The sequence below is a fragment of the Crocodylus porosus genome, unplaced genomic scaffold (genome assembly GCF_001723895.1).
Source record: "Crocodylus porosus isolate Cpor-Errol unplaced genomic scaffold, CroPor_comp1, whole genome shotgun sequence".
In the NCBI taxonomy this organism is placed as follows: Eukaryota; Metazoa; Chordata; order Crocodylia; family Crocodylidae; genus Crocodylus; species Crocodylus porosus.
In genome coordinates this window covers 17,249,990-17,384,334 of record NW_017728924.1, presented here as the reverse complement: position 1 = coordinate 17,384,334, position 134,345 = coordinate 17,249,990, and the positions used below count along the sequence as shown (strand labels likewise).

Below are 134,345 nucleotides of genomic sequence, written 5' to 3'. Positions count from 1 at the left end.
GGCAGTCCAGTAGTCGTAAGTTTGAGAACACAGCAGAAGCGCTCATGGCATGACCCTGTCACATTCCAGCCCATGTCACATAAGGACACAAAGAAGGAAAGAAACTACAGTTGGCAAAGTATCCCTCAGGATTCCCAGGTCTAAAGGTCAGGATCTTTCCTACAATTAATGATGAAAATGTTTTCAGTCACTGCTACAGGTTCCTTTAGCCATAATTATTGCCATAAAAACCCTTTTACCTATCCAATCCAAGTCCAATGTATTTTTACACCAACACTGCCCCCAATCTGTAAGCATTAGCATCTATATACCCACAGTTATAAAAATGTTTTGAAACATGAGTAGGTTAAAACATGAGTAGTTACAAGACACTTTTTCAACCTAAAAATGCTGTGGATGACTGAAACAGTTTCCCTTTCTCACCACTCTAGGCAGTGTTAGCAAATTATAAATAAGCTGTAAAAACTGCACATATATAGCAGCTAGGGAGTTGGTTGGTTTTTTGCAGCCTGTGCTTTTATGCTTTTTTAAAATTCCCCACTCACTAATAGTGTGTGCAAAGTAAGTTATCCTTATTTAAACAAATCTTATTTCTTTAAGTTTCACACTGCCCGACTGCAGCACCTTCCTTAGCTTCTCAAAGCAGCAGGTGCATATTGAAAACCTTAAAATAAAGGAGACAGAAAAAATATTTTGATCTCTAAAACTCTCTTTTTGTCCCTAGTTTGTCCCAAATTGCCAGACTCTTGCTATGGCAGCAATTGATGGCTGTCCAAGAAGGATCATAGACACAGTGACACAGCTGGAAGTGGAAACTCGCACAGAAAATGGAGAGCCCTGTACCATCACACATGCAAAGTCATGCAAAGAGCATTCAGAACTAAGGGCCAAATCTTTCCTGGCCACCTATGAAGCTAAACTGAGACAAGGGGCTACTTTGTGGGTTTCAGCTATTAGCATGACGCTGAAAACAGACAACAGGTTTACTGCAGGGCTGACCAGCCTGCAATATAACTCCCATCAAAACAGATGCCAAACAGTCTTTAACACAGGAGGCTTACGCTGCAATTAACTGTGTAGGGTTGTTGGTTGTAGCAGTGTTAGTCTAAGGACATATGCAGGCAAGGTTCTGTAGGTAAAAGCAAACTGGCTAAGTTCGCTGACAACACTGAAATACGGGGAAGCATGGTCACACTTGAGGATAGGTTAGTGATCCAGGCTGACCTCAACAGGTTTGCATGGTGGGCAGATGAAAATCTGATGGCATTCAATACAGAGAAATGCAAGGTGCTCCACCATAGGAGAAAAAACCCACATCACACTTATAGGCTTGGCAGCGCTACATTCACTAGAACCATGACTGAAACAGACTTGGAGGTCATGGTTGACCGCAAGATGCACATGAGCCACCAGCGCGATACCACAGCCAGCAAAGCAAACAAAACTCTGGATTGCATTTACCGATGCATCTCAAGCAAGACCTGGGATGTCATCCTCCCACTGTACTCAGCCTTGGTGAGCCCGCAGCCAGAGTACAGGCAACACCCTGCTTCGCACTCTTAATTGGTTCCTGAAAAACAGAGCGTTACGCGAAACGAGTGTTAAGTGAAACCGAAAATATCTGGCAATCCAAGATGGCGATAGCAAGTGTTTTTTAATGACCCAAGATGGCAACCACAAGCGCTATAATGAAACTCGCTGAGTGCCAAGTGAAATCACATATCAATTTTAAATGAGCATTATAGTGAAATACCGCTAAGTGAAACAATGTTAAGCAGGGGTTGCCTGTACTATATCCAATTCTGGGCTCCACAATTCAGAAAACATGTGGAGATGTTTGAAAGAGTCCAGAGGAGAGCCACGCGAATGATCAGAGGGCAAGAGAGATGGACTTATGAAGAGAGGCTGAGAGCCATGGGACTCTTCAGCCTGGAGAAGTGTAGGCTCAGGGGTGAGTTTGTGGCAGCCTATAAGTACATCAGGAGTGCGCATCAGGATCTGGGAGAACGTATGTTCACCAGGGCACCCCAAGGGAAGACAATGTACAACAGTCACTCCTGGAAAACCATTTTAAGCTGGACATAAGGAAGAACTTCTTTACTGTCCAAGTCCCCAGAGCTTGGAACAGACTCATCCCAGAGGTGGTGCTAGCACCCACTGTGGCCACTTTCAAGAAACATTTGGATGCTTATATTCCTGGGATCCTTTGACTCTAGCTGACTTCCTGCCCTTTGGGCAGGGGGCTGGACCCAATGATCTTGTGAGGCCCCTTCCAGCCCTAATGTCTATAAAATCTATGAAATCTGTGAGATGTGATATCTTTTATTAGACCAATTAAAAAAAGGGGGAAAAAGGTTCTTTACAATTAACTGTGTAAAAATTAGGCATGATAGTTCCGGGGCAAAGTGTTAATTCAGATAATTCACAGGTACTTCCTGTGGGACAATGAGCTTGCCTGTTGTAAAATGAATGTAAAGTCTGGGGTTTGCTGCAAGCTAAAACACTCAATTCAAATCAAATCCGTTGTCTGTTTTTATCCTGAGTGAGCAGAAGGTCAAGAGAAGCAGAAGCAGACAATTTATGAACCACGGATGAAAGAGAAGCAGTGAGGCCATCTCTTGGAACAGGGCAGAGGTTCTGAGCCTAAGGCTTCCTGCGCGCTGTTTGTTCCCATCCCTATGTCAGACAACAGGACTTGTCTCTTTGTAAATAACCAAACATGATCAATTCCATCACGGTCGCTATTTACTGTCCCAAATGAGGACTTGACCCGAGAGACACTCCAAATCCCAAGCGGGCAATCATATTTAAATGTGCATGTTTATGTTTCTCCCTCTTGTGGGACAAGCTGACAAAATCCAGCCTATGTAGTATCACGGCACAAACCAGCTTTTGGCAAAGCTAAGCTCTTCCCTGTCTATATCAACAATGGGCACCACCCACAGGCTGCTCACCAACTGGACGTGTTTCTCCCAGCACAAACACAGCAAGGACAAGTTTAAGTGTGTGTTTTCCTGTTTTATTTTTACAGTAGCTCCTTCTTTCCAAAGCAGATAGCTGACCATTTGGCCCTTTAACTATTGGTACAGAATGAGGGCTGTACCAATTATTGGTACACATGTATCCATGTGCTTATTCCCTGGCATTGTGCATGTAGCACAACAATGCAAAGATAAGCCGGAAGTTTCTTTAATCACCTGTAGGCACTGGTCAGTCTCCAGTTGTGTTCAGTGTTAAAAACATAAATTCTGTTGCTCTCAGAATCTATTTGCTGCCTTTTGTTAGTCCTGATTTGTAAAGTGAGTGTATAATACAAAGAAAGGAGACAAAGGAGGCAACACTCCCCTCTATCCTTTGCCTTTCAAATGGAAAAGGAATATTTAATCTGTAAGGGTGGGGGAGCAAAGTGGTGACTGTCAGAGACAGCTGGAACATGTATAGCATGTCATTTCTTTTTTGTGGTACTGGGTTTTTCTGCTTGCTGTGGGAATGCTACAGAAACATGTTAGCATTTTGCTGAGTAAGTGTGGCACAAGCTCCATATGTAAACAGGCATCCATCACTGAGTGAGTGAAAAGGGCTGTTTTCCCATGGCTATGGCTCTTTTGTGCATGCATCCCTAAGCTTTCCCAAAGGCAAGGTTTTGGTAATTCAATAAAGACACGGATTTTTTCAGTAGACTCCTCAAAAATTGTTCAAATACAGCCCGCTTGAAGGAGAGATATATTGTGGTTGTTGCAAAAATATTTTTAAACCCTTTACATAAATCTTGTCAGAATTTCAAGAACTGGGGGTTATTTTTAGAGGGAGAGATATGTGAATAGGACATCCAGGGAAATGTACCTGCCTTCAGTACCCTTTCACAGCCTGCTTTATGCTTCCAGGGATGGCTGTGTTATTTCATAATCAGTTAAAACAGCCCTCAAGCTTGCTCTGTGCAGCACAAACTGAAGGAATTTCTGACCTGTTACCATCTGACTTCAAACACAGAAGACTCTGACTATCAGTGCTTTTATCCTCTTATTCCTGAGGCTCAGATAGGGTGAAACAGAAAAATACCTGTAGTGTGGTATGCACTGAATTAGGTTTGTGATAACTGCACTGATTTCCAGTTTGCTTGTTGATGTAATGCAAGGACTTCATATTGCTCTATAGAGTCCAAAGACCTACCTAGGAAGCCACATCCACTGCAGCTATCAGCTGAGGCATCTGGCCTAAGAAACTTTCAGAAGTATTAATTCCTCCCTGTCCAAGCTGAATGGATCAATAATTACTCTAAGAATACTTTTTCTCCAGCCTTTGACCTGTGGGAAGGGTAATTTGGTGAGTCTCATTTGATGGGCGTTCTCTGTGAGACATTGACAGAATCATAAACTTATAGAAAACTAGGGCTGAAAGGTCATCTAGTCCAGCCCCCTACCCAGGGCAGGATCATCCCTCTCAAAACCATCCTAGACAAATGTCTGCCTATTTTTTTCTTAAAAACTTTGGGTCAATAAGACTTAAATGGTTTCAGATCCTACTACTAGTGCATTTTATAGAAGTAAAAATAGAGCAGCGCTGTGAAATAACGTTACTCCAAGAAAGACATCTCTGACATTAAGAGCAATAAATCAATAGTGAGACCTGCCAGTGCTCATTCATGCTAGAAAACTCCAGCAGAATCAAGAGCATTCTCACCCAGGTACTAACCAATCTGCAAGAGTGAGAAGCCCTGTGAAAAACCTAACAGGCAGACCTTTCTGTATACCTATGGATACACATAACACCTAAAGCATTCCCAAATGTCACTGATTAGGAACCAGTTCGCAACTGCCATGGGCAAGAGGTGTCCACAAGTACATTTTCTTAGTGGTCCAGGTAAAACAATCAGCTTTTAGGCATTGAAGAGCTGTGGCTCCAACACTAGGGCTTGGGAGTGAACACCCAGCCTTGCAATTGGTGAGTGGAATGGGAAGGCTTGAACCCATATTTTGGGGGTCCCAGGGCTTAGGTGACCTGTGGCTGAGGGTGTTGTCACTTTTCTTTCTCTCCCAAACATGAATTCAATAAACTTCAATATTCTGCAGTTAACTGAAGTCTGCAACATGCTTGCTGGAACTAAGGAGATCAGGGCTGGGGAGTGCTTGGACCCACATTTTCGGGTTTCCAGATTGTAGTGGAGAGGGGCATAATGAGGGACCATGGTCAAGTAGGGTGAGAAGTCATGATTGGTTGTTAAAAAGATCACTTTTATTGAACAAGCAATGCAAGGAAGTTAATTGGGGAAAAAAGTGCCAACAAAAGGCAAAAAAGGAGCAGTAAAGTTCTGGCTGTGTACTTGGGCAGCCAGTTACAGCAGTTGGGGCATAAGGAGCAACGTAGTGTGAGATGCCTGGAAGACCAACCAGACCTATGTGAGGCGTCCACATGTAAGACTAATTACTTTTCAGTGAAATGCATAAAATTAGGATAAAAAATGTCAAAGCCAGCCTTCACACACAGGTTGTTTGCATCCTAACTAGATCTACCTTCACAGTCAGCAAAAATATGATGTTCTTAATTCAGGTGGATAATTATGGGCTACTTGTCTAGTAGGCAGAACAATGGCTGGCCAAATATACAATACATACTCTCTTGATATCCCATAGTATTGTGTGCAATACAGGAGAACAGTTTACACAGAATCTATGAATAAATAAAACATTACTAAAACTAGGCACATTCTCACCCCCCCAAGAGAAAAAGAAAAATGTTTTCTACCTTGAGTCAAAGCCTCACTGTTGTGGATGGAATAGAAGCGTATTGAGTGCAATAAAGGAAGATGTCAGGCAACATCTGTTCTAACAAAACTTTTCAGCTTAACAGACCCTGATAATACACACCTAAGAGAGTTAAAAGAACTACCTGAGAAGAAATCTGAACCAGTAATGTTAAATTTTAATCTTGAAAAACAGAGAAAACTGCAGAGTACTGGGAGACTACTAACTTTTTTCCAAAATTTGAACAAAGGAAATGGGACTATACAGAGTACTGTATCCTGGCTCACCTGACACCAAGCTTAGGCAAAATAATAATATAACAGTCAATCAGTATCATGGAAGGGAGGCCTTTTCAAACAACCGGTTATCAGTTTTTGATAAGATTACAAGTCTAGTTGATAAAGAGAACATTACAGATATAGTATACCTGTACTTCTTGCGGCTGTTTGACTTATACTACATGACATCTGGATTAAAATATAGCCCTAAATTATATTTAACTAATATGGCATATATTAAACTGATTAAAAATTGGCTCCCTGACAGATGTCAAAATGTAATTTTTTTATGATGTGACATCAGGTATCACTTCATCCAGCTCTATTCCATAGTTCTTATCAATTCTAAATTATTTAAAATAATCTGGAAAAGTTTGCAGATAACACAAAGATTGGTGGGGTAGTAAATAATGAGGAAGACAAGTTGCTGTTACAGAAAATGATTCAAATTAATTGGTTTAGTGGTTGTAATGCAACAGAAAGCATTTTTATATAGCTAAATCCAAGGTTATAGATTTGGAGGAAAGAGAGACAGTTCTGGGAAGCGATAAAGGCTAAGAACAGACAACCTGTTTAATCTGGGGTTGATTAGTCTGAGATTTGACTTCCATCAAAATGGAAGCAGGACAGTTGTTTACACAAAAGGCTTAAAGGCAATTAACTGGAATTAGCAGTGATAGTTCCATGACAAAGTATTAGCTCAGATATTTACAGGTACTTCATGTGGGACAATAGGCTTGTCCCTCTGTAAAACATGCTCAAATCCAGGTCAAACCGGTTGTCTGGTTTTAGCCTCAGCAAACTGCTTCAGCGTGCTATCTGTGCAATGCTGTGCTAAAAAGAAATTAAAATATAGGATCTTTGCATGTATTGCAAGAAAAAAATTAAATGGAAGTGATCTTGCCACTGGAAACCAGAGGTGAGAATGGATTAGTATGGTTAGGGAATGTCAGGTTCTGTAGCAAAGCTACTGTGGTGTAACACTAACCCCAGTGTCAAATCTGAGAAGTCATAGATTCCAGGGTCGGAAGGGACCTCAGTGGGCCATCTAGTCTGACCCCCTGCCCCTGGCAGGCAAGAAGATGGTCACCAAACCTGGGTGATCCCAATCATGTGATCCCAGCCAGGTGCCTGTCCAGTCTCCTCTTGGTGGGCAAGCACCACCTCCCTTGGAAGCCCATTCCAGATTCTGGCAACCCTGACCGTGAAGAACTTTTTTCTAATGTCCAGTCCAAACCTACTCTCCAGTAGCTTATGGCCATTGTTCCTTGTTGTTCCAGGGGGTGCCCTGGTAAACAGATCATCACCTATTTCATGTTGCTCTCCCCCTATGAATTTGTACGACGCCATAAGTTCCCCTCTCAGCCTTCTTTTGGAGAGGCTGAAGAGGTTAAGGTCCCTTAGCCTTTCCTCGCAGGGGCTTCCCTACAGGCCTCCAATCAGATGAGTGGCTCTTCTTTGAACCCTTTCCAGGTTGTCCGCATCCCGCTTGAACTGCGGCGTCCAGAACTGGACACAGTACTCCAGCTGCAGTCTGACCAGTGCTGCATAGGGAGAATAACCTCCCTGGACCTGTTTGTGAAGCACCTACGGATGGACAACAAGGTGCCATTGGCTCTGCAGACTTCATCACATAGATGACTCATGTTCATACTGGAGTCAACAGTGCCTCTAAGATCCCTTTCTGCCTCAGTGGTGCTGAGAAGGTCACCCCACAGTCTATAGGTATGATGGCAGTATTTTCTCCCTAGATGCAGCACCTTCCATTTGTCCTTATTGAGTTGCATCCTGTTGCTCTCTGCCCACTTCCCCAACCTGTCTAGGTCAACCTGGTTCTAGTTCCTCTTCTCCAAGGTGTTAGCTTCACCCCATATTTTTGTGTCATCCACAAATTTGGACAGGGTGTTTTCCACCCCTTCATCCAGATCACTGATGAAGATGTTGAACAGCACCAGCTCCAGAACTAAGCCCTGAGGGACTCCACCGCACACATCTTTCCAGATTGACACCAACTCATCCACTACCATTCTCTGAGTGTGACCCCTGAGCCAGTTTGCTACCCAGTCTACCATGTAATCATCCAAGGCAAATCCCCTCAGTTTATTTATAAGGATGGTATGGGATACTGTGTCAAAGGCCTTCTTGAAGTCCAGATAGATAAGATCCACCTTGACTCCTGCACCTGAACATTTGGTGGCCTTCATGTATTCATGAATCTTTGACTCTGCAACCCGAATGACTCAGTGTTCATTTTACAGCTGAGTCAACTGGTGGCAGCCTTCCACAAAGTCCATGGCACTGTATCCCTGCCTCTGTAATCACCACTAGTAGAATTTCTCCTAGAATAGTATTTCTTAACCCATGGGTTGTGACCCGACACAGAGTCCGGGTCCAGTTCCCTGCGGCAGCAAGCAGGGACTTCCTGAATCTCTGAAGCTCTCCAAATCTTTTCTAAATAGATTCTGAGAGCTTCAAATTGATTTGGACCTTTTTATTGGTCTCCTGTTTCAATTTGGATTTGGAAATTCAGCCGCCAAATTGAGCTGAAGCTCCTCCGAATCAAATCAGCACCTGAAGCTTTGCACAGCCCTAATTGGAACAATTTGCTAGGGAAAGAGATGGACTCCTCATTACTTGGAGTATGCAGGCAAGCTGACAGATCTGTTTAATCCAGATTTTGGGAGAAGTGTTATTACAGGATGGCATGAGTAGCTCAGGTTGGCCCATCTAAGCATCTCTTCAGGCCTTGGAGTGTATGAATCTTTGAACCTATAAATTCCCATTTTTTTTCCATCCTTCATGGGCCATGGTAAGGCCAAAATATTCACTATTGCCCTCAATGTGCTTAAAACACTTGCTGGTCTATATTAACGCAATAACTGTAGTAAACAGCATACCTCTGTGTTTTATAACAGTTGCTTGAAAGAGTCCAAAAGACTTTTTTCCCAATGTTTCCCAGCTGTATTCTGTTGTATTATATGTATCATTGTTTCCTCTGTAATATGAGGGATTGGTCACAGCCTGAGTCAGGATGTACTGGATGATACAGACCAATGCTCTGAAGACTCTCTATATATAAAAAGCCTTAGTCTGTCTGTCTGTCTATAATGCTTTATTCGCACTCTGATTGGTTGTCTTGGCCGCCAATCAGAGTGCTCCAGGGGCGTTCTGGACAGGAGATGGTGGTGGCAGCGCGGTGGAGCACTGCCATGACAGCAGGGACAGAGGGGACAGAGCAGAAAGAAAGAAAGCTGGCACTGCAGGCCTCGCCCCCTACCCCCACCCTCAGCCCTGCTCCCATCAGGTGGCAGCAGCACAAGGTGCTCCCCAAGGGGGACAGAGGGGATGGCAGGACAAACTTCCTCCCTGGCCCCCTGCTCCTGGGAGGCAGCGGTGCTGCGAGGCAGGGCAATGGGGTCGGACCCACCATGGCGTGGAAGGGGCGGGGGGAATGGGGTCGGGCCCACCACACTGTGGTGGGGAACCAGCTCAGGCTGCAGTGGCAGGGGGGGAATGGTGTCGGGCCTGCCACAGTAGAGTGGGGGGTGGAGGGGAGCGTCTCTGGACCCAAACGGCCGGGGGGAACAGGATCAGGCCCAAAGCAATGGGGGGGGTGGAACAGAGTCAGGTCCAAAGCGGGGTGGGAGGCGGATGAGGATGGGGGGAATGGGGGTGCAGGGCCAGGGGCTGGGCTCTGTCCCTGCCAGCCCCCCTATCATTCTTGATGGGCAATTTGCTAGTTTATATATAATTTATTTCCTTGGACACCTGGCTCATGCATCTTACACACATTCTCAGGGGTGGAACTGATGTAGTTATGGATTTAAGGAAGAATCATTCCCTGGTCAGATTGGCAGCAAGATTTCAGCATGGACTGTGGACTAGGACCCTCTGGACATACCAGTACCTCACCTAATCAATTTCCTGCCATTGCAGAGACATGGGTCATCGATGGTTTCTCCTGAGCTCTGCCTGAGACATATAACAATGTAGTCTCCTGAGGTCCAAAAGGCTTTACTTTAATGTAAAGTATTAGGCTTATTATGCACACAGATGGGTTAAATGTAATGGCCTCTGATAATTAGGAGGTCAGATTAGATGACCTATTAGTCTTGTCTGGCCCTAACACCATTAAACTATTGCAAACTGGAATACAGAGAGGTAGTTAGCTGTGTCAGTCTGAAATCAGTTCTTCTGCCCGACTTAAATAACCAAGCCAGGACTAATTTCATAAAGAAAAAAAAGCCCTCTTCTTTTCAGATAATAGGGAAGTTTGACCTTCACTTTATCTGCTGGTCCTTCCAAAGCCTACAAATTAATTTATTTGAAGAAGCAAGCAAATATCATTGGCCTGGAAGTTTTATGGCACTATAATGGCATTTTAGCTGAAATTCAGCTCTTTTCCCTCCCACCCCATTTCAAAATGACCAAACATAGCTATATGACTTCACCCTCGGCACCCTGCAGTCTGGCTTCTGTCCCTAGATACTCTCAATAGGGTTTGAGACAGCTGGAGCAGGCCTGAGATACGATAGGAAAGCTTGGTTGATTTTAGAGGCTGAAAATTCCTCGGTATGAGGAACTCTCTCTTGGAGGAGGAAAGTTTTATGGTTTATTTGCTTTCTCTGGACTATTTAGGGTGTGTCTGCACTGATTAGGGCACCCTTGAAGTTGCCATCATGCGAGCCAGTCTTCCTTGTCTACATCATTCCAAGCCATCCATACTGTGCTTCTTTTCTTGAGTAGAGCACTAAGATGTATGCCATATTCCCTTCCCAAGCACTGCTAAGAATCAGTGTGCAAAATACTCTTCTCCCCTGCCAAACTTTTCTCTACTCAGGAACAGGAGAGCGAGAAATGGCATATAGGATGGCTGAAACTCAGAAACAAGAAATTGTAGGATTGCAGCCATAAGATTCCCCCTAGAAAATGTTTCCACAGTGACATAAGCTCAAAACACATGGCAAAAAGGGGAGGTTTAGGAGACAAGCGAGGTAGAGGTTAACATCAAACAGCAATTCAGCAGCACTTCCAGACTGGATCAAATTGAGAATGTTATAGTAGAGATGGTCAGTATGTATGGGTTTGAGGACAACCTTAATGTGATATATACCCTTAAGGTTTACATCTGTGGAACTCACCAGGTTTTGAGCCTTTGCCATTGCAAACTGTAAAGCATGTGGTGCCATCCAGAGATGAACTTATTTATTCAAAATACCTGACCAGTGAAAATGGGGGGTTTTTTGGCATCTATGAAGAAAAGAAAGCTATCAGTCCATTTATACCTTGAAATACCCAGCTTTTGGAAACCTCCATAGCAGCAATGTCCAACAGCCTGAAACTGGTTAGTTCCAACCATTTCCCATCCAGTTGGGGTTGCCCAAACTGCATCCTTGTGCTTTTCTCTCATACATCAGGGGATCTTTCTCATAAGCATGGTCTTTTGTGCCAGTGACCCAGATGTTTTTGTCCTTCCATCAGCCCTGCCTATCAACATCTCTCTGACTTCTCTTGGATGTCCAGCTGCTAATGTAAGCTCAGAGTGACCAAAACTATAATCTGTCTCCTCCTTCACTTCTGTCTTTGCCCATGCTTTGGGTTGATGGATGATGCCATCATTGTCGCCATCATCCAGGCCATATCCAGGTTTCCTTTCTAGGCAAATGCATCCAGACCATGCCCATGCAAATTCATCCAGACCATACCCATGCCTTGCTATTTTGCATTCATATCACTTCAAAAGTTCAGCCTTTTTTTCCATCCAAACTGCAAATACTCTTGGTTTTCATTTTGTGCCTATACTAGGAGTCTCCTTCTCTGCACTTGATGTTTGCCTATCTGCCTGCTCCACTTGCATCCCACTGTATAAAATGAGAAGTGGTGTCTACGGTTATCAGAACCTAAGCCATGCAGCTCTAAAGGTCAACAGTAGTTCCACAAACGTAACCTGCGGAGACGATCAGACTTCTTGCTTCTTGCACATGAACAGGGATAATGAGGTATCCAGTGAGATGAGCTGTGAATTAAGGAGCCAGGAGGCACATCTACACATTCATTAATGCACTGTAATTACAACGTATTTAGTTGTACATAATTGGCACTACTGCGCGTTAGCCCAGATGAACATTTTTTTGGTGATGCTACCATGCATTAGTGCATTAGCACAGGCTTTGCCCACCACAGTGATGAGGAGTAGACATAGTCTAATGAGCATTAAGTGTCTCATGTAGACGCACCCAGGCATGTTCTAAAATAGATGAAGTTTCAGAGTGTCTTTGGTTGTAGTCTCTAAGTCACCTGCTACATCCAGCAGTCACAAAGACACCTTGCCATAATATACCAGCAGGGCACATGGCAAAAACTAAACAAAAGACCAAAGCACCTCTGATTACTAGCCAAATCAATATACATACTGTAAGATAGGATGAACTATATACAAATGTGGATAAGCAACAACAATTTGTACAGGGCCATTGTCTCAAAAGAGTCTTAGGATTGCTTTAAAACCATGCTTTAGACTGTATTGCAGAAGGTTACAGCATGGTTTTCAGAAATATTTAATTTCTGAGCCAGCAGCCTACTAAAACTGGCCAGATCCCATTTCCTTACTGAAGCTGAACCGCACCTTGCTTTGCAAGCACTAACTTAATGGAACTCTTGAAGGAGTAGGATGCTATTTATATGACTAAGGGCAATGAATCTGAATCTAAAATGATATCTAAATATGACAATACCTGGCACAAGTCAAACTTGAACATTCAGCTAAAGGTAAAATGTGCAATCTTAAAAATACATTTTTAGTTCTTCATTTGTTTTACCTTCTGGTTTTTGAAGGTTTGTGTTTCATATTTTCCAGCTGTTTCTCTGCAACCACAAAAGCTAGACGTATTTATAATCTGCACATGAACAATTCCTGCTTACTGTGTAGCTGCATCACTCCAGGAGCTGTGGTACTGAGACAAACATCAGATATTGTGAGACTAACAATAAACCAACAAGAGTCAGCAATATTGGGTCTGGTCTCCTTCCAGAAAGGATCATCATTTTGTTTCAGCATGAAGTGGATGGGTGGAAGGAAGAGGGATTGTACTTAATTTAGTACATTTAGTTTAGTACCTGCATTTAGCTTAGTACTTGTATTTAGTGGGGAGGGGGTTGTCCTGCCCACTGTTTATTCCCTTGGCACCTCATGGTAAAATGTATCACTACTCACCTAAAACATGCTAGCCTTGGTGAGTTTCACAGTAGCTGTTTTGTACAGTAAGGTCTCCTGATGCATGAGAATCAAAATGTGAAGCTCACTAACCTAATTTGAAAAGCAAAACATCAAGAATATATAAATAATTCCAGGTTTTTCATTTCAGTATGGCAGGCATTTCATCTGTATACAGACAGAGTCTCTCCTTCAGTCTGTCTGTCTTATTTTTTGAAGATGGTTTTGTCTATAATTGTGTATGTAGGATCCCAAGAAATGTTTGTAGTCACACAGTGAATTGTGATGTGCCATTGCAGAACTATGGGCTAAATAGGATGCAGCAAAGCAAACCTAGTGCAAGTTTAGAGAAATGAGACCAAGTTAAAAAACCAACTGCTTGGCTTGCTATACTTGTGTTGCACTTGTAACACAAGTACAATTGCAGTTGTCCCTACTAACCCTAGGCAAGGAGACGCTAGTCAAAGCTGAAGCAAACCTTCAAGCATAAACTGGTGTTGCCTCCCTCGGGCACCTTGTGCCAGCAACAGAGTTACCCAGGGTTATGCCCAGTGTCACCAACACTGGGGTGAAAGGAATTGAAGCTGGCAGAACTCCCTTAATTTACGTCCTTTCAACCTTGCCATGGCTCTTGCATTTCTTAAATTGTTTGAAAATACATTGAGCAAGTTCCCCCAACCTCCCTGAGAAACGTCTGCCACGCCCTCCACCAAGGCTGATGAGATCTCCCTAATCAGCTCTTTAATTCTCTATCCTTTAGCAAGGCCAGGTAGAAAACTGTGGCGAGAGCACGTTCCCAGACAAGTGCCATGGGCGAGCCTCCTAAGTGCGTAGCTACCCAGCTAAGACAAAGCCTGGAGACTTTTGCAACACATTAAAAGCCGCCAGTACCGAGTCAGGACAGGCTGTCAGGAGCGGTGGGCTCGGAGAGGCCCCTCTTCTGGCTCACTGCCCGCTGCCAGGGGGTTACTGCCGCTCGCCAGGCACCAGGCAGTGCCAGCCTTGCACGTCTAACCTAGCGAGGCAGCCGCCCGGGCCAGCTGAGCTCTCCCAGCCGAGCAGAACCTGCTCGCACAAAGCCTTCCCACCGCAGCGCGGCCCCGGGGTGGGGTGGGTCGAGCCGGCGGGGCAGGGCAGGGCAGGGCATCCTGGAGCTGACCAGGCTGCGGCGGCGCGGCGGCCGCGGCAGGACGCAGCGCCCGAGGGGGAAGACTTTCCTGCGGGCCCGTCCCCAGCAGCGGTGACAGTGACCTTCCCTCGCAGGGGCAGGGCTGAGAGCTCCCGCGAGCGGGGCTGTGCGAAAGGGCATCCCGCTTTGCGTGCGGCTCGGCGGCGGAGAAAGCCGCTCCCTCCCACGGCTGCCTCCTCGCCGCCGAGTGAAATCAGACCCCCGGCTTGCCCATGCGGGGCCGTATTTAGACCCCCTCCTCCCCCCGTCCCGCGCCGGCTGCTCCGAGGGGGATTACGCCGAAAGGCCAGCCGTGCAGCCGCGAGGGGGCGGGGATCCCGCGCGGGTGCCCTCGGGGCATCTGGCACACGCTTGTTTTTGTTTACCCCGTCCCCCCGGCGCCGTCACGTGCTCCGTGTGTTGCATTGTGCTGTCAGTGGGAGGGGGAGCCGCCGTGTCAGTGATCAATGTCATGACTTCCTCCTTGTGCGAGAGCAGCATTGGAGCACAGCTGAAGGAAGCTGATTACTGCTAGTTTCAAATTGGCTGGGAACAATACACACGCTGGAGCCCGTGTCTCCGCTGTCGGCGGCGGGGGGGAAGATGAGCTCAGGGGACGTGGTTTGCAATGGATGGCTCATTAAATCACCCCCCGAAAAGAAACTGAAGAGATACGTGAGTACAGCGGCTGTCCTGCTATTTTTCTACACCACCCCAGCATTTCTCGGGGGCCAGCTCTGGCTTTGCGATGTCTCCGCGCTTTCGGCTTTTGTTGGGAGCCAAGCAAGAGGGGAACCACTCTCTGCGCGTTAAGTCATTTCGTTTTCCTCTGTCTTTTTCTGCCTTTTGAATTAACCTTTCCCGGCTCCCAAGTTGTTATGCAACGCGACTTAGGTTAGACCACATTTCGGTTTCAGTTAATGTTGCCGTAACTAACAGTTTTGTAACAGAAATGCAGATGTGTCCTTGCCAAGGCTCGAAAGAAGCTGTCGTCCGCCTGGCTGCTATTGTTATTTTTATTGCGATTACGATTGCTTTAATTAAGGTGACATGTTTTGTTAAGATGCTGTGTAATTGCAGTGACACTTGATAATGCCGGCGTCCGGGATATTTTTGTTTACCGAATTAATCTTCCAGTTGCTTTTCTTATCAGCAGAGGTGCATTTTCTTTTTGCCTGTAATCAAGTACTAGGAGGTGCCTTGCTATAAAGTTGGGGGTGGGGAGGGCAAGAAGATACCCGGGACTGATCAAAACATAGGAGTGTTCCCAGCATGGAGAGTAGCAAACTATAGTGCTTTATGTGGAAAGGGGGAGGGGGGCTTGGTTCATTCTGCATCTGCCTGTTTTTCTACAAAAAGGGTGTGTTACAAATATAGGAAACTATCACTGCAGGACTGCAAGAAAAAGGCCTTCCCCGAGAATAAATGACCCTTTACAAAAAAAAGATAAAATAAATAAAATAAAAAATAAGAAGAAGAAGAAAAAATAAGAAAAAAATGCTTGAAATAGCATTCAACTTGAACCTCTCTTTGGCTATTTTGCATGCATATTTACATATCTCCTTATCAAGGCATGTTGTTATTGTTCAGCCTTTTGGACCTGGGCAATATTAGTTTAAGTAAATGCACTCTCAGTCTAACTTGCCCTCCGGTGCTGCACTATAGAAGAAGGATGCCACCATATGCTTCTATCACAGTTCTGTAGGCATCTCCATGGCTGACATCATTTGTTATATTTGCTTCTGTTTATCAGCATTTTTCTGGCTTGCTGATACTAGCTTTTTCTAGTAACATGAGGAACAGCTCTGTCTTGTAAGGAATAAAATATACATCTCTTCTGCAAAGGGGAGAGACTTTTTTTTTTTTGTAAAAATATACACACACAAAAGAACTTACTTGTAGTTAAAATTGACTAACTTGTGCTAAGCTTCAGTTTCTTATGTCACACCATGACCTTGTGTTTAAGCAACTGCATATTTGTCTTGTTCCGTTAACATTTTCTAATTTTAAAATAACTACTCCAGCATTTCTCAAGGGAGCTGCACATAAATAGGAATCTTTAGTTTTTGTTAGCTTTCATAAGTAGCGTACTAAGACGGTTATAGAGCAGGCACTAGACAGTGTATGAGCCTCTGATTCACCAGCTGGTATCATTAGTAGCTCTGTCAGTGAAACTATTTTTGATGACTCAATATTCATGAAAAGGCAAAGGAAGAGAAAACAGAATGCGATAAAAGCTGGGATCTGAAAGCCCCCATTATACAGTCAAGATAATAGTCATTTCAGGGGCAGTGATCAGCTCACAAAACTACTTCCAAGCTGTAAAAACTGTCCCTCAATTTTGTACTATAAACCCCAGTGGAACTGGATCTACATTACTCTCCAACCTTAAAATACTGGATTAGCCAGATCTTTCCAGATTAACATTTGTTTTCTGCTCAATAGGATAAACTACTGCCTTGTTCTCAGTAAGGCAGAAAGAAAATCTCCTCTACGTACAGCAAAGATTAGCGTCCCATCTCTTTTCCCAATGGTTACAGTATAGAGAGTGAAACCCATGTGGTAAAATAATTTGATTGGTAAATGAGCATTTTTTTTGCCTGATGGTTTCTTTGCCAATAATGCCTGGTATATTTTAGGATACTACTTAGGTGCTGGATGACCCTAGCTGAACTACAGTAACTGCTTCCCTGACTACATTTAAAATTAGGTATCAAGTATAAATTGCTTACTGTAGAAGAGCGTTAGCACAAGTTTCGAAAAGAAAACATATATAAATCCCGGAAGATTTACACTAGTGTTTGCTTGTAGTTGTCAAAATGTACACTCTAGCACCAAAGCTTTCACAGCATTTAAAAATTATTCTTGCCAAAGCTGTAAACATGGGTCTGCTTTCCACTGGCAGCCCTTTCACATGGGAGCAACTCACTCAAGGTCATCAGAATTGCTTTTGATTTACACTGATCTGAGGCAAACATCATATCAGGTTCGTGGTGCTCTGTACCATGCCCATAAACTATTCCCAAAATTTGTACCATGCATGTAACAGGGGGCCTACTGCCTGGGTCTTAAATCAATTAATTAGTAGATGTAATTAGGCAGGAGGCTGCCCATTTTCTGCCCGGCTGCTAGGGGGCACTATCTGCAGCTCCATTCCTCCCCTGCACCGCAGCCCAAGCTTCACAGATGACATGATGTTCTCATAGGCACCGGTCCCCCACGATGGGGCCCAGAACCCTGCTGCAGGACCCCCAGCTGAGTTCCTCCCTTCAGGCGGACTCTGCCACCGTCATACCGAGCCATATATCCTGCCACTGGTTCCCCTTCGGGTGTGGTCCCCTCACTGGGACCTTCAGCGTACTAGCCCTGGCCCACCTCCAGGCCAGTCGGGAGGTCAGGCCTCTGGCTCTTGGGCGAGGAGGCCCACTGAGAGGGATGCCCTTCTGACCCTCCTGGTCCTGCCCCTTCCCCAAGCCAGTCAGGGGAAGCTCTGGCAGGCCTCACTGTATGACCTGTACCCTTATCCCAGGGTCCCCCTCCACAGATGTGGGGAGCTGGGGTTACCTCACACCACAACTGGTGTGTCAGGGTCTCACAGAGGACTCACACTCCCCCCCTGGGCAGCAGGTCATGGTGCTACTACCAGTGTTGTATTCGACCCAAACTCTGCCTCCCCACATTGGAGGACCTACTGGGGTCAAGATTCAGCTCCCTCTCTGGCTGAGCCCCCTCACACTGGGGGCTCCACACACCGCCCATAATGCCCCCTTTACTCAGGTCTTCCCTCCACAGGTGGGCTCAGGCAGCCTTGGCCACACCTGGCCTCCAGCTCTCCTCCTCAGGGCTTGCACCCCCACAACTACCTCCAGTGTACACAACCTGCCCAAAGGTGAGGGCTAGGGGTTAAGGCACCCCAACCTGCCTTTCACCGAGGTGATCGCTGGCCTGCCATTTCCTGGGGATTCCTGCACCACTGGGAGCCCCACCAGGCCACCCACTCCCAACAGGTTTAGTTTCCAATTGTACCCAGGACCAGGAGCCTTCTACCATCCCCTACAGCTCCTCCCTTACCTCCCGATAAAACTCAGCAACCCTCAGGCCAGGCAATGTTGTTGCATGCCCCAGCAGCCAAACTGGCCCTTTTATGCAGGCAGCCCTGAGCCCAAAATGGCTGCCCTCATCAGGCACCTGGAGGCTGCCAGCTCCTGGGCCTTAAAGTGGCAGGCACACACAGTGCCCTGCCACAATGCACGTAAATTATTCCCAATCCTGTATCTGTAGCAGTCATTGGAGAATTTCTCATTTATTCAATGGGAACAGTAACCAGGCCATATTGAGGGAAAGAGAAGAAACCCATGATTCAAATTATGTATTCAGGTGCTGATACTCTATAGATTTGCACATGTGTTTAAGTATATGAATTGTGAGTAATCCTGTTGAAGTTGCTGAGACCGCTTGCAATCGGTAAAATAAAGCACGTGTGTAGGGCTTTGCAGGATTGGAGCCTGTAGGATAAAGTACACCTTCACTTACAGTGAACTCGGTTAGGATTCATGGTCATAAACACAGGATGAAGCTGGCTCTAAAAGAGCATAATGTTATGTTGAAGCCTATGAAAACCAAAAAACAGGTGCTGGAGCCTGTATTTTTCCTGTAATGTCTTGCAAAGCTGATGCTCTCCGTATTACTATTCTTAGAAGTGTCTTATCATTCCTTAACAAAGGGTACTCTCTTGCATGTGCAGGAAACAAGAGATTAATTCCCCAAGTGCAACTTTCTGTAAAAACAGACTAATGCTAAATGCGAAGAACTCATAAGAAAATTTTGTACAGTTTTCCAATACCCTGTACAATGGCAATGCATCCATCTGACTTTGAAATATTAATCTTTACCTTATATGTCCATGACTCAGTTGAACAAGAAGTCTTTCAGGACAGTGTTTGGTGCACTCCTCTGTCCTTGACTCAAAAACTGCTCTACTTTTGTTTTCCCGCTTTGTTCCATTGTGGGCTTTTCTCGCCTGTTCAATCTATGTGGATTTGGAAAGAGGATGGGATATTTTTGAAGGTGCAGGCACTGGGGAAGGGAGAAGACTGGTATAATTCTAAAACCAACAGTCATAGTATGAATAGAGACAATGAGAACTCTAAATCTCAGCCTCAGACCCTTGGATCCATTTGGGTTTAATCCTAGTCTCATTAAAATCAGTGGAATTTTGCCCTGGGGTTAAACCAGGGATTATATAAATTTGCTGGGAGAATCTGCCGTAGCTATTGAGTCTTTTTTGCTGGGGTCTTTTAATCCTCCATACAAGTATTTAATAAATTCAAACATGTCAACAAATTTAAATTAAACATCATTATTAACATCTCCTTGGAGGCATCACTTACTTGTAGCATAAACTGTGTGTGTGTGTCTCTCCAGACAAAGCCTATTCCAGCAACTTGTACATAAAGGAGGAACAGGCAGAGAGTGTCTAACAGTCAGTTATATAACACAATCTGAGAACAATGGGAAGCTTTTTGGTTATAGCTTTTCGGCATTGTTGTAGCTGTAGAGGCCCCAGGGAATTGTTGCCAGTCTCACTGGTGACAAAAATAACAAGAGCTGCTTCAAGGCCCAAAAGATGAAGGAAGTGTTGTCAGTCAGTGCATGGAATTAACCACACTCATTACTGGCCCAGAAAGACAAAAAGAGGAAGGTGGAAAGGCCTGTCAGTGAAATCCTTGACCAACACTATGCTGAAAACCCAGTTTTTGGATCTAAGGACAGAGACAGGGTGATGTTTTTTTATCCTTATGAACCCGGGTACACCCAAGGGTGTGATGGGTAGGCAGGAGGGGATGCCGTGAGGGATGCTAGAATTTTGCGCTGATCCCTCTTTCCTCTATAGAGTTAGCCCAAGACCAAAGCTCTTAACTATATACAATTTAGTGAGTTATAATATACATAAATCATAAAACTAAATATCATATACATATATTTACACAGTGAACATTAACCAATAACCAAGATCAAACATTAACCAATAACCAAGCTCAAACCCTAAATAACACTATTTACCCATCACATTAAAACAATTTCAGCAGCATCAACACAATTACAACATTTCAATTACAAAACATAAGATGCAAACAGGAACAATCTTAATAACACTTATTCCTTAATATCGTCCCTGACCCATAACAAGAGATAGTCCTCCTTCCAATGGGGTCCCTTGGGGATGTCCAGGAAGCACCAGGGGCCCCTCCCCTTAGGGCCTTGACTAGGCGGAGGCTGTTCACCCAGCCCTTTCTCTGGGTTTGCCCACTCCAAACGTCTTCCCCTTTGGGACCCCAGGGCCCAATGACTCACACTGCCTCAGGTGGCAGTGGTCAGGGCGCAGCTCAATGGGGTCTCCTCTGCTGGACTGCCTCTCCACGCCTCTCCTGCGTCGCTGGGCTCTTCCCTACCCTGTGCCCTGCTCTGGGCACTGAGGGCTCAGCTCTTCAGCTGCTGCACCACCACTGCTGGCTCCTGGGTGCTGGGCCTCACGCTGCAGCACTACTATTTCCCCGTGCCCTAGGTTCGGCACCAAGGGCTCTTTTAGCACAGGCTGGGCCCCTCATGCTCCGGCCATCCATCTTCATGCTGGGTGGTTAACTCAAGCAGCCTCCGCTGCTCCCTGGCTCCCATGGCTCAGGCCCATGCACCACCCTGAATACTGTGGGACCTGGCCGCTTGCCGGGAGATGGGGCCTGAGCCACCTCACTACAGACCCCAAGGCCTTCGGCCCCATGCGCTGCTCTGTGGCCTGGTAGCCCTGCCAGGGTTGCAGACTCAAGCCGCAAGCGGCTCCCAAAGCATGGACTCCGTGCACCAAACCGTGCAGCGTGATAGGCTTGAGCTGTCCCACACCGCTCCCAGAGCCAGGTCTCCCTGCACCATCACCATGCTCCATCAACAACCCGAGCAGTCTCACACTGCTCCCAAGGCTGCTCCTCCAGTGGCGGCTTCAGGAGCTTTGGGCCTGTTGCCCACCGAGGGAGCACTCCCCAGCTTTTCTTAGCTCTACTCTTCTTGAGTCCCTCGACACATCTCCCCTCATTCTGGGCACCAGCTCCTTTTACACGATCCAGGGCTCCGCCCCTGAAGTCTTCCCGACCTGACAGTTTACAGTCTTCAATCAGGTCCAGCGGAGCTCTTCTCCCCACTCCCCTCAGGAAAAGGGCGTGACTTTATTGCTCTTGCTGCCTCCACGAATCAAAACAGCAGGATCTCAAGCCTGGGACTCAACCCAAGTTCTGCAAGGTGAGCCTGCTACACTTATCTGGCTAGTCGGGGCTAAGTAATTGAAGCTCCAACAGAGCCTGATTTATTTCTCTATCCTATTGCTTGGCAAATCAGTGAAAAGCAGGGTAGACATCTGCCGAGTCTGCCTGCGGACTCTACATAGCATTGCCTTGTCTACATAGCGTTAACAGTCAGGGTTCAGACTGGTTGTTTTTTCTTTCCCACCATGCAAGGGGCAGAGCTGTAGGTATAAATCTAGCATGAACCAGCGTAGCTGTATTTAAGATTTAAGTGTTACATCAGCCGAGGAGCTGGCCCTTAGCTTTTAAGCTTTAATATAATAGAAAATTGATGAAGTAAGTGCCCATCCTTACTAGGGTAAGTTTCCCACTTGACTGGGATGAGTGGAATTTTCCAGTCCAATACTAGTCCAGATCTTGAAAGAGAGGAAAACTAAACTAAAATGTAAGACCAAGTTATATTTTCATTTCTCCTTATAACCCTTCTTGGCACTTCCGTGTTGGAAATATCACGAGCTGAAGATTCTTTTAGCATCCTTGATTGTTTCAGTGAGCGGATGAGGTGGTATTAATTGACTTCAGTTCCAGGTAGCTTAAGCTGAGTACTCCACATATATGGCAAGGCACTGAATGCCAGCCTTTAAGAAGTTATGAGAATGGATAACTGTTTCCTCAGAATGACTTCTCCATTTTTTGCTGAAGTTCTGGTATTTGTCAGGAGAACACAAAGGAAGTTACTGGCTGCTAAGAAAAACCAAGAACAGTTCAATTTGTTCAAACAAACAATATAAACAAAATGCAGGCAATAAACCTAGAGTAGTGCTTCCCAATCTTCATGGTTTGTGACCCTACTTTAGGGCACATGACCCAGACCCTACTTCTGGTTGAGCCCACCTGGGGTATCTGAATGTTTATGTGTCTCATAACTGGACTTGTAGGGGTCACCTGCCCTGGGTTGGGAACTGCTGTTTTAGAGGTTGCTGGGATGTAAAATTGTTTGTCATTCCCTAGCAGTTGGGTTGGTTTCAGCAGCAGGCAGCCCCATCCCGTTCCAGACAACCTCAGCATGTGCTACGTAACATTGAACAAGTCTCTTTGCAGCAGTTTGGCTTTATCAGAAGTTGTCTAAAAAGGATGACAGACTAAAATCTGGATATAATTTGCTCCTGATGCCTGTTTATTTCCAGTGCTTTCCTGCAGGATGTCCCTATTTCTGCTTTATACTCCTTTGAGCAGCAGGCAACATTTACCCTTCATGCCCACCTAGAGAAACAAAGAGCACTAGCTGCAATGAGCCCCCTGCATGTACTCAACCCCTGTGTTTGCTTTATAACTCCTGTTGAAGGGCTAGGTCAACCAACGAACTTTGTGTCCTTGGTCACAGAGTCCACCATCTTGCTGGAGCTGTGTGCTTTTAAACTATGTATGGTTTAAAACTTAACTTCTGTTATGGCTGGTTTGTGACTTGATCAGGCAATTTGTTTCTGTGAAGGAAGTAGCCTCCTAATGGAGGAGAAGAAAAATAAGACACTGGAGAAGACTGGCTGAAATGGAAGCTTCTTTGAGGAAAGGCACGCATCCTCTTCTACTGCAGAGCACAGAAGAGATTGATGTCCCTGAGCAAATTTTAACAGTGGAGTTATTTTAGGGCAGTGTTTCTATCATTAGTGTTAAAAGTTCATACATGGGTGAGTGTAAGTCATACCTTTTATTTTAACCATGTTTTGGTGGTTTAACATAGCGTTTACTCTTTTGAGAGAGGGCTTAATTCTAAGAAACAATATTTGTAAAAAAACATTGCTGTTCTTGGCAACCTGAATATCAAAATGTTCAGCAGAATCATTTCCCTTGAACTATTAATTTGGGTGGAGCTGGAATAGCACTGAAGCACCAATTTAATCTTTGACTACATGTTTTCAGTGCACAGGAATGTCCAGCTATTGGTTTCTTTTCAAAAACAGAAACCCACAAGGTATCAACTCTCTACATTAAAAAATAGGGACTTCAAAAACATGCCAGTGTTCCACAAGCTGAAGTGGAGAAGGAAATGTTAACTTAGTGATAATTAACCTAGCGATGCAATCAAACATATATTGGAGGAAAAAGCTGTTCAAGTGCCAGTGTGGTACATTTTTTTTATAGCCTATGAAAAATGTTAGGCATCTAAAAATATTACTTCTACCCAATAATGTATTAGAACACTACAATAGAACATTTGCATTAGTCAGCGCAGAATTTTTCCATCACTTTTATTGTGTACCATTCTAATCTTTTTTTTTTTGAGGCAAAGGAGATAAATTTGTGCTATAAAGATATTAGAGAGAGGGCTTTTCACCTGATCTTGAAACAAATAATATGATTAGAAAAAATGCTAAGCCACAGATGAGGCAAAATAGAAGTTCACCTTATAGACTAAATTAGATGCATAAGCTTACATGAGGCTAAGCTCACTTCATCAGACACTTTATCACTTCATTTGATGAAGTGAGCTCCGGCTCAAGAAAATTTACATATCTACAATTTAGTTAGTCTATAAGGTGAATCTCAGGTATATCTCAACCCTGCCTTTTGCCTCACTTTAGACTACCACAGCCAACTAACTACCTGTCTGGACTGGGAATGGTATATGTACATTGTCAAAACATTGCATCTAACCAGATGAAGTAAACTTGCCCCATCTCAGCTGGTTAGTAACTTCATTGCTCATGTTCTGTGTTTTAAAACAGCCCCACCTCATTTGGTTTTGTATTTCACCCAACTTGCATCAGACCACTCCAGCTTTCCAAATTCATATCAGGAGAAAATTGAAATGAAATTAATGGAAAGGCATTTTATCCAGCCCTCATGACTAGGGACAGACATTACACATAAACCAGTTTAAGGGATCAAAAACTGGTTTAAACCTGTAACAGAACATAAGTTCCGTGCACATTAACCAGTTTCAAAATGGCCAAAACTGGTTTAAGATAGATCCAGTTGAATTTAGTACCAGACTTAACTGATGTGGGTCAAACCAGCGTATACAATGTCTGTCCCAGACCCCTTCCTGGTTTAAGTTAAACTAGAGTCCCCCAGCATCCCAGATGCTTTGCAGCCCTGGGCTGGACTGTGCTCCCTGCTCCAGAGGACAGGGCTGGCCCTGCCCCTCTGCTCCCCAGCCAGAGCTCCGGCAGAGACTGCAGGCACAGCCTGTCTTCCTCCTGCCCCACTCCCTCCTCTCTGATCACTGCTCAAGCAGGGATCCCCCTCTCCTTCCCTCCCATCTCTCACACCATGGACCCCAGCTCCATGGACCCTAGGCATGTGGTATGTTATTGCTAAGGGGTGTTTCTGTGTGTGTCTCCAATGTCACTGGGACAGGCAGACAGAACAGCTCCCACTTAGGGCTTTTTGAAGCTAACCAATAGGTCAGCTGGTAATATCCCTCCCATTCCTTCCTTGGAAAAAGCTGTTCAAGAAGAGCTTGAACTAATGAGAGAGGCTTTTATTTTGTTGATGGGCTGATAAATGCTGTGTTATCAGCTCCCTGCTGGCTCCCTCACCTGTCAGTTTTGCAGACAGTATGAAGAAGCAAGGGAGAGGGAGATTGAAAAAGCTCAGTATCATCAACAGATGCATACACTGCACCTCCCTTCCCCACATTGGCCTCAGAGTGCTTGCCTGGGGTTGGGGGCTGGCAACACTCCTGCCTTTTGAGCAATGAGCAGGGAAAAGCTTGGGACTGTGCAGGCACAGTGAGGGTTTAAACCCCTCGTTAATCAGAGGTCCTGCCAGGACCTGGCTATGCTCCTCTCCCCCCTGTGGAAAGGAAAGGAGTACTGCACTAACACTCCCCAGCTTCAAGCCTGAGCCACTGCAGGCATGTGCCTGCATTTCTTCAGTCCAGCAGGAATGTCTGTACAACTGCAAAGTGATTCAACCTAGGCAGGTTATACTAACCTGCAAAGATTGAATCAATTCAAGCTCAGGCTTTTTGCATGTCTCTCCCAAGCCCATGGGTTAGAAAATGGCCAGGATTTTTGTTTCTCTGTTTGTTTATTTGTTTTTCATTTTATTGAGAAAAGCTGAGATTCTCATGTAACCACCTGACACATGAGCAGATTTAAAGAGGATACCATGTATAGAAGAGGTATAATAGAATTGCAAGAATGCAATACCTGGTTATTAAATCTGTAAAAAATAAAGTAGTGTACCATTCACATTGATTTACTAGGATTAGACTAAAAGAACAGAATATAATCTGGTTAAAATATTATTTAACAACCTTTCTGCTACTCAAATAAGACTAGTTATGTATAACTACAGATATTTATGTAGTCATGCAACGAGCAATATTAGAACAGATGTATAATTTTGCTCCCAAGTTATCAGTTTACAAGGATTCTAGACATTGTGATGGAGAAAGTCAATAACAATATGAAAATTAATGGAGCAGTGATGCTATTTTTCTCAGTTTGCAAGCAGCCAAACTGAAACCATAGCCTTACAGGTGTGAATTCCACACTCCATCTGTGCTAATTGGCTGTTTAACTTTGAAGGCCACATCAACCTTGTTAATTGCAGATTGCAGAGCACTTTAGCATCAAACTCTTGTACTTAGCCATTTTGATGGGCTGACAAGTACTGGAGCAGTATGGTATGGTATGGCTAATTTCTATGCCGATACCTGATGTAAGGGATTCAGGGGCACCCTCACATTAAGATTTAAATTGCTGCGCTTTTTGAATTGGGGAGGGAAAGATAGAAAACATCACTTGCCAATTTCCATTCTGGATGCTAGCCTCCCACCTGCCCTCTGCCCTTAGAATCATTTCCAGCTTCCATGGTGCATTTTCAATGCAAAAATCAAAGCACAATTAAAAAAAATATATAGAAGAGGTGGGAAAATTAAATTAAATAGCAAAATAAATACCAGGAGAGACTGCGAAAATTCTAATTTGCCAAAATCCTGCATGTGCCATGCAATCACTAGTTTGCTGTGAAAAGTCTTCAGATGTCGCAGCTGGCAAAGCAAACAAAACTCTGGCTTGCATCCATAGATGCTTCTCAAGTAAATCTCAAGTAAATCTCAGGATGTTATCCTCCCGCTGTACTTGGCCTTGGTGAGGCCACAGCTGGAGTACTGCATCCAATTCTGGGCTTCACAGTTCAAGAAGGATGTTGAGAAGCTTGAGGAGAGCCACACGCATGATCAAAGGGCAAAGGAAGAGAGCTTATGAAAAGAGGCTGAAAGCCATGGGATTCTTCAGCCTGGTGAAGTGCAGGCTCAGGGGTGACCTGGTAGGTGCTTATAAGTATATAAGGGGTATACATCAGGATCTGGGAGAACATCTGTTCACCAGAGCACCCCAATGAAAAACAAGGTCCAATGATCATAAACTCTTCCAAGACCATTTTAGGCTGGACATAAGAAAAAAATTCTTTACTGTCCAAGCCCCCAAGACCTGGAATAGACTCCCTCCAGAAGTGATGCAGGCACCTACTCTGGACTCATTCAAGAAATGTTTGGATGCTTAAGTTGCTGGGATCCTTTTACCCCAGCTGACTTCCTGCCCCTGGGGCAGGGGGCTGGACTTGATGAACTTTGAGGTCCCTTCCAGCCCTAATGTCTCTGAAAGCTATGAAAACTTGCAGTTTGTCACAGTCCTCCGTTTCCTGGGGCTTCCCTTCTGCAGAATTTGGATGTCAGATAGTGTTATTCAGAAGAATAATGTTGATTTTTTTTTTTTTTTTTTGCATATAGAAATACCAACTGTTAAACTCTTTAAATTTGAATGATAGTGTTACAACGATGTTGTAGCCGTGATGATTCAGGTAGTATGCAAGAGGCAAGGATTTCTTAGGCTGATACATTTATTGGGTCAGTTATACAGTTAGATAACTTCTTAATCACTTGTGGTATTTATTTTCCTATTGAATTTAATTAAACAGTTGTTCCAATGAAAGATATCACCATAAGAAATCCTTGCTTATTTCTTAAATTTAAATCTGTTTTTTTGTTCTTACTCCAACAGTTCGTCTTGCAGAAATACAAACAAAATGTTTGCCATTATGCCATTTTAAATTATATTCATTAAAGGGCTGATTTAAACAGAAGTAGACTTCATAAACAATGTTATAAAATCTTCTGGTTGTCTTCTTTCCATAAATGTTGAGCTGATGATGGCTGTAAGCTTCATCTTTGGCAGACATTATAAATTCTGTGAATGCCATGTGTCAGTGATTGCAGATTACATAACCTCCTTCGACAGACTTAGTGGGGTCATAATTGAGTCCTTTTTTAAACTCACAACTATTGTAAATTTAGAAGAAGAGCTTGTGAACTAGCTGTTTCTGCATTCAAGACCTACGCAGTCTTTGTAGAAGTTCAAGGATTTTGCAATTGTGAAGCTGTATTTCCAAGATGACAAGCACTTCTGAAGCCAAGGAGAAGCCAGCCGTTGGGAATAAAAATAGTTCATGACCATACTTGTGGCCATTACAATGCAGCAGTGTAACCGCTGAGTTTACACAATTCTTGAGTTAGTTACTTGTGAGAACACAAACTTAGAAACTCAAAAAGCTGAAGATTTATAAACAGTAAGAAATATTATTTCTAGGATCTGTCACAGATTCCAAAGAAAAGTCACTAGAGTTCAGAAGAGTTGTGCATGGATGAACAGGTATGAAGAAAACACTAAGGAGAGGCCAGCAAAGTTTACAGTAGCAGTGAAGAGCCAGTTTCTAATGAGGCACTCATTATTAATCCTGCTACCCCATCTATGTTGTTTACTAATATTTATAGTGGCTGTTTCACAACCTTAAGGAGTCTCACTTTTAATAAGTTCAGCAGTCTGAACCCCTCCTAATAAAATGTCCATCTAAGCTTTTGGTTGGGCCTTGGATGAAGCTTTCAAAAGTGCTCAAGTGACTTAGGGGTCAGATTTTTAAAGGCATTTAGGCACCAAATTCTCTCTGAATTGAAAACATTTTGAAAAATCCCATTGGACACCTCTCTGAATCCCTAAGGACAAACATAGTTTTAAAGTCTAGTCTTTGAGAGATCAGCTTTTATTGGAAACCCATAGAATTTAGACTCCAAAATACCTTTTGAAAAAGGGGCTTAAGCTCCCAACTCACTTAAAACAGTTTTTAATTTTTTTTACCTCTAAATAATTTAATGACTTGGAGCATCTAAGAGCACCTTGGTCAAATAAAGAAGAATTTTCTTTTTAGAAAATAAATCTTTCTCCATTATTATTTCCTCTATTATTAATTCAGACTCATCTGAGCCACCTCTCCTCTAGCTTGAGACTGAGACATGGTCAGGTTAAAATGTCCTTAACGCAAAGGGAGAGGAGGTGAAGGGAGAGTTGTGTGTGTGTATAGGGAACAGCCTTTGTGAAGGCATCATGGTTGTAGCAGTGCTGTGGGTCCATATGCATCGTTCCTTGCCATACTTGCACAAACTGGAAATAGTAACACTGGGCTCTGAAAGGAAAATGAAAGCATTATTATAAGGCTGTTGAACTGATATTCTTTAACCGTTTTCTTCAAAAAACATGTTCTCTTTTTTCAAATTGACAAGTAAAAATATGGTTGCTGTGTTACCATAGTAGTGTGTAGGCTGCTAAATAAATAAAGAGAGTCCTAGTCCATGCCAGAAATAGAAAGCTGGGTCAGAGGTGACACTTGGGACATTTTAGGGAAAAAATATATAATTATGACTCTCCTTTCCTAGCTGTCTCTCCTGTTTCTTCATCCCCAGACTGGGGGAAAGGAAACTACAACTTTCTGGGTGCGACTCAGTGTTGTCCTTGGGGTGGAGGCTCTGGTTCTCTGGAAGCTGCTACCCCAAGACTTCCCCTCAGGATTATTTTTTGGAGAGTAAAAACCCTTCATGTCCTTTTTCTCTCTGTATGTAAAGTGCCAAAAACACTGGAGCTGTGGTCTCATTTGTGGTCTGTAAGTGTTACTATAAGGCACATAATCAACAACAGTGACCTGGTGAGATGGAGGATGAGCCATGGTAGCAGAGCAGTTCTAACATCTCCTTTAGCTTCCAGAAGCATAAGCTTGAGCCCTGCTTTGGAGCTCAGGCTCAAGCTGAAGGCCATCCCCTAGCTCAGTGTTTCTCAACCAGTGGGAATGGGGGGACTCGAAGGTCATGCAGGTGGGGCTTCAGCTCATTGCCCGATTGAAAAAAATTAAAGTTGTTTGCACTTCAAATAGATGAATCAATGGATATCTCGAACAGTGGGGTTTTGTTTGTATCATGGCGGGACCAGGGTTTTTTGACAAAATGGTTGGTGGGATGCAAGGTGCAATAGTTTGAGAAGCGCTGCCCTAGCTGACTTGGTCAAACAGGGAAAGTGGGAGACTTGTACTTTGTGGAGAGAAACACCCTGTGTTTATTACTGTATGATTCTCACCTCCAGTCTCTACAGCACTCATGTCACTGCCTCATCTATCTCTGTGATTGCATTGGACAGTTGATGTCCCTTTTGGTCCTGCCTCTGCCCAACGACTATTGTACAAGATCCATTAGCACTGAATTTAACTAAACTGATTCCAAATTAAACTCGTGCAACTTCTTTACGAGACAAGCCCCGAGCAGTCTAAAGAAATTGTATTGTACGATAGAGTGCATTTAGGTTTTTCATGAATTAGGAAGAAAATCCATAACTTTCCAGTGAAGTGAAATCTAACCCACACAGGTCAGTAAGTATGATCAAGCCAGAGGTTTCTTCTGGGTGTTGACTGAGTTCCACAAGCATGCCTCACCTAAAATACAAATGTGGTCTCAGCCCCAGTGATCCTGTGGCCTAAGGATGGAATTTTAGACAGTCCTGAAATTTCGACTCTTAACGCTCAATTGTATAAATAAGTGTGTAAAATATAGAAATGTATCGGTAGCTAGGTGATGACTGGATAGTGAGGTACAACAACAGGTGGTGCAACAAAGAAGCACAAGTTCTGTTAATGTCCTGCTGTTTCACATTTCAGCTTTGCTTTTGATTATAATCCCCTTTATGTATTAATATTTCTGTGGAAGGGAAAAGTCTAAATGGCACAGAGTGTGATGACATCATAGATTTGAATCTATGTAAATCCCATCATAGATTTGAATACCCAGCCTGGAGTGGTAGGGGCCCTGCACCCCATGGCTTCTCTGCAGCTTGTACTTCACATTCATTAAATAAGCAGTAGTGGAATAGTTTCTGTCCTACGAAAGGCAGGGACTAGGGTCAGGATTCAACTCCATGGCCCCCCCTCCTTTAGAGACAGCCATCCTCTAGCTTGTCTACTTCTTCTATAATTTCCCTTTCTGGATGTCTACTGGGTAAACTTCAAGTGCTGGGTAGGACTGTGTAGTGCCTAGTGTGTGACTTGATAGTAAGAGCCCTGGACTAGGACACAGGAAATGTAGGTTCAAACCCTCTCTGAGTGCGGGGGGGCTAGGATCTGCCTCTCCTGCTCCCCAGGCAGGTGCTGAGGCCTGGACTAAACGGTAGGAGTCCTCCTCCATTTCGCTTCTGGCAGGTAGGCACAGGAAGAAGGTTCCTAATGTTTGCAAGCTTCAGACGCTTGGCAGCTAGTAACATAAACTCTTACACCTTTTTGTTTTCTGTTGAAGGCTCTGCGGTAGTGAGAAGCAGGCATCTGGCTACCTGGTCTTCAGCTGACTGCTTAGCTTAAGCTGCAAACCTACAAGTAAAGCAAGTTAAGAAGATGAGCTCTGTCCCTGGCTGTGGCTGAGCACAGGGAGACTCTGTTAGGGGGAGCATCAGTTGCACAGAGGTACTGAGCTGAGCATGTGGAGAAATAGATTTGATGTGTTGTGTTAAGAGGCTTAAAATAGTGAAAGTGTGGACCTGAACTTAAGGAATTGTAACATCCAGATGCCATCTCAGGACCCTTTCCAGACAAATGATTTGCATGCATATTGGCAATCTGAACTGCGTAAATATTTGGATAGTAACAAAGTTATCTGCCTTTTGAATTTACTCTGCTCCCACAGGCAGGTTTCAGGCTGACTGGCTCATTTGGGTTTACTCGTTCTAGTAGTGGGATCAGCAACTCGGCAGGAGAATAGCATTGCTGATTTTGTCAGTTAGCAGGTGGTTTTAGGGGAGGACAGATTGTTAAAACTTCATGTGTGCTTAGGAATAAGACTAGTGTAGGAGAAAGCAAACTCAAGTGCAGGGTTGTGGCTGCTGATGGTTGTGGTAGAAGTAAAGTTTGGTCTCAGGGATCAGTTTGCTTCAGGATAGACTTAATTCAGGGTGCTCAACCCCTGGCCTGCTGGCCAGAGCACTGTCATCCACCTCACAGGGTCCAGAGGGTGGCCTGGGGCCTAATCCCAGCATGTGGGGTGGGCAGGGGCAGCATGGGACCCTGGAGCCAATCCTAGCACGAGGAGACTGCACAGTATCAGATCCTGGTGCACGGGGGCCAGCTGAGGCTGGGCAGGGCCCGATGCTGGCACGTGGGGTCCAGTCCAGCCCATGGACTGGCCCTGTGCCATTCATCTGGCCCACTGAGCCAAAAGTTTGAGCACCACTGACTTCAGTGGCTTATCACTTGCAGCTGCTGCTCTGAAGTATGTGTGAAGACTGGGGCCGTGGCAATGTGCGATTGCCTTAGTGACAAGTCAGTGAGCTTTAGCCAAGGTTGAGTCATCATGGCCTTGATACCAAGACAGTCCCATGGAGTGGTTGGTACATGATAGTGCTGCCTGACAACATTTGGAACGAAGTCCTGTGGGAGCAATGAGTACTGAGGACGAAACTCTTCCCTTGCATGCAGTGAAACAGTAATATCCTATAGCAAGCAACACAGAGTAATCCTCAAAGCTTCTCTGATGAGCTGATAGAATTAAACACAATCATGTACCAGTTCAGAGCATGAAGTTCAGATGTGGACAACTGAAAGTCTGCAGGATGCCAGGTCTGTGACTTTTTCAATTTGGACCTATCAATTCCTACAGCTTGACTACATTCCTTATAGGCCTTGTTTATAAGGGTTTTGTACATAAATCATATGCACTATGGAGGGCATGGACAGCTCCGTGACACCTATCCCTATGCCAGATCACACCTTCCTGGGCTGTAGGTTGCTGCCCCCCCCCGCAAACACACACACACCATTTACACTATTCAGGAAACATTATGAAATAGAAGGGTCATCTCAGATGCTTGAGAAGATGGAAATGGAGGGGCCTGTAGAAAACCCAAATAAGCCACCATCTCCTCGGGTCTTAACCTTTTGTGATGGTTACAGTACTAGTTGCTGAGTAATACTTAAATGGATGGGGCTGTTTCTCTGCCTCTTCCTTGCTTTTAATGGGGAATCTTTGTCTTTTATTAAACAGTGGACTTGAATGCCAGAACTGAGCTATAGATTTTTCCTTTTTTGTGGTGGTGTTTTGTTTTCTTTTGTTTTTTTAATGCTGATTTTAGTTAGATATGGATCAAATACCTCCAGGGGAACAGAAGTTCTTTATCTTCTAAGGGAAAATCCCAGTGTTCTACCATTGCCAGAACCCTTGGTGTCTTCAGCATCACTGAGACATAGTAATAGTCATTGATGTAGAAATTGTGGTGGGTAGTTGGAAACTGAACACTCGCACGCACGCGCGCACACACACATGCACTCCTGAGACACTATTGCTGTGGAGGGAGAAAAATCAGTCACCTTTCTGTATAGCATCTGTCGCACACTCTGTCTTCACCAAAAGCTGTTGATTTTGGATTATGATGATGATCAGATCATGCTGATAAACAAAAGCAGAGTTACAGAGAAATTAGCGACCTCTTAAAAGAACAAGCTGTCACTCAGCCGTCTCTCGCTTTCTGTCTGATCAGGATCTATGCCCAGTGCAGCCATTTTAGCTTTATGAAGTGTAGGATTTGCATGACTCATCCCCAACAGCAGTGCATATTGCTGAGGACTGAGACACACACAATACAGGAACAGATGCTGGCTGTAGGCTGGGGAATTCTCAGCATTGTTCAGACAGTGATCACAGTGTGCCAAATGTGTGTATTTATTGCCCTTCCTTTTGCTGGAGTACTATGTGGAGTAAGCAGTCTTGGCACTGACTCTGAAACTGGTATGTCTACATCACACTGCATGCCAACGTGGAGATACCTGATCTAGCTGGGGCACTGGGTGCAGTCTAGCTATGGCAGCTTGCTTTGGGGTTTTAAGCACTGAGCTGGCAACAACTGAAATGTTTCTGGTGCTTGTGCTAGCTATTGGTATTTATGCTAGGTTTTTTTTAAAAACTATCTTGGGTATCCCTAACATTATGCTACAGGCTGCAGAGTAGCCATATGCAGTAACCTGTCCCAAGTAGACATGAAGGGAGCTAAAAGAGGTGAAGGCTTCCAAATTGGAGTATGTAAAATTTGAAGCACTGCATGCAAGGAAAAACTTGCACTCTTATTCCAAAACGCAGACAGCAGAGCAGATGGCCCAGCAGATGAGTTGCTATGTATCAGAAATTTGTGTGAGAACATGGAACTCTTAAGAGAGTGGGTGCATACAAGACTTACAGCCTTGCTTAAGCGAATAGTGCAAGATGCAATTCGGTCCAGCGCTGTGGCTTGCAGTCAGACAGCAGGGCATTATCTTCCAGCCTTTCCCTTCCTCATGAAGGTGCTGCATCTCTTTGTGTAGTCCTGAAGCTTCCCCGTTTACTATTCTGCTTTATGAATTTAATGAAGGTGTTAGAGTGAGAGCCCCAGAGGCTTAAATCCATGTTTAAGGATCTGTCCTGGACAAATGATGCAAATTTTTAAACGTAGGTAACTGTACCCAATCTGGCACAGCATGGCCCTGAAGGAATCAGGAGTAAAATTCTACAGACATAAGCTGCACCAGGTTTTCATCTGTCCGCCTCAAATGTGGGGTGGCCATTTGCCGAGGGCAAGCAGGCTATTATGTGTTCCCCTGCCGTCCATGGTAGCAGCCACTCTGGGATAACTTCATTTGTGTCCCTTCCTGATGCTAGTTCAGCATACAAAAACCAACATAAAGTACATTAGTATTCTTCTGTTGAGAGCCTAGTCATTGGTACCGAGCTAACAGCATCTCTGATCCCTCATGATCTCCTGGAGACTCTTTCAGGCCTTGCACTGTCACCTCCTTCAAGATGGAATCGTATGTCTCAGAATGGGCTTGGGGAGCACCCAGGTACAAATTGTGATTATTGGTACGGCAGCAGGGCTGACTTTAGTTCTGTACCTAGTTTTCTTGCCTCCAGAAGTGGCATCTGGTGACAAGGCAGCCTTCCCATGGCAAAACAGTGTTTAGAACCAAAGCATTTCCAAGAAAAAGTCTCTTAAGACAGCAAGCAGTAGACATGTGTGTCTGCCTTCCTTCAAGTGTACTATATCTCTGGAAGCTTGGTCAGAGCTTAGTTGCTTTCCAACACACCTGCAGAACCAGGCTCTAAATATACTGTCCCAGCAGCATGAAGATGGGACGGTAGTAAATACTAGCACACCTGTGCTAACTTCATCTAGGTCAGTGATTTTCAACCTTTCTTCATTCATGGACTCCTAAAAAATTCCTAAAGGACATGCGGACCCTTTCAGAAATCTAGTGTGTGCATAGCAAACATAAGTAGATAACTATTGGCAAACTGTTGCGTTAAAAATAAAAATACGATGACAGCAACAGTAATATAATTTTGTGAACTTGCCGTTTTGTTGCTAGTCCAAATGAGATGGTTGAGCTTGCTTCTTGGCAGAACACACATGAAAGTTTGATAGGATAGGTGCCAGTTTCAGTCTTAGATCTTCTTCAACATCCAGTTTGTTGTAATATTTCATTTTCGATACTAAGGCTGAAAACCTACTTTCACATAAGTACATAGCGGTGAACAGCCTCAAGACTTTAATGACTGTTAGATAAGGGTGCTCCTTTTTTATTTTCAACCAGAATCAAGCAAGTAGTTCCTGCTTTCAGATTTCAGTTCCTGTCACAGCATACCTGGAGTCACTGCTCTTCTTTAGCTGTTAGACAAGACCTAGAGTTGCAGTCTGCTACAAAGGGATTATGTATCAACTTACTCTCATTGCTCATTTCAGGAAAGTGCTGGCAAAGAAACCCAGAGTTGAAGCATCTTGATGAAAGCCACAATGTACAGTCATCTGCGCACACAGGCAACCATTCACCCAGGGATTCCCCCAGATTGCCATGTCAAACCCCCACAACATTCACATGTATTAGATGTGTTGTAAAGCTGAAAAGGCAGGGCACAGACTGAGCTAGTAGCTATCTCTATACCCCACCAGACTTTTGCTGGTGGCCTCCCACCAGTTTTGTAGGACCTAACCTTTCACTAAAAATATGTGCAGTTCTTATTGTTCCAAATAAAGCTTTCCATAAGTGCCTCAAGACACTGCCAGTTTTCCCAATGGAAATTCCATCCAAACTGGTATGTGCGCTCTATCTCTCTGTCTGACATGCAAGACATGCATGCACACGTACATGCACACACACACCTGTTACAGTTTATAGATTGCTATGACCAGGCAAGCAGAGGGGGGGTCCTGGTGCTGGGTTACCTGCTGCTGGCGCTCAGGCGGCCTCTGGCCACAGGGAGAGCTGGAGCAGCAGCAGCAGGAGCCCCAGCAACAGGAGCATTGGCAGAGCTTCCTCTTCAGGTGGGGCCTCCATCTTTACAGATACCTGGACTCCCTAGACGTGCTCCACAGGAGGTCCGCGGACCACAGGTTGAAAACCACAGATCTAGATAATACAGAAAATAATAGAAGACAATGTGCACAGACTTCCGTACGTGTTCTCACCACCACTTTTATGCTTACTGACTAGATAAAGCTCTGATAGGTGTGTTATTATGTGCTGCAGTCCCACCTTTATACTGCTGGGAGATTTACCCAGATAGGTTCTGTAGGAGTGTTTGAAAACACCTAGACGACAAGGTTCCTTGATACGTTTTATTGGACCAACTAAATAGTTGGGAAAAGTGTTCTTTGGAAGCTTTCAGGCACAAACACCCTTCTTCAGGCATAGGGCGAATGAGACCGTGCTGCTATTTTGTGAAAATATCTAGGGCTTTCCCAAGTTTCCAAGAGTTGCTAAGCCTCAGGGAAGGCAGGCACAATTATGCGCTGCTCATTGTTTTAAGATCTACCCTCTGTCCCTTTTGGTCGCTTTCCCCAGATTCAACCCACTTCTCTGTCTCTCCAGGAAGTGATTTTTAACTAGTTATTCTTCTCTTGATCGCTAGGCTTCTAGCCTTGCCAAAACAGCTTTGGGACTACAGCATCTTCACTGCTTGGCCATTGTCTTATAATCACCCCACATTAAGTATTTGTTGGGAAGGTGCTTATCTGGAACTGTTGTGTTGCCTCTTTACTTGTTTTTCCAGCAGTTCCACTTTTAACCTATAGCATTATGTTCATACTGGAAAGCCCAACAACCCAATATGGCAATATGAGAGTGATCTTGTCACCTGTAATGGCGTGGTATTCAGAATCTGGGTATATGATCCTGTGATAATTTCATTATGTAGAAGTTCCACGCACAACACTGTCTACCTGAAAAAGCCATAATGTTGTAAGCTGAGGTTTGAATTTCAACTACTGTAATTACACCATTATAGCCCCTACATGGACCTTATTCTAGAAAAAGAGCAGCTCCTTGGGCTTTTCTTAAATTGGTTCCAAGGCAATATATGCTACACCAGAAATAGTCACTGTTCCTCTGAAACAAGTGTTCCTAGTGGAACACTTCATGGAATTTATTATAGCAGCTTAACTATACTTGTCTACATTGGAAACATTTCCAATTTTAAAAGCCCTTTTAGCACCAGAACAAGAGCAATGCAGACAGCAACAGCAGATACTTTCCCGTACCCAGTTCCTCATCATGAGAGAGCTGTTCATTTTTCTTGCCTCCAGTGCCCTTGGGCGAGGATGTCCATTAGGACTAGTGATTTTTATGATGCGCTATCCATTCAAAAGTGGACTGAGACCATCAAACTAATTCCATTTCATTTGGTTGTAAGTCAACTTTTGTCATGATCATTCCAGCTTGTCTTTGTATTTATTTAGTTGCTGTGCTTTTTAAGAAAGTGTGCCTAAGATCTGAACTTTTTACAAAGCAATAGGTAAATGAGTGACTGATCATGGTTCTGTTTGTTGTATTTTTAACAGGTGTTTAGTAATGAACATGGTATACTCCGGGCTCCCCAGAAGAAATACTTGTCAGAAAATGCAGTGGCAAGACAGTTATCTTCCAGGACCAAATTTTCTGTGTAAAACAGGGAGTGGAACTATCTATTTACATCATTAATACAGTGATAATAATGATGCTTTCCAAAGTGTGCTTTATGTTGGGGCTGTGAGTCCAAGTAGAAGACTATTCATGAACGTTGCATGCCCCCGGAGGCCGGGGGGGCACAGTGAGCTCCCGCAGGTGGTGGCTGTTGGTGGTGGGGCCGGCAAGTGGCAAGTGCCAACCAGCGGTTGGTGACCACCCATAGACACTTCCAGCAGCATCAGCCATGGCCAGCAGCAATTGTGGACTGCCTACAGCTGCTGCTGGTGATGTTGGCAGCAAGGGCTGGGGTGGCAAGCGGCAACCACTCGCAGGCACTGCTGGCGGTGTTGGCGGTACCTTTTCACAGGGGGTGCACCTGCACGTGCGTGTACCCCCTACGCATTGTCAATGACTATATTAGAGATAGATCAGTCTATAAATACAATTTGATACAAGTGCCTCACTGAGAGGAAGCGGAGGGGTGCTTTACAGTATGATATCGCTCTGAATTAGTATTACATTAGAAATAAAATCAATCCTCTGGACATGTGTGTTTGTCGTAAAGCAGTTAAACAGGGAATAGTGAAACCCATCCTGAAATTTACATCATTTTTTCTTTCACAAGATACTTAAGAAATGGGATAGTTAGAACACATTTTTTTTCTGCAGCTTGAGGCAGTAATGACAGTCTGCCACAGGGGTCAGCAACATATGACCTGCAGGCTGGATCTGGCCCATGGAGCCGCTGAATCTGGCTGCAAAGCTGGAGGGCTTTGCCTGTACCTACACCACTGCCACTTCTCTCAGCCTCCACCCAGTTCCCTGGCTGCAGGGAGAAACAGCAGCAGCACGGTTGCAGTTTGCAGCTCCCCAGCTGCAACACGGCCCCCCCCCACCGGCTACGAGAGCCGGGGCCGACTGCAGCCGGGAGGCTCCAAACACCTGTGCCGGGCTCCGGCATCAGCTCAGAATGGGCGGTGGGGAAGGGGCCTGAGGCAGCGCAGCCCCATCTCTCCCCAGCTCCTGGCATGGAGGCGATAGCAGGGTTCTGGAGTCCGGCGCAGCTTTTTGTAGCCAGCCTGGGCTCTGGGCAGCTGCAGCAAGCGGTGGGCAGGCTGCAAACAGCTGCGCCGGGCTTCACTGCTCCGGCATCAGCTCCATGCTGCCAGCGACTGCATGGGCACCTCGGAGCAGGCTGTGCTGCCCCACTATCCGCTCCAAGGTGCATATGCAGTCACTGCCAGCACGGAGCTGATGTGGGAGCTGTGAAGCCCGGCACAGCTGTTTGCAGCCTGCCCACCGCTTGCTGCAGCTGCCCAGAGCCCAGGCTGGCTACAAAAAGCTGCGCCGGACTCCAGAACCCTGCTATCGCCTCCGTGCCTGGAGCTGGGGAGAGATGGGGCTGCGCTGCCTCAGGCCCCTTCCCCGCCGCCTGCTCCGATGCACGGGTACTCAAGCGGGTACGGAGCTGATCCCGGAGCCCAGCACAGGTGTTTGGAGCCTCCCGGCTGCAGCTGGCCCCGGCTCTGGGGAGCTGCTGCCAGCTGGGAGCCTGGGCTGCTCTCAGCAGGCAGCTGGGATGCTGCAAGCCCTGCTGGAAGCCCCACAGCCGGGGCTGGCCATGGCATGCCGAGTAAAATGGCCTTGTGTGCCATGCTTGGCACGCATGCCAGGGGTTGCTAACCCCTGGTCTAATTAGGGGGGAGGTCATCTTAAATTCATCTGCTCATCACTGCAATGGGAAAAGCAGCAGGTGGGGGGAGGCAGGCGGCAGGGGAATCAAGCAGCCTGGCCCACACCCCTTGTCTCCCTGGCTGCACTTCCAACTACAAGCCCTGGTTGGGGCTCCAGCCAAAGCCACAGCAGCTGCCTGCCTTTCTGCCTTGCACTTAAATCCAAGATAAGGATCTCCCCCCCGTGTTAGGCGTATTCAACAAGTCCAGTGGTTAAGCTGGTCAGCTCCAGTGATAACTGTGTTGCTTTACATAGTCAAATAACATTTTTGATAGTAGGAAACAAGACTGGCAAAGAGGCATTGTTCTTATTTTGCAATGACATCACTCTCTCCATGGGCCTGATTCTTATCCAGCCTAGGCTCCCACTGGCTTTAACAGGAGTGTTGCTTGCATGAAAACAACAGCAACAGGTCTAAACTGTTCCACATAAAAGATGTTTGGACATCTTCTGAGCTAGCTTTATAATACAGAAGATCTATCTGCCCGACTCCAGGCAAGCCGACCATCTCCACCAAGATAGACTACAAATGATAAAGACGCTCTACCTTGGGCGTAGTCTTTAGTTATTTAACAAGTCATATTGGCATGAAACTGTAAACCACAAAGTATAACATTTAGCATCTTTGGTCATGCAGAGCAGTTAGTTCTTAGTAAATTATTGTAGTACATGCTGCTATGGGAGTGAAAAGAAAAAAGACCTTTTTTTAAAATTGTGACTGTGATTGTCTCTTCTGTCTTGCAAGAACAGTCTTGAGTAAGGGCAGAGGATATAGAAAATGTTGTCTTGAGGTCTTGTTGACAATATTCTGACTCTTTAGAAATTCGTTCTAATTGTGCACATTTACAACTTTAACAAAACAAGACAGATTTGAAAAACACTAGTTAAATATTGGAAAAAGATCCCTTGTTTTATACTGAGTATTACCTCTTTGTGACTTCAGAATAAGGAATCTGGACCAGGCATTGTGCCTCTCTGCGTCTGAGAATAGGCTACCATACACTCCTAATTAGTCAGCAAATACCAGGCTTAGGGAGTGAGCTAAAAGAAATGCAGAGAAGTCAAATGTTCATTAAAAAAACAGCAAAAGTGTTGACTTGCTGAACTTGCAGTGAGAAAGTTATGTCAGCATGACAGTTTAGAAGCTTGTTCAGCATCTGAGTTGGTCCCAGAAGCCTCTTTTAGCTATGTGGAAAGAAGATCTGAGATATGCAGATAGCGCTATCAGTAATCCTACTTTTAGATATCGTTGATGGCTTTGCCACAGCCATCCTGCTCTTTGGAAACTCCCATCAGCTCACTCTTGTTTCTGATCTTGCTAAGCTTTTTCTGTCTGCTTATCACACTCTGGCTGAAGTGCAGATTCCATGGTGGCTAGAGACTGAGTTTGATGGAGCAGGGAGGACTCTGCTATACAGTTGTAAGTACTGGCTTGACCCTTCTATAAATTCAAGTAATGATGGTTCCTTCTTTCAGGATGCAGTTTTGTTGAGGGGAAAGCTGGTCCTTACAGCATCTGGCCACAGCTGAGTCCTGGCCTCAGGTAGGGGCTGTATGCTCTGAAGCCGACCCTGACTGATTACATCCTATTGCACCTGATGTAAATGGATACAACATCATGCTAATTTGCCTCTGTTGACTGGAGCAGGAAAAGCAATAGACCCCTTCACCTCCCATGCTGCCTTCCATCGTTCTCATGGTTAATACTAAAAGCCATGTGGAGTTCCTTAGATAAACAGCTGTGTGTGTGGGCACCGCTAGTGGCTGTGTCATGGAGAAGACAGATGACCAAAGGCACAAAAATGGCAAAACAATAGGTGTTGGTATTCTTGCTATACCCCTTCCTTGACTTGCTTTCCTTTCTAACATGTCATGGGAAAGGGATTCTAGAGTTGTATTTTTAGACCCGAAACACATATTGCAGCTTTCTCTTGGTTCTCTAGATTGACGGAATATCTAGGATACTTTTGCTGAAGTGTCAGGGATTTTCATTCTGATGTGTAAGAGAATGAAGGAAAATTGCTCTGTGTTTGTTTCTTGTTTCTTACCCTTGGAAGCTCTTATTGGACTTTACTGACAAGTTTTAAGCTGATTAATGATGGGCTAACTCTTAAGCTATCATCTTCATCAGTGAATTCCCCCATCAAGCACCAATTTAAACCCTTTAAAATGTTTTAATCGGAAGCATAGCAAAATGTTTCATTCCTCTCCAACTTGTTCTGCAGACCACAGGTCTGATTCAATGTGCATTGAATCGAATGGGGTTCTTTCCACTTCCATGGACTTCAGTTCAGGACCTGTTCAAAGTATTTATAGAGCCTTTGGAGAAGCCTTCTGCTCAGTCTGTCTTATTTCTAATTATTGAACTCTAGCAATTTGGCAGGTGAAATTACCCAAAGCTGTGTTTTCTGGCCTTTGATTTAAACACTGATAAAAATTTAAACTCATAAAAATATTATGCTGGCCGTTTGAATCTTGTAGAATATGTATTTGATTCTTTAAGGCATAACAATTAATGAACAAAGGGCCTGAAAGAACACTAAAGCAAAAAAAAAAAGGGGGTACAGTTCTCATTTGGTAGAAATAGAAGAATTTCAACTAGCAAAGTGTTTTGAGGAGCATTTATGGAGAGAGGGGGAGCTGTGCAGGAACTTCACTCTTGGTGTTAGACATTAAATTAAAAACCTGCTTCTGGAATTCATGGGTCTCCACTAGAAAAACAAATGCATGTAGGTACTATGTGCTAACTAACATACAATTAGCATGAAGTAAAGTTCTAGTGGACATAAGGTAGTTTCAAGTTCACACAACTTATCCATCAGCTGTACCTCAGCCTGCTCTCTCTGCTCACAGGAAAACTATGAGCTGCTTTGTCTTCACTTGGATTTTACGTTGTTAGGTAATGCAAGTAGGGAACATGTCCTTCTGCTACTGAAGACAAACTCTCATTAAGACTGAGTGCTCCTTATATATAAGTTCCTTTGTGTCCAATGGCAGGACTTGAAGTGAATAAACTCCAGTGGTTTAACTCTACCCACAGGTAAATACAAATCTGTAGTCCTGGGTTGGAACCGCTTTCAAATTACTTGTAATGTTTCATCTGTCTTGGTGCTGGTTTCACTCCTGTCTCCCCAAGCCTGAAATTGTTATTCAGCAAAAAATCATGTAGCGGAGGTGTTTTGTCAGAGTCAGGATTTGGGCTCTTAGTAGAGCCATTTTCTTCCTCCGTTGTGTATGTGGGTCCTTCTGATTAGCTGTCTGAACACACTCCAGGGCAGCTCTTGGTTTAACAAACAATGATGAAGAAGGTACAATAAGAATTGTGCTTAAGGAAGTTAGGGCAGGTAAATTTATCTACCCCATCCAGCTCCTCTTATCTCAGAGACTTTAATTGTCACAGACAATATCATGCAAGTCCCTCATCAATGAATAAAATAAATACACTCCTGGTGACATTGTTGACTTGTTCTCTTTACTATTAAATCTGCCATACACATTGACCAAGCTCAGGAAATGCAAAATTCAAGATAACACCTCACCCACAATTTGCAGAATACAAACAAAATGCTTGGCAGAAAGACTTGATGACACAGGAACATCTGAAATCTTTTCTGTTGATCTTTACTGACTCACTCACGGCTCCATGACTTGCCAGTGAAAGGTTATAAATAGCATTTGGAGATAATGATAATTATCAGCATGCATTGCCTGTAGATTTTTATTCTGAACCTCTTTTGCTAATGGCATAAGTATATCAGGTTGCAACAACTGCTTGGCTGCAAAGGTAATGAGCTCCTCATGAATGCCGCTGTCTTGCAGTTTAACTGTCCTGCATTCTCCCAAGCACGTGAGCATTTTACCTCTGATGCAACAGATCCAGAATATGGCAGCCATAATTTTCAAGGAAAATTCATCCCCAGGCAAAGTACTTGGCTTTTGATAGAGAACTTAAATCCTTTCGGGGCCTTCTCCTGGTCCTCACACACCTGTGCATTGTTTTTATATTCCAAGATTGTCATTCAGACTTCCGTGGCCTTGGATTAGGGCTGCTTCAGTTTTTAATCTGAAAATTGTATTGCCTTATCCCACCATTTGTATCTGTTCTTTCTGTTCGATGGTTTAAATCAAACAGAAAGTTAGGACAAGTTAAATTGCCAGCTCAGCTGGATGCTACTAATGAATATGATCTTATAAAATGAGAGCCAGAACTCTGTGATTTTTTTGATTTTTTTATTTTAAGGCACAGACAAAAGTTCCCAGGTTTAACTCACAATGCTTCAAAGAAAGTGTCATGAGTTAAACCGATATTCCCAACCCAACAGACATTAGCTATTGGGTTGGGAGAGTGAAAGATCAACCTCCAATTTGGAGCCTATCCAGGGAGAGAGACTGGGTCTATGCAGCCTCTTCCCCTAGCTCTGCCCCCTCTCTCCCAGCTCCTGTGCTGACTCGGGATGGGAGGGGAAGAAGGCAGGGGGGAGAGTTATGTTCTGGGGTTTCCTCAGCCACACTGAAGTGGGGGGTGGATTGGAGCCCCCCATATTAGTGCTGGCTGGGTAACCCTCAGGACGAGCTCTCTCTACTCTCTTCCCCCACTTCCATTCTGAAAACAGTGGCGGGAGCGGTGCTGAGCTGTGTCAGACAAGCCCTGTTTCCGGCACGCAAGACAGAAGTTAATAAAGGCACTCTGCTTTGGAGCACCGTAATCTGAATCCTCATTACATGAGTGTTTCATGGGATCAGGCCCTTTAAAAGCACTCTGCAGCTGTGCACTTGTATTTGGTGACGGCCATAGAGCACTTTCAGGGAACAGACCATGCAAAAATTGTCACTTCTGTCTGTGCCTAATTGAGCAGTGTCTGTAGCATGTCTTTCCTTCTCCATTAGGCTTCCTCACCCAAACCAGTGCTAAAACACATGGAAGCATTTTTTTCACTGCTGGCTTTTGCTCCTATTGTTGGGCCAGGTGTTGCTGTCATTAATACTGATATGTACAACAGTGGTGTCCACCTGAGTATAACTGGAGTCTCTCCAGATTTTACAAGAAGATAATGGAGAGTATAATTTGGCCTGTTATTAATTGTAGTGAAGAAACACTCTCTGTTGCCAATGCTATTATATTGCGTTGTGAACTCGTGTACATTATTAATACTTAGAAGACTTGCAACATTCTGAGCCACACTTCCTGTTTTAAAGATGCAAATTGGGTAGTAGCAAGTCCACTGGTGATATTTTTATTACATCTGTTGGAAAATAAATAGCAGATGTGAGTCAGTCCAAATACAAGAGCAACTGAAAGGCCCTCATCAGACCAACAGCCTAAGCCTTCTGTTGCTGGCACTGATTTAACTAATTTGGAAGACCCTGGGACAGATCATCTACTTGCACCAGTGAAGGGTCTGCCCTCCTGGAACTGAATCAGAAAGAAAAGAGGATTGAGCTGTAGTTGATAGGAGCAGAATAAGTGGCAGGGGAGATGGTGATAGGTGTTGCGGTGGATGTAGTCTTCCTGGACTTCAACAAGGCCTTTGACACGGTCTCCCACCCCATTCTTATTAAAAAACTAGGCGACTGTGGCATTGATGCCTACACAGTCAGATGGATTGCAAATTGCCTGATGGGTCATACTCAGAGGGCACGGGTCATTTTGGACCTGAAGGGAAGTGGGCAGTGGAGTCCCCCAGGGCTTGGTCCTTGGGCCCGCACTGTTCAATTTCTTTATTAGTGACTTGGACAACAAGGTCAAAAGCAGCCTGTTCAGATTCGCTGATGACACCAAGATTTGGGGTGAGGTGGGGATGCTAGTAGGGAAGAACAGATTACAGCAGGACCTGGACAGGTTACAGGGGTAGGCTAACGAAAATAGGATGGGCTTCAATACAGACAAGTGCAGGGTGCTGCACATGGGCAGTAGGAAGCAGCAGCACACTTATAAGCTAGGAAACTCCTTCCTTGAGAGCACGGTGCAGAAAGAGACCTTGGAGTCATTATTGACTCCAAGATGAACATGGGCCGACAGTGTGAGGTCACGGTCAGCAGGACTAACTGTACCGTGTCATGCATCCACAGATGCATCTCAAGCAGGGCCAAGGAGGTGATCCTCCCCCTCTATGCGGCACTGGTCAGGCCGCAGCTGGAGTACTGCGTCCAGTTCTGGGCGCCGCACTTCAGGAAGGATGTGGACAGCATGGAGAGGGTCCAAAGGAGGGCCACCTGCATGATCCGGGGACAGCAGGGCAGACCCTACAAAGAGAGGCTATGGGTCCATAACCTATTCAGCCTTCACAAGAGAAGGCTGAGGGGGGACCTGGTGGCCATCTATAAACTCACTAGGGGGGACCAGCAGGTTTTGGGAAAGACCTTGTTCCACCGAGCGCCCCTCCGGGGTAACAAGGAATAGCGGCCACAAGTTGTTGGAGAGTAGGTTTAGACTAGACATCCGAAGGCGCTACTTCACAGTCAGGGTGGCTAGGATCTGGAACCAACTTCCAAGGGAAGTGGTGCTGGCTCCTACCCTGGGGGTCTTTAAGAAGAGGCTTAATGTCTACCTGGCTGGGGTCATTTGAGCCCGATTTTCTCTCCTGCCCAGGGCAGGGGGTCGAATTTGAAGGTCTACAAGGTCCCTTCCAACCCTACATCTATGAATCTATGGATACATTGTAGAGGGAAAATAAAATAATCAAACATCTTGAGTTCTATCAGGAGAAATTTGTATGGGTGCATCTACACGTTGCTGTGCTTTAGTATTTCCTTTTGGAAGTACTAAAGCACATTGCAGTATGGGTGGTTACTAAGTCCTGCATGCGGCACATGGTTAACTTTTCTGGCTGTATCACCATAGCAGCACACTATACCCAGGGAGCATGCCGCTACACCAACATAGCTGATGATCACATGTAGACATGTGATCACTACATTGCCATAGTATGCCGTACGGCAACATAGCACGTTGCTACGTCTCTGTAAGACGATGAGTAGATGTGCCCTATAAGGCAAAAAAAACCTGAGCAGACTGTTCTGGATAGACAGGTAGCCGATTAAAAGTATGTATCCTCTGCTTCTTCTCCACACAGTCCCCAAGTTCCTTGAGAGGTTCAGCACATTTTGTGTTGCTAGACATACATTGGTGCAATGCGTGGTGAGGCTTCATAAAGGCAGTACTCTAGCCTTTGCAGTACAGCTTTGAATCTGCTGCCATGCAAACTCCTTGGCCGCCACAAATAATAAGTCATGGAATTAAGCAGAATCGCAGATGTGTTTTTTGGTTTGTTTCCTATTTTGTTTGGTTTTTTCCTTGAAGGAAAAAAATATCCTGAGACCAAACTATCAGTAAGAACAGAAGCTTTAAAAGTTGCCAAGTTAGTGTTCTCCGAATAAGTTTTAATGGCTGGTGGGCCACAATTTCCAGAAGGCCTCTCCCAGACCCTTTCAAGTATTGTTCCTCTGACTATGGACTAGGTTAAGCAAAAAGATGGTTGCTTACCCTTGGCTAGGAAGCTAGCTATTGAACAGCTGTCACCCATTTAAAGCTTAAATTATTAATTAACACATAAGAAATCTCAAAACCAAAACCTGCAAGTGTTTTTTGTCATCAAAAGAAATCCTCTGATTTTTTAGCTTAAAACATATTTTGATGTAAATTGAAAGAACTAAATTGAAAACCTTTTTATGTGGTAAAATTCAAAGCAGGAGCTTGTTGTAATGCGTACCGGCACTAAGCTATGAAAATGCTCTCAAAGACATAAACCACAGAGTTGGAAATGATGCCTCTACCAGGCCAGCTCAGATTTCATGCCTGATCACACAACATGAATAAATAATTGGGAAAGTACTTTCTGAACTTGTCTTTCCTGGGAGGGCAGGGGGAGAATGTGATCCATAGTTTATCTTTGGAAAGCATATTAGAACGATTAAAATGAGCTCAGCGTTGTTCATTTGCTGCATTACTAGCCAGTGGCCTTGTGGACAGCCCTTTTTGAGCCATACAGGTGAAAATATTCATGAAATTTAATACTCTGTACAATTTTTACTTATCAAGGGCCAGATTTTTAAAGGAACTGCAGCTTCTAGAGATGCAGACAGCTATCTAATGTGCCTTTCAAGAGCTCCCAAGCTGGTTAGGTGTCTAATTCTGAGTAATCTGTGATGAAATTCAGTTTCCTTAGACACTTTAAACAAATTCAGTAATTGCATATCTATCTCTTGAGGCACCTGCATAAATACCTGTGAACATACCTAGCTGTGTACTTACCAGCGGTCTTAGCTCTCTAAAGAATTTTTGTTTTAAGAGTCCTTCTCACCCTATGATTAGGGCCCAGGACTGAGTAACAAAGACCTTTTCCTAGAACTGCTATGAATTCACTTGTGTCCCTTGCTCTAGTCACTTAATCTCTCAGACATGCCATATCTCAGATGAAGTTAATATCACATTTATTCAAATCCAAGACAGTTTTCTTCCTTGGGCAGCATGGGGCCTCAGATCCAAAGCCAGAGCTGAGCCATTGCCTGCCCTGAGCTGGAGGAAGGGGCACAAATTTATAACACATTTATAATTTGCCATATCTAGAATCTAATTATGAGTGGGAGGAGGTCATCTTACATTCAGAGTTGTCTTGGATTCAGGTAGATACAGTAATGCCTACCTCACATGCCACTTGGGAATTAAATACTAAACACTGCACATATGAAGCACGGGAATATCATCGCAGATGAGCATTAAAGTAAGAACTGCAGCATTTCGTGTAAACACTGGCAGGCTTACAGTTCCATGGGTTTTCCTAGACTCCCATCAGTCATGACTCACTGGACTGCTTCGCTAGGCTTCTCCAACTCATCAAGGCTTTTGTCACATTTTTTTTTTTTTTTTTACAGGAACTGGGAAATAAAAGCCCAAAGAGCCCTGACACTGTAAACTGGCTACTGCTGTCCTGCTTTAATGAAAGCCAATCTGATTTGACCTCACAGAGATGCGGTTTTGCTGCATTCTGTTTTAGGACTATTTAAGTATGTTATTTATGTTGCTGTCTGCCCAAAATACACAGTTTCAAATGTAAACTGTGAGTCACAAATAAAATACATAGAACGTGGCCTGAAACTTGTTCTTTCTGGCATCTGTTCATAGGCATTATGCTGTCAACCTTTATTGGTGCTCCAGTGGCATTCAGATTTATTTTGTTTTCCCTTGCTGCCCATTCTGGGACTGGGGGGGTCCCTTAGGAAAGTGCCAATCTGGATGTCAAAGGCATGTTAAAAATCAGTGCTAACAAATTAGGATGGTTGGAAATTAGCTGCTTTTGCCTCCTGCTAATCTGAAAGTTGTTTAATGGAGCTATGATTGTTCCATCTAACACAAGTATTCAGGGATGCTAAGTAGAAGCAGGGGCATTGTCATGAATCCTGCTTACAAATGTGATTTTTTTCCCCCTTTTTTAAAGTAAATAAAATGAAAGAGGTTTTTCAGCTTCAGAGCTGAATACTGTCAATCCTAGTGCTTCATGCTCCATCCCAGCCCTAGTTTTTATTTATGTATCAGCTATTTAGATTGGAAGCTTTTTACAGTAAAGGTCTTCTCTTCATGTCTAGTATGCAGCAAGCCAGTGATAATGTGAATATAAATATGCTCTACTTCCCTGGTCTTCTCAGTGCAACAGTCAGAGCATCTACAACTGTGCTGGGGAGAGCTCTGCAAGGTTAGAGACAGAAGTTACACATAAACCAGTTTAAGTGATTGGAAACCAGTTTAAACCTGTTACAGAACAGAAGGTCAGTGTAGATAAACCACTTTCAAAATGGCCCAAACCAGTTTAAGGTAAACATCAGGCTTAACTGATATAAGTCAAACCAGTTTATGGAACTTCTGTCCCAGATCACTTCCTGGTTCAAGTTAACTCAGAGTCCCTCAGCATCCCAGGATGCTTTGCAGCACTTGACTATGCTGTCTGCTCCAGTGGAGCAGGGACTGCCTCACCCCTCTGCCTGCTTCCTGCATCCATCAGCCCACAGGGACAGGGGAGGGGCAGGGGAACAGACCCTCCAGATACTCCTATCCAGGGTCTACACAGCATGTGGGGGAAAGGAAAACCCTGTGGTTGGGGCTTTTCGACCCTCAGCAGTCCACCCCGCTCCCCATTCCCACCTGCTAATTGCTTCAGCTGTTGCCACAGAAGGGCGGGAGAAGAAGTCTTCCTGCCAGGTGCCTGCCCATGCAGCCTAACAAGTAGTCCCTGCCTTTGGGAGCTTCCCCCTACACCAACACGGCTGTTGCAAGTCTGAGGCAAAAGTAATGCAGGGGAGCAGAAGAATTTCCTTCCACTCCCTGGGGCTACCTGAGACTTGCAGTAGCTAAGGCAAGGGTTCAGAAAGGGAAGAGCTCCGAGGACTTCTTCTCCCTCCTTCCTGTGGCAACGGCTAAAGCAATCAGCAACTGAGAAGTGGGGTGGGGGGATTTCACTTAGCTCCCCAGGGCTGCCTGGGCTGGGGACCCAGGTCGGGGGAAACCTGAGGGGGGGGTTCCCCCAAGGTGGGCCAACACCTGGACCAGGGGCTCCTGAAGCAGGTTGGGGGTATATAGTGGGGGCATGTACTGAAGGGGGTTGGGAGCATGTACTGGGGAGCCAGTCTGGGACACTTGGCTGGGTCAACAATGGCCAGCAAGCTGGGAGATATGCCGTAGCACCCCCTGCCTACTGGCTTTAGTCAGTACAGGCGTCCCCCTGCCTTTCCCAGTTGAAAACTGAATGTCAGTTCAGTTGGTTATCGGTTCAACCTATGCAGTTTAAAGGAAGCTGCCTAGATTGAATTGATTGTGCCTTGGGCTTTTTGACTGTCTGTACTTAGCCCAAAACACAACAGTTTGGTTTTGAGAGGGTCTTGGAGTCTCCTTCGGTTTCACGCTGTACAGGGTTCACTGCTCTTGATGCTGACTTGTGCTACTCAAAGGTAGAAGCAGTTTCTCAAATCCAAGTCTCCCAAAAGATGAAGTCATTCTTTTATGTCATTCTTGGGCACGTCATTCCAAAACTATCTCCTGGTTGCTTGAGCATTTCTAATTCAGTAAACAGAAGAGATTTACCATATGGTTCTTGTGTAATTGGACAGCCCATTTTCAAAAAATAAGCTTAATTTCCCATCAGTGAGAGAGTGCCTTCTGCCTACAGAAAAACATGGGTGAAATATTGAAAGGTATAATAAGTTCTCAACCTCTTTGCAAGACTGAGTAGAGGTCCTTGTCTTCACTATTTATTGCTGCAAAGTGTTTGCATAATGACTGAAGAATGGGAAACATTTCAAAGGAACAATCATATCCAAGTCTTCTATATGATCTTACCTCACCTTAATTGTGTGAATAAAAACCTTCCTTAAGCTATTCTTATTAAAAATATACTTACCTTGTGCTAAAATGGCAACTTTTATACTATTTAAGCCCTCTTTTTTGGCAGTCATTGATATTTTGCTTTTTATTATGCGCCTTTTCAATCTCATAGCTGGGTTTCATCATTCAACTGCCACACATGCAACACTTAATCCCCTTTGCTGTTTGTAGCACACAATTAGGTTTTATTTTTTACCCAGTGTCCTTAATACGCACTTTTACAAAGCGCTTCACTGAAAAACACAGCAAGAAAGAGTCATAAGCGAAGGAGAAGAGTAGGAGGAGTTCAGCTTTCACATCTATATTTGTCTCAAGTGTGGGATGCAATTTAAAATAAAAAAAGAGATAATAATTGGAGTACTGTTGTTTCTTTCCTCATCACTTTGAAAAAGAATATTTGGAAAACTCTCTACTGCTTTAAAAACGTTATTTTAACTGATGGACCATTGCTAGAGTAATGCATTGATTAAAATTGACCTTGAAAGTAAGCTGTGGGTGTCTTTGCTCTTTATTTTTATATATTTGACCAGAAATTGGTTAAAGGCAAATGTTTCTCTGTGGTTTATGCAAGTAAGCAATGAAGGCTAAAAAAGGAAAGCAGTGCCTTCTTTCTATGTACAACCACTGCTTTCAGATACATCTTTTCATTCTGCTTGTACCTATGCGATTGTATCATTTGTACTGTACTACTGTGGGTGGTACTGAGGGTGGGGGAAAGAGGTTGGGGTTATTTGTTTGTCTGTTTGCTTGACAGAGAAATTCTGCCAATATCGATCATATGGAAACGAGACAGAGGTATTAAAATTAGAGCTTGAGAAGAAACATGCCTGTTTCACTATGGAGCATAACACGTTAGTTATTCAAAGCATCATCAGAGCTTTGTTTTGTAAAAGTAACACCTCTAACCTGAAATGTGGTTAATTACAGAAAACTGTGTTGCAAGTGGTTTCAGGTACTATGCCATCCCTGGCAAACTCCATGGTTTTACAAACACATTTCCTATTGTTTGTGAAATATTGTGCTCTGCCAGTTACTGTGTGATACACCCAACCAAATAGGGGAAGCTGACTAAACAGAATAACCGACTCTACCGGGGAAGCAATGCAATGGGTTCTGCATTAGGCTCTGTCAAAATATTTTTTCTCTCTTTACACTGAGTTCCAGCTGCTCGGGGCTTTTCTTATAAAGGATGATTTCCCTTAAAAATTCAGGCTGAAGTCGCAGAGCACCCCCTGATCTTGCTAGAGTCGACAGGAGTAGAGAATGATCACCCAGGTATTGCATACCCAACAGCCAAGAGTTTTTCACGGTATCTAATGTTAGGCTCTCAGGCAGAGCTGATTGGAAAACTACAGTGGAGCACTGTTCATTTCAGAACGTGCAGTCAGTCCGTCAAGGTCGACGCTCTTCACAACATCGGGCCAGTGTTCCCAGAATTGTGAAAACCTCAAGGTTGTTGGAATTAATTGTCTTGAGTTCTCTGTTTGTGAGTTGGAAATTTAACTTTTCATTTAATTGATTTCTTTTCAAAATGTTTGTATCATATACATATATATGATGCGTATATGGATATAGATACTCACATGCACTAATACAAAACTAGAGGGTGAAGCAACGTGGCACCTGGTAGACTAAATCAGGGCTCTCCAGTTTGTAAGTAGCTGGGGGCTGCATACCCTGGGGGCCATACTAGTGCAAGCCATGGGCCCCCAGGTTTTACCCCCTCACCACTGAATTGTGTGCGTGGATGGGCCTCACCTCAGCCCCCTCGCTGTGTTGTATCCTGGGGTCCCCCAGTGCTGTGGGCTGCACGGTCCTGCCCCCTGGAGTGGGGGCAAGAAGTGAAAGCTGAGGGAGGGGGATCCTAGCAGCTGGAGCAATAGGGGGAGCGGTGGCCGGGCAAGAGCCTGGAGGCTGCACATGAACCCTTCGTTGGCCACATGCAGCCTGCCGGCTGCCAGCTGGGCAGCCCTGGACTAGCCAGTCTATAAGATGTCACTCTGCCATGCCTTCCGGTTGACTGAAGACTTACATTGCTAACTACCGCTCTCTAATAAAGAAGCCTTTTTCTTTCTGCGTTTTCCCTTGCCAAAATTGGGGTTTTGTGCCATTTTTGGAATGAAGCCAGATTTCAGAATCCATTGCTAATGAGAATTTCAACCCTCTATACAATTATACTCCAAAGTCAGTAGATAGTTTGCCATGAAAATCAACAGAAAAGTGTAACTTCAGTCTGTGGTGAGGTCCCCTTCCCCGTTACTCCCCACCCTCCCCTGCCAACCTCAAGGTCTTTGGAGCATGACGTGTTTTGCACACATTGTGATTCTGTATTTAGTTTATCCCTATTCATTTTCAATTGATATGAGTTGCATCATTTTGAATGGGAAGACTTTATTGAATTGTTTGCTCCTTCTCCTTGGACTTTCTGTTACGTTTTGCTACACCATAGGCATCCAGTGCTGACAGCTAGATGATTTCTTTTGCACCTAATTAATGAATTATAACTCTCTCTCATAAATAATCCTCCCTTTTCCAAAGTACTGACTTAAGATGTAACAGGGTCAGCAAACTCTTACTGTGGGGAACAAGTATAAAAATAGGTAGTATGATACAGCAGAGGGATTAGACAGGAGTAGCTTTAATACAACCATGGAAAATTAGGGTTGAGAGGGACCTCAGGAAGTCCTCTAGTCCAGCCCCCCCGGGACCATCCCCAACTAGATCATCCAGCCAAAGCTTTCTTTAGCCAGGTCTTACAAACCTCCAAGGGTGGAGCCTCTCTGGGTGACCTGGTCCAGTGATTTCTACCCTCCTAGTGAAAGAGTTTTTTTCCTAATATCTAACCTAAACTTCCCTTGCTGCAACTTGAGACCACTGCTCCTTTTTCTGTCATCTGCCACCACAGAGAACAGTCCAGCTCCATCCTCTTTTAAACCACTTTTCAGGTAGTTAAAGGCTGCTGTGAAATCCCCTCTCAGTCTTCTCTTCTGCAGATGAAATAAGCCCAGTTCCTTCAGCCTCTCCTCAGAAGTCATGTCCCCCAGCCCCCGCACCATTTGTGTTGCCCTCAGCTGGTATCTCTCCAATCTGTCCACATCCTTCCTGTAGTGGGGATGTCCTTTACTCCAAGGGTGTCCAACACACCCTGTGCCCAGTGCTGGATTCAGACTGCAAGGCTCCTTTTGGGCCAGATCAGGCACGGGGCATGGAGCAGCTGTGGTGGCAGTGGCTGCAGCACCCGTGGGCCAGACAGCTGCCTGCAGCAGCAAGCCAGGAAGAGTGTGGCAGGTCACCACCTTACCAGCCACATCCCTAAATTCCCTGGCCCCTGGTAACCTGTGGGCCACATGGAACAGCCTCATAGGTGAGGTCCAGCCCAAAGGCCATATGTTTGACGCCCCTACTTTAATCTGGTTTGAAGCAGGCATATCATGATTACCAAAACCATGTTTATAACAAGTGCCTTTTTAAAGTAGGCACTTGTGCTGGCCATCCACCAATCTGTCGGGAATCCCGTAGCTCCCTGAATTAGCACCTCTGGAAACTGAAGCAGTAGCTTATCTTTTGTTATGAATTAAAACCTCCCGATGCTCAAACACTTCTACTCTGCTTGTGTAACAATTATGGTTTCTTGTATTGCAGTAGAGCTTGTGGCTTGCATATTTGGGAAGCATTTGGTTACTGAGCCGTTTTCCTTGCAATGCCTGGGAGAAAAACAAAAAACCCGTCAAAACATTTTCTTAACCGTGGGCTTATCAGAGGGGGGGGCTATAGAAATCTGTTCGACAACAATGCAAGTCAAAATCGCGCACGTTTTATGAAAATAGCACCAGATGATTTTGAACCCAAAGCCAACTTTATTTGTTCACTGTTTTCCATTGGGAAAGCCTACCTCCACTACCCTGGAATTCAGGGTACTAATTGTTAGTGCAGCTGATTTTTACATTGGCTTCTTGCGGTATATACAAGTGATGTGGGAAAGTTTAAGCTGGCTCCAGTGAGACTGAAAACTGGACAGAGCTTTTCACCTAGCTTAATGTGAAAGCAAACCTACATGCCATGTAGCATATTCATATGTGGGGCACAATGAGAGGAAGTAATCAATGCACAGCCTAACACAGCATACCGGCAGTCCACAAAACACAAGCACAAGCCAAACAATGTCTTATCCAGCTTCAGCTGAAGGTTGGCTGTTAACTTTTTGGTGGGAGTGCATTGAGTCCCTGCCTTGTCTAATAAGGAAATGTCCTTATTCTTGCATTACCTAGGTGTGAAGAACTAGACATCTTGGTACCTGGTAAACATGCAGCATTGCTATCTAGGTTTAAATACATTCCCATAAGTATATGTGAAAAATTGGAGTGATTCAAAGTTTTGATTTCTCTTGACCCAAGGGTCGGACTGCTGTTGTTTGTTGTCATTTCTATAGTTACACTGGAAGCAGTCTGCGCCTTAAATATTTTGGCTGCCCCATGCCAGAAATAACTAGCTAGCTGGAATAAGGTGATAATAGTCTGATGGCTGTCTGTGAGTCAGAGCCACAGTGGCCTTTGAAACAAAAGAGAGGTTATGGAGACTGCAGTGGAGAAGAAAACGCTCCCCTTAAATGTTTCTCTGCAGCTGCAAGTGCTCATAGTAGGTCAAGCCCAGATGTCCTTCCTCAGAGCTGAAGACGTGCCTCTTACATCCATATGGACAGTTTATTTTGCCTGCTGCTCATATCCTAGCATGCATGGGGTCCACAGAGGTTCTTGGGTGACGGCCCTAGACTTGCCCTGTGGATGAGTAAACCCCACCCTAGCCTTCATTGGAGCAATTTGGGAAGCCTATGTAGATTTGTTCTCTGGTAGCCCCTTTCCACAGGAGAGATTGAGTGTGCTCACAGGTTTTACATAACCCTCTGTCAAATTCCACTGAAGCTGCTGAGTAAGGACTTGGGTCGTTGCTCGGTACCTGTAAATCTCTCACAAACACATGCACATTTCGATGTGATGCATGTATTCCTTGGCCATTTGCTTGAAAGAGTTTTCTCCTTTGCCTTAGTATTATAGAAATCAAAGAAAATTAGGGTTGGAAGGGACCTCAGGAGGTCATCTAGTGATTCTAGTCTAGCCCCCTGTTCAAAGCAGAGCCATCCCCGACTATATCATCCCATACAAGGCTTTACTTAGCCTGGTTTTAAATAATTCCATGGATGGAGACTCCACAGCCTCTCTGGGTAACCTGTTCCTGCGCTTTCCTACCCACCCTAGCAAGGAAATGTTTTCCTAACATCTAACCTAAACTTCCCTTGTTGCAACTTGAGACCTTTGCTCCTTGTTTTGTCATCTGCCACCACTGACAACAGTTCAGATCTATCCCCCTTCAGGTAGTTGAAGGCTGCTAGTAAGTCCCCTCTCTGTCTTCTTTTCTGGAGACGAAATACACCCAGTTCCCTCAGCCTCTCCCCATAAGTCTTATGCCCCAGCACCTGAACCATTTTTGTTGCTCTCCACTGGACTCTCTCCAATTTGTCCGCATCCTTTTGGTAGTGGAGGCTAAAACTGAACACGCTACTCCAGATGTGGCCTCACCAGTGCTGAACAGAGGGAATAATCACTTCCCTCGATCTGTTGGCAGAACTCCTACTAATGCAGCCCAGCATGCCATTAGCCTGCTTGGCAGCTAGGGCACACTGTTGGCTTATTGTCCGCTGTAACCCCCAGGCATGAACACTGCATGCCCCTGGAGGCTGGGGAGGCACGGCGAGCTCCCACAGGCGGTGGCAGCAAGCGATGAGCCCCCATAAGCAGCCATGGTGCTGTCAGCGGTGGGGGGAAAGGAGGGCAAGCGCTGACCAGCGGTCAGTGACCACCCGCAGACACCACTAGCAGCATTGGTGGTGGCCAGCGGTGACTGGGGACCGCCTGCACATGCTTCCAGTGGTGTTGGCAGTGAGCGGGGCAGGGGTGGCAGGCTGCAACCACCTGCAGGCACTGCCAGCAGTGTCAGCGGCGCCTTTTTGCAGGGAGTGCACTGCCAAGGTCAGGGGGTGCACGTGCACCTGCATGCACCCCTATGCATGGCCCATGCCCCCAGGTCCCTTTCTGCAGAGCTGCTGTTTAACGACTCAGTTCCCAACCTGTGCTGGGGCATGGGATTGTTCTGTCCCAAGTGCAGGACTTTGCACTTGTTCTTATTGAACCTCATGAGATTTTTTTTAGGTTCAGTCTTCCAATTTGTCAAGGTCTTTCTGAATCCGAACCCTGCCCTCCCGCCTGTCTACTATTCTGCCCAACTTGGTGTCATGTGTAAACTTGCTGAGGGTGACTCCATCCCATCTTCCAGGTGGTTGATGAAGAGATTAAACAAAATTGGTCCCAGGACTGACCCCTGGGGCACTCCACTTGATACCCACTGCTACCTAAGCATTGAGCCATTGACTACTGTCCTCTGAGCCTGACAAGCCAGCCAGTTTTCTATCCACCTTACAGTCCAGTCCATTCATCCGACTTCCTTAGCTTGCCTGAGAGAATGCTGTGGGAGACCATATCAAAAGCCTTGCTAAAGTCAAGGTATACCACACCCACTTCTCTCCCTGCATCCACAGAGCCAGTCATCTCATCATAAAAGGGAAACAGGTTGGTCAGGCATGACTTGCCTAATCATGGAAGAGTTTGATTATCCTTCAGATAAAGAATGTGAGGTCAGATATGAAAGCTTTCTTTTTAAGCCTATCTAAATAGGAAGAGTTATTGAATACGAGCACTTCAGTCACTTCAGACTAAAACCTAAGATTCTTTTTTTTCATTTTACCCGATCCTTATTCCAGTGGTTTTCAACCTTCTTTCATTTATAGACCCCTAAAAAATTTTGACTGGAGGTGAAAACCCCTTTGGAAATTTTGAATGGAGATGCTGATCCCTTTGAATTGTAAGTGCAGGTAGTCACATACTTTTGATCATAGTCATTCTTCACAGACCAGTTAAACCAGGGGTGAGCAAAATACGGCCTGGGGGCTGGATCAGGCATCCCGACTGATTGAATGTGAACTGCGGGCAAGTTCCCACCAATTGATTGGATCCAGCCAATGGCTGCTCCCACAGTGCTCTGCATGGGGCCAAGCCCTGCCCATGCTCACCCCAGGGGAAACCTGCGCTGCGCTCCTGCCTGCACTGCCCCAACCCCAGCTCAGGCCCCAACCCCAACCCCAGCCCCAGCCAGCATACATAGCCTAGCAAGCCACACTGGCAGCAGCCATCCAAGTGTTGCTTGGCTCCCCCACCTCGAGCTGCTCCTCTTCCTCCTGCCCCTGCTGTGCCATTGCAGGAGCAGGGGAATCAGCAGCGGTACAGCTCCTGCCCCAGTGTGCAGGTCTCCAGGTACAGCTCCAGGTCCTAGCTGTTTTCCACCTGCTCAGCCCATAGGTGGCTGCTCATCCCAGTGTGATGAGCATCCACCTGCAGACAGCTGAGTAGGTGGAAGGTGGCCAGGCGCTGAAGCTGGAGCCCATGTGCTGGGGCAGGAATCGCCGGGCTGCAGCTTCCCCCACACACTTGGAGTGGCACATAAGGGGCAGGAGGAGGAGCCGCTGGAAAGCTGGGCATGCCGGCTGGGGTTGGGAATGGGGCTTGTGCTGGCAGGTGCAAGTGGGAGCGCAGTAGGGGCTGCCCCAAAGGGTGGCTAGGGCACAGCCGGATGTAGTGTGCCATGTTGGCAGCCACCTCCCTCCCCCCACTCCCCAGCTCAATTCTATACAAGGGAAGGGAGGGCTGGCTGCTCTAGCGCCCCCCGGCTTCTAGCCTGAGCCACTGCAGGCATGTGCTGGCATTTCTGGGATGTCTGTGCAGTTACAAAGTGATTTAGCCTAGCCAGATTAGACAAACCTGTAAAGACTGAATCAATTCAGGCTCAGGCTTGTTAAATGTCTGTCCCTAGCCTTACTGAATTGCCTAAAATTAGAGAAGTTAAGCTTTAAACGGCAATAACTATATGGAGTTTCAAAATCAGAGAGGGTGCATGTGTTGTCTCGAAACAGCCCTTTCCTCGCATCATTTTTTGTGTGTGATTGAGCTCTAAACTTGGTTGCAGTGAACTTTACACTTCTGCTTATGGATCTTGATTTGCTCCTAACTTGGTGCATTCTGTCAATGGCACAGACAATGTTGAGGTTTTATTGTTCCACTGAAGTTCTAGATACCACAGCAGAGCAAGCTGTGGTGTTCGATTAGTGCAGCTTCCTGTTCTGTGGCCAAGGTGGAACTAGATCAGATCACAGAAGCAAACCATTGTTTAATTATTAAAATGTAAGAGGCCTAGATTTTCAAAAGCAGGTAATGATTTTAAATTACATGATTTACACTAAAGCAGGCGTCAGGAACCCCTAGCACATGTGCTGAGCATGGCATGCAAGGCCATTTTGCTCGGCACACCACCGCCAGCCCAGGCTCCAAGCAGCTGCTGCCAGCCACAGAGCCCAGGCTGCTCCCAGCAGGCGGCTGAGAGGCTGCAAGCCCCGCTGCAAGCAGATTGGGCTCCGTGGGCCAGCTGTAGCCAGGAGGCTGCAAATAGCTGCTCTGGGCTCTGGCATGTCGGCACTCTGGCACCTTCCAAGGTAGACATTGTGAGTTTTTCAGCACTCCGGCCAAAAAACGTTGCCTACCCCTGCACTAAAGGTATATTTGTTGGCATGTGTTTGGCATTTAGGGGAGAGGGAGAAGTTTGCATCTAACTTATTTTCATTTCTATGATCAACTTGTTTCTGGTATGTTTAATTTGCTCAAAAAAATTGACCCATGCAAATGATTTTTGTGGGTCTTAGCCAATAGACTTGCAGGGCAAAACCTTTGCAAAGAAAATACTCCCTTGGTGTCTTTTATAGAGCTGATTTGGTCTTCATGTTTGCTTGTTTGTTGTAATTGGCAAATATATTTTATTTGAGTGGTTATTTTCATTACTTGGGGACAAGGTGGACACAGGAGAAGGCAGTCTTGTATTATTCAGATTATAAATCTTAGAAAATTGCTTGGAACAAGCCTACATTTGAAAACATTGAACAGTCTGTTAAAAACATTTTTCCATATGTAAAAAAATATGTCTGATGAAAGCCTCAGTAACAGAATTTTATGAATCTGTGGTGATTAATTTTAGCCCCGGTGACTTCAGTATTAAACATCTCATAAAATTTAACAGTGCACAATCAAGTATCATAATGCTGCAAAGATTTACATCATTTTGTTAAAATGGAAAGGGTTTTTTGTTATGATGTGACAACACCATATAAGTGAAAGGTTCATGTTAATGAAGTTGTGGAATAGTTTGTAATCTGGTTATTTAAACAACCTTCATAGGAGAAATATTCAGGGCAATATAGTCCAACACAGAGTCTTTGGACTGATTGTATGGAGTAGTTATCAGGTCACTGTACATGACTGTTTGAAAATTGTTGTGAGAACTTCCCAAGAACAAATGTTGAACTGCTGGCTTACTTTCTGCTGCTAAAATAATTTGCTCTGTGCTATGAGACTATCATAATGCTGAAGAATCATGCACAGTGTCCTGGTGTGATTGGCACATCACCATCTGTCTGGGGTGGTGATAGTGGAGTTTCATATTGGAAAACATGGAGAAATCCTGTACAGAGATGCAGATAAACTCAGATGCAGGCCTACGTTGCCATCTTTCTATACAGGGCTGATAGTACTTGTATAGTGGAGAAAAGCCCTTAGTCTAGAGGGTATTTGAGAGGCATTTTTGCGTGTTCTGCTTTGCAGCCTACTCCCACACCTAAGGGTACATTAGATTCCCGCTTGACTAGCATACTTCATACCTGTTTCCCCACGTGCAAATCCAACATGCATGTGAAAAAGTTTACCCCATGGACTGATAACATTTGTGCCTTTTTAATGGGGAGCCTCATATATATCTTAGCTCTTAAACAGATGCTGAGAACATTCAAGACTGCCTCTGTGACCTGAATGTGGCCAAACAAGTTAGCTCAGAATTTAACAGCAACAGCAGCAGGAAAAAAAACCACACATATGAAAAACTGAGAAAAAGCTGTGCGCCGTACGCTGCAGCTCCTGCTGCAGCTGGCACGGTTTCTTACTCTACTGTGAACAAGGCCCTTGGTCAAGTTGTTGGAATCCAGCCATGGCGAAGACTTGCCCCTAGGTACACCCTCAGTCGGGGACTGAATAAATGCAGTACACTCCAAGGGTGCGGACTTTGAATTATTGACACACGTGACTGGTGGCAGAAACCTGGAATTGCCTAAAGCCCAAATGACTGCAGTGTACAAGTATGAGCTGATGTTTTCTGGTACAGAATTTTTTTCACTGTCCACGTCATGGTACTTCCTGACACCGGCATATTTCCTCTGACTTACAGTAGATGTTCTGAGTGCCTCATATGGTAGGCTGCTTTAAAGCAAAGTGATTTCAATCAGAATCTGATTCAATTATATAATAGGATATTTTCATTTCAATTTTAAACTTGTTTTACATTTGTTCTTTACAGCTCTTTTCTCAGTGAGTAGTCAACTGTCACTATTCGCTAACCTTTAAAGGATATTGATTTGCCAGAACACTCCATGTGGTTGCCTTTCACGCCAGAGAGAAGGATATACCATGTCTATCCACATTTACTTAAGCAAATTTTATAGCTTAATATACATTTGTTCAGGTGCTTAATGTTTATATTATTTATATCAGAAAGTCATTAGTATATACTTTCTTCCTAAATCATTTTTAACTTGTGATTTTTTGGCAAGCTGACTTAGAATTTAAATTCAATAAAATGCATAAAAACAATGTTTTAAATTTAATATTAGTTAAATGAAGCTACCTTCAATGTGCTGGATATGTAAGAAGAAAGCTTTAACCAAATGCGTTTGATATTTAAAAGAAACTGATTTCTTAAACAAAGGATGTATTACCTGGTAGTGAACTGCACAGATTGTTTCCATCAAGTTGTCCTTCAGGATTTTAGAATTAGTAGATCTAATTCTCTCACATCTCTCTCTCATGCATAGATTAGAAAAGGAAAATAAGCTTCTCCATTTTTTCAGCTCTCAATTGGTTTTGCATGTTTCAGTGACATAGTTAGTCATTAAACTATACCAGTTAAATCAACTGAAAAGAAGGAAATATTCTCCTTGCAACTGTGGGAGAACTTACTGCTTTCAAAAGCCTGGTTAGCATTTCAGCAAACTCTCTTTCCAGGTGCTAATCAGTGACTTTTCCCAGCTCAGGGGTTTAACTTTAAAATTTAATCTGGAAACAGGTACTGCTTAACTGTTAATTTTTCTTTAATGTAAACTGTGTTAATAGATTATAGGCAGCTAAGGCCTTAAAAGGCTTGCATGAATTGAAATACAATTTTGAACTGGTTTATTTAAAAAAACAATAAAATGCAATTCATTAAAATTTTTAAAAATCAGATTTGACATTGCTTGTTTTTAAAGCAAGCGGTAAAGTCCAGGCACAGCAAGCTTCTGTCTTTAATTTGCATACCTGATTTTGCTAGTAAAGAGGCTTGCTCAGTCCTGAACTCCTGAAGCAGGGCCTGTTATGTACTTTGTTTCATTATAACTTACTGATTCTCAAAACCAGATGCCAGCCAATGAGCCTCTTGAGAAAAGTCTGCATTTGACCACATTTGTCAAACATAAAGGTCTGTTGCAACAGTTGTGCAGTAGTGGTCAGGTACAACAAGGGTTGGATCCAGCTGCTCGGGCATGAGCTTTCTCCTGATTAGATCCATAATGCAGATGTGACCCCATACTTGAAATGTGAGCAACGAAGTAATCCCAATCCTAACTCCTAATGAGCAGTGTGAAGTATTGCAGCAGGACTGTGAAACATAATCCAGCCTTTAGTCATGTGCTCCCAAGGGGGGTAGTTGACGTTAAGACCTATAAAGAACATGACACAGAGTTAGCTATGCCAGTTGGACGATGCACTGGTCTTCTTTTTATATCCTGTGAGTTCCCAGCTGGCAGAACGGAGTGGTCTTCCAAGAGCCAAAGATCCTGCCAGCATGGCTAGTGTCAAGGAAGGGATGCTACATGCATTTGCTCAACAGAATATTAGTGAAGTGCAAAGATCGTTTCTGCATAGACTTGCAAGGAAGGGCAGTCAGAATCAGCCTGTCTGCACGGTGACTCACACAAGGAAGTGCCAGCACACAACTTCCATGCAATGATATGCCTGCTGATCAGAATCATATTAAAAACCAAACTGAGACAGCCCACCCCACACAAAATTTGATTTAAAAAACCAAACCCTGCACTTAAAACATGCCTGCTAGCTTCTCCTGGGGACCATTGCAGCTGTACCTGTCAATGAGGTAAGCGTCCACAGTTGGGTCTCTCTTCACCGATCCAGCAAATGCCCTGGGTTGGTGCTCTGAAAAGGCAGTGATGGATGCTGGACAGGCAGGTCAGGTAGTGTAACTTGGAGTGGGTGCCCAGTACACAAGAAGGGCAGCTGCTACCGCTGCTGCTGCCCACACTGGCCCAGCTATGGCTGTTGCCCAGGGTGCAGACCCTGGTTGTTGTGCTTCAAGGAGCCTGACTATGTTATTGTGGCCTTCATTTAGCCACATGAGAGAGAGGAACTCTTGCTGATAGCATGTACTACTTATCGTTGTAAACCGTGAGGCTGTTGGGTCAGGGACCATCGTTGGTTGTATTGGTACAGCGACAAGTAAAACAGGGCTCCAAGCTGTTCTGAAATATAAATAATGATGTACAGTAGGGCTATGTGAAACTTCGGTCGCCAGTTCAATTCAGTGGAGATTTGGCCTGATTTGGGAGCCAAATCTCTGAATCTGAATCGAATTGGGAGACCCATTAAAAGGTCCGAATCAAAGCCGAAGCCTCCGAATAGATTTGGAAAAGATTCGGAGAGATTCGGAGATTTAGATCAGCTGGGGAGAGGCAGGCACAGCAGGGCGGCTGCAGGTTCTCCCGCAGCTCCTCTGGCTGTGCCTGCCTCTGCTCGGGTTGGGGGAGCCACAGGAGAAGCCCCCATGGCTGCCCTGCCTGCCTGGCCCCCGCCTCCTGGCACTTAAAAAAACAAAGAAAAACACCAAAAAAACCCTCCGCACTCACCAGCTGCAGCAGCAGGGATCAGGGCCCCTGGGGGCTCTGCACAGGCCAATGGTGGGCAGCGGTTATCACCCCCCATACTTGGCACCTATGCGGCAGCTGTCGCATCGTGTGGGTGCAGCATGGCTCAGCAGGGCATCACCTGCAGCCGCCTGGCTGTGCCTGCCTCTCCCTGGCCAATCTGAATCTCTGAATTGGCACTGAATTTCCAATTCGGATTCGGCCAAATTGAATGGGGAAGTGATTCAAATCACCAAATCAAATCACGGTCCTCCAAATTGGCTGAATCTGAATCAAATACTTCCCTGTTTGCACAGGCCTAATGTACAGCCTTGTTCACATTCAACATACTCTCCAGAAACTAATCTTCATCTGTCAGGCAGGCATTATTAGCGCTTTATATAGATATGAAAACTGCAGTACAGGATGTTTAAGTGACTTCTTCCAGGCTGCAGAGGGAATCAGTATCAGAGCCAAAATAACAAGGCTTTGCTCTTCCAGACCATGGGCAGGTCACTTCGGCTGAAAAGCTGGGCTGAAGGGATCTAGTCTGGGGAGGAACAGAGGCTTCATTGCCCAAGGTGTGCCAAAATGGAGGCAGTCCTCCTTCTGATCTTGAATTTCCCTTCAGAGTCAGTCTTGCTCTGGGTTTAGGAACAGGGGAGAGTGGGAGTTAGAGGCGATGGAGCATTGTGCAGCTCAGTTATATTTGTATTGTCAATTTTCAATCCATTTCCCTCAGTCTCGTTCCCACAAAAGTGCATGCACAGGTACACCACTCCAAAAAAAGTTTGCACATTAACATCTGTGAAATAGCCATAGATATAAAATGGCAAGCAATTTCTTTCAGAGGTGTTAAAGGTTCTGAATTCATGCCCTAAATGCCCATGGAAAGTCCTGCTGTTGTCACATAGCAGCATTTGGGTAATAGCCCTTACACACTTCTATCAGCTCACTTCTCTCTAACACACATGTGGCCTCTTCAGGATCTTGTGTATCTGCCTCCAGTTCCTCATGCAGCAGAGGTTTTCTCCTTCCCTTAGCAGGCCCGACAGACACAGCTATCTAGCAAGTCAGACTAGCCCTCTCCAGCACAATCGCAGGAAGTTATTCCAAGCCTCAGACAAATCCCATTTCTATCTGTGGAAGAGTAAAAGGTCAAAAAACACCAGGCTGCAGCGTTGCCAGCAATAGCGGCCCTAACAATCTCAGCAGCGTAGCAGGGCTGAACAGACGGGAACGTGTACAAGCATTTGTGTCCTGGCTATTGCCAGCCTTCAGCTGTCTGTCATCCTGCCATGCCTGGACTCCCAGCTCCTGCGTGGGTCACAGGCTCCAAGAGGAAATGAAGGTGAGCGAGGGCTCAGAGTGGACTTCAGGAGTTGCGTCAGACCAAAAGCAGCCTTGGGAGAGTGAGTAACAAAATATACTTAGTGTAGTGTATGATGTTCCCAAGAAGGCTAGCTTCTCTTAGTGCTAGCTGAGTCCTGCAATCCTGCCTGGAAATGAATTTTGGCTTTATTCCCCATTCCCTGCCAGCACTACATAGTCTTAATTCTCTTAACCGAACTTTTGCTCAGTTCTCATTCTCCAGTCCCAATTCAGCATGAGTTGTTTGAAGCTACTTGCATGTCTTCCCTTGTAAATTGTCTTTAATACAGTGACATCCCTTCCGGCATCCCTACACTTGTGCGTATCTAATAGTTCGAGGTTTGGCTGGCAGCTGAACACTCTTTTGGGTACGGCGATGCCCTTATCTGACATCCCAGAACTCTCCAATACAATAGTATCAATACCCTGTTGCTCTTTCTTTCTTTCTGTTTGGCTTTTGTAAGAAGAAAATTCCTACGTATCTAGCACTGTACACAATGGCTGGCCCACAGACTGGTGATTCAGAGATGGGCTTACCAGCCTCTCCCTCCCCATGTAAAACCTAGGGCCTGAATTAAATAAGCACTGCTTTGGGGAACTGGACAGAGCCGTGCAGCACTACAGCTAAAAGCATTACAGTAGAGTCTCAAGTCTATTTATTCCTCTGGGCTGGGGTTATAAGTCTAGGACTTATAACCTAGACTTGAAATTTCTTGCGACTGGGCTGTTCCTACAGTCCCAACAAAGGGAGAAATCCTTTTTGTCCTGCAGAAGAATCCATCCATCTTACCATGTGCTCTCTGATTCCCACATCTATTCTTCCTTTTTCCTTTTTTCATTCAGCTTTCCTGCTCCTTTCCTGTTCTCTGTAGGTTGGCACTGCTAGTCTGCCACGCTGTCTCCCTTCCTTTTTGCCTCATGACTCTGTTCTCATCTTAGCTTCTCGTTTGATAAAATGTTCTTGGTAACTCTGCTTTTGCTTTGCTTTTACAACACAGCTACCACTATAAACCCAGTACCTGAAAAAAGCCTCATTCTTCTACAGCCCTGTACCTGCCATTAATCAGAAATATTGTTATTAATTCCCTGCTTGTCTCCATAAATAAGGTAGGCAGGAGTTCAAGAAGCACTTACTCCCTCAGTTAGTTGCAAGTGAAAAATTTTGCCTGCGAAGTGAAGTCTGGTTGGAGGCTTCTTTCAAAAATAGGTTCTTGCAGCAGAAACTCACACAAAGGGGATGCGTCTACACGTGCATTAATGCACCATAATTATGATGCATTATGTTTAGTACCTGTAATAGCATCAATTAAAAGGCATTCACTGGCACTACTGTCCAGTAACTCTGGTTACTGTGCATTTATTTCATACTTGCTTATACAACTTCTTAATCAATGCACGGTAATGTCTCGTGTAGACGTGCCCAGTGAGAAATTTATATTGGAACAGTAAAAATAAGTAATGGAGTGAATAAGTGAAAGAGAAGCTTGACACCATACAAAAATAATGATGGCCGTCATCTGTATTGATTGGTTGACAGTTGTGCTGCCATATTGTCACCATCTATAATAGAAAATGGCCTATTAGAAAAAGGTCTCTGGAGAGCACGTTTTGACTCCAGATCTGTTCCTGTGCAAAGACCTGTGCTTTGATCACTTGAGAAGGCATTCAGTTCCACCAGAGCAGTTCTCTCTTTCCCAAGATATTGTATTCTTTGAAAAGGCATAAATTGATCTTCCCAGTTTTTAAAGGGGGAGAGCAGTTGGGAACACTGTTTTTCTGACACCAAGCCAGAGGGAGTAGTAGATATGCTAGGGCTAGGATTCAGAGTGACCTAGAGAAATTGTAGGAGTGAGTCAAAAGAAATCTCATGAAGTTCAACAAGGACAAGTGCAAAATCCTGATTTAGGACAGAACAATCCCATGCACCAGGACAGGTTGGGAACTGACTGGCTGGGCAGCAGCTCTGCAGAAGGGGGCCTGGGGATTACAGGGGACAATAAGCTGAATATGAGTCAGCAGCGTGCCCTTGTTGCCAAGAAGGCTAACGGCATACTGTGCTGCATTGGTTAGAATTTTAACCAGCCCCACATAATAACTACCATAAGTGCCGAGGGGTAGCTAATCATATTAGTCTGAAGCCAGGCACAGGGTAAGGCCAGGTGGCATCTTAGGGGCCAACTGGTTCAGGGAGGCATGAGTTTTCACAGGCAACAACCTACTTCCAAGGAAGTTGTCGAAGCAGGTTGTTGTCTGTGAAAGCTCATGCATCTCTGAAACAGTTAGCCTCAGTGGTGCCACCCTGCCCTACCTTCTGCCGACCATAAGCTATGCATCTCTTACAGTGTAGGAGCCATGGTCACCAATGAGCGCTCCCGGGCAATGCCACTGGAGTCTAAGAGCAGTAGTTGGACCTCATGCAAATGTAGAAACTGAGTCTAATAATAATGAGAGTAACAAACTTGCTACACAGTAGCTGACGTTTCAAAGGGACACAACCAATTAGGTAATCACATTTCTAACTGAAAAGGTGTGGTATTCCAAGCTTGACCTAAGATGACTATAATGAGAGGGCCAATATCTTCTACTTCATCTGTTTATTTTGTGTATTTGGCAGGGTTTGTGTATAGTCCGTTTCACCATTTCCCCTGTATAATCAGTCAGTTTCCTTTTCTGCTGGGGACCTCTTGTGCGGCAATAGGTCTGAAAAAGCCACTTTAAAAAAAAAAATGAAAATGTGATGGTAAAACCTCCCAAATTGGCAGAGGGACTCTGAGTCATGTCAGCTTGAAAGCCAGTAAGTAGCAAAACATTTATCTTTTTAGTTTAGCTGTATTTTTTTTTTAAACTGGCTTGTTAAAGATGTATGAGCAGTTCTCTAGACTGTCCTCTAGCTACTAGGAAGATCTATACAGCCTTGGCTGAACTGAAGAAAGGGTTAGACAGTTTTATAACCAATATTAAGACCATTTGTTGGACACACCCAGGAAGAGAAAAGCAGGGCTCATCTTTCCTGATGTGAAAGTGAAGAGGAGTACACCTGATAGGCAGCCCTGTCCAGCTGCAGATGCCTCACAGAAGGTATTTGTTAGTTTTATATCTTCTTAAGGTGCATCCAGATTCACCCAGTGGTAGGAGTCTGGGTAATGGAAGTGACAGACCAACAGTCCTGTGTGGTACTTCATACTCCCTGGGCCCAATGCAGCGTTGGCAGAGGGACTGTATAATGCAAAACACTACAAAACTGGGAGCAACTCCTGTATCTGCCCCAGCCTACTTTCTATGTCGGGGCTGCAGAATGGAGAACTGGGCTCAGCTATGCCATCATCATGCTATGGAGGACTCCCTCACCCTCAAGCCATCCTCTGCTACGGTTTTAGAAAAAGTCTCTGCTCCCTTTACACTGACCAAGCAGCACCATGGGTAAAAGTGAGACCCCACTGCCTTGGCCTTACCTCTGAAAAACGGATCCATCCCTTTGCTATATATTTTCTCAGTGCCAGGTCCCGGCATCCAAATGCCACCACAGTACAAATAATTAGCCCTTCCAATCCATAAAATGAGCAGCCATGTACCAGGCAGTCTGCACCGTTCTACCCTGAATGGGTTCATACTGAGGATTACCATGGTGTGGCTTACTGGAAGCAAGTCATCAGAAGATGCATGCTAAGTTGCTAGCAAATAAATGCTTAACAAACCAGGATTGAGGCTTTGCAGATAATCAGTTGACTTGTTCACTGGGTGTCATTCAGAGAGTGAAAACCCTGTTTCTGCCTGAAAGAAGATTTGGGGGGTGAGGGGGAGGAGGTGATAGAGGAGATAGTGAGAGATCTATTACAGAAAAAAACCTCAACAAATGCAAAATACACCCCATCTGTAAAGGCTGCATCAGCCCTGTATCACCTTTCCACAAACGCACATTCTTCTAATCATAGTTAATTTCTGGAAATAATTTTACTCTTCAAGAAAGATTAAGATGCAGAAACAAAACTGGGATAGCCCCATTGACTTCTTGGACACATGCCAGTTTATATCTGCTAATGATCAGCCCCATAGTGTTTCATCTCTTAGTATTCTGACAGCCTGAGAAATGATAGAAAGGGAGCTATTACTCCTTTCCCACATGGCACATATTTAAGATATTGCAGAGCATATTAATTGCCAATTGTTCCCAATAGATTAAGATATAGTTCTGAACTTTCATTTCTGAAAGGTTTTTTTTCCCCCTTCTTAAACTGTTTCACTATTACTGGAGTTTTACGAGGAGTTTTACTTCTGCTCAGTTTAAGTTAAAAAACAAACAAAAAAAACCCCACCAGCTATTGGCCTAACGTAGCCCCACAGAGAAAGGCACCTGTTCAGGAAAGCATTCCCACCTTCTTGTAACCCTCGGATTAATATAGGAACCTGTAAATCTGCCTGAGAGTCAGAGGGAGTATGGGAAGAACTAAGAAGTCTTAAGAGAAAACACAGGACTAAATTATTGTTTAATGATCCTGGGGTGTGAAGCTAAAATTGTGCAAAACAGAAATATAAAGGGGAAAGTCTAATTTTGAGTGTTAAGAGGGGAATGTACAGAGTGCCAATTTTAATTGTTTTCCATTTAAGACCTATTATATTCAGATGTGGAGGAAATGATTTAATGGTTCTGAACATGGTGATTTCATCATTTGGTACAAGGGAAGTTTGAAAGTCATGTAAATTAAAACAAACACAGAGTGTGCTCTTGTTAGTGCTTAATCTTACAACTTCAGGCAAGATGAACTAAAAGCAGCACACCACAAGGTATGCAGGTTAGTGGCTTGTATGTCTTCATGAAAAACATGATGTGAAGCAATAACAGTAAACAATACTGGTCTATTTAAAAAGCCCAGAAGTGGCAGCCAACTCTCTTAGATTTGATTATTCTTTGGATTGAGCTCAAAGCTCCAGTTCCAGTTTAGTATTTGATCATATGTGCTGATAGGAACTAGGCAAAGGCTGAAATGCATACATTGAGAAACAAAGCACATGTCTAAAGAATTTCACATCCAATGTTCGCTCTCCACACAAGCACGTGGAACTTCACACAGCGTTATCTCACCAGCGTGAGAAGTCAACACAATAAATGCTTAGATGACCGAGCTGACTTTACCCATAGACAGAATGCATGTAGAAACCATAGCTGGAATGTGAGGCAAGTGTGGGGGGTGTTGCTTGTTTCTTTTCTTTTTCTAGTAGATAGCTACATATAAACCTACTTGGTCACGAGAGTCAGATAACAATAATATATATTTTTTTAAAGCAGACAATACTTTAGGAATTTTTTTAAAAAAATCAAAACTACAACAGAGAATTTTGCTTTAAAGTTCTCTTATCTTGTATGCATCTTAAGCATAAAAATGACAGCTGGTAGGTGCATTATACTAGACAGCCTAATGAGTGAGCCCTGTGTTTTTACAAAATAAAGAGGGCTACGAAGTAGCTCTAAAAAAGTCTAATAAAACAGCTTACTTGTATTAAATGTAAAACCAAAGAAGATTAATTCAGAGCAGCTTTTAAGGAAGAGGAACATGTGTTCTTAGGTATTAATTCTTGACTGAGTACAGAAAGAAAGAGAATATTTTCAGCAATACAAATCAAGTTGAAAGTAGCAGACATAAGAATAAAGTAGCCTTTCAAATTCCTTAGGGAAGCTTTGTCTTTCTGTCTTGCTGGTGTCACACTTTGAATTAAATAGTCTGATGTAAATCAGCCATTCAGTGGTTCCCGTTGTTATCAGCTGATCTTGGATGGGCCCAAGCAATAGAGTCCAGCTCCAAATTTCATTCCAAACTCCTCTGCTGTTGTATAGTGCCATGATTCAGGTTGAGCCCATGTGTATTTAGTGTACACACGTATGTGTATGCACATATGTGTAATATATTACACATACCACTAATATAGATAGATAGATCTCAACATTTATATACATACAGAATGAGCAAGTCATTAATTCAACAAATTTCACCTTTTCTCTTTATGTAATGCATGTAAGCAGCTGGGTATTTTTTAACATTTTCATAATTCCACTTATTTAGGGAATAATTTTGGCAAATAATTCTCAATCTGTATATTATGCTTTTTTTGGGAAGTATTTAGAGATCAAAATATGCACTATATTAGTTTGGTTTGATTAGGCAAACATATCTCATGGTATGTGATTGGTGGTCACTGTTTAGTTAAGTTTGGCTCTTCAAGTTGAGTTTCTGGGGCAAATACTTGCATTTACAAATTTAATCTTTGCATCATTGTTACACCCACAGTGTGCTAGGCAATGGGCTGATGCAGACATGACACTTTTACTGGTATAAGTGATCAGAAACCAGTCTATACCTGTAACGGAAGTTCAGCACACACAGACTGGTTTAAAAATGGTGGAACCCAGTCTAAGATTCACCCCTCCCCAAAGGGCGAATGTGCTTTCTGTTCACTACTGATCTAAACTATGCCACTTACAGAAAACCACGTAACTTAGATCAATTCTGCATTGGGCTTTTTAAGTGTCTGTACCTAGCCAGTAGTGTTTTTGCGTAAGTGAAGACCAATTCTTTCACCCAAACAGCTCACAAATATTTCCCAGTTCTGGCTTTGCTGTTTCCATAACTCCACTTGTCAGTCAGTTTGTTGGAGAGAATTAGTGACAGCCCTACATGCTGTCTCAAGGAACTAATTTAAAAGAATTGCCTTAGGAAAACAGACAGTTCAGTACTCCCCCAGCTCTTCTGCATGGGGTAACTTTATGTATCAACATGACCCATATCCCCTTATGAAGGTGTTGATAAATATGGACAATACATTTGTTACATTAGAGTTGGATGACACACTTCAGAAGGTGAACAAAAATGGCTTTTTTTCTCTCATATAAGATCTGAGAGCAGTCCTGCCAACACTGAGCCAAGTCATGCCCTTTTGATCATATTGAATAATATCTTACCCCGTAAGTGGCCACACTGACATCACTGGGCCTATTTCTGAAATAAGGTAATACACTACTGAAGTTACCCTGTGCACTTTGTGCATCTCTGAATGTCTCAGTCCCACCAGACACTGAAATTGTAAAAAAAAAAAACCAAAAAAAAAAACGGAGGGATATCCTGTCCCCATTTCAGTTCAATGGGAGTTTTGCTAGGATTTCATTTGTGGCACTTCCAACCTCTCCAGAAGCATGACATGGCAGGAGTCTCAGCAGCAGTCCTCCCCCCCCCTGAAGTTTTCACTTAGTTTTTTGCAGACCGAAGGAATGAAATTCGTGCTTCATTGAAGGTAAATGGGATTTTTGCCATTACCTTTAGCGGAGTCCTGGATAGTTTATAGGTGACTCAGTTCTGCAGGGTGCCTTACCTCTTTGGCTCCAGGTGAGCAAAGCTCTTCAGCAGCTGCCTAACTTACAGCTGCCCATTGGAAGCACTATTTGCATACTTATAGCTAAGTACCTGTGTAACCACTTTGCTGGACTGGAGCATGGGGCCTGTATCTTGTATCTAGTGTTTCTTTCTGTTTTTTTGTTTCTTTATGTGCATGTTTAGGAACTCTGGTCCTTGTTTTCCGTCATTTTTGGCATAGTCTCTAGGACAGGTCACCTCCTCCCACCCACCCGGTTAGACAGGGAGAGCCTGGAAGCTTCCTAAAGGAATCTCCCAACACAAATATTTGATCCTCTCCCCTGCAGTTCCTTGCCTAGATATTTCCTTTGTCCTTCCCTTTCTCCATTGGAAACAACTCAAGAACAGAAACCTGCTCGCTTTGCAATGCAAATAACACCCATGAGGTCTGTCAGGGGGTGGCTACTGGCGAAGGACCATCAAAACAGTTTGGAGACTGTCAAATCTGCCCCCTTTCATTCTTCTCTGCCTCAAGCTGTTAACAGGATCCAGAAAATATACAAATGAGAGCTTGAAAGACAAACATACCTTGGTATTAAACAGCACTGTTATCAGCCTTTAGTATCACTGCACACAGCTTTGTGGCTTGTTCTGATCATGAGAGCTACTCCTCTTCTAATTCCTAGCATAATTGGGTCAAAAAGTCTGATTGTTTTGAGAGTCAAGAGGTTTTATTGTTTTGTTGCGTGTTGAGGTTTTTTTTTTTTAAGAACAGTATCATGGGTCCCCTGCTAAGAGTCGCTTTGCCCAATTTCCTGTTTATGTTCCTTCTCTTCAGAATTATAGCATCATGTGAGTTCAGACGTTAAAGATAGGCTGCGTGACTGTTGCTGATCTCATGCTGCATGTTCAGTTAACAAGGTGAAACAGCAACATTTGTTCTGTTTGTGTACAGTGTACTGAGAAAACTGCCAGTTCCAAGTAACTTAGAAAGGGAAGGACGGCAGATAGCCTGGGACACAACATAATCTGTATGCTCTCCTAACCTGCAGATCTTTCCAGTCTTTAACTGCTTTGCACATCTGTACTTGCATGGAATGAGCCAGCTACAAGAAAGGGGATTAGCCCCAGCTGTGGGGCTCCCCCCCGCCCCCCTCTCCAGCCAAGAAGGGTTGGAGTCCATCCATGTAAGCTATTAGCAAAAAAAAGCTCAGGCCTCTTCATACAAACCGATTCCCATATAAAAAGCTAATTCTCTATAGACTAAGTGCGTAAAGCTCAGTCCTGTGGTTCTGTTAATCATGTTGCCGAGGGGAAGGTGAGGGAATAAACAAAACAGGTAAACACTGATTTTTATAAAGATCTTGGGGAAGATCCAGGACTTTTAAAAATGCTTTACAAATTCTGTAAGAATATTAGCCAAGGGGCTAAATGTGCCTTTTCCAGAACCTAGGTGAGAGACATTTACTTACCTGTACTGACATTCAGTTTTGAACAGTTTTACTACTAGATGGATATTAATAAACTACTTGCAAGGAAATCACAGAATCTTAACTGTGTCCATGTCATTTAAAAAATGGTTCTGAATATCAGGGAAACCACTACTATTAAGTTGGGGGCTTTTGTGGTATGATTGAAGGTTGCACTGCTAAAACTATGAGCACCAAAGGAAAACAGATGGGATCCTCTAACGACTTTCCGATTTCCTAATCATTTTCCTTAGGGGAACCAATCTACACTCTTTGAAATCAGTTGCTTTCAACTTCAGGGCAAACAAGTCCTAACTAAAGGGAATACTGCTGCTGATACTTTGCAGTTATGTGGCATTTCGAACCACTTTACACAAGTGGATAGATATAAATATCCTCATTTCATAGATGGAAAGCTGTGACACTACTGTGAGCTGAAAGCCAAAATGTACAAATGTGGATGCATGAAATCAGGCATCTGCATCCAAACCAAGGCATTTGTGACCTGATTTTCAGAGAGGCTGAGTACCACCCTAGCAGCATCTGGACTTCAGAGACAAGTGAACCAGACGTGCACACGTAGCGTGAAATAAGCATGCACAGTTTGTCAAGTGCTTTAGGCCTTTGGGGTGAAAGGCACTATACAAATCTCAGTTCCATTAATAATAATAGTGTCATCTTAGCTATTACACACAAATATGCTCTCAATGGGGTGGGGGAATGGAATTAAAACTCTTGGCGAGCTGGTGTATGTGTAAACATGCTCATATAAAGAGTCCCACCTGCAAGTCTTCACTGTCAGTGCGCTCAGATGCCTGTGTACATTCAGCAACATTCAGACGGCGCAGTTTGGGGGCGAGCTGGAGGGAACGAGTCTTTCCGTTTCCCTGCCCTAGAAGGGAAGGAAGGAGTGGAGGGCGCTCCATGGGCAGGAAGAGAGAGGGAAGGGCAGGGGGAGATCTCCCAATGGCTTTCGTCTAAGTTGCTTGTACTCCATGGGGTTTGGGTTCTTTCCTTCCCTTTGGGAGCTCCATCTGGATTGGAAATTACTTCACATCCCAGTTTACAAACAAAAATAAAAGCTGCGGCTGTCAGGGACCCTGAGGCCCGTAGTAACTGAGCTGTTGAAAAATAATCACAGGGCTGTCTAGGAAGGAGTCCCATGCAGCCACTTTGTCACAAAGTTGGTTGTGTTATTCTCAGCTTGATTTTTCAACAATCTCTAGAGTCTCCCAGGCGTCCCCTCAGACACAATGCTAGCTCAGGAAAATTGCCATTGCTTTTCTCAGAGAACATCACCTGTGACCTGACTCTCTTTCTACTTTTCTTAGTCATGTGGGGGAAAAAAGGATCCAGACAGTGCTTGAGAGAAGTTGCTTTATTGTCAGCTGTAGCCTGTTACTGCAGCCTGGAAGCTGAGTATAAAGAAAGCCTCCTTGTAGCCACTGGGAAAGTTTTAATATCATTCCAGTCTTTGACAATCAACATATCCATAATAAAGCACTGAACAAAAATCTCGAACAATAACTGGTGCTTATGTTATGTACATTGAAAAGGGGTCTTGGGATACCCAGAGACCACTTACTATCCAGACAAACCTTCAGTAGGTCTCCAGGTAAGTTATGAATAAAGATACAAAAAACTTACTCTGGAATAACTGCCGGCAAGGCTTGTTTCTCATCCATAATAGGATTTCATTGTTAAATGAGACCAGTGAAATAGGGTCCAGTGCTGCAATCCATAATTTTAGCTCCCCTTGTGTTTTGTAAGGAAGTGTTATAGGCCTGGGGCTGTGGTCAGCAATTGCTCCATTGGAGGGTTGCTTCCATTAACTGAGCAACCATTAAAAACCAAACACCTTCGCTTTTGGTACTCATTATACAGCAAACACTGTCAAGGAGTGGCACTATGCTGCAACTTTAGTCCCTCTGTTCAATGCAGGAAGAATCAAGCCTGTGGTATAGTACTCTGTGATCGGGCTCACAGATATAGCAGTCTCATGCTATAGTGAATGCTGGTCTACACTATAGCAGAGTCTAGAACAGGGGTGGGCAAAATGCAGCCCGGGGGCCGGATGTGGCCCACCAGGCCATTCTATCTGGCCCATGAAGCCCCTAACAAATTTAGAAAATGAATATTTATCTGCCCCTGGATGCCTGTCATGCAGCCCTTGATGGCTTCCCAAAACTCAGTGAGTGGTCCTCTGCCCAAAATAATTGTCCGCCCTGGTCTACAATGACTTGTGCAGCTAGAATCCTTCCTTCTAAGACTTAGAGACATCTTCATGGAGACAATTCCTATTTCTTTGCCCTCTTAATAAAAGTAAATTACTTGATTAACTATATTTATATTCTTCCAAGCATCTATCTTCTCACCCTCCCCATGAAAAATGCTCCTTCTTTTTCCAACATTAGGTGATCTCTGAAATGATCCTTTAAGTAATTAAACCTCTGAAGTTTTTGGGTCACTTTGACTTTGACCCTGCATGCCCAAAGAAGCCCATTAGCTTTACAAAGAATTTACATGTTTATTAAATAGCAGTGACTCATTCAGTTGCAGATGTTCGTATGTATAAAGCACCATAAATATTATGGATTAGATTGTGAACTATGTGATGGGAATGTGTTTGAGGAAGCAGGAGATATTTTGGTCTTTCTTTAGCTTTCTGTCAGTTTTCTCTTTCTGTGTGAACCACAGGCTTCTTTCTGTGAGTAACAAGCAAGAAAAGAAACCTCACTAGGTCTTAAAGATATCACACTGAATGCTTTGTTATAAAGCACTGATCACAAACTGCAACATGGGAAACTTTCAAACTAGGATTTTGAGCCCATTAATATGCATACAGTGCCTTGAAAGGAGCAAGGTATTTCCCCTCTGACTCAAGAGCTGTAATAAAACCTGCTGAAATCCTCACAGCAAGATTTCTGATGCCTTTCCTGAAATAAGGTCATGTAAGTGTTGTATTGGAATGACCACAAGCAGAATGGCGAGTAACTCTGAGTCACTTCTTCGCAGACAGAATAGACTGAAGTTAGTCGTCAGTCTGTCCTAAGATGATTACAGCTCCATCTTTGTGCATCAGATGAGCCAGAACATCCTCAGTAGTTTTGGTACAAAGTTAGCATTTATGGCAGTACTGTGCAGCTTTTCAGCTCGAGGCCCACTGCCCTCATAGATAGGCTTGGTGCTCGGGGTGGGTTCTGGCGGTGGGACTGTCAGAAAATAGTGCTGTGATGGACGTGAGTTCCTGGAAGGAGAATGCCAACACTTGCTGCTGTGGCTCAGCTGGCAGCACTCAGTGGGTAAGCAGGGTGCCATTTTCCCATGCAAGTTGGGAAGCTACTTCAGCCACAGAAAAGTCCCAACACGCAGTTCTGTGAAATGAAAGCATAGTACAACCCAACCACAGAAGGGCTTGGGCTGGTCTCTGCAAACGCCGCAGGCAACATGACAGGGGAGGAGAGACACAAGCGGAGCTTTATTGCTATTTGACTTGGGAATTGATGCATTCAGACATGTGGCAGGACCGCTCATCATGACCAGCATTTAGGATCCAGGTGTGGAATCCCACGGAAGGCAGGGGAGAGTTTTGCCATTGACTTGAATGGGGGAAGGTTGGGCCCTTGTTGCTGCAGGCTGGGATCTGCACGGAGAGCTCAGTATAGAAAGGCAAAAGGTGGACTTTTCCTGGCTTGGAGCCTGGTCTAGAAGCACCTGCCTGTGTGCAGAAATCTTTATAACCAGGAGCTCTAGTGGAAGGAGGAAGTTACTGCAAAAGAAGCACTTTCTCCTGGTCCTCCCTAGGTTGTTTCTGGTGGCATTATCTGATCGCAAGGACAAAGCATATCCTTGGGCCCTGAAGGAATGCTCCTCTTACTTGAAAACTGGATCTCGAATGAATTGATTTTTCCAGCTACAAACCATAGTGTGACAGTACTGTGGTTGGTGAGGTTCTCAATAGATAGTGGTCTAAGCAGCTAGGAAGAAAATGGAAGGAAAGAAATGAATGTGCAGTCTGCGAGAGGCAGCCAAGCAGAATGTGGTGTGCTGCACAAGGGCACATCAGGAAGAACAAGCAGGCAGCCTTGTTAGAAAGAGATTTATTATGCAGAGCTGATGGGAACTGCAAACCAAGAGCCACAGTTTAAAGGTACAGCAACAGCTCTGCAAGGCAAGGGACAAAACGGTTTAAGAAGACTTTTTCCTCTCTGGATTCTGGGGTTCATTGAGCATCCTCGCTGTGCCCTCTGGACTGCAGAAAGGAAGACATGAACCCTTCTATCAGGGGCTTTCCATCCGCACACACAAGATTTATTCAGCACTGGCCAACTTCTATCTTGTAAAGCACTCAGAACAATAGTTTTCAGCATCCCTTTGAGCCCAAACTTATGTCCTGGGGGTTCATGCCGGAGGTCCTCACAACCCTACTTCAGCAGAGGTGTGAGGATTCTCATTGTGAATCTCCCCCGTCACCCCAAACTTGGGCCTAGAGAAAACGCGTATGGCCTGCTTAGTTAAGACCTAGTTGCTCTCAAATCTATCTACATGTGTATTTGGAAGTTCCTCTTTTGTAGCAATCATTTATCGGAAATGCCATAGAGTTCCTCTTCAGCTTAGTTTGGGTGAAAAATGTCTTTTAAAAGTATTCTTTTGTCTGCATGATGAAAACATCAGTCTCCAGTGCTGGGGTTCATGTAGGGCTCTTAGGTTTTACTGGTTCACTAGCCCTACTGCAGCTTTATGTCTCAAGGAACCTGCTAGGATAGATTTAGACCTTCATAGTCTAGATCGGACATATATGGTATAAGCAGTAAGCAATAAGCAGTGGCCTTACTTCATCAGATGCTGTACCTGATGCTGCTGAAGGAGCCTGAAAAGCAATGGGGACTTGTGCAGCCTTGGTAAGCCATAAGCATACGCTTCTATTACAAAGCCTCCCAGAAATCTCCTTGTCCATGCTGTCGTGTGGCCAAATACACCATTTTAGGCCTGCTGCCCCCTCTCTATCCCCACTCCCACCCCCAAAGACACGCTGCTTTCTAGCCTGGACTCCATCACTTGCACCACCAGGCAATAACCATTTCCCTACATATAACTGGCTCCATTTTGCACCAGAACAGAAGCATGTGAGGGAAGGATTTTCTTCTAGCAACTTCTCTAGCTTGCCCAGGTAGGGCAGCCTGATCTAACACCTGGTGTATTCATTAGGAGAACTGAACCTGTTCAAACTGAACTAAATTTTAGTTCCAAAACTTTAGTCAGAATTTGAGTTGAATCTGACGAAAGTCCCTTTGAGGTGCAAAAATGTATTCAGTTCACTTTTTCCAGTGTTCAACACTTGTCACCCACCATGGGATCCCCCAGAGCATCCATAGTCCCTTCTTGTTCATTGCTTCCTGAAGCAATCTCATGGCCTCCAACACATCCTACTTCATTGTTACAGTCATTTTGATTAATTATGGCATGACTGTGCCATACCAGAACTTCATCAGGGCATAAATACCATGGTGGTTTGTTATTTGGGCCCCTTTGCGCCCTGCCAACCAGCAACTGGACCATGCATACACGGGATTTCCAATCCAGTCCTCCTTCTAAAAGGCTTGGTTGGTCCTCCAAGAGTTTGCTTAATGATATGAACTTTGAAATATAGAGCTATTTAAAACATGCAAAACTTTTAAATTTTACTCTTTGCTGGGTCCTTGGTCTTTTTCCTCATGTTTGTTATATTTTAAATCTAAATACAAGCCAATAAATCAACACAAGTTGCTTAACCAGAGAATGGTTTTGTAGACAAGATACAGGACTAGGAGCCAGGACATAAGTGTCATTTCTCAGACTTCCCATGCTCTTTTGGAGCTATAATCCCTCTTTGCTTCAGCTTCCTCATCTGGGAATGAAGATGTTATTTCCCTATTTCACAGTGGAATTGGGGACCGTAATTTAATTAAAGAACTCTTAGGGCTTTGGATGAAATAGATGGCTGTGAAGAAAATATGAAGATGATATTAAGTCCATTATGCCATTATGATATCAGCTTGTAAGTGATCAAATTAATAAACTCAGATCCCAGGTATTTTGTAAATAAGGATTTACAAGTGGAAATATCTTTACCAAACAAGATGTAAATGAGTTATCTCTTCTGATGAAACCTGGTGCCTGCAGACTCGGGGCCCTTATTCTGCTGTTTACTAGAGCTCTGACGAAAAGATTTGCAGGACATAATTTTGCGGGCTATTGTATTTAACAGTACAGATTACAGCAAGAGCTGTGGTGGTAGTTTTCACACCTCGTGCTACCTGCTCACCAGATGCCAAGTTGTAGGACTGCAGAAGTAGCAGTTACTTTCCTGAAAGTCCATCTGAAATGACAACAGAGTTATTACTTGTCTCATTAGAAGCGTCTCTAAGGATTTCTTAGGTGAAAAATTCAGAAGCTAGAAGAAAACACGGATATCTTATGTAGCACAGAACCGGACCCTGGCATCACCACAACCCTCTCTTCGCTTTGGCAATGGGTCATTCCATTTGGAAATTCTTGTTAATTTATATTGCTTCTTATCTGGTAGCATTTGTGGGTTTTTGTCAGACAACTCTCATGCCAACAATAAAGAGCCTCTCAGGATACGTAAACATATAGTTAAGTCCTTCATTAAGAAAGGCCTTATTTTAAGAAGCGGCAAAATAAATGTAATATTTCTGCTGCCCACCAAGGGCAGCATTATATACTAGATGTTGCTATAACTGTAAGTAGGTCAATAGATAGATGGATATCTGCATTATATGCTCCTCAACTAGACTCAACCTGAGGAATTCTTTGCAACTAAAGTGGATGGGTTTCTTCTTATCAGTAAAAAGTATTTCAGGGCTTTTTAAATCCCCAGAAAGCCCAGTCCTTTTTGTATTGAAGTTGACCTAAATTTTCTTGTAAATTTGGCGTGCAATTTAGTTCCAAGCCTATAAACTAAATAATAGACACTTCACATTGGACTGCGTCTGATCACATGAAACATTACTATCGCCACCACAGCTCAACCACATCCGGTTTTGCTAGTAGTTTACATGTCCATGAAGCTCAGCATAGTAAGAGTTGATAATATTGCTCTGCTTTTGAAATGACAGCCACCTGCTAGTTTTGTACTGGAAAACTGGAATTGATACAGAAAGTGCTGCTTACGCTTAGTAGCGACTGAGCTTTCCTGAAACAGTGGTAGCTTTGTGTGCCAGGAGCTTATATTGTTTGGATCCCACTTACCTTGGCATAAGATGGTTGTTTAACTGTTTGCAAGCATGTACTAAGAAAAAGAAGAGGAAGTTTGACACCTACAGGTGACTGCATATACAAATACTGGTTTCGTATTCAGTGTCTGTGTTCACTTGTGTTTAAAGCTAGCCGGGTTTGCATGTCTCGTAGAACTACATGAACATCATACACTGGTGACTTGCCTCAGATGAGTTTTGCTGTGGCGTCCGTGGACATTTAAAATTCTCAGCATATAACACATTGAGCATAGTGGGATGTGCAAAAATATTTTTGAAGTCAGAGGTGTAATACTGTGGGAAGGTTTTTAGAATAGAAATTGCCCTTTCAACAGTTGCTGTCGACTGTGGCACATTGAAGATTTAAACAGGGAAACACACAGAATCAACTGGAAATCCAAGTGCATGGGCCTGTCCCTAAGGGAGGAGACTGTATCAATAGCCAGGGGCTGGCTTAAGCAACTACCAACTTTGAAGCAACTACCACATTCATATGGCACCAGCTCCAAAGGACAGAACATGTGATAAGGATGCCTGACAACCAGCTCCCAAAACTGCTGCAATGCTCCCAACTTGCCACTCTAGAGGTGGGCTAAAGAAAAGATTTCAAGGACACCTTGAAGGTCTATCTGAAGAAATGCAATATTAACATAAATGCTATGGAGACTTAAGCAGTGCATCATCCCCCGTGGTGCTGTGATGTGCAATAGGGCATTGACCATTCTGAGCAAACTCACCTCACTATGGAGGCAGATAGGCAAGAGAGACAAAGCAAAAAGAACTATGACCTGAAATCACCAGGATCTGCTCTGTCCTCCTGGATCTGTTTGGTACCCCTGCAGAGGAACTTGCAGATCTCAGATTTGTCCCTTCAGTCATCTTTGGACTCACTGATGACTTCTCTATCTACTGGACTACTGTAACCTTTGTGTCAAGGGGCTGCTGCCACTGCCGCCACTGAGTAATAACATTTTCAAAATGACTGACCAGACTTCTCCTTTATAGAATGAAAGGGTGGGCCAGTGGGAGGGCTTCAGGGCTTGGGAGACCTTTGTTCAAGTCCCTGCTGCATTACGGACTGCCTGAGTTACCTTGAAAAATCCCTTTGACCCAAATCTTCAAAGATGCCCAATTTTTATTGATTTTTTTTAATGATCTGGGCCTCAGTTTCCCATTTGTAAAGCGGGGATAGTGCCATTCCTCTACCTCACAGGGGTGTTTGTGAGGCTGAGTAAATTTAAGATTTCGGCACTAGGGCAAGGGGAGTTACATAGGCACTGCTGTAATACTTATCATTCAAGGAGTGCCATGCTCTTTTTACAGTCAAGAATGAATTGAGCTTTGCAGCCTCCATGTAAGAGTGGCATTTGGTTTACTTTACTGGACTAGGAACAAATATTCAAAACATCTGAGCCTGAACTGATACAATCGTTGCAGGTTAGTCTTACTTGGGTAGGCTGAACCAGTTAGTAACCATACAGACATCCCCTCTGGATAGAGAAAATGCAGGCATATGTCTGCAGTGGCTCATGCTAGAAGCCGAGAGGCACTAGAGCAGCCCTCCCTTCCCTTGGGCAGTGCTGAGCTGAAGGGGATGTGGCCAGGCCCCAGCAGAACCTCTGATTAGGGAGGTCTGCCTGCACCATCCCAGGCTTTTCCCTGCTGGCTGCTTAAGAGGCGGAAATGTTGCCAAACCCCAGACCCCTGCTAGCACTCTGAGTCATGGGAGGGTGTGCAGTGCATGCATCTGCTGATGATACAGAGCTTTTCAATCTCCCTCCCTGCTTCTTTATACTGTCTGCAGCAAATTTACAGGCAAGCAAGCCAGCAGGGGGCTGATAACAGTGTTTATCACCTTATCAGCAAAGCAATAGCCTCTCTCCATTAGTTCAAACTCTTCCTAAACAGCTTACCAGCTGACCTGTTGATTAGCTCCAAAAAATCCTATGCAGACACTGTTCTGTCTGCCTGTCTCAGTGAAATTGGAGACACACACACACCTCTCAGAATTAGCTAGCATACCACATGCCTGTGGTCTGTGCTGTAGGAGATGAGAGGGAGAGAGGAGGAGGATCCCTGCTTCAGCAGCGTGCAGTGGGAGGAGGGGAGAGAGCAGGGGCAAGCCAGGCAGACCCTGCTGCATCTGCCATCTCTGCTGGAGCTCCAGCCAGGAAGCAGGGGAGCGGGGCCAGCTCTGCTGTGGAGCAGAGAGCCCTGCCCAGCCCAGAGAGCATGGTGGGATGCTACGGGAGTCTGGTTTATCTTAAACCAGCAAGGGGTCTGGGACACACATTGCATAAACTGCTTTGAGCCAAATCAGTTAAGTCTAATACTACATTCAACCAGGTTTATCTGAAATCAGTTTCAGCCATTTTCAAACTGGTTTATGTGCACTGAACATCTGTTCTGTTACAGGTTTAAACTGGTTTCTCATCATTTAAACCAGTTTATGTGTAATGTTTGTCCCTAGCCCTGATGTGTAAACTCAGGCACTGAGAAACCCAGAGATTTCCACAGGCTGACACAGAGTCAGAACTAGGAATGGAGCTCAAGGGTCTCAATGACTGTCGGCTGCTGTAGGACCTGATGTTGACCCTACAGATGTCAGTGAAGGTGTTTAATTGACTTCAGTGGGTTGCAGATCAGGGCTGTTTACACCATGTTCACTCTCTAGTCCTACAAAGTGTAGGGGTGTCCCCTGTTGACAATATGCTGACAAGACTCAGAGAGTAGCATTTTCTGGCACATGTTTCTGTCGCTCTTTTTTTCTTTATCAGCTGAGTCCACAGAGCTTCCTACTAGCATGTAAAAACGATTACAGAGAACAAGAAATGTTGTAGTGCCAATAGCCGCCTTCTGCTTCTGTTGTTTACTCCAAATGCACTATTAAAGCACATTATGAATTTAGTCATCTCCTTGAATGACAGGAATGGGATTAGCAAAATCAAGGGCCCACTACTATTATGCCTCTTTGGGGCTCTGTATTCCTTTATAGAGAAGGGTAGCTTCCTGGTGATTGGTTTGGGGTGATGTATGCCCTTGTGAGAGGCTTTGCAGTGAAGAGAGTCTTTTGTTGAATAGCATCCTGGGAACCTTGCGTGGCTGTTTCATTTAGCCAAGCTCTCCTTTTCACTGGCACACATCATTCAGCCTTTCACACTGAGCTCTGCCCCTGCTGCCTTGAATGCCCAAAGCTCCCTTAAATTTGAGCCTTACCTTTCCTTCCCACCATCCTTCACCCACATCCATTATATGTAAATGGAACTGATCATTTAATTAGATTATCTGTTGGCACCACTTTCTCAGATGGTTTATAACTGAAACCACTGGAGTTACAATATTTGATACTGATGGGGAATCCAGCCCCGAGTTTTGAAGTTGCTGGATTTTAACATTTGCTGAGGAATTCTGCTCCAGTATTTTACCCTGGCCTTTGGCCTAGCTACTGGAGTTGCGTTTGAAGACTACAGACTTAAGATTCAAGGATGCACGAAGTCTAAACAAACTGAAATGTAAACTGTCCTGCAAATACCTGGAGCCACTTACCAGTATTGTGTCTGAGACTGTTTGACTCTCGTATCCAAGCTCTGCTCGGTGCAGAGGACGGAGAAGGAGCTCTCTGATTCTGTGCCAGCCCAACCCCAACATCAATTAGAGCCACTTAGAAGCGCTGCTCTCTCTCTGCCATGCTCCTCTGCACAGGCTTGCCTGCTAGCCAGGAGATTTGAAGTGCAACTCCTTTGTACTTACACTACCAGGAATTTCCACTCCACGATAGGAACAGTCTGCTGTTTTTTTAGAGCCAGAGTTGGCCCAGGAAATCTAGATCCATGTATTTGTTATGTGTTGGGCTGTTCATGATACTCCCGTTGTCTATGCTTTGATACTTACATTAAATGCTGTGGGAGGGACAATTCTGTGTTGTACAGTGCCTTGCACACTGGAATCCAAGGCTATGACTTGGTCCCTTAGGCAGTAGAATAATAGTGGTTATAATAAAAGATAATCGGTGTGCTGGGCTGAATCTAGACTGGAGGCGGGGAAGAGGGGAGGGAGAAAGGGAGCAATAGAGTAAGCAGCACCTGCCTAGGGAGAGGAGAGGGAGCCAGCAGGGAGGGCTGTGGACAAAAACAATGGCATGGTGTAGGCCAGAGAAGGGGACGTGCCAGCCTGAGCTGCTTGCCACTTGTTGCTGATCTTCAGGGCTACAGGCTGGAACTAGTCACTTCGGGGGCCAAATCCAGCCCGCATGCCAGAGGTAGAGCACCACTGCTGTAGACTTATACACACAACACCTCCATATTGCCGTACCTTTGTCTAAAATATTACCTTAGTCTCTGCCTCTCATAGGTTGCTTTTGGATAACCTTGCACTTCAGAAGTAGATTAAAGTACTGTCTGGTTGAATGGATATGCTTTTAAGTAAGTTATTGAATGAATATTTTAGTGGACCATTTGCTCTGTCCAACTCTTTGATGGTAGACTCCAGTACTTGTGATGTGCAAGAGGGACGAGCCAAGGAGGGGGAGAATTCAAGACCTTTAACGTTCTGCTTATTAGCACCAAAGAATATACAGAGATTTTCAAGTTACATTTTATAGGTCAGTGACTTGTAGGTCAGTTATATTTTATTCTGAATGTATTTATGTTTAGGGATTTTTTCCATGCTTTAGTTGTTCGTCTTCTCATTGGCTGTTAGAAAAACCTGTAGCACCTGTATTGATCCTTAGAGTACATCAGTGAGGATTCAGTTGTTCTAGCTTAAACATTCTGAAATCAGCTGCTTGGATTTAAGAGGTGCTTGATGCATCTTAGCTTAATGATGACCGCTTCTACCAAATGCTTATGATCCCACCTCATACTAAGACAGGGGTGGGCAAAATGTGGCCCGTGGGCTGAATGCGGCCCACCAGGCCATTCTATTGGTCCGCGGGGCCCCTAAAAAATTTAGAAAATTCATATTTATCAGCCCCTGAGCTGCCTGTCATGTGGCCCTCAAGGCTTGCCAAAACTCAGCAAGTGGCCCTCCGCCCAAAATAATTACCCACCCCTGTACTAAGGTGTTTCAAGGGACAGACAACTGCTCATTTTCAGGTTGTTAGGTCTAGTCATTTTGCAAACAATGATTGCATAAGGTTCAGGCAGGGAGATTGCTTTTTTGTTGTTGTTAGTTTATTTTTCCTATATGATAAAGAAGGAAATCGCCAGCAGCCATTTTGGAGCAGAATGGACTAGTGAACAGGTGCAGCGCTGCCCTTTCATTGGTGGAAGCCAAATTGCTCATGCAATTGTCATAGCTCCTACACCGCTCACAGCTGATGGAGGTTTTCCTTCGTTTAGCTTCATAGGAAGTTTCACCAGGGAGATCTGAGTCTTGTGTTGGCTTTTATTATGAAGTTCCAGGTGCTATTGTGTACAGAGCAGTGATGACTGGAATAGTTGTACATCCGTACGTGTCGTTACAAAGGCTGGTGGAAGCTCCGCACGGGGTGGAAACAGCTCCAGCAGGTCTGACCTCAAGGAGGACACGGTGAATTTTCGTGTGGCCTCAGGACCAAAGTGTGTCGTTTTATTTTTGGTCACGTGACCTACTCTTATTCAATTACCATCTTTGTCAAATGTGGTGGGTTAAGAACTCGTAATTTCTTAGGTTCATTTTTAGTCAAGAAGTGGGAATGTGGATGGGTTTCTTCTGGGTTTTGTAGTAACAAGGCAGTTGACAGCTGTAATCAACACAGCAGAGCTTATACTGCTGATGAGCTGAAACAGCTGCTGAAAGAGAAGGAAAAAATCAGATTTCTTTTACAAACCCTGCGTGCAGCTTAATAAAATTGTACAGTGTCTTCATCTATATGTGACTTCACTTAACCCTGCATGGAATCCAGCCTGTTCAGTCACTGAGGCCTGGAAAACATAAATGTTTACTAATTACAGTCCCAGGCAAAGAAAGTTATTAAAACCAGTATATGTGAGATACAGGATTTTGTAATGTGTTGAAGTTTCCTGTTTAACTTTTTAGCACTGCAACCCCCTCAAGGCCTGTTCTCCTTTACTTTGGTAAGTGACTGACAGCTCATTAACAGCTTTTTATTAACACAGAAAACCATCTGACAGAAACAGGCTCAGTTCATCTCAAGGTCTCTGTTGTCCCTAGGAAAAAAGGTGTTTGTTGCCAGATGTTAATTAACACATGCTAAGTAGTACGTGGTAGAATCGGAGGCGTTTTCTTTCTTGCATATGTACTGGCCTTTGGCTGCGTTACCACTCCATCCAGGAAGAGCACAGACCATCTGCAGATGCTTCCTCAGCCTGACGAAGGGTATTTGTACCCGAAAGCTTGCAAAGGAGAATTTTTCCAACTATCTAATAAAAGATATTGGATTTACCCAAAAAACCTTGTCTGCCTAGGCTTTTTTGTTTCACTAAAAGGTGTGTGCTTACATCATACTAGCTAACAATCTATACAAGATTAAAATGCAAGGTGGGGAAAGGATGGAAGGGAGTTTGTAACTTTCCCATGTATGACCAGTTTAAGGTATGGAGTGTAGCGCAGCCTCAGGTTTACCTTCACTTGCTACCACATGTTAAAATTACAGCCAGACACCTTTTTCTTCCTGGCGGGAACACAAATTAATAGGATGCATTTCAGTTCATCTGTCACAAGTCCGTCTGATTATTATGATCCTCACAGAATCAGAAAAAAAAATCCATGTTCAGCCTGTTGATAAAAAGAGTTTGATAGTAGGCTGAAAGACTGGAAAGGACATGACCCAGCTGTGATGCGTGTTCCATTGTATATTTGCAGGCATGGAGGAAGCGCTGGTTCGTGCTGCGGAGAGGCCGCATGAGTGGGAACCCTGACGTTCTGGAGTACTATAGAAACAACCATGCCAAAAAGCCCATTCGGACCATAGACCTGAATGAGTGTGAAGTGCTGAAACATTCGGGGCCCAACTTCATCAAGAAGGAATTCCAGAACAACTTCGTCTTCATTGTGAAAACGACATACCGCACCTTCTACCTGGTAGCCAAAACGGAGGAGGAAATGCAGTTATGGGTGCACAACATCAGCCAGATCTGTAACTTCGGACATTTAGAAGATGGCACAGGTAAGAACAGAGGGAAGGAACCCTCTTGAAGCCCAATAACCAAGAAGGCAATTGGGTCTAGCCTGCTGGACATAGAGGTCTGAGATTCCACTAAGATACTTGTTTAAGAACCTATCAGACTAAGTACAGACAGTTACAAATCCCCAGGGTGAATCAGTTCAGTTTTTGCAGATTAATCTAAACTGGACAGATTAAATTGAAACAGAAGTGAATAGACTTTTACCTTTGATTCAGGAAATGCAGCCACATGCCAGTAGTGGCTCAGGTCAGAAGCCGGGGGTGCTAGAGCACAGGTCTCTGGCTGTGTGTTCACTTCCTCTTCCTGCTGCTTCCAAAGGTCTCTGGGATTTGCAGTGCAGAATTACAGCAGCAGGACTCTGCAGGGTTGTTCATCACTTCCTCTCTCTGCTTCCAGGTACCTCTGGGATTTGTATTACCCAGGGTTGCAGCCAGCAGTAAATTTGAGCAGGGGAAGGGGTGTTTAATCCCCTTTCATGGCCCCAGACCCCAGCTATAGACTGGGCTACATCCACAACTGGGCTTGCCCTCCCACCCCCTTGTCAGCCAGGCCTCACTGCCCCAGCTAGGAAGCAGAGGGGCAGGGCCAGCCTTGCTCTCTGCACAGACAGCCCAGGCCACCCCAGGGCTGGGAAGTATGCTGGGATGCTGGGGGACTCTGATTTAACTTGAACCAGGAAGGGGTCTGGGACAGAAGTTTCACAAATCGGTTTGACCCAAAGCAGTTAAGTCTGATACTACATTCAACCAGGTTTATTTTAAACCAGTTTCAGCCATTTTGAAACTGGTTTATGTGTACTGAGCTTCTGTTCTGTTACAGATTTAAACCAGCTTCTGATCACTTAAACTGGTTTATGTGTAACTTCTGTCTCTAGCCTCAAAGACATCAGGTCTTTGTGTTACGCAGGAATAATAGCCAATTATTTTGGTCTCAGTTCAGTTAAATAATTCCTGTTTAAATAAACAGCAGTTCATTTGCAAAAAAGGGGGCTGTTTATGTGCTGTAGAGTTTGGACATTATCTAATGGACCTTTTTATTTCATTATATGTTCTGTATTTATTTAGTCTGACTTAATACAAGACACCTGTTGCAGAGACTTTTTCCCCAAGCATTACAGAATGTGGTGTATGTGTGCGTGTGTGAGTATAATGGATAATATAAATGGATGACAGAACTTGCTGCTTTAAAGAAAAGAAAATGAAAGAAAAAGCAGAAAAACAGACAGATGACTAAATGCTGCAGGAGTGTGTTAGGAATGTGGGTCTAGACATAAGAGGCATTCATGCCGGGATGACATATTTTGTCAAGGCCTACAAAAGCCTGGACCCATATATAGAGAAATCCTCACTTGGTAGGGTGACTGTTGGAGACCTTCCAACAGGGGCAATGCATAGGGGTGCACACAGGTGCACATGGATCCCCTGAGTGTGGTCACGCACCCCCTACAAAAAGGTACCGCTGACGCTGTTGGCGGTGCCTGCAGGCAGTCACCACTCACCACCCTACCACCGACACTGCTGGCGGTCTCTGCAGGGAGTCCATGAGCTATCTCTGCTGGATGATGCCGACACTGCCGGCAGTGGCTGTGGGTGGTTGCCGACCCTTACTCGGTGCTCACCACCCTCCACCACTGACAGCACCGGCGGCGTCTGAGGGAGCTCCCCCACTTGCCGTCGTCACACTGCTGCCACCGCCGCGCTCCCACCGCTGCCATGCCCCCTGCAGCCGCCGGGGGGCACACATCATTCATGCCTTCCAAGCACTACCATTCATTAACATAGGAACCTCTATCATTCATTTGACTTTACAATGAAAAAAATTACATCAGATAAGAGCAAGTTGTCTGTCTCCTGACATTTCCAAGGAACAGATGCAGCAATGATTTAAGAGCTGGAAAGGAAGTGAGTCAGAATGAGGCCCATGGCCATGACGGGCCAGTACAAGATCAGAATGGGATGAGGGTGGTGAAATACAACCGTAGCAATGACAGTTCATTAGACAGGCAGTGGCATTTCTAGCAGATGTCTGTGCTGCGGTTACCCGAGCTTCAGCAGCAGCAATGCAGGAGTCCTCTCCCTCCCACTAACCTGGAAGAAGGCAGAAGACCTTGCTGACATGGTCCCTTCTAACCTATTCCAGTGTTTTTGATATTTTAAGCTTTTCCCCATTAATTTATTCTGGAGAGAACTGGAAAGGAGTGGAGAAAGATACCTTGATGCCTTCTGTTGTGGCATTCACCTGAAAACTAGTTAGCGTGTTTGGTATGTACCAATGAGTAACTCCAGTAGAACAGTGAATACAAATAGCAAACTAGAATTTAGACATCTGCAATGTAACCCAGGAGCCTTAAGAAACCAGAGTCACTAGCTCAGCTGCACTAGTGACTATAGTGAGGGGATGGTCCAGAAATGTGTTGGCCATTGCTGTCAGCCTCGCTGAAACTGTGATGTTTTGCTCCTGGCTTGCTGTGTTACTACTTTATAAATGGATTTCATCACAAATTTTAAAACAAGCATAAATCTTTCCCAAAGCAGCCAAAGGGAATGATTTTTTTTTTCTTGTGGAACAAGCCAGGAGAAGGCAAACAAATAGGCAGATAAGAGTGCCAATATAAGGCCCACAGAAGCTAGGGTCTGGTCTGTACTACAGTTTTTCCAGAAAAAAGATCACACCCTTCAGCAGACATTGGTATGCCAACAGGACCGTCCATCTGGATTCGCCTGGGCCAAGAGAAGGGGGCTTCTGCCATCACAGCTTTTGTCATTTTGGGAGGTGATGTAGTAAAGCCAGCAGAAGACCCCTTCTGCCAACATACACCATCTATCCTCTAAAGGAACCTGCCACCACCACTATGCCAACAAACCTATGGGATCAGTAGTCTAATAATGGAAACAGGGAACTTTGGTTAGAGATGTATTTAGTTCAGAGGGGGGTAGGTTGTAGCTGTGTTGGTCTAAGGACATAGGCAGGCAGGGTTCTTTGGGTGAATTGGGTACCTTGTATGCACAGTAGCCCAGCCTCTGGCTTCTTCACTTTTCATTTCATCCAGGAAGAGCACGCACCAACTGCAGATGCTTCCTCAGCCTGACAAAGGGTATTTATACCCAAAAGCTTGCTTAACATTTTTTTCCAACTATTTAAGTTGGTCTAATAAAAGATATCAGATTCACCCAAAGAACCTCATCTGCCTTTAGTTCAAAGGGGCTTCTCATTGGTATTGGAAGTGTTCCTTTAGCAAAGGCAATAGATATTGCCTGAAGTGAGGAAGCTTTCACAGCTAGTGCCTGATCAATGCCAGTGCCTTTTCCTGGCACAGTTTTTGTCCAGGCTTAACTTAGGTTTACGCTTGAAAGCACTACTCATAACTATCAGATATCTATCGGCACCACTTTAGTGGAAGACGTGGTGAAGACATGTGGACCCTGACCAACATGGCTGGGCCAGCACAAGTGTCTAATATAGGCTGTTATACTAGCAAACGAGCACTTTTATTGGCCTGACTTGCTTCACTCCTGAAAGCAGCTTTTCTGCAGTAGCATAAAGTGCAGCTTTGCCTGTATTGCTGTATTTATACCAGAAGGGCTTTGCTGGTGGAGTATGCCAAAGTGCCAGGTGCTTTCTGAGCTGTGCTTCTACCAGGCAGCTTTCTATGTTTAGACTGCTTATGCCAATCAGGGAAACAGTGAAAGTAATTTTATACCAGTACAACAGTGTCTGCACTAGAGCTTGCTAGGCCTAATATTCCAGGTCAACTATACTTGCAAAACCTTCCTATTATAGATAAGACTTAAACTGTCCAAGTTAAACCGATGCAGTGCTTTTATATGTACACTCTTACACCAGTTTGAGACTCTTAAATTAGTGTAGCTTCATGCAGTTTTTGAGTTTGCATTTACACCTCTGGAAATGTCCCTAACATAGACAAGCCCTGAATGTTTCATACTGACTCCTTCCCTGTTTCCAGAGCTCCAAGTGCAATCCCCCCAGAATTCGTGAGAATACTCTTGTTTATCTTATAGTCCCTAAGGAGGCCTGGAGAAGAGCAGAGGCAAGGTTTCTTATCTGATTTACTTCCAAGTCTATCAAGTTGCATAGATTGTACATCAGCATTTTAAGCAACTGCTAATTGCTTTCTGCTTGTGAGAAGCACCTAAATCCCCCAAGTTTAAACACATTTCTGTTAAAAAATGAGCATTAGTAGAGAAGTAGCACTATTAAAGCTATGGGCTTTTTGATTTGCATGCTGCTGTGTTTAAAAAAAATTCCCTGAAGTGAATCATCAAATGAAAGACTTGTCAATCATGGGAAATTTTAAGCAGATTTTCAGCATATGGAAAATACATCTCAGAACCAATATTGCACAATGAACCTGATCACTTTTAACCTGTGTATTTTTTTTTAATTTGCTTGTGGTTTGACAACTGGGGCCTGAACTCAGATGCTGTGTGCAAATGTGTGGTAGCATGGTAGCAGGTTTACTCAGTGACTCTGTGATACGCCTGGGGTGCTTCATCGTAGAATTAGGTCCTTCAAATGGAAGAGAGGCAGGATTAGCAACCCAGCTCAAGCGCTCAGAAAAAGCCTCTGATTTGGCATTGATACAGCTATGGTTTGACAGACCTGAACGGACGTATGCACCTCCATGCTGCCTGCCCCAAAGCGACTGTTTTCAGTCAACACAGAGAGAGGACGGCAAAGAGAAGAGAATTGTACGCTCCCGACAGATGGCAGGAAGCACCTGTGTGCGTAGCTGTCAGACAAGGATATTCAGGCCACAGCCTTCAAGTGACACAAAACCAAGCTGCTGGCTGGTTACACTAGTAATTGGCAACCATGGAGGGAACTGCAGTCCTCTGTTGTCTACTACCTTCATGTCTCTTTCTGCTCCAGTGGACTCCAGCGGGAGCGGAGAAAATCCTCACCAGCATGTCTCCACTTCCTCTCTTTTACAGTCTGCTCCCACCCCTGGCTCAAGTGAGATGCCCAGGACAGAAGTCCTTGGGGAGCTGCTGCTTCCATGCTACCTAAGTTGGGCAGGGGGTGTAGGGTCCACATGGAGCAAGACCTCATGGAAACACACCTGCTCAGTGTGGACAGGGCGCATGGCCAGCAGTGTATGGAGCAGATTGAAACTCTCAAATCAAGTCCCTTTGGATCCTACACTGCAGATTTCTCCCCAGACAAATGGCACCTGATGCTGCCGACTCATCCTTACTCTGCCATTCCCAACCTCGGGCCTGCAGCACACATGCTTGGGATCCATAGAGCTGCAGCCAGTTGCTCACATGGTGCTGACACTTGTCTTCATTTCCAGCTGCTTTTACAGGGCTCCAGGCAAAGAGCTGCAGATGGGAACAACTGGGACTTGATTAGGTGTCCATGCTACTGGATGCTGCTACAGGATAGGAGAAGGAGACTGGAACTGGTGCTAAACATTGGCAGGAGAGGAGGTCAAAGCACAAAACTGCCACCCAGAGAATCAAGCATTGGATTAGACCAAATGGCTGGGGAAGAAAGGCAACAAGGAGTAGAGAAGCATGTGCAAGGGAGAGGAAGAAGAGGGGTCCAGGCAGCAGAGAGACTAGTGTGACTCTCCACACACCCTATGCCACTGGCAAGCTGACAGGATGGGTGATCGGAGCAACTGAATGTAGATTGGGGAGGTTGTTTGGGCTTTACCCCTGCCAAATCCCAGGGTCACTGTCCCAGGCTTCCAGCCACTACTTCCATCACCTCTCTGCAGCATTTGACCCTTCGTGAAACCTTTTCCCATGGTTTTCATGACCCTTGCCCACACTCTCCTTATGTACATCTTTGGATCCATCAGTGAAAAAGCCACCAGAGATGTTAGTATCTTATTCAACGTGTCCTTCTCTCTTCTCCCCTTCTCCCCCGCTGTGTCTTCACTGCAGAACATAGGTGTGTTCTTAACTGCGGATAGTGAACCTGAGGGAGCGAACTTGAGTTAAAACAGCAGTATAAAGAAAGCAACTCAGGCTAGTAGCCTGCCCCATCTTTAGCCTCCCCCATGGTCTGTGATCTGAGCTGCTACACCAAGCTGAGAACAAACCTTTCAGATTATGTCTTCATTGTAAAGAAGTACTATTATTTCCTATCTTTGTTACTGGAGCCTCCTCCCCTCTGAGCACCTGGCTGTTACATGAGCACTTTCCAATCCAGACAAAACACAGCTGCTGAGATCCTTTTTTTTTTTTGCCCTTCTTTAGGCTATACAATTTCCTCCTTTGAACTCTCTCAGCAACTCGCTCTCTTCTGCTGCATCAGGTGCAATAGTCTTCAAGGCCTTCATAAGTTTGACTTCTTTTATGCCTCACACCACTGTGCCTGCTTCCTCAGCCCTTCCATTTATGCCAGCCTTTTTCACCCACTCTTCACCCAAACATCTCTGCATCTCATTCCCTAGCACCTTTTGTCCTCAACACCTTCCTCCTTTCTGATATCTGTGGAATTAATCAGTGTCTAACAGGGCCATTATCATTATTAGTGCGTGTCTAGGGGTATGGGCTTTCTCTCTTCCTGAGGGATCTGTGACCTTCTATTTTGATTTCTGGAATTACAACTGCCAAACGCAGTAATTGAATCTCATTTAACGCATATGTAGTCTGGGTCTCATTTTCAGTAATAGCTGATGATCAGAACAGGGGAGATGTCATTTTCATGCAAGCTAATGAAGCCCATACCACCTTTCCACTGCAGGGATCAGGCTCTGATCAGGCATTAAGTGAATTTCTTGAGAAAAGAGCATGGCACTGGGAGCCAGGAACCTGAGAGTCCTACCCGGCCTCTGACCAGGACCCTGAAAGCTTGCCCTGTTCCCTCCATCTGAGAGAGAGCAATAGTGGTAGTTGCTGTATCTGAAGCATTTTGAAGATCAGTACTGGCTTCCCTCTTGTTTCAGGGATGGGAAGTAGAAAGGAGCTCGCACCTAGCCTGTGCTTTGGAACCACGTTGGCAAATGGAAAGCAAAGTGCTGGCGGAGAGGTGAGAGCCGACCTGTTAGTGTCGGCGGTGGGGAAAGCCAAGTTCATCAGTGGCAGGGTGCGGGTCAGCAGTGGAACAGGAGGGTCCTCAGCAAGAGTTCCCGAGTTAGGAATATGCTCAATCAGCAAGTGGATTTCTACTGGAGTGGCCTCGTGTTCTTCCTGGTGGATCTCATCCCTTTCCTGGAAAAATATAAGCCCACCCACTATCTATGGCATGTGGCTTGACTGGTTTCTTGATAATACAGCTGTTGCTTAGCGGTCAATTCTCTTTGGGTTAAACCTGACTGTTCGCTCTGAGGCAAGTCTTCAGAAGTGCTGGGGACCCCTGAAAGAGGAGGCAGCTCCTCCCTGCTCCAACTCCCACCTTGCATCCTCCTGTTCAGGATGCCTCCCTGCAGGGGCTGCGCTCTGTCATGCAATGCTAGCTTCCATCTCAGGGGTTTCCTCCTTGGGCCTTGGCTTTCATTTCTTTTTTCATATAAGTGTAGTGCTTAGGCAAAGTGGCAGCCCTGTAGAACAGCCCTGTCCATGGAGCAGCACGTGGCAGCATAGGCAGCAGCACAGCAAGTTTACCCATGCTGGCTTAGCCTTGTGGTGGGGGGGTGCAGGGCACCAGTAAAGACTGGAGTGAGCCTTGACTAGAGCATAAGGGGACTTCTTCTTTTGTTTGCCCCTACTGTGGTACAGGGAGTCCCTGCCTGAGTTCCTCCTAGGTGGCCTGATGGAGGCCCACTCTTTAATGCCACAGTCTCGCCTTGGACATGAGAGGAAAAAGGGGGTGCTTTCATCTTAACCACTCAACCGTGGGATTCCCTGGTGATGCTGCCCCCACGCAACCCGGTTGGTGGGGTGCATTTTGATGTCAGCAACTACCTACATGGAGCTGAACTGAACCTCTCTGGTCATTTCACCACCTACCTCCCCAACCATTGTTTCATTCTCTGGGGTGGATCTGAACCAGCAAAAGGGAGGTGAAGAGCCTCCATTTAGGTGAGTTCTGCATGTTCAGTGGGAGGAAAACCCACCACTAGGGAAGCTCAGTTGTCCAGCATCTGCTGCCCATCACTTTGCTCCTAAATTCCTCAGAGCAGCTATGAAGCAATACCACCCCTTTGTGATGTACGGAGTCCTCCCCCCCAGTGAGATTCTGGAGCCCCAAGGCTTTTCTTTGTGCTGCCTAGTGCCACGTGCACTAGTGATTTGGCAGCCAGTGCTGTCCAGTGTCTTGCTGAGGAGCGAGGAGGAAAAGCAGCATCAACCCTATTCTCGCTGCATTCTCTTCTGTAGAAAATGGACATGCATAATTTATTCTCCCCAGCTGCTGCAGTGTAACTTTAATGCACACTGATTCTATTACCAGCAAAGCTTGCAAAAACTGACCTGTTCTACTGGGAAATGGCTGTAGATGTTAAAAGAAGGCAAGTCTGTGTTCTCCTCATTGCTACAATGAACACTGTGACTAACCATCTTTCCTAGCCTGGTAAATCTGAGGCTCAGTGTTGTGACTGACACTTGGAGTAGGCTCTGCATTTACACTGATAATCCAGAATGCCATTAATTTTTCTATCTAGTGCATTGCGAGTACAATAATGTTAACAGGTTTCTCCAAGATGACAACAGAATTCACCCAGTTTGAGTTTCCTTGGTTTAGGGAACAGGTCTCTGAATCCAAAAAGCATAGCAGTTGCTGGAGTCAGCAAAGTGGGTCTCAGTGGTAAGGCATCAGGAAATGTTGTTTTCCTTGTTTGTAATTCTTCAGTCCATCAATGCCACACTTCAGACCTTACACACCCTAAGGACCAGAGGCTGAAAACACTTCCTTTCAGCTGTAAAGCTTGCTGCTGTGACTAGCACTGCTGAAAGCACTTTAAGCACGGATTCAGCAAAACATTTAAATGCATGTAAAGGTGAATAGGCAGGAATATAAAGCTTAAATGTCTGGCTTAATTGAGGCCTGAACCCACTAGTGTATATAGAATTGGACCCAGAGGCAGCTGTCAGTCAGTGTACTTGAGAAAAAGATATAAAACTGTTCTTTATATGAAGATTGTCCTCCTTTGCAGATATTACTAAATTGATTACTCTAGCCCAGATTTTGCTGCCCTTATTGACACTATTATCCTGCTCCTCAAGCAATCTAGGGAAGGAAGAGTTAAGGAACTCATTGGTATTAGATTGACTGGATCTAAATGGATGGCTTTTTATATTCGCGTATCAGCTTAGACTTGAAAGACCATGGAGTTATCCAACATTAACACCACTAAAGATCTGACTCAAACTACAAGTCTGTGCTCATTATACAGGATTGGAGTGCTGTTGTAGCTGTGATGGTGTGGGAAATATGTAAGGAGCCAGGTCTGGTTTGGTTTGGGTTTTTTGTTTTGATTTTGTAAAGATTGAAAGTGCAAGGGTATTTCTTAATGCAACATTAAGGTAAGCTGGGCCACATCTTGAAATCCTTATTCAGTTCATGTTCATTTATTTATACATCTATGCAGTGCACCTCTCAACATTTGGCACGGCGCTTACAGCATTCAGAGTAGAAACATGAAGCAGATATATCCCAAGGACATGGACTCGCATTGGATTTGTGCCCTACGAGGCCTGAATAAATCCTGAGCGAAGAGACTGGGACCTGGCTCACAGTGCATAGTTAGAGAGAGGTAGTTGGCCATGTCAGCCTGAGGTCAGGTAGCCTGCAAGGTGCACCTCTACTTTGCCAGTCGGTGAGACGTTCCAGGAGTCCTGCAGATTCTGGGATCACAACTTGGAAATCATTGAGCTTGCTAGAGCCTCATTCGGATTTGCCAGTGCTTGGTACCACCCAAGCCTTTCTGTACAGCTCTGCATTAACAAGTGGCGGGCGGTATTCTTGATAGGATTTAGTCGTTTTGATGTACAATGCGCGCAGGCTTAAGAAACGTGCTTTGTCCTGAGGGGTAAGCACCTGCCCATAGCATCAGAGCCGCGGTGGCATCAGCAGTTGGCAGAGGAACAAGATGAGCCCCATCTGGTGGCTGTTCTGGAGCAGCGCATATCGCAGGAGCCGCTTCCCACTCATCAGCAGCTGAGTCGAAGCCCAGTTCCAGACTAAGTTCAAAACTGGGTAGGAAAAAAGGCTCATTCTTCCTACAAAGCCCTTCCTGGCTTCTCTAAGTTTTGGGGGGGTGGTTCTCATGCTCTAAGAAGTTCCCATGTGCCTGATCTTCGGGCTCAGCTCTCTGGGAGGAGGAGGGAGGAAACGGGCCGGCATCCCTGGGGAACTGTTTTGTAAGACTTTCACAGGAACTTACTGTGACCATTTCAAGGCGGGTCAGCAAGAAACAGGTCTGAAATGCAGATCAGGATCCAGACTGAAATCTAAACTCCTCCAGAGTCTGCGGCGGAGGAGGCTGCACTGGGAGCTGTGATTCAGCTCGCTCGCCATTGTTTGTCCTAACCGGCTAACTTCCACGTTCAAGCATAGCCAGGCTGTTCAACACAAACAACGCTGTGTCTGAGGGTGAGAGAGAGGGACGGAGGCTCTAATCCAGATCTTGCACCTTTGAAATGAAAGGGCCAGGTTTTCTTCTTTCGCCTCCAGCTGGTTGTGTGGCTCTGATTGCATTGCATGGCCAAGGGAGAATTCACCGGCTAGACTGGACCTCACCATTGCCTCGAGTGGGGGCTGCGAGGAGCCACGAAAGAGCAGGTCTCCTCTCCACCTGATATGGTAGCAGGGGTAGTGCCCACAGTGCACCAGCACCTGGAGCCAAATCAGTGGCAATAATGCTCTGTCACAAAAAATGACATATCATTTTAAACAGCCACAAAAGAGAGATGTTATATTAAGTACATTCAAGTGCTAGATGGCTTGCTTCACATGCCAGAGTCAGCATGACCGGTGCCCCCCTTCTCCACCCACACCGTTTGACATTTCTGAGTTATTCATAGATTCATAGAAGTTAGGGACTGGAAGGTCATCAGGCCCAGCCCCCCTACCCCAAGGTAGGAAAGACTGCTGAGGTCAGATGACCCCAGCAAGGTGCATGGATGACCCCAGCGAGGCGGCCAGATGACAACCCACTTCCAGCATAAGTCTAACTTTGCCAATTGAATCTGGGTTTGGGAAGGTTCAGTAGCCCAAATAAAGCAACATGCAAAACTCCCCTAACATTTAGTTTCATTATGTTACCATATGAAAAGTAAAGCCGCATAGTTTGTGACGTAAATTTGCTGATGAGAATCAGAGTTCATGGGCATAGTTTTGGACCTAGACTTTTAAAAATAAAATGCCCAAATTCTCAGAAAATCCTGTAATTGGACAATTGCTTCTTAGAAGACTGTTGTTTTCTACCATGTAGGGAGATGTTTACAGTTTTATACTTAGCTACTTAGCATTGACATACACTGCAACAGATACATATTGTGTTTCTTCACTTACTGCTTAGTTTCTGCAGACATCTTGAAGCAATACCTCCCGTGCCTTGTCTCGTTTGCATGTAGTGTATCTTGTTTGTGTGTTGTGCTATGCACATATCTGTATGCATGTACTGAAGTTATTCCCATATGATATCATACAAGTGTCTTTCTTCCCAAAAAAAGTCAACAATAATGCATAATATGACATGGTATTACGTAGTAGCCTGTAGGGGAGTGCTGTGCATGTGACCTGCATTGGGCACCAAAATGCCTGGCTACAGCTCTGCTTCCACTCTACCTGTTCGGTTTCTGAACAGTTTAAGGCAAGGGCCAAAATCATCTTCCTAATGTGCCATTTTCTTATCCCGACACACCAAGGAGAACCGTGATGTAGTGAGAACTGGCCCAAAATGGTTTCCATCATGCTCTTGACTTGGGGTCAAGAGCATGGGGTCAGACAGGGGACACACAAGCACAACACACTAGCAGACCAAAGGTGTCAGCATCCAACCAAACTACAAGTCATTGTCCTGTTGTTGGGCATCAGCTTTCTGTTTTCCCAGCAGTTGCTGAAGAACAAGTACCCTCCCTTCAGTGCTAGGCTATGTAGGGTCTCAGAAACGGGAGGATGACATGTATTGTATCCAGCAATTTAGCCTTGGCTTCAGGCCTTTGCAGACTAGGACTTTTCCCATTCAAAACTGTAAAGTTTGCTCGGCATGTTCTGTACTCAGGCAGTTGCCACTGTGAGCATCACTTATTTAGACTCCAACTTTCCGGAGACCTGTGGAAGAAATCTCCTCTTTATGCAGGTTGTTTCTGAGTCCTCTGGTTTGGACAGAAACATGTTTCTTGCCTACATCGGCTTTAGCCAACAGAAGGAAGAGAGATCAGATTGATTCTGAAGTGCAGAAAATCTGGCTATCCTGAAAGCAAAAACTCAAAAGTGGCTTCATCCTCTGAGGAGAGTGGGGAGAAACCATGCTTCTGCCTCCATGAATGTAAAGGGGATCTCATTTTTCTTGCTGTGTGCTGAAAAGTTCTCGATAAAGCAAACTGTTTCATGTAGGTACCTTCCTCAGAGAAAGCTGTTGGTTTTCTCACCCACCTGAGAGATGAGGGCTGCAACCAAGGCCACCAGAAAGGCTGCGTTTCAGGATTTCAAGGAAATGGGTCCAAGCCATGAAGTTTGGAACTTGATTTTTCCAGAGTTCAGGGATGCTCCACTCGGGGGCTGGTTCCAGTTCAGCTGAGACTGGAGAAAAGGATCTATATCTGAAATCAGGATCCGCATCCCCTCAGAGTTCAGGCATGTTAAGATCTGAATTCCTGGTGCAGGTCAGTCACTAACTTAGTGACGCTCCCTCCAGACCACAATGGGTCTGCAAGGTGGTCCATACTCAGGCCTAGGAAAAACCTGCAAGGTGTGGACCATACTCAGGCCTAGGAAAAACCTGCAAGGTGTGGACCATACTCAGGCCTAGGAAAAACCTGCACTCACAAGGTCCTTTGAAATGGCTTCAGTGTCGTGCACTTGTGTACGCTCCCTGGCGGGGAACAGTGCAGTGAGCATCATTGTCCAACCTCAGGAACCACAAAGGTAAAAAAGGATGAGGTGCTAGGAGGAGGATCACTGACATTTTCCTAGGGGGCTTCCAAATGCCGAACATTAACTGAAGTATTCAGAGCTGAAGGTGTCAGGATCTGTGTCCCGGTCTGGATCCGCTTGCTCTCTAACCGCGCTCACTCTTTGTGTCACGCAGGGCTGGTTTTAAAGTCCACCTAAAGGGTTTGTGAGCAGCGTTTTGGCTGCAGATTTTTTTGGACTACAATGTCTCCTCCTAAGTAAACACTTTACTTCTTGGAACGTCGGGTTAGTTAATGTCTTGGCCTCTTTCCTCAGACGCTGTTTATGGGGCAGGGAAGCAATGTTCCCACTCAGTGTAAACACCTGGCGGGAGCGGGCTCTGTTCAGCGCTAGCTCACAGCGGGTGGGTGTGCAGACTCTCCAGGGGCAAATCCATCACCAGGTGGACTCCTGCTTTCTTGCAGATTCTGTGGAGAGCCTCTCTCACACCACCTCATCCCCTCAGCCCTCGCCAGCTGTCTCCACCCACGCCTCTCGGATCACAGACCCCTCCTTCTCTGTGGATAACGCAACCACTGATGCTTCTGCCGCTGAAGAGACCAGGAGCGAGTCGGAGTCACTCTTCCTCCCCGATTACCTCTTCCTCTCAAACTGTGAGTCAGGCAAGCTCAGCCACAACAGGTATGTCCGCAGTAAAAACTGCCTCCCTGACCTCTGCAGCCATTTCACGTGTCTACCACTTACCCACCCATCAAGGACGGGGTGGGATCCAGGCCACTGTGTGCTTGAGGGCAGGAGTAGGAGGAATCCCAGTAGGTGGAGGCCAAGATGAGCCCAGAGGCACTCTCATTCCTCCACTTACACTTTTGAAAGTTCCTCTGATTTTTGCATGGGCAACATGCAACATGAAAGCCTACTTGGTATTGAAATAAGACCTTGAGGGCCCCTTGGGACTAGACCTTCTTTGATTTTTCTCTTCTAAGAAAAAATTAAAAGCCTACGACATTAAGGTTTAAAACCCAGTAGTGACATGACCTAAGGCTTGTCCTCCCTTTATGTCCTACCAGACATCCTGGGGTCATTCCTGCTGCCTTTGATACTCCCACTAACTTCAGTGAAAACAAGATTGGGCATTACATCTGCCCCTATAGACTGTTACCTGGTTACCAAGCAAAGGTTTAGCAAATACAAGGGATAATCAAATGAGCAGGGTTACTCTGAGCTAATGTGCACTGTCCCTTGTGTGAGCAGGTAAATAGCATTACTTAGGACTGGAGGTATAAGATCATATCCCAGAAACCCAAGCCAAGGACCTGGCCTTGGGTGCCAGGTAAGGAGTTGGCTGTGCAACATGTCATACAGCCTGTCCTACCCTGCTGCAGGTGGAAGGGAGATTCCTCCCAATGGTGGGTCTTCTGGCTTCACCTGGGTTCCCCGCATGTAGCACGGCACAAGGAGGTGACACCACTGCATGGCACTCTCCGGACACCCTCAGCCTTTGTGCAGCAGGGCCACATTGCATCTGTTGCAAAGAGGGAATAGTACTGGATCTGTCCCCCAATGAATGGGCTCCTGGTCACAAATGGCTCCTTTGGTAATGAGGAATGGCAAGTGCAGACAGTGCTGGAACAGGGGGATGGCAAGAGGGGAGTGCTACACTGCAATGACAAATGAAATCAAATGATCAGTGCACATTTTTGAAAGGGGAAATGAGCAGCATAACTGAAGGCAGCTCCTCATCCCAGCTGTCTGCTGAGACCAGATTGTGCATTTAAGAGACGTACATTATCCAGAAAATAAAATTACATGAAGCAATTGTTTTAAAATAAAGTAAGCTTGCCACAAAGGGCTGAGTTGTTGGCATTATGGTTCATTGGTGGGCGTGTGCGTACATGCCTCTTGTATTCTGGAACTGATCAAAGCACAGGCTAGTTCAGTTGCAGCCACGGGAGGAGAAAGATGCAAAACATGATTTCTTTGTATTCCTTCCAGATGCGACAGCTGGTCAAATTCTGATAGGTCCCTGGAGCAAACTTCGTCAGATGATGTTTTTGTCGATTCCTTGCCGTCTCAGCCTTCCCACTACTTGCAGCCGTCTAGTAGTGGCAGCCTGCACCAAGATGGGGGCCTTCTAACAAACCATGGGATTTTGTCCAGGAGTGTAGACATTAGCGGGACATCCAATGACTTTTCCTCCTCTTCTCCATTGCTGGGGCCTCCTTTAACACCAACCTTTCAGCTTGAGAAAAGCCAAAGCGTGCTTCCCTATGGCATAACCAAACTGGATATTTTGTCTAATACACCACCGCCAAGACCACCCAAACCAACCCACTTTTCAGACCGGAGGGGAGAAGAGCTGTCCAGTGGGGCCCTTCAGAACGGACATATTGGGATCTGTAGGGCTCAGGCTGCCTTGGTGCCAAGAAGAATCTCCTTGTCCAGTTTGGATAACATGAGGAACTGGAAAGGTAATGTTGTTTCAGAGAGCTGAACTCTGCCAGCCAGAGGAAGCCCGATGAGAAACATGCTCCATTAGAGGAGCAGAGCAGAATGGATAGCCATCTCCTTTTAGTCTTTCAGCTCTGTCCACTTGAACATTTGTGAACCCCTCCACTGCCCTTCCATACCTGCACTGCTCTGCCATGTGATCATGTCAAAGGGGTCTTTGTCTAAATTCAAGTTAGGACTTTTAAGCACATGGCTGGAACCCAGCTCTGTAGCAAGTGGAGCCAAATAGTAGTGATGGTCCAGTGATAGTGTGGGAATGGAGACAGTACCTCAAGGTCCCTGGATACATCATCCCAGCCCAGAGTTTCCAAAGAACTCTGCTCCCATTGAAGTGCCAGAACAAAGTGCCCAAATAGTCAGCTTCTGTTGGGAAGTGGCCATCGAGCACTTCTGAATATCTGGTCAATGCCTTCAGGTACCTCCACAAGAGCCAAATTCTTTACAACACCTGGCAGTAACCTCTCAGTGCCTTGGTGTCTCCACCCATTGTGCAGCTCAGTTAAATACTGGTTTTTAAATTCATTTGGGATATTGGTTGAAAAGAGTCCCTCAGTCACATTCAGCACCTGGTCTGGTAATGCCATTAGCAGTGCAGTCGCCTGTCAACAATTAGCTGTGATTTCCTCAAATATGACCATTTGTGGACTTCGGGGGGGGGTATTTAAAGGGGGGGGAAACCTGAATCAGGTGCGCAAGTCAATCAGTACAAAATTCAAGCTTTCATTCAGTCAGTCATGGGATGTCATACATCCTCTGATAGGTCAAAACTTGGCCTCATTCACATAAAGCATCCTTTAAGTGCACTACCTCTTCTGTAGGGAGCTCTCTCCATGCAAGAAGGATGCCTTTTCACATCCAGAGACCTAGAAGCCAGGAAGAAGCTGGTGATGGGATATAATTCTAGGGGAACCAGTGATTTATAATATGAATGAGTGCTTTGATGTCCCTGGATTTCATTCAGGCTTGCTGGAAAACTGGGTAGAAAGCAGAAAAATCCACTGCCAACCAAATGCTGTTTAACTTGTTCTTGAGGCAGTGGGCACACCTACATGAGATGCTACTGCACAGTTATTACTGCACATTTATTTAGTACTTACATGTATTACCAAGTACTAAATAAATGTGCAGTAACCAAAGTTATCACACAGTAGTGCTGCCGAACATCTTTTAGGGGTCACTACTGTGCACTAGCCTAATAATACTCCACAGTAGCATATTAGCACTGTCCGTGCCATGACATACTACTGCACAGTACTTTTCAGCTCCTGCACAGTCAGCATCTTGTGTAGATGTGCCCAGTGTAACCAAAAATAGCAGTGTAGGGCCTAGTATAACACAATGCATACTTCATAGAGCCCTATGGGCAGGTAAAATATCTAGCTGGGAACCATCATCTCTATTTTAGTGGCACTGTAATTTTCTAATTAGAGAACACAGGAGGCCTTTACATTCAGCCTTGTGGATTGGCCTCACTTATTCTGTAACTTAAATGGATGTTCAAGCATTGTGCAAAGCCTGAGTCATTATTCTCATTAAATACCCAAGTCTGTAGAGCTTTGCCTGGCCTGTTTATCAGTGTTCAACCAATTCTTGGAAGCTTTTAGGAGAAACACCCATAGCTGGAAATGGTGTTCTTAATCATCAGTTACAATTGCAAGCTGCCTGCAAATATTATGTGGACTTAGGTGCATGTGTGTGCCGCATTAACACACACACTTGCCTCCTTCCCTGATCTCATTAAAGATAGCTAATATTTCTACGTTCTAATTTATACTGAAATGCTCTTAAGAGGATTAAGTGATCAAATGTCATGTTCTGCTAACATGCTGCAAGGTTATCTCTGCCTGACAGGGGGCAGCAATGAATTAATAAGTGCTCCTACTTATTTTTTTACTCTAAGTGCATAACTCTATGAATGTAGTGAGTAAGGAAAAATTAAGACGTGAAATAAAAATACAGAAGTTCCAGATAGGACCACTGCTTTTCACCAGTTCAGATAGCAAGAGGGTGCTCACATAGCTTGCTGTTTGTCCATTCCTGGGCTTTGCCTACAAATGTTGTACTGCTTTCATTAACATGGCGTGAGGAAAGCAGTAGAACCCTCTTAGCATGGACTCAGCTGTATATGGGACCTTATACTGGTGAAGCAGATTTCCCATACAGGAAGGGTAATAAGTTACGTCAATCCAAAGAGTCTTCATCCTGGGAAAGCTGCATCCACAGTAGGATTGCATCTGCATAACTATTTCAGTAAAACATCAACATAGTTATAGTGGCACAGTAGCCATGTGAAGCTGAGAAAGTATCAGGCTAATAATAGCTGGCTAAAGCTCTGTTTACTCTGGGTACTAAAGAGACAGATTATTCCAGCCTTAATGCTTTTCTTTTGTCTATTATGCAGAAGCCACTATAGAAAGATACACCAGTTCCCTTACAGAATGGAAATCTCCACCAAGTCAGGGTGTATAATGTTGGGCCAAGTTTAAATACCCCTATGGACATTTTTTATGGGGGTCCCTAGGAAAAATTCTGTAATCTCAATAGGGAATTGGGCTGTTGCTCCATATATAGATTTTCCCTACAAAAGAAAATAGGCTTAAGCCTAGGGAGAAAAATAATCAGTCTTTTCCCCTTCTGGTCTGTTGCTATTCTTTCTGACTGTAAACAAAGTAATTCCCCCAAAAGCTACCTTTAATAACCCGACATTTAAAGTAAAATTTTGCCATACAAACAGAATCTGCTAACAGCTCCCACCGCCCTAGTGCTATCCTTTAAGCAATGGAAATGATCTCAGGAAATCTGTCCAGAATTTGATTTACATACTGAACATATTTTCTTAACTTCTTTGGCTTGTTTTGAGAAGACAATGCATCAATAACCAAAAAGTGAATAAACCAAGAGACTTAAGTTTCAGCAGGCACTGAGACATGACTTGTTCCTTTGTTCAGGAAGATAGACCACTTGTGAGTTATGCTCATTCCTCATTAAGAAATGCAAGTGTGTCTTCTCTCATGCTGCATGCTATCCTGTTTTCCTCCTGTATAGTAATTTGCATTTCTCATGTACCTGAGATGTAAGGGTCTCAAATCACTTTACAAGGTTTCCAGAATCCTGCTAATTATATCCATTCAGCAGATGGGAAAACTGAGACAAAAAAAGTTATGCAACAAGTTCTGTGCAGTTTTGGGCCCCATATTCAATACAGATGTGGACAGATTACAAAAAATCCAGAGGAGAGTGACAAAAACTAGTAGAGGCCTCGGAAGCTTGACTTCTGAGGAAAGTCTGAAAGAACGAGGAGTTATTTAGTCCAGAGAAGAGAAGACTTGTGGGGTTGCAGGGAGGAGGGCAGAGATTTGATAAGACTTCAAATACCAGAGGGGCTATTTTAGAGAGGATAGAGATGGGCTTTTCTCTGTGGCCATAGGAGGCCAGCAGCAATGGTCTTGAGCTGCAACAGGAAATGTAGGTTAGAGATTAAGAGGAACCTTCTGACAATGAGTGTGGTCAAGCATTGGAACTGGCTACCTAGAGAAATTGTCAAATCTCTATCTCTGGAAATTATCAAGAGCAAATTAGACAGGCACTTGGCTGGAGTGGTTTAGCCAGGGATAATCCTTCTTTGAGCAGAGGACTGGACCAGATGATCTTGTGAGGTCCCTTCCAGCCCTGCTTTCCTATGATCCCAAGTTGCTAACAAAGCAGAAATAAGTTTCAGATCTTGTCTCCTAGTCCCTTGCTCTAACCCCTAAACCAGGTTTTCATCTCTTTGGCTCTGAATAAATGACCATCATGTAGAACAGGATCATAGATATGAACTATTTCTTATTTATAACACACTAAAAATTCACATAGCATTATTAGCCCAATCAGGAAATGTCAGTAGGTTTTTCGTGATCCTGTATTTCATCAGGTTTTCCCATTTCAGAATAACTAGCAAAGAACTGCAGGAGCTTTAGAAAGCCGTAATTATTTTTGAGCCATATGTTCTGCTCTGAAGTTATATCCTTCAGGTTCCACTACCCTTTGGCTTGTCAAATCATTAATCGCTGTGGGTTTTTATTGCAGCAGATGCGGAAGGAAATTCCTTAAGAAGCCGGGATAAGAGGCTTAGCTTGAATTTGGTAAGTGCTCCATTTGCATATATTTAAATACTCTCTCAGAACAGAATAAAGCAAGCAAGTCATTCTTTGTTGTGAGGTTGTGTTACTCCTCTCTTATAATATCTGGGGGAACATTTGTTCACCAGAGCGCCCCAAGGGATGACAAGGTCGAACATTCATAAACTACTACAAGACTATTTCAGGCTGGACATAAGGAAGAACTTCTTTACTGTCCGAGCCTCCAAGTTCTGGAGCAGCCTGCCATCAGAGGTGGTTCAAGCACCCACATTGAACACCTTCAAGGGAAAATTGGATGCTTATCTTGCTGGGATCCTATGACCCCAGCTGACTTCCTGCCCTTTGGGCGGGGGGCTGGACTCGATGATCTTCCGAGGTCCCTTCCAGCCCTAATGTCTGTGAAATCTATGAAAAATGCATAAGAGTAGAAGACGGAGGACACAGGTGATTTTGTATCTTGTAGTATGGGATATCTGAACGCTTCCAAAGTTTTCATGGATGTTTGAATCTCTGGTTTGGGCTAAGAACAGTCCAGCTCATGCCTCCTCTGGAGCTCAAATTGGGGTGTTCAAGCACCAGGCTCAGTTCAGAGCCATCCCCTGGTTGTTGAGGGTCTGGATTAGGCCCCATTGATTACTGAGTTGTCCAACTGACTGGGACCCCTTTCTTTTCCTTCTCATTTCTGAAGCCATGTCGGTTCAGCCCACTGATTCCTTCTGCATCAGACAGCACAGAGGATAGTTACGTACCCATGCGCCCCAGCGCATCTCCGCCTATTCTGGGGTCAGATTGCTCACCTGATGGCTACATTCCCATGAGTCCAGGCTCAGCCACATTTACATTCCCTGTAGTCAGCAATGAAAAACTCTCCAGCCCACTGCCTGAGCTTCCTACCGACTTGGAACCACCGCCAGTGAATAGAGATCTCAAGCCTCGGAGGAAAAGTAAGACCAAGCTAACACCAAACATGGTTGGCAAGTAGAGACCCAGGAACATGGCTGTCACTGAGGGAAGGAGGGGTGGTCATGGCATAGCACATTAGGGGCTCACCAAGCACTTCCTGGGTAGGGAATAGCCAGTAATTTTAAGGAAGAAGTCTTGAGCCAGGTTCACCTGGGTAGATGTTCCATATCACGTTAGGTGTTTGGTATAGTTGTAAAACAGATATTTACCTGTAGCACTCCACGAACCCAGCTTCCAGGTGGGGCTGTGCCCACGCCAAGGAGTGATAATTCTGTAGATTTTAATTCAGAATATTCTTCCAATGCTTTGATTTAAGGGAGGTTTTTTTTCCCCTAAGCCCCATAGCATCTGTTCCCTCCAGTTCACACACACAGTTGGAGGACTCACTGCAGGGCAGATACATCTTCGCACATAAGAGTCACAGTGGCAGTGACTTTGGCCACTGGGACTGCCTTCTTCTCCGACCAGCAGGGCTCCTTGAGGAGCTGTAGTATGCAGAGACAGAATTCAACTGATGGGAGAGCAAAGCAAGTTGCACTGCTTTGCCATGATGGTCTGTGAGAGTGTGGCTAAGACCTGTGGAGTCTGCCTCTCCCCATGAATGGAGGAAAATGGGGGGGACTTCTCTAGGACCCTAGGGGAGCTGGTGATGTTGTGGAAACAGAACTTCTCCTTCCCACACTGCCTCAGCTTGAGTTGCCAGACACAAGCTACTTTCTCTGAGCCAGAGGGCATATGCAGATGTAATCAGCTAAGAGATTTACATTTGGCCTCCATTTTGCTTACCTGATTCCCACAAGTAATGTTGCCCATTGATGAATGGGCCAAATCCTACTCAGGTTATTACCTAGTTAAGAGAAAAGAGAGAAAGCCTTTCTGGTCCCACAGGTTTTCTCAGGTTGTGCCAAGGGAATCCAAAACAGGTGTTGTTTCTGGTTTCCCCCCTACAGTGCTTAGTTTCTTAATGTGTATGCAGGCTGATATGCCATGGGCTTGGAGTACCCTCCAGTTTGGGACATGCTCTGGAGTGGGTTAAAGGTTGTCACATTTATTCCCAAGTAGTGGCCATACTTGCAGATAAGAGTTCCACATTTGTAATCCAGATGTAATCCAGTCTGTCTCCCCTTGAATGCATAGAAGGGAGGAGGCACTTTCAAATGCAAATATTTGACGTTATTACAGAGCAGGCTCTGTGGGCCAGATGAGGGCCATTGCACCTGGATGCAGACCACATTGGAACCAACCCCCTGTGCCATGAGCAGCATGTGTGGCACTGGGTTTAGCCCATGTGCTGCAAGCAGCACAGAATGGACCCAGCACTGCACGCAGCTCAGGGGGTCCAGAGTGCAGTCTGTCTGCCATGACCTGCCAGATCGACCTTGCATACTGGCTCTGAGAACAGTCTGGATCTGTCCCTGGGCTGCCCGTGCATGCCAGAGCAAGTATGCAGGGCCAGTCTGGCAGGGCTCTGCATGCCAACTTCACCCTGGACCCCCTGAGCTGCATGCAGCACCAGGTCCGGCTGCATACATAGTAAGCCCCCGGGCCAGAACATGCTCCTTGTGGCACATAGGCTGCACCGGCTGCAGTGCAGCACATGGCACAAGTGGCCAGCATGGGGCACATCCTGCTTTCATTATCCTGCCAGACTGGCCCTATGCACTGGCTCCAACATGGCCTGATCCAGACCAGTTCCAGAGCCAGCACGCAGAGCCAGTCCTGCACAGGCACCACAAGTAGCACAGACCCTGGACTGACCCCCTATGCTGCATGCAGCATACAGGACAACACATCCAGCCCACATGAAGCATGCATGGCCGGGGACAAGGCTGGTGCGTGCACCATGTGTATGTGGGATTGGTCTAGAGACCCACAGACCAGATCATATGGCAACAGAGGCTGTATCTGGCTAATCTACACCCCTGCAATAGAGAAAGTGTTACCCTCCATGTTTCAATCCAGAGTAGCATGGTAAAAAGGAAGGGGCTGCCTCAGAGAAATAGTCAAGTTATGTGGTTTGTACCCTCTAGATTCTGGTTCAAATCCAGCAGGTGAGTGATGGGAATATATTACCAGTATGCAAGCAGTTGATAGTTCCAGTCCATTCTCCACATGGAGTTTGTCCACATCCCAGAAAATACTGGCAGCCTGGTGGGCAGTCTCCGATAAGATCCCCAGGGCAGTAACTAGACCCTTACCCTTGCAGGCCTTGTGTATTATTCAAAGCTGAGGCATATTTTTAATCTTTGTGGGGGAAGTCAGTTCTCCTACAGCCCATTGTAATATATGCAGGGTTGATTCAAGTGATCCACAAGATTTTCTGAATATAATTTTGAACAGATTCTCTTCTGTGTAACCAAACTGAGAATCCAAAGGGATTCCTATCTGGTTGAGATTGTTTATGTTACCTGAGGTTCCCTGCTCATTTCTTGCTCCCTAACTATGCTGGATTTTGTGACCAGAGTTTAATTTATGAGAACCATTAGCAGCCCCTTTTTTCTTTTTTGTTTTAATTCTAACTCCTTTTGTATGCACTTTCAGCCCGACCCCCACCGCTGGACCTGAGGAACCTTAACACAATCCGGGAGCAGCCCATGACCAGGACTGTGCCTTAGTAAGTGGATGGGAAACCCAACGTGAAAACTTTTATAATCATTGATGTTGGGAAGCAGAGTTATAAATAACTTATTGCATTCTGCAAGGAATAGTTTGTTGGCAAAGCCTGTGAACAAACACGCTATGCAAATTCCACAGGGTCCATCTAGCATTTCACAAGCATTTGCTGTCATAACAAAAAAACGGTTCCCTTCAAAGACAGAGAGCGAGCACACAATGTGCTTCCAACAGCTGTGAGGAATCCTGCAGGATGGATCTCTTGCAAATTAGGGCATCCTCCAAGTGAGATTGTCTTTTTTGAAGTCCCTTTATATAAATTATTGGCAGGGTAGGGTTAATCTCTACTCTGGCATGGCTGCCAGGATGTTTGAAGCCCTCGTGCCCTTTATTTTTTCCCAAAGGGAGCAGTCATCTATCTTGAGACAGAAGAGGGCAAAGAGAAGGAAAACTTAAGTAACGGGAAGAGCTGGCTAGCTTGAGGACCTGCACAGCCATACAGAAGCTCAGGCTCTGTTCCTGACTCTGATCTATAATCAGTGCAAGTAGGGTAGACCTGGCAGGAGAGATCCCATGGTCACCAAGTTGGTTTTTCCAGGGTGAGACCTGTCCCTTGCACTCCAGGTAGGCTGACCCCTGCAAGCTTTCCCAAATGCAGGAAACTTGACTGCACAATTTTGTGGCAATAGGGGACTGGTTTCTTGTGTTCCCCCTGGATTGCTCCTTGGCCTTTTTGGCTTAGAGCATGCAAGACTAGGGAGTATCTGAACCTCAGAGTCTCTGGGCCCAGGGCTTGCACATCAGATGCCTGCCACAGATCTGAGGCATATCCAAAGCCCAAGACTGATGGATTTGGAAAGGAGGGTGCTTGCTCTGTGGTACAGCCACACAGAGCTCTGCTCAGTCAAATGAATAATTGAGCTCTGCTCAGTCAAAATTTGGAACTTGACTTGGGATTTGCCCAAGTGAATTCAGAACTGATTTGCCTCCTGAAATGAAATATGTGTGTGTGTGTGTGTGTGTGCGTGTATAGAGAGATAGATAGATATATAGATATATAGATATAAAAAAACCAATGTTGTTTCCCAAGGTGAAGCCTGTCCCTTGCATTCTAGGCAACTTGACTGCACAATTTTGTAGCAATAGGGGACTATGTTCATGCTTCCCCCTGGCTTACTGATTGGCTTTTTGGCTAGAAGCAAGCAAAACTATGGGGCATATGAACTCCAAAGCCTCCGGGCTTGGGCCTTGCATGTAGGAGGCCTGCCATAGATTTGGGGAGTATCCAAAGCCCAAGACTGGTGGGTCTGCGAGGGAGGATAGTTGCCCAGTGGTACAGCCACAGACTTGAATGAATGAGCTTTGCTCAGTCAAAATTTGGAACTTGACTATTGGGCTTTGCCCAATAGAATTCAAAACTGATTTGGCCCTTGAAATATTTTTTTTTTAAAAGGGAGAGAGATTGCTTTTGGCCTCACAGCCAAGACAACACTAAGTCAGGCTATCAGTGGGCTCCAAAGAGAGGAACAGCCGGTAATTCGGTGACATCAAACTTGTATGTTGCCAGAGCCTGGCATGGATAATGGGAAGGATCGATTCCCAAAGCTCATGAGAAGAACTTGAAGGGACTTGACAGCCTCCCTTTGAAAATATGTAGGTGAGCTCAGGATTCCCGCACCTGCCAGTGCAGACAACAGCAACCTTTCAGTGTACTGTGCTGTTCCAGTAGGCTCTCAAATGTGTCCCCGCTGCTTACTTGTCAGGGATTCAAACAAAAGACTTCCTTCCTAGAGATGCGGAGGCTGCCACACAAGAACAGGTGACCTGGTACTTGCAGTCAAAATCTTCCCCAAACTTCAAATTAGCATTCCAGTTAACCCTTTCGATGCTGTTGGACATGACTTGTATATTGAGGAATTCCACAGGTAGTTGCCTCATGAGCATCCTTGCTAAAATGCTATGATTAATTCATACAAATACACTGAGCTGCTGCATGGAACCTACAGGGAACAGGAGCATTGCGGGTTCAATACATTTTACACAGTATTTGATATACAAGACACCCAAAAAGAGTTCAGATTCATCCAGAATTGGCAAAGTGAAAAACCAAAGCAGTTGCTGTTTTGGTAACCTTGGTTATGCTGCATGTAATTTACTGTAACTAACTGTACTTGCAACCAACATTTACAGTTTGCAGCAACTCATTAAACCGATTTTGGTGGTTAAATTAGCAGCTAAATTCTTCTTCTAAAAGGTTAAATTAGCAGCTAAACTCTTCTTTTAAAAGATGTCTGGGCTGCAGACATTGCCAAGGCACGGATAACAGCACGTGTTTATGCTGCCTTCAAAGCCGGCCAAGTTGCTCTGCTTGCAGCTACAGTAGCTGATTCATTCATTTCAGTCTCAGAAATGTTGGTACCCATACAACAAAGTAACTGCTCCATCAGTGCATATTACACAGATGATGTCTGCCTCCATTTGTGCTACTTGCAGAACAATTGCTGCAGTGCCTCCTGCTGAGTTATGGCATGACAACAAGCAGGATAAACCCAAGAAATAAAAAAATCCACTCTGATATTAATGTGACTGTGACTCGCTCTCTAACTAAATAATGTTTTTGGATGTCCTGTCTATAAAGGCAGCAGCATTAGACTTGGTTTATTCACCATATGGACTATGTCAGGCTTTGGCTCCATTTCAGAGCATCTGTAAGATGCTTCCTTAACCTCTCCTGTGTTTTTCTTCATAGCAATCGAATGAGCTTTCTCTCTCCAGAAAGAGACGGTATTAATTCAGCAAGACCATGTGCCAATTCAGTTTCCGGAGAAGAGGAAGAATGTTACATTCATATGGTAATTTTCATTTTCACACAGCTATCTTTTGCTCTATTCTGCTTTGTTGCAAGGACGGAGAATGCAGAAGTTCATTTTCTAAGAAAAACGTTCAGCAAATTTGTCCGTTGCCCTGTTTCACAAAATATATATATCAAATGGCTTTGAACTAAAAACACTGGGTCCAATTTACAAGCAGATAAGGGAAGCCCTTTTACTGCTCCACAGAATCCAGCTGCTCCCTCACAAATGCGGCAGAGCAGTTCCAAGAGATTGCAGAGATCAGGCATATTTACATGAGAACTCATGAAAAGCAAAAGAAAATGAAGTCTTTTCACCTTCGAGAAGAATCCTCTGCAGAATCTCCTAGGAAATGACAGAAAGCCTTTAGTGCACTTCCTAAAGACTCATACCAAATGTTGTATAGAGACAGAACTGCCATTAATGCCTCCTATTTCTTCTGCTTTGGCCATTCACACTAACCCTACTTCTCATGACCTAAAACAAGAACACCCTTACTTCATTCATTCATTTTCTTGAATGGGGCCAGGTGGGAACAGGAATTCCAGGTGGGAGTTAGTCTGGAATCCCTAGATTTGAGTCAGCTCCTCCAGATTTGGTTGCAGACCCAAAGCCTGAAAGGGCCAGTTTTCTATGTGTATTTTGGGGTCTATATCTTCACAAATAATTTTTAAAAACTAGCCATGACAAACAGAAATCCTGGTCTCAGGCCTCCCCAATCTCCCCAGCACTTCATTCTTCCCAAACTTCACCCAGATCCAAATTTGTACTTTGGCTGTTCATACCAGCTGTGTTCATAATCACGCTCCGTTTTTCATTTTTAGGACTCTAAAATCTCCTGCATGTTTGTGGTCATCTGTGACTCTCCCCTCATTTTAATAATTTAATTGCCACACATGAGCCAGCACCATCGTCATTGCCCCGAACTTCTAGAATGTTTATTGGTTTCGACTAGATTAAACAGCTGAGTAAGATGAATCTGATGGGGAAGACCCTGCCTTGAGCAAGAAGTTGGACTAGGTGACCTCTTGAGGTCCCTTCCAGCCCTACTTTTCCATAATTCTAAATTGCATTTAGGTCTGACTTTGGTTTTTTACACACACACACACACACACACACACACACACACACACACACACACACACACACACACACACACACCATGTTTAAACATGGTAAATCGGAATGAAAATCATGCCTGGTTTTGTTATATTACCAGAATTATCCAAAATAAGGGTACTTAAATTTCTCTCTTCCCCACCCTTGTCTTTTTTATTCTATTTTTTTCTCTTCTCCTTAAATTCTGCTTTCTTTTTACAATCATGTATTTAGCCATTGCTTAGACTCTGCAGTTAGTTGATGGGTACATTTGGACCATGGCCCCCTGCTTTGCACATGGCTGGATTAGGAATGTTACTTCACAGTCCAGCCCTTTCCCTTTGAAGGTGATGTCTGAAGACTTCTAAGTTACTCATTAACAGTTTCTCTCGTTCCACAGCAGGAGCACAAACAGGCAACCTCTCCATGCAGTGGTGCTTTTCCATGGACAAGGAAGTCCAACCTTGATTATTTAGCACTGGATTTTAATTCTGCTTCCCCATCCCCCGTACAGAAGGTATGAATCATCTTGTGAAGCACCCATGTCATTGTGGTCTGTTGATCTAAGGAGGGAAGGCAAGACAGGCTCTCACTTCTGGTTACCCTGCATACAATGAGATCAGCCAAGTTTTTCCAGTTGATTGCATTCATTATAGTCTCAATACTACCAAAGCTGAAATTATGACAGGGGTATCATTGTCATGATTTCCTGGGATGCCACTAACATGAGTTCACCAGTGGGCGTATGACCGCCACTAGAAAGCACGATAGTAAGAGCGTGTGGGTAAGCTTGTCAGTGCTTGTCTGAACTCTCCAAGCTCTTCTTTCATTCCCAGCTGATACATCCGTCCCCACAAAGCCTCTGCCAGTTTTCTCACAGATTCCAACTGCAGTGACTCTGCAATGTGACTCTGACCCACAGCAGAGTCCTGGAAGAAAATTATACAATATCTTGTCAAATGGCAAAATAAAAAAAAAAATTATGATTCAGATTGGACCAGCCATGTTCCTCAGTGGTTCCTGAGAGACACTAAAGATAAGATGCCTGCTCTGCAGAGCAAGGCCGAAGACAGCAAAAGAGATGCAGTGCAGATAAATTGACTATGAAGTACACAGCCTGTCTTGCCCATTTTGTTTCCTCCATAGCATTTCCATCACCCATCTCGTTAATGCTTCTTGGGGACAATAGATCTCAGGATTCTAAGCCTAAACTCTCAGCTTAAACTCTCGTAGGGTTCACATTTATTCATCTGGCCATCCCCTTAGCAGGATCCTAAAGAAAGCAAGAGCACAATTAGCCCTGTTCTGGGTAGAGTCGGTAGAACATGTTTCCATCTCTCTCTGGGCTGGGTTGGGTGACAGGGTGGCAGAGGGACAGTTCTGTCTAAAACAGGCTGTAAAGCAATGCTGATCTCACTGCACTCATCTATGTCAAGTGAGGCAACCAAGGAAGAATGGAAAAGAGGAGCAGAAAAAAGCCAGTTCTCCATTATAAAACTGTGTTCTTCCTCTCCCACAGAAACCTTTTCTCTCTGAGGAGCAGAGAGTAGACTACGTCCAAGTGGATGAACAGAAGACTCAAGCACTACAGAACACTAAGCAGGAATGGACAGACGAGAGGCAATCTAAAGTGTAAAAGAAGCTTGGGGCTTACACTTTACTTGAATTGGACCCATGTTGCAAACGAAGGAGCTACAACAGCAACGTTCAGAGACAAATGGAGTGCAAGATTGCAGCCATCTTTGCAGGAACCGCATTTTTAAGGGAAAAGCTTTGAATTTAGCTGGACGTAGCATGATGACTGAGTGGTTCAGAGATTATTAAAGTACCACATTACTTTTTTTCACTGCCCTTTGCCAGTAAATTACATGGTACAGTTTAATGGCATGACCCTCAGACAAGACACCCCCTTGATGTTAAAAAAATGCCACTACATGTTGCATTAATCTAGCTAGCGCCTCCTTCTCCCTGTGTTGTGTAACTCCTTGTTGCTATTTTTTGATATCCTTACAAATACTGCAGGTGCTAAGGCTGCTTATAGCATCTGGCATCTGACAGAGTTTGGTGACTACTCAACTAAGGGCTAAAAAAACGAAACAATAAAAAGCAGAACTTTTTTATGCAACGTTTAAGCAATTTTTGGAACATATTTCTCTCCTGCCCATCCCAGCATAAAATGTTTGACTCCGAGTGACTATAAATAGGTCTTTGCACCAATGGAACTGGAATGCATGGTTTCCGAAACTCCAGACTGATGTTCATCACGTTGGATTTCTTCTGTCTGTTGTGGTTCACCTTCCCATCCAGTAACTGGTGATAGTTTCTTCCTAGTTCCAGGAGTTTCTTCAGCACAGTGCAGTGGCTCCTCTGGCAGGAAGTTGCGGACACATGATTCTTGGCTGGCCAAAAAAATAAAAAGGGAAGCAGTGAGCCTGCTTCTGCAAGTTTTGGAAGAGTTGGCAAAACACTAAGAATGTTTTTGCCTGAACTGCAAAAGAAGAAATGCAATCAGAATTCCTGGTAACAGTCATCAGGCCAATGATAGCTATCGAATGAGACAGGAAGTGCAATGTGAGTCAGGTTATCAGGTAATAATGAGGGAGGGTGTTTTGTTTGGCTTGCAGCTCTGCTCGTATAAGACAGAAACCTAATACACGTACGCAGTGTGAAACACCTGTTTTCAGGAAGCTTATCAGCTTTGGCATTTGCAATGGGCACTATCTCAGGATCAAATCAGTGTACGTTTATAATGTGTTCAGTTTGATAAGTTTGCTTACAATCCTTACTTTTAGATGCACACAGGCAGTTCAGATACAATAAATACAGTCCCCATTCATCACCCAGCTCTAGATGTGGCTTTGCAATATTTCCTTATGCAAACAATTCCAGTTGCTCTAATGGGCCTACTGGGAGAAGCAGGGACTACAGAAGCAGATTTTTCTGAGGGATCTTCTTCAGATTGGTTCCAGATTCACTTCCTCCCTTCTCAGACCTGCTACTGTCACACTACAATACTGCAAATTGTCATCCAAAAATGTTGAATTACTAAACTGCGGCAACAGAAAATGGCCTCAGAGAAATTACTCTGACATTATTTTTGGGTTCTTACTCTATATATTTTATGCTACCCTCATTTTTGCATTACTACCAAACATATGGGTCCACAGAAAAGCTTAGAGCTATGGCTCCCTTGTCCTGACTCTGAGAGCAGCTTAGCTAACAGGAATGCCCTTCTCTCCTACCTCAAGGTAGCTGGAGCATTTGCAGCCCTTGCTGCATCTCTAAAGCAAAAACACATTTGAGATTGAGTGATGACTGGACCTGGAGCAAGAATGACTGTAAGAGAGTTGCCTGTGCATTTATTGGCTTTGGGGCAAATCATGCATTCATATCTACCAGCACAAATGGCCCTGGGTAAGGGTTGATTAGAAACATGGAAAGGGGTGGTTGCTGCAGAAAATGTGGTCTTTGCCCCAAAAAATTGAAAACTAAAAGTTTGTGGCCAGATACTTTTTCTGAATATTCTAGTTCACTGCAAACCCTGTTTTCCTTTGAAAAACAGCTTAGAAAATGGGAAATCTTTGACCTGCCTTACTGTTCTGCTCCATGAGAGGCAGGAGAAGCTCACATAGCAGGTCTGCAGCCACCCACTCATGGGGAGCACATTTCTGCAGGGACCGGAACGGATTGAGAGTTTTGCCTTTGGGCCCCAAATTATTCCCTTCAGTTTGAAGAGGTGGTCAAGTTGCCAGCCAGTGTAAATGATCCGTCACTGAACTTGCTCTGTGTATACTTCAGCACACAGAGTGTAGCCAACACAAGCAATGACCTGGTGAGTGTTGAAAGACCATTATGGAGCAGTGGAAAGGACAAGTCAAAGAAAGTGCAATCCCACAAGGCGGCACTACTCCCATCCCCAAATCTCTGGTGATAGCATAACTTCTCGTCAATTTTAAAGTTAAATTTAAATATAAACCATTGTATGTTGTATTGGAATATGTTGTCCTCTGATGTGAGAAGTCCTCTAGTGCAGAAAATGAGATTTTTTTTAAAGAAAAGTAAGGAACAGTTTTCTTGCCCTGGCTTTTATTATTTATTTTCTGGAATCGTTAACCACAGACAGATGCACTGAAGGACTGTTCAAGAGCTTAGTGTCTAAAGAGCTTTTATTTTCTTTAAATGGATGTGAACCTGAAATGCTAGATCTAGTTATCTGAGGCCCCCCAAGTGAGTCCCTCAGTAATTTAATTGTACCTCCTTGTAGCACTGGCATCCTAGCATCCCTCAACTCACCGATCAGCAGCAATGCTGCTTTTAACCTTCAGTTTTTATCCAAAAACTGAAGTGTGAGGATCCTTTTTTTCGATTCATCCAGTATCTCACTAGCATTAACTACATTAAATGTAATACAAGTAGTTGTTTTTCAGTGAATGTTAAAAGCACTGCTGACCGCTCCCAGATCACAGTGAAACATGTGCCTTTGTAAGCAGCTGGGTTTTTCCTTTTTATTTGAATAGAGAATTTAACGGTGTGACAAAAAGGGTTGTTTTTTTTCACAGTAACTTTCTGTATTAACCTGTTATTGTTAAAAATTTCAGTCCAAATACAGTTGCCCCTTCTATTCTGGGCAATCCAGCTATTCTATTAGTTGCAGTGACTACAGCATTGTAATGTGGTGCTACAGTGTCAAAAAAACTCTCTGAAGTGTTATGATCCAATAGTGAGAAACAAGATGGTACAGAAAGGAAGGGAGCCTTTATTTCATTACTATTTTCCTCAGCCAGTGAGGAAGGGGAAACTGTGACTAGCACCCAGAAATGGATTTAGCTTTCAACAGTGACCCCTCTGAAAACGTAACTAGACTGAGAAGTTGCTGGCTATGGAGAGAGCCCAGCCAAGGCTCCCTGGACCTGTCTTCACTGAGAGTGAATTATTTAGTCCAGAGCTGTCCCCACCTCCGCTCCATCAATGCACAGCACCACGGTCTCCCCCATCATGGTGCGTTGTACTGTCCTGCCCCCTGGGCAGGAGTGGGACTCAAAAGCCAAGGGAGGGAGGGGGAGCCTGGAGACCCCAGCTGCTGCAGCTGGAGCAATAGGGGCAGTGGAGACCGGGTAGGAGCCCAAGAGCCATACAATGACCTCTTGCAGGCTGCATGTGGCCTGTGGGCCCCCAAATGAACACCCCCACTTTAGTCATTAAGTATTTTTATTTATTTATTTTAAAATGATCAAGACTGCCGCTAAAGAGCAAGGTGCAGCTCCAGATGAAGCAACCTTGTGGGCATTGAGTGGGGATGGAGTTTCTTTTATAGCTGTTGTCTTCTAATATGGGAATCTACTTCAGGTGTTTCCTGCCCGTGACTTTCTGTAGTGCCTTACCCAGCAACTCTCATTTCCTTACGTAAAGACGAGGAAAGCATTAGACAGCCCTAATATTTTTGTCGTTGTTGGTGTTTAATTAAAAATGTAGCCTGGTAAAGCCTTTGGACAGAGTTTGGCAGAACGAGGATGTGGAAAGTAAACGAGCGAAGTTGTTTCAGGCCGTGTGGTTACCCTGAGACAAGAGGTCCATGTTGGGAATGTTGAGTCAATCCATTGGATTTTTCCGAGCTGTTGGGTACACCAGGCTGTAGCAAGCCCAAGCCATGGGGACAAGGAAGGCTGTTTTTCCCCTGCGTCTCCTTTTATTTGGCCTGAGTGCTATGGTTCCAGCCGGCCAGCCCTGTGTGGCTCCGAAGCTGCTATTTGTACGTCTTTGCTCGTATGAATTGATATGCCTTTGAGAACCAGCAACATTGAAACAGGATTGACCGTGACATTTCTAATTCTTCAGTGTGAACATTTGGGCCAAATCCTGCTGTTTTTACTTAATTAAAATTCCCATTAACCTGTGTAAAGACAGCAGATTTAGACCGTTGTTTGTTAAATCTCTATAGCCAAACAGAGCAAGGTGACTCTTCTTTCAAAGGCTCAAACATCTGCTTGAAGTTAGTCACCTTTTCCACTGAACAAGAAAAAATGTAAGCACAAGCTTACATTTCAGCAAACCTTAAGTCCCTTAGTGAATTGGAGCTTAAGCCAACATGATGTTTTTGGCTCTATGCTACATAGTCTTCATGCTATTACCCATTTGGGCAAAGAGCTGCAGGGAGCAAGTCTCTTTACCTCATCAAGATGGAATATCCTTTTCATTTATTTCTGAACCCATTGTGATCATCAGCAATAGCATTAAAAACCTAAGAGAGAAACAAGTATTTTAACTGAGAAATCTCAATATGCATCTAACTCGACTGATGTTTTCAATCAACTCACTTCTGAGAAGAGTCTGGTGGCCCCTCGTCTCTGCTGATAACTCTTTAATAGATGTCAATTTTGGAATTGCATTCCTTTTCAATAATTCATTGGGTAATTACAAGACCATCAGATGCTGTGATCAGAATGAAGCACAGGGCAATGCCTTTTTTCTTTGTTCCCCTGTTCTGCAGAGTTGCTCAGGTTTATTAAATAAAAAAAATAAAAATAAAAAGCCACCAAAATAAGAGACTTTTGCAATTTAAAAGCCAGAATATTTTTTGTTCTAATGGAACAAAACCTGTTTCTTGTGCAGAATGAAGCATTACACTTTTTGTATTTGTAAATATGAGAGAGAGCATTAAAATAATCATCTCTATTCTGAAGGAATAACATTAATTAGAGAGGAGTGAGTCTCTCTTCCTGCTGTTTCATTGTGATGTTTGTTGTATATATTTGCACATAAAACCCTGTTCCTTTTTTTAAAAAAAAATAAATTAATATAAAATTTAGTCTTGCTCTTTACTGATGTTGATGATCTGGGTTTCTCCTAGGAACATTTTCCTTCTGTATTTCTTCTAGTCCTTGGCTGTGTCTCCACAAGACACTAACTGCGCAGTAGCTCATTACTACTGTGCAGTAGCGTTACATGAGAGGAAGCGTGACACAATGCGACTGCACAGTAGTAACGAGCTACTGCACAGATAACATCACAAAAGAGCCATTTGATGACACTACTGCGCAGTAATTTTGGTTACTTCACAGTCATTTAGTACTTGTTTGTACAAGTACTAAACGACTGTGCAGTAACAACTGTGTAGTCAGCGTCTCATGTAAACGCAGCCATTATCTCTTAAATCAGTTCTCTTTCTATTACAATGTGAAAGGCTCATGCAAATATCATTTATTTATGCCAGATTGGCAAACTGGTTTTGGGTACCATAATATCAAAAGTATCAGATGTTGGTGCATTGGGATGTATCAGGCTTCAGAGAGAGATGGGGCTATTAGGGATTGGACTCCCAGACCAGCAATTCTCTATAATTCTGGCATGTTGTATAGCCTTTCAGTGTCTGTTCACTTTCTAAATGTTAGGGTGGTAATACTCACCAAACAAAGATGTGGGTTTCTTCATAAATGTGTTAATGTTTACAAATGCCTGGAAGTGAAAGTTAAGCAGATCTTTACCTGGATTGAGGCCTAGCTACAAAGCGCTGCTGTTATTTGGCCTGAGCCTATAGTCATTCCATGGTCAGAATTCCTGACCACAATTTCCACATTCAAAGTGCTGGCACAGTAAGATCTTTGCAATATACAGCTCCCCAGATGCTCAGGTTAAAGTAAGAGACAATCCAGATGACCCAACTTTAATGCCCTTTTACCTATTTACAAGTGAGATGGTTTGGAAAATATTTTACTGGCTACTCTTGCTGTTATTTTCAGAATGGTCTATCTTTTCACCCCTGTTAGATATCCGCTGTGCTGTTGATAAAGGGCATAACAGAGCTGAATGTGATGCTGATGAAAACTTCACTGTACAAGCCAAGAAGCCATAGAAACAATTGTCAAACAGAAGTTCGCTGGGCTCAGTACAGGGGTAACTGGATGAAATCTTCGGCTTATGTTATGCTAAGTTCTCAGACTAGATCGTCTAATGGTCCCTTTAAATCAATTAATGGAATCTGTCAATAAGCTATTGGAGAAAGGTGTTGCTGGACAGGTTCCCAAGTTCAAGAAGTCCTTTAAGTAGGGTGACTATACATCCTCGTTTGTCTGGGACACTCTCTAATTCCATAAACCGGTCCCGGCCAGTTGGTCAAAAGTCCCAGGCTGGAGTCCGGCGTGGAGGTGGAGTGGCATGGTGCACCAGGTGGGCAGTCACCACTGCCATTGTGCAGGAGCAAGGTGACATATGGTCACCCTAAGTTGCCATATCCAAGGTCCCTGCATGTCCCACCACACATTGATTTAGTGCACTGAGGCCTCTTTACTTGAGGAGCTGAACCCTGAGGCCTGGCTACATGCACATGCACCAGTTCTTGTACTAATTTAAAAACACATGTTAAGGGGTATGAGGATTCTGCTGCAGGCAGTTACATGGATGCATCCCTGTGTGTTGCATCCAGTTAACTAGTATAAAGGTCCCTAATGCTAGCAAAGTTTTTTCCCAGATCATTGTATCCACATTAAGAGTGGTATCAATATAATTATACCAGTTTCAAAGCAATATAATACCAGTTGGCCCTTACCTAGCATTTCCCATCTGGAGATCTATGGTCACCTTACAAAGGAGGTCAGTTCCCATTCTACCGATGGGAAAACGGAGGTGCTCCGTGAGAATGTTATTTGCCTAAGATCCTCCAACAAGGCCAGGAGCAGAATGAGAAATTTCTAGTCTCCTGAGTCACAGCCCGGCACTCCATTCACTAGTGTTTGCAAGGCACAAGCTGTGCTGAGAAGCCCTGAGATAAGGTTTCTTTATCAAATGGAGTCCAGAGCAGCCCCGCTGGTCATTCAAAACAGCCATCACAGGCCGGCAGCTGCTGTTGCACACCTACTTGGTTGAGAAGAATCCACACATGTGCCCCACTAGTGCACACACGTAAGGGAGGAAGAAGCATCGTAATGCTGCAGCACAGGTTTCAGTAGAGGGAGCAAGTTACAGGAGTGCGTTGCAGAGCAAAAGTACGTATCACCAGAGATCCGGGTTTTCCATTTGCTGCGGAAAAATGCATATTTTCTCATTTAAGGGAGAAAAATCACAGATTTTCCCCTTTAAAGGAGAAAAAAAAAACAGGAAACAGGCTTCCCCCCTCAGATTCTCAGGCTGCAAGGAGCTGCTTGGGGCTGGAGAGCTAGATGCAGGGGGCATCATGCATGTGCATGCACACACATGCACATAGCAGGCAGGCAGCATGGTAGAGAGCAGCTCCTGCAGCTCCCTCCAGGTAAGTCCATGGGGAAGACTTACACAAGCAACACATTGTGGGGCAGCGGGGAGCACAGGGGATGTGTAGGAGGGGCGGAGGAGGCACGTCTCCCCCCAGATTTCTGCACCCACATGGGGGCATGAGGCTGCAGTGGGGCCAGACCAGCTCCAGGCAGGCACTACCTCTGTGGCCCAGCAGATGGGACCCAGCAGGGGAGGGAGCACTGCACCAAAGTAAGGTGCCCCTTGCCTGCCTGGCAGCAGCTGGGCCACAACTCCATGCCCCAGTTGCCACCACACCACCACACCATGGTGGTGCAGTGCTCCCTTCTGCTCCAGGTCCCACTGCTTGGGCCACGGAGGCAGCTCCTGCCCAGCGTTGGCCTGGCCCAGCTGCAGCCTCATGCCCCGCTGTGGGGACAGAAATCTTGGCAGGGCATGTGCCCCCCTGCACCCCCTACACATCACCTGTGCCCACACCCCGCTTCCCCACACACTGGGGAGCAGGGGGTGAGGGGCTCTGGGTCAGGAGTGAGGGTCACCAGTAGGGCTGTGAGGGCTGTGGGTGGAGAGTGAGGGGCACTGGTGGGCAGAGGAGCAGTGGGTCAGGAGTGAGGGGCACCAGCAGGGCTAGGAGGGCAGTGGGTCAGGAGTGAGGGGCACTGGTCAGGCTGGGGGTCAAGGGTGAGGGGCACTGGCAGGGATGGGGGGGTTGTGGGTTGGGAGTGAGGGGCAAAAGCATAGGCAGGGGCAGGGCACCAGCATATCAGGGCTGCTCAATGCCACAAAGCAGCATGGGGGAGGGAGGGGGAGAATCAGCCACAGCTGGACCCATGTCCTGGTGAACAAAGGGGGTAGATGGGGCTCTTATTTTCCATGATACAACAAAATCAAACACCAAAATTTGTAGGAATTCAGAATTTATTTTATTATAAGGATTGAGGCCCTGGTCAGCTTCAAATTGCTTTAAAATTGTAAATGTATCAATAGAACATTGTGTTCAGCTGATACCTATATATCGTGGTGTTCCATTTTAATCATGGGAAAATGTGGATTTGGGGGGGTTAAATCCAAGAATCATTATTTTTTACCAGAGAATTTGCAGTTTTTAAACAGAGAAAACCAGGATCTCTGCATATCACACGGACAAACCTCGGACTCATCATGCTTTTTACATTAAATGTGGCTTCCTCTGGCATTTGACAACAAAGAAACCTTGGGTAATATTCAGAAAAAGCCACCTATCCTGAGAGTTAATGAGATCTCAGTGCTTAGAGGAGCACCAGCCAGTTCATAGTACTGCAGAACAGCCTGAAAAATACTCGTCCTGTTGGTGGCCGTCAAGAAGTTTCCCTGGAGCTCCTGTAGCCTTTGGCACATTGTCAGGGCACAAATGAAATCTGGGCTGTTGGGCTTGGTTTGGTTTTGAAATACTCAAGCATATGCTGTTTCTAGCTTGAAAACAGTGGAGCTAAGCTCCTGGGAGCATTTGCTCACCCCATGCACAAGTTAGAGCAGGTTATTGTTACAACCTCCTCCCCTGAGCAAACAACAGGTAGTGATGGAGAGTGCCCAGTCCGCACAGCTTCAGCTTTCCTCTCCCGCAGGAAAAAGGACCAGTGACCGAACAGGAAACCTGCTATACCAGCTGGCTCCACTGCCTGCACCAAACAAGAAGGCTTTCTGCAGAATTGTGCTCCTCTCTCATGGACGGCTGGGACAGTTCTGCAAAATTAGAAACCCACGGAAATGGCAAAGCATCAAATCAAGGCAGCACTTCAGGCTGCCTGCCAGTGCTGGAGGAGATGCCAGAAGGCAAACACAGCTTGCAACATCAGGTTATCGGGCTAAAGTTCAGGATTGGCTTCCAGCATGACCTTTTGTACAAGCTGCGGTAGGTTGTTTCTCCACGGAGCTGGAAAACCGAGTGACAGGGATTCATCACATTTTTAGGGCCTCTGCAACTCGTTGGAGCATGTTTTCAGTATTCAAATCAAATGTTGTTTGGAGAGGGCCTGAACTAGCCATTCCTAGGGACAGATTTGTCCCAAATAGAAACACTTTCAAATGACCTGTTGTTTTGGGGGTTTTTAAAACTGTTTTGCAGCCTCCCCTGAAATCTGAACTGGATTTAGATGCCTGGGGTTGAGCCCTGCACTCCTAAATCACTAGGTACTTCGGAGTATTCCAGCTGCGTTTTGTGTTTTGTCTGCAGAGCGGATCAAGGAGGGGGTGGAGGGTGCCCAACAAAGTTCTTTGATGTGGTGAAACCAAATCTCAGAAGTGGGTGGTTTGGTGGCTTTCATTTGATCTCTCCTCCAAGACGTCCAATGAAGGGGTCATTTGTGGTCGGGGTGGGTTTTTTTATTACATAAATACTCATCCGCTGGGAGCTGCAGAGACGCCACATTTCATGCAGGCCACCCATCACAATCTGGACAGTAATTGTGAGCTATTGCACTGCATCTGCCCCGAGGGTCACTGTCCCTTTGAGGTCCGGAAAATCCCATGTGGCAGAATTTTAAAGACTTGTAACTTGGCAGCAATTGCAAAAAGCATTAGACCATTAACCCAATAAGGGAACAATGGCTGGAGGCAGCTTGTAAACATCAATCCAACTCAGATAAGTTTTGTTCTCATTAATCCAATTAAAAGCCATCCCTTCATTAAATTTCAGAGTCAAGTAATTACCTTGGCCACAACCAATGTGATAAAGTTTGCAACCAATAATCTAAATATTAAAAAATACTCTAAACCAAGCATCCTGCTCTGCTGAATAAAAGAAACCCTGGCCTCTTACGTGACATTCTTTTATATTAAAAAGCCCTGGTTTAACAAAAAAAAAAATGTAAAGCTCCAAGATACTAAGAGCTGGCACATAAAACTTTTGAAAAAGGCTAATAACAACTCAGTCAAAAACGGATTTAGATTTTTGATACATATTTCTCTCTTTGAAAAAATCTGGAGAGCCCCAGTGTATACTCAGAAGAACACACTTTAATGGAAAATGCATTTGCATCTTCCTCAAAATTAGTAGTTCAAAAATAGTTGAAGGACAGAATATTCTAAAAGATTCAGCATCATGCTTTCCACTGTTGCTTCCTCTGCAGTTAGACAGAAGTCATCAGGAAACACTATCTCAGGAAACCCTTCCCATACTGCAGGGTCAGCACAAGCAACTTGCAGTATCTGAGGAAAATGGGAAAGGAGTCTTCTTGGTGTCAGCGGGCAAGGAGATGAGGTAAGCTGGCAATGAGTGTGGATCTCCTGAAGGTGAGATACACAAAACAAAATACAAGTCCATCCAGAATCTATACACCACAGCCTGATCTTGTACAGCAGTGTAAATCTCCAGAAATGCTAGTGACTTCAACAGAGTTACTCCATATTGTTACTGGTTATCTAACTATCCACACCAGCTCCATAACTTCTCACTTGATTTCTCCCTAAAATATCCTGCTTCCTAGCTAAGATTCTGCTACAGTTCTTTCAATAGGGCAGACTTAACAAAGAGGTGGCAAAAATAAACCCATCTGGAAGCTTAAATCTGTAACCCCTGGCTTTGGCATAGGCTGAAGATTTTTTTTCTCTGAAATTCTAAGCAATTAAAATCAGTGATATTAAAAACTTCAAAGACAGAGTTCCCTGCTTCCAACGGTGTTTGCAACTCAACTAGGTCAAAGGCTTTGCTTGAAAAAAAAGGCACCAAGACTGTCTAGTGGAGTAAACAATATTGCAGATTTGGAGCCAGCTCAGCAGTTGATTTGACATGTTCAGTGCACTTCAGTTCTAGTTACGTGTTTAGTAACCTGATTGTAAAATAATAATCTGACCACTTCCTGATGTGCTGCTTACTTCCTCTATGTACAGAACATGAGAGTACAAAGACCAAGTTCAGAGGTACGACTATGCAGGTCAGAAAGAGGAACGTTGTGAGAAAAGCAATTCCCCAAAAAATGAACTGAGTAAAAACCCCATCAGCCTCGTGTCACAACCACCTTTCAGCTCCTAGGCTGGCAAGTTACAGTTCTGCTCATTTGCATGTTCGTCAGTGACTATAAATAGCTCTAAACTAATTGGGAATAGTGCTGCTTTGACTGTATAGTAGACTAAGCTTTAAGCATTTATGCTACCTTAATTATGCCCTCTCATTTTGGCCCAAAGACTTAAGACACATCTTGGTACTCAGTTGTCTATCAGAAGCAGGCACGAGCCCAGGCCTGGCATTTGTGTGTGGAGTCTGCCTGTCTTCAGTTCAGTACTACTTGCAGCATTGTGGTGAGCGTGTGCAGCGCACCAAGTGCTTTGTGTGCTATCAGCATAAACAAAAGTGGTTAACACAGAGAAAGTGTCCTTCCCTAGAAAAAAAAAACCCTCTCTTTCAGATTTCTGTTAAGTTGCAGCAAAAATAAAGTGAAAGTTTCCTATGAAAATGTCATACAAAAAACTAGAACTCTTGGTTCCAAAATGAAACCTTTTATTAGACCAACTGGAAAATGGCAAGAAAATTGTCTTTTTCTGCAAGCTTTCAGGATCAAAGTCCCTTCATCAGGCTCTGGAAAAGTGTAGACAGCACAAGATGGTACAAAGTCCTCATAGGTAGGAAATAAACTTCATTTTTGCACAGAGGAAGCTAAAGTCTTTGTGGCCTGTGTTGAGTAGCTCTTTGATGTGTTGATCTGGTAGAATTCCTTCCTGGAGGTGTCAGGTGGCTGGCAAGGAGGTAAAAAATCTTCCTTGTTGTTCTGCAGTGAAGTTTAAAATCCAAAATCGGCTGAAATTCGGCATCTTCCATGTTTCAGGGGTGTACCTGGTAACCGTGTTGGTGTGAGACAAAAAGACATGCAAAAAACTAGAACTCTTGGTTTCAGAATGATACCTTTTATTAGACCAACTGGAAAATGGCAAGAAAATTGTCGCTTTCAAGTCGATGGTCTCTCCTCTGTGACCAATGCTGAGACAGTGAAGACCACAGAGATTTGTGCTGGGCGACAGCATGGGGCAACTGTTACCCAATATTTTTGGTTTGAATTTGTGCTTCTGTTTTTGCTGGTGTGAAAGCATGTGCCTCGGTGCTTTCTAGACCAGGCTGCTCAGTATCTTGTAGGATGTAGTGTCCTCAGCATTGGATTTAGCATGCCTCATCAAAACAAAGCCCATGGACTAACACTTGGCTTTCAGCTGCATGAATACAGTGCCACTAGTTTGGCCAGTTCTCTGCACACTGCTCTGAAATGTTTTATGTAGTGGCAGCTTCTTCCCAGGCTTGGAAGATGAAATCCCAGTTACAGAGAATGGTGGCCAACCCCTGTGCCCACTCTGATTAATCCAGTGACTGTTTCTTAGCCAGAACCCTAAATGACACTGGCTGTTCTCGCAATCACGCTGGTGGCATATGTGATTCTCCACTCATTTCAGCCGCCAGTTTCAGTTTGACCACAAAAAAGAAGCCTTTTCAGACATCAGTGGCCCAAATACTGAGGTAGGTGAGATCATCTGGCTCTTGGCATTCTAGTTTGAGCAGGAAAATTAAATACACCAATTTGAATATGTCTGTTAAAAAAAAAAAAGCAAAAGGAAGCCCCATGCGTTTGAGTATCTGGAAACTCAGGTAACACTTATTGCAACCCTATCTCTTCCTAGTTTATCAGAGTGTTTCTAGGATACTTTGTCCTGGACAGATAACCCAGGGAGTGATATCTCACTTTGCCCAGATGCAGTGCAGAGCACTGTGCTTTGGATCATCATCCCTTAACTTGTGGACCTTTTTCTGAGACTTGTCTGTGTCACATCAGGCAGTTCCCACCAGAAGCTTTTAAGGTGGAATGGCTGAGATCAGTGTCACCCAGTTGGCATGTGTCTGTCAGGGGCTGCTCTGAGACAATGGCAGTGTTTCCTCATTTTGCCTCTCTTATCCACACTTTTCTTTACATTATTTCTTTGATCTGATTCACTTTTCCAGCCCCCATCTTTCCTTTTCCTCTGACAGAGCTGTGCCAAGCTCAGGGAGGTTAAGGGAGGTTTATTCATTGTGGATATATGAAAATTTGAGTCCCTTACACTTTGCTTTTGTTTTGAAGCTCCCGTTCCTAAAATTCTAGGAATCGAGCTAGAAAATATCCTTCCCTCCAGAAATGAACTGTGCCCAGCAACCCTTTATCTTTTGCTGAGGGAACTTGCCCTCCCCCCGTGTTTAAGAGCAGCCAGTCAGCTTCATCTTTCCGGTATCTTAAGGTACAGATGGCTAATGTACGCTCTTCTGCAGTGGTGAGGCTCTTGCTCCCCACCCCATAATCTGTTGCATCTTCTGGGCTCCCATTCAGCAGCAGGGAGACTTGAAATGAGGAGAGAGGGCTGGCTTATGGTACCACAAGATAAGATTATACCCTCTTCTTACTGCCAACAATACAGTCTTGTTCTTTAGTACTCGGATACATGTTCTTTTTTGCTTTCTCCATGTCTCCCCTGTTTAGCTTACCAGCTACTACAATCCAAGTGCAGAAAGCAGTCCTCTATGTTTCACCAGTATCTTTGATGTTTCTTAGATTCATAGTAGTCTCATGGAAATCTGGAGATGGGATATATTACCCATCCATCGCTTCAGTTCAGGATTGTTCACTTTGTCATTTTTCCAGGTATTCAATAATTAAATGAGTGAATTGTAAAAAACTGTAAAGGGCTGGAGCCAGGAGAGATGAAAGTACCTTCTGTTTCAATCCACGTGTACCTGCAGAATCAGAAAAGGACAGTGACTTTCCTGTTTCATGATTTGCTTACCCATAACGTTTTAAAGATGAGGTTAATGAATGTGCTGATTTTTTTTATTAAATGTATGTTCAATCATTTCCTTCCCATGCTGATGGGTTACTATTTTCTCACTGTATTAAGGATCCAAGAGTATACCAGGCTGAACACAGGACTGTTCAAGAGGAAGCTTGTGAGTGATGAGTCCACTTCTCCAGGACAAATGAGACCAGGAGTGATCATAAGAGGTGGACAGGGTGGGAACACTAAACTATTTGAAGCATTTTCCACTAATCAGTCCACATCATATGAGACTGCATATTCAGCAATCCCAGAATAATGCTACAGTGAGGCTTTTGGTGTAAAAACAAAGTCCAGAATTAGAAACAGGCCTAATTCCACGTCCCTAGTTACCAACCTGTCACACAACTGTCAGAAAACAGTTTATTTGTAAAACACATACAACCACTGGGATGTACATCTACATGTTTAGCATTAAAACACTGTAAAACATAGGTCTTAGTGCTCCAGGAGTTGAGGGGGAGGGCGGTTTAATTAGAGTGGCTCCATAGCTTCACGTGTATCAGCATCCCCATGCTGAAGAATGGTGGCAGGGGGACAGATACACATGACACTGGAGTCTGCTGGAGCGTGGTAATTACTATGCTCCAGCAGACTCAATTCATCAAGTCTGCTCCGATGCACTGTAATTACAACGTGTCGGAGCAGCCTCACACACAGTTTCAAGTCAACATAAAGGAGTGTGTCATCCTCTGTTATATTACTCACTATTTTCTTATGTGAGACAAGTGTATGGAATAAAACCTTAATCGCTTCCAAAGCAGGGTTGAAAGGGAAGAGTGTGTGTGTGTGTGCGTGTGTGTGTGTGCATGCATGTGCATGTGCATGTGCGTGTCCTTGGCTTCAAGGCTGAAAACACACTCTTAAAGAAGAACAAGAGGGGTCATTTTGACTTAGTAATCATTTGAGTTTTCTTTTAAACAAGAAAAAGCACAGAAAATGGTTCAAATTTTACTCCTTTTTTACAGTGGGGTAAGTCTGCAGTGAATTTCCTACTACTACCGAATATACCGCCACCCCTATTTTTATCATATTCTTGTCATGTCCACAGTGTGCTAGGCACATGTGAGAGGGCAAGCGTCATTGCCCTGGAGAGGCTCTAGTCTGGTAAGAATCACTTGAGGTGTAGAGCAGAAGGACACAGTTAAATGCATCTATTTGTAACATGTAATCCATATGTGAATATCAGCACCCTCCCTACCCTTAAGCCTAACCATTATTAGCTGACTAATTTTTGTTGGTCTCTCTAGGCTTCCTTCAGAGCAACTGAAAACAGGGCTTGGCTCACTGAATCTAGATCCACCCCAAACTGCTTCCTTCACATATAACATGCCCTTTAGCATATAACCCATATTTTCCAATTTGCTCATGTTTGCCCTGTTGTTTCAACAGCCCAGACTTTTGTAATATACTTTCAGTCTTGCATAAGTGCTCATCATACAAGCACTATCATAAGGCTGATTCTGCATTCTTTGCATACCTAAGCTCTCATGCATTTTGCTCCCACTTTGCTAGGAGTTTTAGTAGGCATATAATGCACAATCATGTTCCATGTATTCTTCTCTGTACTCAGCTGTGACTCAGCCATACTTTGAATTAAGTGCTGCAAATTTTCCTTCCCACAGGGGAAACAGCAGGATCTAATCAGGCTATCTTTTTTCCATACTCCTGGGCTACTTTTCTTCCTTCCCAACATTAGGAATTTCTCTCCTGATTAAGACCAGAAAAATTATAAAATTACCGCACCTGCTGGTTTGTGCACTTCTTTTTCGATGCTCTGGATAAACTCTAACTACCGATACTCCTGTAGCCTTGGTATTTGTTGACATGTTAAAAGAGTCTGTCCTTTCAGAGAAGCCAGATTTTTCTTTACAGAAACCACACTTCTTTGTCCCTATCATATCACATTCCCCTACATTTCTTGTAATTCTAGCTAATCATTATTTCAGGCAATTTATCTCATACAGAAGCAAGACTTGCCAGCCTGCAATTTCTGGGATCACCCCTAGCTGCTTTTAAAAAAAAGACTCATTTTTATTAGCAGTTTTATACAGATGTTTTGCAAACCTACAATGGGTTTTTCCCCTATCTGTTGTCATGGAGGCAATCCTGACCAGCCAATCAGTGACTCAGGATTAAATCACTCTTCCTTAGAGTACATGGGTTCTTCCTCTAAATAACAGGCAGCTCTAGATCCTGCCTTGATTAAGAGCCTTTATGGGACAGAAACATTTTGTGTGACCTGGATTTATTATTTCTCCAAAATAATAAATTATGTGGCCACAGTGGGTAGGCTATTCAGGGGGAAACTCCTTAAGAAACATCCTTGATGCAGCCTCCCTGAACAAACGAGCCAAGATGGCATCAGCAGCACAAGTCCCACTTACTTTAATAAGTAAGGATTTCACACATGCAGCCATAT

General features: G+C 44.6%; 1 protein-coding gene across 2 annotated transcripts; it reads left to right on the top strand.

Moving 5' to 3' along the window:
• Nucleotides 1–14,754: 14,754 nt before the first annotated feature.
• On the top strand, nt 14,755–122,681 carry GAB3 (GRB2 associated binding protein 3). 2 transcript variants are annotated; one of them, XM_019540445.1, is made up of 10 exons: nt 14,755–15,075; nt 88,406–88,709; nt 102,186–102,402; nt 103,714–104,189; nt 108,301–108,353; nt 109,039–109,294; nt 111,855–111,927; nt 114,676–114,778; nt 116,277–116,393; nt 117,396–122,681. In XM_019540445.1, the coding sequence occupies exons 1-10, from the start codon at nt 15,004–15,006 to the stop codon at nt 117,510–117,512; spliced, it is 1,788 nt and encodes a 595-aa protein (XP_019395990.1). In that variant the 5' UTR covers nt 14,755–15,003; the 3' UTR covers nt 117,513–122,681. The 2 variants fall into 2 exon arrangements, with proteins under 2 accessions (XP_019395990.1, XP_019395989.1); XM_019540444.1 differs by having other exon boundaries at nt 108,298–108,353.
• The last annotated feature ends 11,664 nt before the right edge of the window (nt 122,682–134,345 follow it).

Coding starts and splice junctions, on each gene's coding strand:
- GAB3 (XM_019540444.1), top strand. CDS start 15,004: ATGAGCTCAGGGGACGTGGTTTGCAATGGATGGCTCATTAAATCACCC. Junction 104,190..108,297: donor TAACATGAGGAACTGGAAAG/GTAATGTTGTTT, acceptor TTTTTATTGCAG/CAGATGCGGAAGGAAATTCC. Junction 109,295..111,854: donor TCTCAAGCCTCGGAGGAAAA/GTAAGACCAAGC, acceptor ATGCACTTTCAG/CCCGACCCCCACCGCTGGAC.